This window comes from Agelaius tricolor, unplaced genomic scaffold (genome assembly GCF_023055355.1).
Source record: "Agelaius tricolor isolate 1412-34295 unplaced genomic scaffold, bAgeTri1.0.p SCAF_1, whole genome shotgun sequence".
In the NCBI taxonomy this organism is placed as follows: domain Eukaryota; kingdom Metazoa; phylum Chordata; class Aves; order Passeriformes; family Icteridae; genus Agelaius; species Agelaius tricolor.
Window position 1 is genome coordinate 66921336 of NW_027269261.1, and position 107851 is coordinate 67029186.

The 107851-nt window shown below is 39.9% G+C and overlaps 9 protein-coding genes across 11 annotated transcripts in view; 4 read left to right on the top strand and 5 right to left on the bottom strand.

The window, feature by feature from the left end:
* GPRC6A (G protein-coupled receptor class C group 6 member A) overlaps window positions 1–9104 on the top strand; it is an 11316-nt gene extending 2212 nt beyond the window's left edge. The window contains exons 3-6 of the mRNA XM_071429417.1: window positions 1740–2567; window positions 4941–5153; window positions 6531–6654; window positions 7984–9104. Coding sequence (XP_071285518.1) covers window positions 1740–2567; window positions 4941–5153; window positions 6531–6654; window positions 7984–9104 — 2286 coding nt within the window. The remainder of the gene's footprint in view (window positions 1–1739; window positions 2568–4940; window positions 5154–6530; window positions 6655–7983) is intronic.
* Window positions 9105–13639: 4535 nt separating this feature from the next.
* On the top strand, window positions 13640–17920 carry FAM162B (family with sequence similarity 162 member B). The gene is made up of 4 exons (XM_071438192.1): window positions 13640–13998; window positions 14434–14545; window positions 17220–17328; window positions 17522–17920. Exons 1-4 carry the CDS (start codon window positions 13881–13883, stop codon window positions 17618–17620), a joined length of 438 nt encoding a protein of 145 aa, XP_071294293.1. The 5' UTR covers window positions 13640–13880; the 3' UTR covers window positions 17621–17920.
* A 144-nt stretch (window positions 17921–18064) lies between these two features.
* KPNA5 (karyopherin subunit alpha 5) lies at window positions 18065–38388 on the bottom strand. The gene is made up of 14 exons (XM_071438167.1): window positions 38235–38388; window positions 36009–36142; window positions 33623–33724; window positions 33440–33539; window positions 32575–32669; window positions 31636–31767; window positions 31278–31366; window positions 30005–30104; window positions 28269–28432; window positions 27174–27252; window positions 26083–26208; window positions 25099–25226; window positions 23283–23461; window positions 18065–21719 (listed from the first exon to the last, which is right to left on the bottom strand). The coding sequence occupies exons 1-14, from the start codon at window positions 38236–38238 to the stop codon at window positions 21532–21534; spliced, it is 1620 nt and encodes a 539-aa protein (XP_071294268.1). The 5' UTR covers window positions 38239–38388; the 3' UTR covers window positions 18065–21531.
* Window positions 38389–38438: 50 nt separating this feature from the next.
* ZUP1 (zinc finger containing ubiquitin peptidase 1) lies at window positions 38439–47699 on the top strand. 3 transcript variants are annotated; one of them, XM_071438147.1, is made up of 9 exons: window positions 38439–38842; window positions 40361–40477; window positions 41411–41520; window positions 42274–42442; window positions 43944–44132; window positions 44213–44285; window positions 45245–45396; window positions 45734–45954; window positions 46988–47699. In XM_071438147.1, the coding sequence occupies exons 1-9, from the start codon at window positions 38548–38550 to the stop codon at window positions 47033–47035; spliced, it is 1374 nt and encodes a 457-aa protein (XP_071294248.1). In that variant the 5' UTR covers window positions 38439–38547; the 3' UTR covers window positions 47036–47699. The 3 variants fall into 3 exon arrangements, with proteins under 3 accessions (XP_071294248.1, XP_071294255.1, XP_071294240.1); XM_071438154.1 differs by lacking the exon at window positions 44213–44285 and adding an exon at window positions 44445–44613 and having other exon boundaries at window positions 38439–38674; XM_071438139.1 differs by lacking the exon at window positions 44213–44285 and adding an exon at window positions 44445–44613 and having other exon boundaries at window positions 38440–38842.
* Window positions 47700–48890: 1191 nt separating this feature from the next.
* RWDD1 (RWD domain containing 1) lies at window positions 48891–59653 on the bottom strand. The gene is made up of 7 exons (XM_071438179.1): window positions 59492–59653; window positions 57767–57832; window positions 56410–56540; window positions 55363–55506; window positions 54239–54371; window positions 53065–53127; window positions 48891–51316 (listed from the first exon to the last, which is right to left on the bottom strand). Exons 1-7 carry the CDS (start codon window positions 59562–59564, stop codon window positions 51204–51206), a joined length of 723 nt encoding a protein of 240 aa, XP_071294280.1. The 5' UTR covers window positions 59565–59653; the 3' UTR covers window positions 48891–51203.
* A 2719-nt stretch (window positions 59654–62372) lies between these two features.
* CALHM4 (calcium homeostasis modulator family member 4) lies at window positions 62373–65924 on the bottom strand. The gene is made up of 2 exons (XM_071438208.1): window positions 64650–65924; window positions 62373–63886 (listed from the first exon to the last, which is right to left on the bottom strand). The coding sequence occupies exons 1-2, from the start codon at window positions 65205–65207 to the stop codon at window positions 63482–63484; spliced, it is 963 nt and encodes a 320-aa protein (XP_071294309.1). The 5' UTR covers window positions 65208–65924; the 3' UTR covers window positions 62373–63481.
* Window positions 65925–70368: 4444 nt separating this feature from the next.
* TRAPPC3L (trafficking protein particle complex subunit 3L) lies at window positions 70369–88772 on the top strand. Its single transcript, XM_071437333.1, has 5 exons — window positions 70369–70380; window positions 73149–73246; window positions 75894–75993; window positions 86553–86738; window positions 87794–88772. Exons 1-5 carry the CDS (start codon window positions 70369–70371, stop codon window positions 87911–87913), a joined length of 516 nt encoding a protein of 171 aa, XP_071293434.1. The 3' UTR covers window positions 87914–88772.
* On the bottom strand, window positions 74973–85928 carry LOC139595171 (calcium homeostasis modulator protein 5-like). The gene is made up of 2 exons (XM_071438222.1): window positions 85315–85928; window positions 74973–82589 (listed from the first exon to the last, which is right to left on the bottom strand). The coding sequence occupies exons 1-2, from the start codon at window positions 85852–85854 to the stop codon at window positions 82200–82202; spliced, it is 930 nt and encodes a 309-aa protein (XP_071294323.1). The 5' UTR covers window positions 85855–85928; the 3' UTR covers window positions 74973–82199.
* A 4266-nt stretch (window positions 88773–93038) lies between the features above and the next one.
* LOC139595166 (calcium homeostasis modulator protein 6-like) lies at window positions 93039–95797 on the bottom strand. Its single transcript, XM_071438548.1, has 2 exons — window positions 95264–95797; window positions 93039–93455 (listed from the first exon to the last, which is right to left on the bottom strand). The coding sequence occupies exons 1-2, from the start codon at window positions 95795–95797 to the stop codon at window positions 93039–93041; spliced, it is 951 nt and encodes a 316-aa protein (XP_071294649.1).
* Between the last annotated feature and the right edge of the window lie 12054 nt (window positions 95798–107851).

Consider the following 107851-nt stretch of genomic DNA (forward strand, 5'->3'; position numbering starts at 1 on the left):
GCAGGGCAGGATTTGGTTTATCCTAAGGACATCAGGACGGGTGGGCTTCAGCTCCAAGTGGAGGTCTTGATTCACTTACCCCAACAAAGGCAGTAAGGGATATTTTATATACCCAAGGCACATTTATCCAAGTGTTTTTCCAGGCTCATGCTGGGCTCTTGTCAGTCTGGCAGTGCCTTTGGTCAGTCCTGGTTTCTCCAATGTACCTTGGATGATACTCAAGGACGTTGTTCAGGCAGCACAGTTACAGCTGACATGAACACTTTGCCTGGTGGTGAATATGATAATACTCAATCTCAAGCTGAAAAAAAAAAAAAAAAAAGAGACCAGATCAGATCTGATCTGTCCAGAAATTCAGGAATTCTCTCCAGCCCAAGAGAAATTAAATTTGAAATCAGTAAAAATTATGGACAGGGAAGTGAGGAAGATTGCTCTAAAACAAAGATTTTCTCCTAGTACTCTTCAAACAATTGTAGAAGTGAAAGAGTACAACAGTTTAGATCCACACTAGTCCTTCCCAAAACATTCTTTTCTATTTCTGACCTCTCTAGGACTAGTAGAGTCCCACATTTGTGCTTAGGCTGTGCTAACCTTTTTACTGTCACCTTTGTAAAAAAATTGGGGTCAAGGTCAGGATTAAGAAGGAAGAAACAGATCCACTTCCACACCATCCTGTCTTGCACTTTGGTTTTGTCAATAGATATAAATTAACCAAATAAGTGGAAAAGACATAAAATCTGAACTAAAGATAACTTCTAACTGAATCTTCTCCTCTGCAACGGTAGGAAGTAATTCTGACCTCCAACGCCACCACAGGAACTGTAGTGAGTATGAAAACTAAAGTGCCACACTTGAACATAATCAAAAGGCAAGTGACTAAAAAAATCTGCAGTAGAGCGTAGATGGAAAATGGGAATCCACAGATTTTTCTTATCAATAGCATCTGTAGTGTTCTGACACATAAGATTTTGGTATCCCCTCCAGACAGGTGACTCTTGTTTTGGAAAGCTTAAATTTACTTTTTAAGAACTGTCAAGAAATATAGGGGAAAAAAAAGTTCCAACAAAAAAATAAGAAAGGATTAAAACTGGAGAGATTTAAATAGCAATGTTCTTTTTTTGTTTTTCCAGCTACATTCACAAGAAAAAGATAATAAATCTTTTGCATGAAAAAATTATAACGTTTTGTATTATTGGTTACTGTTTGTTTGTCTGTGAGGTTCTTCCAACCTATTTAATGATCCTTTTGAAATATAATAGTTAAATATTGGGGAGAAAATATGTGTGTGTGTGTGTGTGTGTGTGTGTGTGTATACCATACTAAAGCACTCAGTGATAGGAAAATACTACAAAATATAAGAGTACTAGCAATTTGAAAAGAAACTCAAAAAATAGCCAATATTTAAAATATTGTTTTGAAGAGCATATTGATGGTATCTGAACAGAGTAAAACAAAATCTTTATATCATCATTACTGTCATATCTATTTTGAAAGATTTTGCTCTCAGCCTTCACTGAATTATGTGGAAGGGAAAAAGTGTAACTAGTGCTGGGCACAAGTCTGCATCCTAAGAGCAGGGAGAGAGAACCTGCCCCCTTTAGCTGCAGCTTGTAGATGCTCATTCACAGGAGGAGGGAGCCTGGGTCAGGTGGGAAGAAAGAGCAATCATGGCAACTTTGGAACTCTTGGCATCCTTTGGAGGAGAACATATCTGTAACTAAATTGTTCACTCTTCCTAGGTCAGTCCTGCATCATCAGCTGAAATCCTCAGTGACAAAATCAGGTTTCCTTCTTTCTTCAGGACTATCCCCAGTGATTTTCACCAGACAAGAGCAATGACTCACTTGATCTGTGAATCTGGGTGGAACTGGATTGGAGTAATAGCCACTGATGATGACAATGGGCGGTTCGCTCTGGAGAGCTTTGGGGTCCAGGCCATGGCAAACAACGTTTGCATAGCTTTTAAAGAGATGCTGCCAGCCTATCTCTCTGACAGCACCTTTCACACCAAAGTTGATCAAGCAATTGAGAAGATTGTCAAGGAAAAAAGAGTAAATGTTATTGTTGTCTTTATGAGACAGTTTCATGTGCTCAAACTATTCAAGAAGGCAATTGAGAGGAACGTTAATAAAATCTGGATTGCAAGTGATAACTGGTCAGCTGCAGTCAAGATCAGTACAATTCCCAATATCAGACAGCTGGGAACCGTTGTGGGATTTGGATTTAAAAATGGAGACATCTCCTCATTCCAAGAGTTTTTGAGAAACCTTCATAAAAAGCCCACTGAAAACAACAAGTTTTTACGTGAATATATGATGCTTTTGTCAGTCTGTGCACACCTGGAATTTCATGACTTTCAAACATGCATTGCAAACCAGTCCCAGGATAATCTATTGGAAAATGATGGGAGTAAGCCTCAGATCTGGAGAGATGATTTTTTGAATGCTAATGTTGAACCAGGATTTATCCATAGTACTATGCTTGCAGTCTATGCTATAGCTCATGCCATTAAAGGGCAATGCAAAGACAGAGACTGCAAGGATCCATCTGCCTTCACTCCCTGGGAGGTATGATGCTAATTCTTACAGGTCTCATTCTCTCTGCCTAGGTTTCATTGCATTTTTGCCACTATATTCCTGGAGATAAAAACTTGGTCCTTTTACCAAATTACTTCTTATCAGCTATTTGACTATAGTGGTTGGTCCCATTGCTACAAACCACCGTGATACATATCGTGAGTGCTCTTGAGTGATGGGGATACTGCAGGATAGGAGCATCCACCAAAGAGTTACAATTTTCCTCTCTCCTTTCTCTCACCACTGTATCTGTTTTGTCTTAATTCAAGTATTATCCTCCATAATGAGCCTCTACCTGAAACTGAAAATGCAATACATTGTACCTCTATCTGATCTTGACTTATATATAAAGACATAATCTTTAAGAGGGGTGAGGTATTTGTTATCACACTACTGGGTGGGAAAAGAAGAGGAAAAATCAGACAAGTAAACCTGACCTGACCTTTTACCCAAGAACCTGCTCAGGACTATTCACTTTTACACACTTTTACTCAGAAGATTAAACAAATATTCACTTAAAAGTCAAACAACCTCTGAAGCACTCTGATTTGCCCTGACCTCTTACCCTAGGTCAGGATAGGTCAAACCAAGATATGGGATTTGAAATAAAAACCAACTAACTAATAACCCAGTAACAATCAGACTAATTACACGAATTAGTAAACACTAATAGGACAAATTCAAGGCTGTTTAGCAGGAATGCAGCTTTATGGAGCTACATTTACACCATAAATGGACTAAAAGCCAAGCCATTCAAATTAACTCCTTTTAAGTTGTTAAGCACTCATGAAGAGAACTGAGAGATAATTATTTCCCCTATGATGTTTTCATAACATGTTTCTTCTACATGAAAATTCAACCCTCTAGGAAAGAAGACATATATGTACAGAAAACTCTTAGGATCTAAATAATCCATATCATACATCTCCAAATACAGAGAAACAATAAAATGATTGTTATTACAGACTTTGCAAAAAATACTAAAAACCAGTTGCACCAAGAGGTTGCTAAATATTAGCCCCTTCTGTCTGAAGCTCAAGATATATTCAAAAAGCTCTGGTGTTCTATTGTTAGACAAATTGAAAAAGTGGAGAACAGAAAAATTAAATTACTAATCTGAGCATATAGAATGAAAAAACCCTACTCAGTTCCAGAAAACTATGCAGCATCCAAATAAAATGCACCAATCAAATTGATTAGAAACACACGGGTTCTTCATAAGTTATTATAAAGATTTATGTATTATAAATATATTTTAATATATAAATAAATATATATTATATATATTATATATTTATATATTTATATATTATTATAAAATTTATATTATAAATTATAAATGCCCAATAAAATTACATTATACATGACAAGATGGCATATTATATACACTAGATGAGTATGTGTTACTAGATGTATTACATACATTTGACAAAGCCTATTGAGGTAGTATACATGTCAGCATATTTGTTAAATGCTATGAATATCACAAATGGACCCATGTAACAGCACGATTTTCAAATGCAGTTGAACTCAGTTTCACCAAACATTAAATTTTTTTCTTGTCAGTTAATTACTGTTGCCAAAAAAATGACTAGGCCTTCAAAATAATAAAGCTTTTGCTTCAGTTAAGAGCCATGGCAGCTAATGGGAGTACTTCAATGATCTCCCCATGAGCTAGGAGTGGAGATATATAGTGTGCCTTAACCTGTCCTTCTCTAGACTCACACAGACCTGTTTCAGCTGTCTGTTTGTGATGAGGGAGGCAGAAGTTTTTCCCCTCTTGAACAGAATGGATTGCAATATGAAGCTGGACAGTTGCCTTGACAAAGCATATATATTGTTCATTGATTATTAACAGTTCTGAGTCTCACCTTGCCATACAAAATTTCAGTCTGAGTCACTGAAAGTATCTAGCTGGGAACAGTGCTAGATACTCCCAGTCATGCTGGGAGAATTTACTCTGGAAGCAAATGTTGCCCAGATTGACTCTGCTGACAGTAAAGTAACAACAGGAGCACTGCTCACCACTGGTCTTTACAAGAAGGGGAGGGCCAAAAGATTCTTAGTTTATGCAAGCAAAAATATTTGTTCTGAATATTACACAAAAATTTTCAAGGCTGGAAAAAAATACTATGATTATGATTTTATGAAATTATGATTCTTTTTAGTGATAGATTTTTATGGCCAGCATGATTGTCTGTATAATATAACTCCATAAAAAAAATGAATTCAAATTTTAATATTTTCCTTTGTCGTAAAAGCATTTCTTTTTAACTTGATATTATCATACGTGTGCTAAACTACTCAGGTTGTCACACTGACATGATACTGGTGTATGTTATCATTCCTTAAACTTATGTGCAGCTCCTTGAAGAACTTAAAAGAGTTGTAGTCATTGATGGTGATAAGGAAGTCAAATTTGACTCCAATGGCGATATGAGCACCAGTTATGATGTCCTCCTTTGGAAAGAAATTGATGGCCACATGGAAATCACCACTATGGCAGAATACAATGCAGAGAAAGGTGGCTTTATCTTTGAGGATGAAGAGAAAAAAAAAGATTTTCTGGCTTTAAAGGTAACTTTTAATTTGTTGACATAACGTGTGAAATTTATTTTAAGACAGTTTTTTTCTCCCTGCAGCACTTGCTACTGAACATGTGCCAGCTAGAAATCTCTTGTGTGATTTAATGTTTTTGTCTTAGAGCAAAGAAACCTTTCTGAGTTTATTCAACCCCTTTCATGCACCCTGAGATGCATGTTAGCCTATGAGCAGGCTCAGTGATACAAAACCTATTTATTTATTTCTCCTAGAATGTTAGGTCTGTCCTAAGGACGATATTACAGAATCTTACAAAGAGATTTTAAAATAAAAAATGATGTTATATAAAAAAGCTCTCACTTACATACCACATCTTTTTTTTAAACATGAAGATTCAGATGTGTTGATTTCATTGTTTAAAAAAAAAAAGTTTTGTTGTTTATTAGAGCTGGGGTCAGTAACATGAGTAGGTGTTGCCACCTGGAGCCCCAGCACTGGTGTAGACAGGACTAGCGGGTGGCCCTGGCCAGTTCCAGCTGGACAATCTGTCCTCTGTGCATGGGTGGATGTCTGAGTTCATGGCACAGCTCTGTGCTGCAAGGCATTCCCCACTAATGGGACAGGGAGAGGCTGCTAACTAGGTGAGCTGGATTCTGGTCTCCACATGTGAACTTAGCTGAGTAGAGAAGGAAACCTCAAACCTTGTCCCTCTTTGTGGTGCAAGGAATGTCTCCACCTCCTTGTAAAACGTCATCTTAGAAGGAGATGAGATTGCAGTGTGCCTCAGGACAGATAATTTGACCAAAAAAAATGTCTTTGGAAGGAGGACATGAAGGGAGACCTCAAGAGAAGGCCCTGATCACAGACCCAGGAGTGGAGCTTCATGACTCAGGGACAAACTGGCGAGGGTCAGGAGTGTCAGAGCTGCAGTACAGAGCACCCTCCAAAGCATCTCCTTCCAGCCAAGGTGTCCCTTCTGGGCTCTGATCAGCTGAGCAGAATATCAGGATCTCATTTTTGAGGCAGTTCACTCAAATTTCCCTTCAGATGCTTCTGTGCATTCTTTGAAGGCGATCCTCTGTAGCCTAAATGCAAGTTCAAAGCTGAAAGAAAGACTTTGATCTTGATTTTAAAGGTATACACAAATCCAGAAATTAGCATTCAGGGCCCAAAAATAAAATTATCAGGTAAATAATGCCCCATTACTCATTGACTGTGTGGAGAAAATACAACAAACATGGACCCTGCAATGTCTGTTTTTCAACATAATTTTCAGATTTTCAGATTTCATTAAAATATGTATGATAAAAAAAAAAAACCTGCAAAAATCCTGGAGGTTTCTATTAATGTTCCCTTATAATTAGCTGTACCTAAGATGATGATCTCTTTTTTTTTGCCCTCTGCACACTGCAGAAGGTTCAGTCAACATGCTCCCAGCCCTGCAGTCCAGGCCAGGTGAAAAAGGTTACAGAAAGTCCACACACATGCTGCTATGAGTGTATTTACTGCCCAGAAAACCATTACAGCAACCAAACAGGTAAAAAAATAGTATTATCCAAATAAAGGCTTATTTCTACATCAATGCAATTGTTTTGCTTGGATATAATGTGCCTTGAGAACCTTGGGTTAAATTTTTGAATGGGATTTAAATATTTATTTATGATCACTGTCCTGTAAAACTTGGTATAAATGCTTTTTTAAAGGCCAAGTCTAAAGTAATTAGATTGTCCAGCTGACTAGCATTATCCTTTGCTAGGATGGAAATTCTGGCTGATTTATCAGTGAGATTTACTCTCATTAAGTAGAGCCTTTCCTCCCTGTCTTCCCTTAGTACATTCAGTCTAGTCAGGAGCAATTTCTTGACTTTGAGGGTGGTGAGGCACTGGTTGTCCAGAGAAGTTGTTGTGGTTGCCCCATTCTTGGAAGTGTTCAAGGCCAGGTTTGACAGAGCTCTGAGCAACCTGGTGTAGTGAAAGGTGTCCCTGCCCCTGGTGCAGGAATGGGAATAGATGGTCTTTGAAAGTCCTTTCCAACCCAAAAGGTTGGAAGCCTATGAATCTATTAAGTTCAAGGTTATGTAATTTACTTAGCAGCACATTTTGTGTCTTACCACAGAGTACTGTGTAATTTGATAGAATTGTACAGCAATATTTTCTAGTATCAAATCTGATGTATACTTTACCACTGGTTTAAGCAAAATCTTTTAAAGGTGAAAATTAAATATGGAGAAGAGAGATGGAATTAAGAAAATTAAGGTAGCATGTATTTTAATATCCTGAGAGCAGAAGAAAAGTAAATTTTATCTGCTTATTCAAATAATTGTGAAATTTTATCCATATCAGAAAATAGGAATTGCAAAGCAAAAGTACCTTTCAAATCATTATCTAAAGCAATATTTGTTCTTACTGTTCTATTTTAAAAGCTATCTGTAAAGAGAATATTATGGTGTTTTCTTGTTAAAATAGGCAAATGAAAGAAAAGCAATTCAAATTTTTGCAAGAGAATTGATCCCTCTAGAGTCATTGTTCAGTTTTCAATAAAAGTTTCACTGGTCACTTTTCACTGGTCAGTGATGAGCAAGACAGTTTTAGAAGCCTGGTCGTTTTCCCTCCCCGCCCCTGTCTGCAGGCAAGGCAGGGAGCTCCAGGCATTTGTGCTTGGCTCCTTGTGCCTGCGCCACCGCAGCCACCGCAGCCCTGCAGCTCCTCCCCCTGGACAGCGACAGCCGGACTCAGAGCCAGGCAGACCCATCTTTTCCCTTTAGCATCCTTTCCCACGTTGCTCCTGTATCTCAAATCCCTACAATCCGCTTTGCAGTTTATTCACTTTAGGGTTCTAAGATATCTTCCCTTTTTTCTGCTTCCAGATATGGATTACTGCTACCGATGTAACAACAAAACCTACTGGGCTCCCGTCAACAGCAGCACATGCTACAGGAAGACAATCTATTTCCTTGCCTGGACTGACTGGTTTGCTATCTTCCTCCTCCTCCTCTCTGCTTTTGGGGTTGTGTTGGTCTTGTCCATTTGTGTAATATTTACCAAAAACTTGGACACACCAGTAGTAAAGGCGTCTGGTGGTCTGACTGTCTGCTATATTATTCTCTTCAGCCACTTCTTAATTTTTTTAAGCACTGTCTTCTTCATAGATATACCCACAGAATTCAAATGTAAAACTAGGCAAGCACTCTTTGGTATAAGTTTTACACTCTGCATTTCATGCATTTTAATAAAGTCACTAAAAATTTTACTAGCTTTCAGCTTTGATCCCAAGCTTCAAAATTTCCTGAAATGCATGTATAAACCTATTCCCACTGTGGTCACTTGCACTGGAATTCAAGTTATCATTTGCACCTTCTGGCTAATATTTAGGACACCTTTTGTAAATCAAAATTTCTCAATCCCAAGAGCAATAATTCTGGAATGCAATGAGGGATCTATTGTAGCTTTTGGGATTATGTTGGGCTACATCGCTGCCCTAGCATTTATTTGCTTCATATTTGCCTTTAAAGGTAGGAAGTTGCCAGAGAATTACAATGAAGCTAAATTCATCACTTTTGGCATGCTAATTTACTTTATAGCATGGATCGTATTTATCCCTGTCTACGCAACCACATTTGGCAAATACTTGCCAGCAGTGGAAATCATTGTTGTTTTAATATCTAATTATGGAATCCTCTGCTGCACTTTTCTTCCAAAATGCTATATCATCATTTACAAGCAAGAAACAAACACAAAATCTGCCTTTCTCAAAATGGTTTACACTTACTCCTCTAAGAGTGCAGGCAGCGTTGCTGTTAGTCAGGCTTCTCTAGATTCAAAGTCTTCCAGCTTCCGAGCCACTATCACAGACTCATGTAAAACTGAGAATGACTCTGTGAATGGAAACTGCCATTTCCAAGTGCCTGGGCAGTCACTAATAAAAGGAAAAGTTCTTTCTAAAAATGCTGCAAGGACTATGGTCAGGAAGAGAGTCTCCAGCATATGACTGGCCAATGTTAAAGTACCAGAAGTTAAAAAGCCATTTTAGGGAGCCATTTTTCTTTCAGATCTCTTTCCTTTTGCTGTCTGCAAGGAGGGCAGGCCACATTAAACATCTTTTCCTGTACTTAGGCAGTTATCCACTACCAGATCTGAAAGATTTTCCTGACTCCCAGAGTCTATCCCTTGCTACTGCAAACTCGCTGATGTGCAGTCCCCTTCAGCAGCTCCCCTCCTTCCCCATCCAGCCCGCATTGACCTGTGGGAAGCTATTCTGCAACCTCCCTTCCTCAAGTGAGGCAGAAGCAGCACAAAATTATTATTTGTCACAGTCATGTAAGTGGGACCACATGAGTTTCCCCACTTCTTTCACCTCTTTGATGCTTAGTTGTTTAAGGAGTTCTTCTTCTCATCTTGGCCCCATTTTACAGATCAAAGAGAGCCTTGTCCCAGCCTTTGTTTGCCAAGATAAACAAGTCCAGTCCCTTAGTCTCCACTTTTAAGACAGGCTTTCCAGTCTTCTGAACTTCCAAAAGTAACTCTTTTCATCTGGTATAAATGAATCTTTTTATTTCCTCCCCAAAATTGCACTACTTATTCCAGATGAGTACTGTAGTAACATTTAAGTTTTCTTGTGTTTACTTTCATGGTAATGAACTAGAGACAGAGCTATAAAGAAATTAGAGAATTCTGCTGGAGCTCTGTAGTTATACATATGTTCATCTGCCTTTTTTCCCAATACTCAGGAGAGACACATTGATTCACCTCATGCACCTCCTCTGATGCACGAGGAGAGTGAGCCCCAGGTGTCCTTTTATTTGAGAGTGTAAAGTCAATGTGTAATGTCAAAACTTAAAACCACCAATTGATTCCTCTCATTAGCATAAATAATGTAATGACCAGTATCAGCATGAGGGTATCCTGGAAAATTCATGGGGGTTGATATATATTTTAAAAAATGTGATTTTCAATGAGAACATGACAATGCACCGATACACAGAAATAGCACAAGGATGAGACTCATGCTCTGCACTGAATGAGTCTCTGCTCTGTAGCTCCATGAGCACAGTTGTGCTGTGCCTTCTGTATGAGAGGGAAAGGGCACATTCAGAGGAGGAAGAATTTTTCTGTCAGGATAATGGCACTACAGAGCTTTTTCAGACAGAGCTTAAACAGCAGAACTACATTGTCGATACAGGAACAGGAAAATACTTCTCCATATTCATAAAGCCCAGAACACAGAAACTTTGCTACTTAAGTTCTGTGCCATGTTACTATAAAATAATACTAAATCCTTGTTATTGTGTATCTATTAAGGTATTTTAAAGTCATTTGAAAGGCAAGAGTGCAATTCACGTACAGATTTGTGTAAATACATATGTTCTGTTGCTGATTGTAGGAATGAAGGTTTATGTGTATATATTTGTATGTTGAATACTATTTATACTTCAGTTGTTGCAAATACTTTTCTGCATATGAGGTTATGTATGATAAGGTTAAAATGTCTGCAGTGTGACAGCCAATGCAGCAAGAAGTCTTCCCCTAAAAGAGAGAAGCAAAGCTTACATTGCACAACTGTCAGCAAATAGCTGGTTAGAAAAGTTAATTTGGCTGGAATGTTGTACCTGTATTTACTATTTTCAAAAGTGTTGAGTGTAGAATGCCTTGAAGCTATATGAAAGGGAATGATTAAAGCCATATTGATGTTTAAAATTGAGTTTGCTTACTTAATTTCCTTACCTCACCCCATGAGCTTCTGTTTGGCCTTGAACAACAGCAAAGCACACACCTGTAAGGTTTTTTCCACTATGGACCTCAGCCTGCTTAGAACCATCCTTTAGATTGAAAGCTGTGTGTGGTCAGGGATTCCTCCTGTGGGACAATGAGGAGAATGTGTTGATGAACAGGGCCTGGTGACAGCAGTATGAAGGTCTCTACCAAGGTATCTCTGAGGAAGGACATATGGCAGAATTTCAAGGAGCCTTACATGCTCCATCTAATTCTCCATGTCTTTTGTACAAAGCACAGTCCATGGTGGAGCAGAGAGGATGTAACAGGTTTGGGAGCTTGACTTGACAGCAAAAAAGAGACTTTATACCAAGATGTGCTACATGGCTTTAAATGCCTTGTCTGTGAGAAGCAAGTGATCATAAATGTAGATAGAACATAAAGGGATTTTGCTACCCTACACAGAGGATATGAAAAAGCTTAAAATAGGAGTTTATTATGCCAAAGTAGCCTTTGTGCACATTCTCCTGCCCAGGGCAGTAAGTATTCCAGCAATCTAACTATTCCTCTTGTCAGTCATGGGGACATTAAATGAGCCTGAAACAGATTTTCATCCCCAGAGCACAGAACAGGAATCACCTTCCAGAGTCATAGCCAAGTCTTACCCTGGTGCTCCCAGAGCCATGGCCCATAGGTCAGGCTAAGTGAGGCCAAAGGGACCAGCTCTTTTTTCTGGCCCAGAGCACACTCTGCTTGCTTACTTTGAAAAGATTTGAAACCTTTGAGAGGTTTCAGGGTCTTTCCAAAAACTTCTCAAAGCACTAACATCCCACAGGCATGTTTTCCATCTCTGAGATCAATAGGGAGAACAAATGTCTCCAAATACAGTGCTGTTCACAGAGAAATCAAAGGGGAAAATGCAGTTTGTTAAGGTCAGCAGGAGGCTGCTCTGGATGTAAACATTATTTAACATTTTTAGGGCTTATGTCATCCACTGTTAATAATGCTAAATGCTGCATTCTGAAGCCACTATCATACTATGTAGAATATCTTCAGGGAGAATGAAGACCTCGAAGGTCACCAAGTGTTTGACATCCTCTTCTCCAGAGCATAATTCCCTCAAGATTTCAGTAACTCTGGCTGTGTAGATGCCTTTCAGCTGCCCACATTCTTTAGAGCAGTTCTTTGGTGAGTGCTGGAAACTACGTGAACTCCAGGCTCCCTCGCAGCAGCTCTTCTGATGGCCATTGGAATTCTAAATGTGTGGGTGACTGTCAGGAGGGGCAACTGATAGCTGTGTCTGGGATGCTGCTCATGATGAATGACACTGAGCCCAGCCCAGATGTGCTGACTCTTCCTACCCTTCCCAGCTGTGTCTTCATGGACAAGGAGCACTGCTTGACATAGTCACACTATGCCACTCTCTTTGAGCAAAGGTAAAGTATCATCCTCTAGGTCATTTCTGTTGATGTGTCTTCATCTCCTTGACAACATTCTGAAAGAGGGCACAGCTGCTCAAGGAGTGCGTGTGTGCATGTAAAGAGGTGCATCTCCTCCTTTTTCTTGTATGCTCTGCTCCTGAAGAAAAGATAGCTGGAGGTTTTGGCTACAAATTGTTCAAAACTCCTCTTTTGGGCTGTCACACTGAGCACAGGACTTAGGCTGTTGCCAGACAGTGATCTCTCCCTGGGGAGTGGGACTTCCTCTGTTCATCTGCAGCTATTCTGGCTTTGGCTGATGCACGTAAAATCTTCCACTGCTTGGTGCATCAGACACAGCTGTGTTGAGACAGTCGTAAACTGTCATGAATATCACGCTGACACAGGCTGTTACTTACTAAATGTCTATTCTGTGCTGGTTTCTCTGAATTTTTTTTATGGTTTGTTTCTTTGTTTTATTTTGGAGGGGTTTTTTGGTTGGTTTTTTGTTTGCTTGTTTTGTTTTTTAATCAAAATCTGTCCAGGATGTGAAGAGAAAAACAACAATTTTTATTTTTTTTTCAGTTGAAGTAGATGGAAAAGCCTATGATGAGAATCAGTATATTTGAGCATGAAAGCAGTAAAATGACAGAAACACAGATGTGGGCAGGTTTGTGTCGCAGAACTTATACTCTACCTAGTATCATAAAATGGTTTGGGTTGGAAGGGACCTTAAAGATCATCTAGTTGCCATGGGCAGAAACACCTTCCACTAGACCAGGTTGCTCAAAGCCCCATCAAACCCTCCAGGGATGCGGCATCCACAACCTCTCTGAGCAACCTGTGCCAGCGTCTCATCAACCTCACAGGAAAGAATTTCTTCCTATTCTAAACCCATTCTGATTCAGCTTAAAGCCATTATTCCTTGTAATGGGAATATAGGAATCACTACATGCCCTTGTAAAAAACCCTTCTCCATCTTTCTTGTGGGCCACCGTTAGGCACTGGAAGGTGCTTTAAGGTCTCCCTGGAACCTTCTCTTCTTCAAGCTGAACAACCCCAGCTCTCCCAGCCTGTCTTCACGGGAGAGAAGCTCCTGGTCTCTTGTTCTTGTGGCCCTCCTCAGGACTCGCTCCAGCAGGTGCACGTCCTAACATGAAGCTGAACTACCGCGTCTGTTTCCTTAGCTGAGTTTTGTCTCGGACGGTGGCCTTTCTTCACTTGAGTTGCAATCCGTGAGTGTAGTAAGTGAACATGATGCCTTTTCGGGAGGACCGATCTCGCCGGGTGTCGGCGAGAAGGAAGGGTTGGCTGGAAGGGTTCGCGGGGCGGGGTTGGGCGGGGCGGGGCTGGGGTCGCTCCCTCTGCGGCAGAGGGTCCGGCCGAGGCAGAGGGTCCGGCTGCGGCAGAGGGTCCGGCCGAGGCAGAGGGTCCCGCTGCGGCAGAGGGTCCGGCCGAGGCAGAGGGTCCGGCTGCGGCAGAGGGTCCGGCTGCGGCAGAGGGTCCGGCCGAAGGAGAGGGTCCCGGTGCGGCAGAGGGTCCGGCCGAAGGAGAGGGTCCCGCTGCGGCAGAGGGTCCGGCCGAGGCAGAGGGTCCGGCCGAGGCAGAGGGTCCCGCCGCTCCTCGCCATCCTGGCCATGCTGCCGGCGCGCCTCCGCCCGGGGCGGCTGCTGTCCGCCGCGCCGCTCCGCCCGCCCGCGCCGCGGGGAGCGGCGACCACCGGGGATCCCACCCGGAGCCCGGGCACCACCCGCGGTAAGGGGCTGCTCGCCGAGCCGGGGGGAAGCGGAGGCGCCGGGATCGGCCCCGCGGCGGCGTCCCGGGGCTGACGGGGAGATGGGCGGGCGGGCGGCTCGGGACCGGGACCGGGACCGGGACGGAGCGGGGCTGCGCTGCCCGGTGGAGCGGCCCGCTCGAGTGGTCCCGAGCGCTCTCCTGCTCGCTTGGGTAGCCACAGCCGCGGGCGGAGGGGAGGTCGAATCAGACCCGCAGAAATACTCGCTGCGTGCGGGGATATTCCAGAGACGGCGCGGAGGTGACTCTGCGTAGCCGAAACCCGGAGATCTAATCCCTAAATTACTCTTACAACAACCAAATGGGTAGGGTTTTTCCCTTCTACACCTTACTGTCAGTCATAATTCTCTTTTAGTGCACGGTTTACAAAGTGGGGTTTTTTTCTTACTCTTTAAGCTGAGCAGGCTCACAGGGTGGTTGCAAGTTGCAAACCTTCGAAGTTTGACAAGAAAATCCTCCTCTGGACTGGACGTTTCAAGACAGAAGAAGAGATTCCTCTGAGGATCCCGTAAGTGCACTGGCCTTGTCCAAGGGTAACATGGAGCTGAAGGGAAAGCAGTGCTGTGATCCTGATTCTGTGGAAGATTTAAGGCTTTTCCACAGAGCTTAAAACGATCGGTTTTACAACACTGAGACTTGGAAACAAATTAGAGGGCAAGAGAATTTCCTGTCCTGGTTAGAGGTTAAGATGAGAAAATGTTCCTTGCTGGAGTCCCTAGAGCCTGGGATTAAGAACGGATCCATCTGAGTAGACAGCCTTGGTTACATTTATATACTGGCTTGTTTGTTTTGCTTAGTCCTAACACACAATCAGAGAGAGATGTTGTTGGTAAACAATATTTTTTGTTTATAGCTTGTATAAACTGTTCTAGGGGAGCTGTCACTGAATGACTACATACAATAAATTATTTTTTATCATAGAATTTGAGGAAAAATAGGGAAGGAGGTAATGAGAGAAGAAGCCCTCATCAAGGAAAACTGAGCACTTGACATGGCTTTAGTCTCCTATTCTTGCTGACCCACTGGACTAGATGATCCTAGATGATGAAGGTCCCTTCTCACCCAAACCACATAGACTCTACAGTTCTCTGACTTGCTGAAAATTAGCAACCCCTAAGGGAGTCAGGCACTAAACACCTGAAACCCCTCTAATGTTTAAGGCTCCCTTTTCTTAGGATGTTAGATAAAGACATGGCATTTGTCAGTCATACAGACACATGCAAAAAAATCACTCCTTTCTGGCCTGGCAGGTGAGTGTTACCACTGTGCTTTCTGGGTAAGCAAAGTATTTTTAGAACTGTAAGACTATACTACACAATACAATACTGTAAATAGTAATATACTAGAAGTAGTTGATTGTTAGTAATTGAGGCTCAACTGTGGCACTGTTTTAACTCGTCAAACGAAGAATTGCAAGGTGTGAACACAACCTAACTGCTGAAGATTGTTTGTACTATGAAACAAATCTGCAGGCTTTTTTCAAGGCTATTGTGGTTTCTTTGGGATTTTTCTTAAAGCCCCAGCTGTTGCTCACTTCAGCAGAGGTTTGCCTGGAGTCATGATTAAGGACTGCATAGCAAAGACCCTAATATGCAATTAGGGAAGAACATTGTCTGTTTTCCTTAAAGCAGATGCAGAAAGCAGGGAGAAGTGAAAATCTGCCTCAGAGGAGTTTCAATTAGTGCACTGTGAAATATAATTAGGCTAATACATCAGACTAATAACATTTACGGTTTTGCTTTTGTTGCCACAAATGGATTATTGGATTAACGATCCTACGTGCCAGTCTGATGTACAGTTTGTTTTGAAGATGATTTTTATCATTGTACAAACCAGAAGCAGCTCCTTAGAACTGCAGGCATTGTTAGTCACCTGCAAGAAACAGTGTGCTCAACGTGCTCCTCCTGTGTGCGCTGGCAAAGAGGGGTTGGTACAGCACTGCCACCCACGGGATCTGTTCTCTTCCACCACACCGAACCTTAGAGCAAAGCACTGCAGCACTCAGCCTTGGTGCAGGCTTTCATGGGCACTCCCAAATCCCCAGCTCTGCCCCGTCCCACCACATTAAAGTAAATCTAAAGGTTTTTTGAAGGAAAGAGAGCATTACAACATGTTTACTTAAAACACAAAATCAATTCTTTATGCAACTATTCTTTTTAGACACATAGTTCTGGGTTTATACATACGTATAAAACATATATCTTACAAATATATCTGTCTATATATATATAAAGCATTCCCATGATGAATTATGAAAGGAAAATGGTGCACAGCCAGTATTATTATGAATATCTTAAAAATTGTACTCCAAAGTATAATGTTTGACTTGGAAAAACTTAGCTGAAGGTTTTGGGACAATTTTCATGATTTCTGCTACTGCTGGTTCCCCAGGGCCACACTGCTGGCTCAGAAGAGAGGAGGGTGGAAATGGGAGCTGTACCAAAGCAGATTGCTGGGATGTAAAATGCCTCCTTTGCACTGACTACTGCCAGAGGACAGCAGTTTTCACTATTTTTGCCTTTGATGACCAGCAAAAACAATCCTGTTGATTGTTCTTGTTTAGGTCTTTGCTCCTGAAATAGCAAGGTGGCTGACATCAGCTGCCCACTTCTGTCAGGCTGCTGCTTTAATAAAGAACTTTATTAAATAAAACCTTTAACTCATAGGTAGTACAAACTCTGCTTTAATCAACAATCCAAGGATGTAAAGTCCTTAGCCTACAGAACACCATCTGAACAGGTTAGATACAGCAGTAATTGATTTCTAAAGTTAACTTTGAATAAAGGGAACTTGCTTTTACTCCATCCAACACCACATATACATGGTAAACTCCATCTGTTTTAAACTGATAACCCCACTCAATTTTCACTATGTTTAGAGTTTAAGGTGTGATTTCTGGTGTATTTATCCCAAGCATTAAAAGCAAACATTTATTGCCTGAGCAATTTTTTTCCCAGCTTAAAAAACCCCAAAAACAGTCTAAATCCACTAAATGTTGCTTTGCCACGGGAAATGGATTAGGATCAGAAAATGGCTGATACATAACTAACCGCAGCAAGCTGAAGATGCTTGTTTCAGAAGCTAATTCTATATTTATTTTTTAATTGTGATGTTATGTCTGCAATGCTTTGAAGAGATACTTTGCCTTTTTTAATGACTCAATTCAACTACTTTAATTGCAGGCCAGAGATGCTAGACAAGGCAAGAAACAAAGCTCGAGTGAAAGCCTGTTACATCATGATTGGGCTCTCAATTATTGCCTGCTTTGCGGTGATTGCCTCAGCTAAGAAGGTGAGGTATGACCATGGAGCGTACTTTAAAATAATGGAATTCTGTGAAAACCAAGAGCAGCAGCTGAGAGCTGCTCAAGCTTTAGCTAATGTAGTCTCTGTCACCCCCACCACCCTAAGTGGCTGTTGCCCATTCCTGAGGCTGGGCAGCTTTCCCTGGGTGCACCCTTACTCCTATGCTGTTACTTCCTCAGGCAGCGGCACGTCATGAGTCCTTAACGAGCCTGAACTTGGCAAAGAAGGCCAAGTGGCGGGAGGAGGCTGCGCTGGCCGCGGAGGCAAAGACCAAATAACTTCACCTGAAAGTCCTTGGAAGAGCAAAATTAACTGCTGCTGAGAGGAATTAGTGAGTTTCACCCCTAAATGGACAACTGTAGTATGCACACCCTAGAGCCAGTAAGGGCAGTTACAGCATCACCAAAAGAAAAGGAATGGCTCTTTCATTAGGAAGATATTCAGGATATTTGTTGCATAGAATTAAAACTATTTAGAATGTTTTGCATATGATTAAAAGCAGTAATTAGTTTTAAAGGGGATGAGGTAGTTTCCTAAGAATGTCAGGTACCTTTGGTTAGATAACCACAAAATTTTTACACCCAAGAAGTTTTCTGTCTGGTGACAGTGCACAAATTGCCACTTGGAACTCATTGGCATCAATGCTGTATTCAAAATGGTATTTGCATTTTTTAGCTTTAAGAAGCAACACTTACTGAATCACTAAATAAATACAGTAAACATCTGTAAAATAGGTTTTATTGGTTTCTGTATGGTATTTGGAGATTTAACATTCCATAATATTGCATACTACTTATATGTGTTCTGTTACAGTAATGGGCCTTTGGCCTGGACTTAAAGATGCACTATTACTATCTGAAGTTAATACAGGTAATTTAGATTTCTGACATTATATATGTAAGACATTGTGCCATAAGTAACTAGAATTTCTCATTCCAGATTTCAGTGAAATCTTGAGGTCACAGTTTAAGTCCACGTATCAATTTGCAGACCTATTGCAAAAATCCTCACCTGTACAATTTAATAAATTCAAACCTACTGAGAATTAACCATGGAGGAAAGACAATAGTGCATCTTTACTTTTTTTTTAAAGACAGGCCCAACAATAAATAGTTTCCAGTTGCAAACTTGTTCTACAGCAAACATTTCTGTGCCAACATTATTACTATTTTCTGATTGCTGCTACGAACAGTGTGTAAAGCAAATACTAGAAAATTAAAAAGCTGTATGAACCAATCCTCAGACAAAAGTGCAATGATGAAAAAATTAGATATGATTAATTGTAACAAGAGTAGAGAACTAATAAAAAAATCTTATGCTCTGCATAGTTGCATAGATTAGCTGGTTAGTATTCACATTTAAGCAGAACAAATGGTACCCTTTTAATTAAACTCAAACCCCTGTATTTTTAAAAAGACTTTGTAACTGATGGGACACTTCACATTGCATATAAAATGCCAAACTTAGAGATTTTCATATCACAGTTTTGTTTCTCTCTCCATACTAGTTTAATCTCTTTAGATATCATCATAATCATGCCCCTACCTGCAAATGAGTACACCGGAGCTGACCTTAAGTCATAATCTCTGGTTTTATTTTGTTCATTTATGTGCTTCTAACAAAGCATGACATAAACCCAGTGATAAAATAGGAGAGACCATCCTTTAAACAATTTTCACTAATATTTTTTAACAATATCAGGGTAAACCAAATGTTGAGTTTAAAAAAGATTTCCATCATCCTAAGTCCATCAATTTTAGTCTCCTTTCAAACTATTCCATTTAAATGTATCAGAGGCATGAAATATAGTTTGTCTAAATGTGTAAAGTGCAGTCACTAACCGTCCACAAGATAGAACAATATATCCACACAACTGAAGACATTCTTTCAAAACAAATATAACACTTTAAATCTCCCCTCTTTTCTTAATTTTCAAGTCTTTCAATTAAGATTTTCATAGTTGAGATTTGGTTTAAATAAGAGAGGTTTATAAATGTAGTTTTACAGGGTTCTCCAAATAAAAAGCAGGCACAGCTGGTTGTTATCAAAACAAGGTTGTTAGAAACAAAGGAATACCCTGTTACCTGAATATTTCTCTTACGCTAGAACACTGAAATTCAGCATTTGCTAGTAACCTTGGTAGATTTCCATGATTGTTACCCTGTTCTTTAATAGATGGGCAGTGGGGAGATCATGGGAAAGAATGAGGGTTGGTGTATGAAAACCTAAAACTATGAGAGTAAAAAGGGCGTAAGTACAATCACCTAACATTATATGGAAATTTGGCAGCTGTACTCAATATTATCACACTATTCAAAACTGTTGTATGCTGTACAAATCTAGGTTTAAAGTGTCATTTGCTAAAATATCTCATTATTCAGAGTTCATAAAGTAACAGCACTCCTATATACACTTCTTACACTTCTATCTTCCACTAAAAAGACTTCAAAGGGAGGTTGCTTCCCTCCCAGTTATATCTTAGTCAAAACTGACCATTAATTTAGAAAATCCACTTCAAGTCCCACATTCAATTACAATATAGAATATATTGCTGTAACATCAAAGTGAAACATCTTAGAATCTTAACTTGCATGTAAAAAAAATTCTAAATATAAAATGGTACTGTAAATGATACCACCTTTAACCTGTATTTTTCAGTGCATTAAAATATTATTTAGTGACAAGCACAGTGCCATGGGTAAGTGATTTGAAGTTAGAATTGCAGCCTTTTATGAAGCACGAAATGCTCTCATATGTCACAGATTTCACTTAACCCAGGAGTTTGATGTTAATACATTAATTACAGGTAATAAAAAATAGCATACTTCAGAGTTAACCCAAAGTATTAATTTCTCCAAATGAGATATACTACTAATACACCAGAAACACTACTTATATGCAAGTCAAAGCAGAGCATACATTTTTCTGTACTCAAAACTGTTAGCATAAATATTAGAATTCTGTATCTTTTAGTGTTTAACAGCAAACACTGTATATTGTAGAACCTAAATATTTAGATGACAGTAACTTCTAGTTAGTTTTGGTGTCCACATACTTAATGCTATTTACAGTACAACAAACTTTTCCTTCCACTGGTGTGATTAACTATTCATTTTTCACTGCAGTATTTCTATTGTCTTACCAAAAGCAAACCAAATTCATTAACCTAAGGAACAATTCAAGTGGCAGTAGCATACTTGGTCAAAAAACAACACCTACTGTCTAAACTTTTAAGAAGCTATTGTACTAAAAGGCAAACATTGCAATGTTTCTCAAACTAAAGTGGTGTTACCACATCTTGACAGAAGACAGCTCTACAACATCAGCTTGGTGATTGGTGCACATCACCCTTCTGTCAGTCCTAATTGCAGCTTTCTTGTGGTAACTGCAGTGGGTGCTTCCACTGCAAAGTACTGCAGTTGTGGCTGACTTGTAATGCCATTTAGCAGCTTTCATTACAGAGCCAACATCTAATGACCAGCAAGGTCTCTGCTGATTCCAATTTGAAAACCTCTGAAATAGTCCTCTTCCCACATAATTCAGAAAGAACTTTTTCATATATTCAATATTATATTAGGTAATTAGCATTATATATGTATATCTATTATGTCTTTAAATACATTTTATAAATAAATTCCAACAGTGTGTTGTAAAGTAAGTAATGCATAAAAGTTTCACAATTTAAATAAATATTTTTCACATTCCAATTCAGCTTCTTACAAGCTCATCTTTATTTCATGCCTTAGTTTTGAAGCAATGTTTCTGCTTCAATACAAGAGGTAGATTTGATAGAGACTGGGCAAGTCAAGCCTACTGCCAAAAATTCAACTGTCAGTAACTGTATTGCTGATATGAAGTTTGAGACTACATGAAAAATTCAGAACTACTACCTAAAATCCTACCAAGTCTTAGCTAAACAGTTCTTGTTAAATCACATTTAATGCTTTTAGACATGATTACTCACAGTTTTTTTCTGTACATAAGAGATAATGAAGAAAACAAATACAAAACAGAGAACAGTTGTCCCTAACACAATATATAAAAGTGCATGAGCTGTTTCTTCATCTATTTCTGTAAAACATATTCTGCTTTTCCTCTAACTTTGGCCATAAAGAAAAGACCTCTGAGAAAAAAAAAAACCCAAACCATACAAGTGTTTAAATTTTATGCTTATATTCACTTCAGTAGTTTAGAGCTGAAACCCCTCCATTGGAGCCTCCTGCTGTTGAAACACAAACTGCTGCTGACTTTCATCCACCTGAGGTGCAATACTAGAGTCCTCTTCTTCAACACCAAAATAATGTTCTATGAGTTCAAAAGCCTTTTGGTAGATCTCTTGGTTTTCATGCCTCTGTAGAAATTCAATTTTATCAAGTCCTAAATTCAAAACAGAAAATTTTCAAAAATATAGTTGCTTAAATGAATGATTAATTCAAATGGAAAAAAGCTTATAGTATAACAGTACTTCTTAAAACAAAAGATGCAATCCCAAGTTACCTCAATTAATTTGCTATCACTAGTTCTTAATATCCTAACCAACGTATTTCTAGTCTTCATTTTCTGCTGTCCAAACTCATTTTAAAACTAAGCTAGAAGCATTTCAATTAAACAAATATCCCAATTTCTGTTCTTCTACTCTTAAGTCTCCCCCAAGTCTAAATTCTATCTCCACTCATGGAGCAGTCACTAGACACAGTCTGGTATCTTTTTTTGAATTAATTGTAAGATTTAAAGATACTACCTTTTGGAAAGCTTATCATTTTGCAAGTAGAGGACATAATTCAGCAAAAGGAGCAGAGGTTAAGTGCTAGGCAGTTAGTTAGATTAATATAAAATTTCTGTTTAGCTCTTTAAGGTAATGTAGTTTCCACTTAGGTTGGATTAGAAAGAGCTCAAATGAACCCTTCTGGTGACTGCAGAGGCCAAAGCAATGATGGTGATATAATCAGCTGTTTTCCTTACTTGAACTTATACTCTACATCTTCAGCAGCCTATGCTTAAGTGCTAAAGAAAAGAAAAGAACCTAGAGAGTCAATACTTAAAATTATGAATGGACAGAAAATCTATAATACAATAAATTCCATTAAAGTCTTCAGTACTTACTCCTCTTATGCATTTAATTGTTAAGTTCTGCAAGCATGCATTTGATTTAAAAAAGTGAACTCAGTAACAGGGAATTCAGATGTAAAGACAGCTTTACAGTAAAGTTAATACCACCTAATCAGATGCAATGTGGTCAATTAGAACGACAGTTCTATTAGTTACTAGTTGTTTCTGAAATATAAATGTCTGACAATTTTGTCAGAACTACAAAAATGGCAAGTCTCCAAAAAGTATGCCAGTTTCATTATAAGCCAATTGTAAAAGAATCCAGTCATGAGATTCCACAAATTAGAATGCATTTATATAGAGGTTTAATTCAAGAACTTTTATAAGAGACTAAACAAAATACTTGCAAAAGTAAAAACTTATTTTGTTTTATGACCTGAAGTTGATTTTGCTGTTACTGATATTTACTATATTAAAAAGCAATCCAACTTTAGTATCAATTAAATAAACCCTGATCTTACATCCCTGTTGGTAATGAAACTGTATCAGACAGGACTATGTATCAAAAACTGTATTTAGGAATGGCTGATAAATGTATGCAAAGCATGGTTCCAATAGACTAGGACACCTGGGTTAAACCCTTCTGAGAATGCTTCTCTAGAGGGACATTTAAACTGTCCGCAGACAAACACCCAGATGTTTTCTGCATTTAACCACTTTCCCCTAAATGTAACACTACTTACTTTGTGATACTTTATGTCTACTTCTGCTTGGAGTAATTCTTGTATTAAACCTTACCTGCAAATTTCAAAATGACTCACAGTGGTCTTGTTTTCACAGCCTGGAATAAGGAAGTTCAGGTATGCAGTTTTACAAGAAGTGTGTTCTTACCATAGGCTTCCTCTATGAGGGCACAGTAAGGATTAACGCCGATTCCATTTTGCTTTGACTCTTGTTCTCCGAGACGCAGAATATTTTCAAGTCCATTTAAAGCCACCTGTACTATTTTTGAATCCATCACAGTCAGGAGGTCACAAAGAGGCTTGGTACAACCTAGTGCTACCAAATACCTTTATAACAGAAACAAAACAGAGGAAGGGGAAAAGAACTGATAATCCAGAACGTTTATTCTGACATAGCAGTCTACTGCTATAAATACTTACTTTTGCTAAAAAAAGTGGCTGAAACAACAGAATTTCTAAAACATGCAAGAATACAAAGAGAAACTTAGCCCAAAATGAAATAAATATTACAACTTATCTTAATAAAACAACATGAATGTGTGTATTCCTAATTGAAGTGTGAAATCTGTAGTCTTTTAAAATTCTTTTTACTACAGTCTTCAGGTGGGCTTAATTTAATATAAAAGAAAAAAAATTTATCATGAATTTCTTTTCTCAGGCAGTTGAAATTTTTTAGTGGTAAAAATATCAAGTAAACACATTAGATACATGTAAGAACACTGGGCACTGTTCTGTGCTAACACAGTCCACACTAGCAGTCCATTAAGATTTTGGCATCACCTACTATAAAGAGAAGGATGTAACTGTAAATACAAGGACAAAAATGTTGGGATTCTGAGTACCCACTCCTTTTCACAATTTTGAAAAAAAATTGTGTATAAACTTTCACAAGTCATAACCTGTGTCTCTGCTTCTCTAGCATGTAAGTAAAATGATGACAGCAATGTTTGCCTAAATACAGTTTAATTCAGTTTAATTTAATTCAGTTTAATTTAAAACTATCCTGCAGTTAGGCAGAAGTACCCTGAGGATATTAGGAGGACTAAAACTTCATGACACTAGTAATATAAATGTATTTTTGATGAAGAGCCAGCCATTGCTATGGTATTATATGCATATCTACTATTTGAAGATCCTGAATTAAAATTTATTTTTAAAATGCTGGATTTTGAAATGTTACATTATAAGCAATTAAAAGAGATTCAAAAAAACAAGACACTTTGTTATCCCAGTTATCCCTCTGATAACACTTAGTGGTTATAAGAAAATCAGGATTAGTTACATTATAAATAAGAACATACTTCTTGCAACAGATCTCCCAAATATGCTGGAAAAGTTGTCACATCACTTTCAGTTCTGGCTTTCATATAATACAGTAACTTTTAAATCAAATTATCAGCTACTGATTCAAAGTGATCATTATTCTACAGTATTCAGATAAACCAGAGAGTATTTTATTCTATCTTTGCAGCACATAAATAGCTACTGACAATAAAAGTTTAATCAAACTCATTTCTAAGCAAGTTTAGATACCGGCCTTAAAATAATGGTGATAGTGAAGTTAAAATACATGAAGAAACAACTAAAATCCCTGAAGTCTGTCCCCAAATGTACAATCCCACTGCACAAGCTTTCTAAAGAAGCCCCCCAGTTTTCAATTTTCAAACACTGAAACTGTTCATCACTATTCCAATTGTGTTTGACAATGTAATATCCACTGTAGAAGATAAGCCTGTTGCACCCTTTAGGTGCAACACCCCTGAAAAAAAGTAGTAATTATTTATTAAGTTTGTTGCATGTACTTCTTGATTTTTCTGAATTTCTACATTTTCAAGTTGGATTTTCAAGGAAATCAGGCTATGTTTAGGATTTTGTTGCTATGACTGTCAAGATTCAAATGCAGAAATCCATATGCCCTATAGAAGATCCTTAAGCAGAAAAAATAGTAACACACACAAACTCACCTGATCTGTTCAGGGGTTCCTCCTGACGTTGCATTAGTTATGGCCCACGCTGCCTCTTTTCTGGTGCGAAATTCAGCTTTTTGGAGAATTTCAATCAATATTGGAAAAATATTTGCATCTATAACAGCCTAAGAGATGAAATGGTAACAATTTACAACCATTTATAAAGATTTCAGAACACTTACAGCCTTAAGTACAAGAATCAGTGATGCCTGCTGATATTAAAGCAAAGAATATTTTGTTTAGATGATGCCATACAAACTATAAATGCTAAAGTGAAGTTCAGAACTATTCCAACATTGCACAGCAGTGGCCATCAGAAAACCTTTGGTTTTTTATTTCTCTGTCTCTGGTGGGCAGAGCCCAGCTTACTGGATTGGTCCATTTAAAAATCATACAACACATGCTGAGTTTTTGAACTGAAGATCAAGCCTCGGAACAAAATTTTTCATTTTACGGAGGTCCTGTGGACTCCATTGAGAGACCATGTCTGTAATTGGAGACTTTATTACATGTTTTAAGTTACATCAGGAAGTGACATTTTCTTCTCTGATTGAAGCAGAAGGGAAAAAATAATTTTGGAATACGTATTCTGATTCAGGATTCTCATTTTTATTGATCAGAACCTTCTTTCAGATAGCCCCAGTCACCTGGAACAATACTCAGGATGCAGTAGTTTCCACAACAGTACAACTCAGTGCTAGTGACATCATGTCGGGCTTTTATCCAAGCAAAATATCCACCATTTATAAACTAATTCACTTTTCACTGGACAAATTTGTAGTAGAAATTGTGACAGCTATTTCTATTTAAAATAATATCTCAAAGTTTGGAAGAAACAATTTAGGTTAGGTAAAATTATAGACAGTTATGACTAAAACAAATAATACAGAGTCAGTGCACTATCCATTTACATCTTGTGCAGGAAAATCAAGTAGTAAAATGAAAACAAAACCAACCAAGTAACAAATTCCCAGGCTTTACCTGAATCTGAGCTCTGTTTCCTGCAGTTATATTAGAAACAGTCCAGCATGCTTCTTTTCTGATAGATTCCTTGGGACTACTAAGCAAGTGCAAGAGACACGGTAATGCAGAGCAGTTTAAAATCACCTAAAATAATTTAAAAATTGAAAACTGGGTTGTACTATATATAGCCTTGTGCAATATACATATATATATATATAAATATAAAAGCATTTTACAGAGGACTTCAAAAGATCTTGCAACACATTTAGATTATACGAAGTGCCATATCCTGCAAAATTAAAGTGTTCAATGCTGTAGTGTGTGATCAGACAATCCAGCAATTTGAAAGAATCTGCCTTCAATTAAATTCAGACCAAAAGACTGACAATAGCAAAACTAAGTAAGGCTACTTAAGGCTAAAATATGAGTAAGTCAAAATGACTGACAAATGCACATCTAATTTGTATAGTTATTTGTTAATTTTTTAAGAGATAAGGTTTTTCATTTAATTCCTTAGCAAAATCTTTTTTTCTAGGGCTCACAAATTATGCAGGTAACATTTTTCCTTATGTTCTGTTTACACTAGTACTGCCAGCCTTTTAGAGACAATTATTTTTAAAGTAGGACCTCTCATCCTATTTCCTGCATTACTTCAAAATCAATGCCATTGTCTAAAATTAATAAAATAGATCTTTAGAATAAATTACATCAGTAAGACTATCACATACAAATTCATGGACAAATTAAGTATAAGCATAGCTTAGAAGTGAAAACCTTGATTGCTTTAATACTTGAAAAAGGGGAGCCATAATAAGTAACTGAACCCCCTAAAAGGAAGGGAAAAAATCCAAAAAACAAAAAAAGGAACAGTCAAAGTACCATACAGAAACGAAGCAATCCTTTATACACAATGCTGTAAAAAAAAAAAAAGTTCATTCTTGTATTAACTTGATGCTTAAAATAGCTTAAACTATCAAATCAACAACACAGATTTCTAGAAAGCCTCTTTCAGTGACATATTCAGATACCTGTACTGGACATGTATTTTGTTAAAGTTTTCACAAAATTCTGTCTTGCCAAATAACTTTTCTTAAATCAACTAGTCTTACCTGTGTTTGGATATCATCCCCAGTAACAATATTTCCAACTGCTCTTAATGCAGGGGATACCACCTTGTAATCATTATGCCTGGAGACAAATATTATATTGCTTGATATTACCAAGTGTTAAAACAGTAATTTTGCATTTTCAGCAAACAAGGGTTTACTTCAGATGCTAAGTATTTAGTTATCAAAAACACTGTATTACTAATTGCACTTTCCCTGTTTAGCCAAATTTGACTACTACAACCCCACAACTGAATTGTTGATTCAAAGACTGAGCACCTCTATGGAACAACACAACTTAGAGCAATCTGCCCAGCAGATCCATTTCACTCAGCTCAAGTATTATTAAATACGATACTGGAACATGTGTCATTCAACAGCAACAGAAACAGAGGGGGTGTTATGAGGTGTATACTGAAGTTTACTGTGTTTTGTAAGCAAAATTACCCCTTTTGTGAGTCAATAATCCTAGAAGCCAGCACATGAAGTCCATTTTCAGCTGCCTGATGTGTGGGGGAAGGAAATTACACAGTTGTCCTAGAGCTTCTATGGAAGAGAAAGCAATCTTCCCCTGTGCTGGGAACTACTATCCCAGACCTACTCTGCAGTCCCATGTGAACAGAGGGACTTAGTCTCCCTTTCCAGGAAAATAATGAACCATAACCCAAATATACTGGAACAGTTTAAAAATGGCTCTAGCCAGCCTCTGGACTTCACTGAGTACAAGAACTGTCTGTAAAGCAATTATACATCCTAGAAAGGAAAGTACAACAGTGAAATAAAAAAAAAAAAAGAAAAATTATTTTACAATTCAACATTGATCTTCAGTCTTTGCCCTTCTATTCCTTCATGTATATGAATTCCCTCATTAAATTTTAAGGAATATAAGGAAATACTTTGGAGAAAATTTTTTTCACTGTCAATGTCAGGAATAATTGCAAGAGCCAAGTAAGCTAGCAAGCAGCTTAAAAGATTTCAGACTGAATTCATGTTCATCACTTTCCATAAAAGTAAATTATGACATCAGGTGAGAAAACACAGCTTAATTTTAACATTAACAGTACTATAAGACATTTATTTGGTGAGAAGAAGACTTACATAAGCAGCTCTACCAATCTTCGACACACTCCAGAATCAATAACAGCCTGAATTTTATCATTGGGACCATCTGAAAGGTAAGAGAGGGCCCAGCAAGCATCTGCTAATACATCCGGGTCACTGCTAAACAACAGTCTTGATAAAACATTTAAGCAAGGGGCAACCTAGGTTAAAGAAAAATATTGCATAAAATTAGGTGTTCCATACTTTTCAAGTTTCAGAGAACACTCTGCAAAGGCATAAATGTGCAAAACCATTTACTGCTCAGGTACACAAGGTCATTAATGAATGAGGACCCAGGTGGAACACTTTCTAATTAAACCAGATATCCAATTCAAAACAGCAAATTGGATACATTCTGATTCACAGCCTATTTATTGAGAGGTACTGTATTAAGTATATAATTGTTCAGCTTAAATAAAAAATCATCTGCTTTTACAGGAATTGCTGATGCTTTTTAATCATTCACGGAGCAGAATCTCTAAGTAATAAAAGTTTGGGTTTGTTTTTTTTTTTTTTTTGCTGGCTTTGCAGAAGTACTGGCAGTTATTTGTAATAACCAACTAAGAGTAACTCACACAGCACCCAACATTCACTGTACTGGTGAAAAAAACAATGTCTCATTTCAGTTCTCACTGCCACTGTACCCTCTGGCCTTCATCCCTGTAACTTCTGCGCAGAGCCAAACGAACTAGACCATCTTAGCACCATTTGGAACCTGACAGGTGTCTGCTGCACAGCCTGGGAATTACATATTCTTTGTAGAACTTGATTCTTTACCCTACATGGGTTATGCAAATTCAGTCTCTATTATGTGTCCAACTGCTGCTATGGCAAAGGGCAAAAAGCAGAAGATTTAGTCTTATTAGCAGCTGCCTATAGGGCATCTTTTTCCTGTGAGGTTTTGTGTTCAGGCAGCAAAAAATCTTTTTTTCACTACCAGAACAAAACACTAGTAAAGGACATAGGTTAGGCAGAGTCATTGTGAGGTGATCAGTTAACATAAGAAATCCCTTTTTATTAATATTTCTTAAAAAATTAATAAGTAGCAATAAATACTAGTTAGTAATCACTAACTCATGAGGTAAAACTCTCTCTAGATTAACTTTAATGATCGTTTAAACTCAGTCTCTTCGACCAGAATATCCAGTGTTAATCATTTTTAAAGTCATTAACCTTACCAGAAATTAATTTCATATTGAAAAAAAGCTGGAAGTCCTACTAGTCTCTAGAGTCTTTACAGCTACATACTAGAGAAAAGAAAAAAAAGGGGAGAGCATACAGGCTCTCTCTGTCATCATAGTCTGATTTAAATGCATCTGACAGAGCAGGAAACTCAAAATTTTATTCATGCAGCATGCACTCACAATTATAGAACAACAAAATAAAAATTGAGGAAGCTTCAACTATAACTCACATTCTCTACAACAGTTCTGGAGAAAATACAGTCCCACATGGTTAGTGCTGAATGTATAATTTGTCCATCACTTCACACCAGTGTATGACTATTTGCACCAGATTATAGTCTCAAGTTTTTAAGTGATATGATTTTATTGCTGATCAGTGCCAAAGTAGATGATTTTTCACAGATACAACAGATGGGCAAGACTGTGTGATGACATTAAAAACATAGAAAGTATGTCTATATTCAGAATCAAAGATTCTGTTTTATAAAATATTACAAACATAAATATTCTTTAGCTTTCTGATTTCTCAAAATTACTACTTTATTATACCTTACTGAAGTCTGGAGGTGGGTTCTTTCCTCTACAAAGATTTGAGAGTGCCCAGACTGCATTTCTAGTTGTTGTAAGACGATTCGAATTTGTTAACAATCTGTGCGAAACAACAATAAGAAAAAAATTAATTTCTTATTAAAATTTAGTTAATTTTCTGGGTATTGTTACCAAAAGAACATCACATAAGGAAGAGAAATTCTATTATTGATCACTAGTTTAAATTTATTTATCTTCGTATCTTACATGCTGCAACTATTTTCTTAAAATCAACTGAATCTGAGATTATTTTGCATAATTTTGGGAGGTCTCATTCCCAAATCACATACATGCATATAAAGTAAGCAATTGCTTATATGAAAGATCATTCAACTAAACCTTTCTGAGGGTCTTTAGAAGGGGCTAGGAGACGCAATCCTGCATGAAATGAACTTTGATGTTTTCATTCAGAAAATGCAATTAATAACAATAAAAATACTTCCATAAAAAGCTGAAACTTGAAAGTTCTTGTAAAAAAATTAACACATTACTTCTGCTTTTGCCAAATAGAACATGAAATATTCAACACCTGAAAAATCAGGTATATAACAAAATGTCTAAAATGTTAATTCTTTAAGCCCTTGGTGAAGGTAATCATGTTCTCCCCTGCTATTTTAAGCTATTTTACAAATGTTTCATTTTATTACTTTAAGTGGTAATAAACTGAGTAACATTTGTCTTGTGCAAATTTTTTCCTGTGATAAAAATACAATGGTAAGCACATAGTAAATGCTGGAATGATATTCCTAGTGAAGATAAATCTTGTGGAATACAGCTCATGTAACAACTATTCTGTCAGCTCATCTCAGCAAGCAAATAGATAAATAGGAAGACTAGAGCTTGGAACTACTGAACAATAGTGAAGAAAACAGCCCTTTGCCTAGGCAGATGGAAACGTACAAGAGGGAATCAAATTATGTCTCGCACCCCATACATTCAGAAATCTGACAACACCGAGTTGGCACAATACAGAAATTTCATACCTGTGAAGTAACACTTGCCTCCTTTTAAATACATAGAAAAGCTTCCAGTCATGAACTAATTAAAGATATGCATGAAGCTCATGTAATCCAAAACATTAAATTGCTTCTTATTATGTTGTTATGATTCTCAAATTAGACAAAAGCTTTATTTAAAAAAAAATTACTTATATTCTTTGCAAGTAAATTCTAAGCTGAAGTTTTCATTTATCGATACACATACAATATATTATAGTATAGTTTACAATACTTACTCTAAGAGAGGTGGCAATATTCCACAGTTCAAAACAAAGTCTCTGCATTCTGCATTATCACCAGCAATGTTCCCAAGAGCCCACACTGCCTTAAAAAGCAAAGCATCCAAGTAAATTTATACATACTTGCAAATCAACTTTTACAAATATTCTATACTTTTTACAGCAAATATTACAGAATAGAAAAAAAATCCATGATGGGAAAAAATAGTGACAGTAAATTTTTTTCTTCCTGCAGGCAGATCAAGTAGCTAGTAGGCAAATGGGGGTCAAAGCCTCTGTAACCCCACACACCCCAAAAGAGATATTCATAACTGAATTTTAAGTAGTTATAAAAACCCCTCAAGAAGACAGTTACCTGCTCCTGTACATCTTCATGTTCTGAACTAAGCAACTTAATAAAAATGGGAACAGCTCCAGTTTCAATTACAACTTTGGTGTGTAAGAAAGTTCCAGATGCTATGTTTGTCAAAGCCCAAGCTGCTTCAAACTGTTGAGGAACACAAACATAACCATGTTAAACCACTCAACAGTAAAACTTAAAATCATGACATGAAGTTTGACACAAGAGTTTCAGAGGTTCATTTTCCAAGTTTTTTTCCTTTCCATTGACATGCAGTTATTTTTATAGTACTCTACACAATAAAAAACCTGGCATTGACAAAATCTCTATTTAGTAAGAACTTTCATTAACTACATTATTTTTAGGTTTTGGCTTACAGAACTAAGAAAGATTTCGAGTCACTATTAACTAGTACAGATACCTTTTATTTACTCAATACTAAGTTAATTCTTCTAGAACAAATGTCCAAAAGGCCTAAGTGCTACTCCAACGGAGGAGTAGACAGAACTAGTTACTCCTACCATTAATTAGATATTTTCTCAAAGATTTTCTAAAAGGATTTTAAACAAGCCTGTCAGTTTCCTGTCTTTTTTTCCTAAGATTTTAGCTGAAAAGTACTACAATATATTAAACAGTTAGTAAGACAGATTCTGCTCACATATCATTGCTGATAATCTTAATATACCGCTCTGTAAATCCACTTGAACACCTTTTGCTTTCAACACCCAAGTTTTTGTCCAGCTGAATACATGACCCTAAAGACTACTATGAAATTCACAAAGTCAAGTCACATTTTTAGCAGCAATAATGAAAACATATGGCTTCAGTGGTGAAAAATAATTATATTTGGTTATTCAAAACCCCCACCAAACAAAACAACATGCGCCTTCCAAAGCTCTTTTGGAAGGTTTCTAATCCCATTCGAAACTCCCAATCAGTACAAGCTGAACTCACTTGTAGAGTGTAATTTTCACTTCTCTCTAGAAATTTCACAAATCTCTGTACTACTCCCGGTTTTTGAATGACTTCATCTATAGGTGGATTAGGCTCTAGGGAATAAAAACAAACATATTTGTGTTAAAAGACCAAATAAATTCCTTTTTCAGTATGACAAAAAACAAGAATATGATTTGTAGATCTTATCAAAATTTCATTCAATCCTTTTCTTTCCAAAAGGAGTTACAAACTTTTCACCTGCAGAATATTCTCTATGAAGTGGTACAATGTAGTAAACACCCTGTTACATATAATAACAGTAACACATACTTTTACCATTTGCATGTTAGTAACATCACAAAACACTCTTCCTTCAAGCTGAACAACACTTCAGGTTGGTGGAAGAGCAATTATGGTTACTGGATGCTGTTTTAAAAGACCAAGCACACCCTTACCTATCATGCTGTAAGCATACCAGCATCACCTTAAGACTGCATGTTTTACAGCCCCAACAAAAACAAGTTACAACTCTTCTTTGCCAGCCATGTAATTTTTTTTCCCCCATGAGGAGAGAATGGGAGGAGAAGCTGAATCACTGCAACAATTATTCTAAATATGTTAGTGTGCAGTTAAGTTACTGCCCTGGACACCTCAATCAAAAACATCCTTGTTTTTTACTTTGAAAGACTTAACATTGAAATAATGAAGATTTCTGTATTTAGCCATTAGGTCAGAAGAGATTTGGCACAGTTTATAAACAGAACTACAAATTTCTGCAAGATGTATTTCAAAATAAAACATAACTAAATGTTAACTGACTCTAAGTATAATTCATAATAACACAAAAGGAAGCAACTAGAAAAAACAGGCAATGTTTACCTACCTTTAGAGAGCAATTTTCTGAATTTCTGAGTTGCTGTGAGTTGCTGATCAGGATCATCTGAAAAAATCATCTGTACCATATCTACAGTAATAACTTCTTCCTAAAAATGAAAGGAAGATTTCTTATAGTGTAGTACTACACACACTAATAGATAGCATTCTAAACATACTCTGAAGTATTTACCTCTGGAATAGGAACAGTAGAGCTGACATCAGGATCCTGAATTGGGCTTTCTACCATGGATTCTTCATTTCCCGGGAGAGACACGTTTCTGCGTTTAAACAGCTGAACAAAGGGGACATTTTTGGGAGATGTTAGGAGTAACCAAAGTGTGGGTACAGATGACATACACTCGAAGAAATGCTTTCACCAATACCAGTCAAAGAATTTTACCTACTCACCTTCCTATTCACCCATGCGAGGGAAATTTTATACAAAAATTTAGAGAACATAAAGGAGAAAAACTATCATATCTGTATCTTGAGAAACTGCACAGCAACACTTCAGAGAGACATTCAGAATAAATTCTTACTAGTTATAAAGATCCATAATATTTTCCACAAGAAAAAGAAGATACAGATCTTTTTACTTTTAGTCTTTTATCCCTTATAATTACCATGCATTTTAAACAAGAAATAGTATTCTACAAGCTACTTTCCCCTTCCTTAGTTCTTAGGCTAAAATCACCAACACAGAGGCAATGTTTGTGTTTCAACACACTGCATTCCGCCCTTCTACAGAAGACTACTAAGCAGCATCTGTATTTTGTACCCAGCTGGGGAAAGATTAAACTAGAAAGATAATTTTCATATAGAAGAGAAAAAAATAGTGTAGCTTCAAGGTGAACTTCTGAACCATGCAACATTAAACATTCACTATGTCCAAAAACTGCTGTACAATTAGCTGCACACTCTCTCACTTTCTATGCTCAGAATACATACCAGCACTGTAGTATTTAATAAAATATATGCAATGAGTGCCTCTTCATTTTCTGGCATATAAGCAAAACATTCACATTGACCTGTTCTCTTCTAGAAACCAAACCTAAATTTTTATCTTTTTTCTAGTACTACACTTTCAACAAGTGTAACCAACAAATTTAAGAATATTTACATTTCTGCCTTTAGAAAGAAATTATAGGCTCTCAGGCCATTGACTAAGATTTTACCTGTAAGCATAATAATGAAACCACCTATAAATCCTGACGTTTTGTCCCTCTAGGTATCTGTAGACCTAGGCTTCTGCTGTTCTACATGTCCAAAACTGCAGAACAACTCCATGTTTACATCCAGCTCTATTTCAACAGGAACCTAAACCAAGGCATTCTCTCCTCTGTTTGATGAACTTATGGGTTGGGTGTAATTCTGGACACAAAGCAACTAGAGAATACTGAGTGCAAGTGAGGCTTAATTCCATTTAAACCCACAAAGGAACAAGAAACTATATTGCACTTTTGGAAGACCAGCCATTCTTTCTCAACACTCAACAAGGACACGGAAGTTCTTGGTTGAAAAGTATAAACTTGGTTGGTCTTTCTCCCAGTCACAATTTCTTCTGGAGCACAAGCAGTCTCATCTCCCTGCATATACTCATTCTCAGGTCAAGAAGAGCTGAAAAACACCAGTCCAACAAACTAAGATCAAGCAGACCATAACAGTAGTCTCATAGTTACTAACAGTCAGCATGGGAGAGGAAACACCCATTATTTTCATAATTTATCTAGGGAGCATTTACTACAAAATATGTACACAAAACTTTCAGCAGGAACTGCAATGCATTACCCATTCAGAGATAAGTGCTCTAGTACCACACCACTTCTGACTCTTACTGCTCTGGCCCAAATAATTGAAATTCTTTTTCCATGCACCACTTTCCCAGTAGAAGGGTAAGCATTCCACCTCACAGGAGACTGTAGACCAGAGCTTGGGACACTCTCCAGGTTGTGGGAGACAAAGTCATCCACTTTAGACCAAACAGAAAAACAAACTACCTTCCTTACCTTCCTGAAGCTACTAAACATTCTGTGAAGAGGAATTATGACAAACTATTAAACAATACAATGTTCCACGCACTCTGATCACTAAAAATTCAATGAGAACAGAAGTTTGTGTAATAGTTCAGAGACACTAACTGGTAGCCACTTTATTAAGCTGGTGCAGAAGAGCTCTTAGGCAATTTGAAGCATGGTATCAAAGATGAAAATAATCTTCTCCCTTCACGCACCAAATTTGACCCCAGCTCTAGCAAAGAATGCAAGGCTTCAAATTCTTACTGGAAATATGAGTGTTCTTTTGGTCTAGTCTCACATGTATAAACCTAGACTATGGACTGATGTTAAAAGTCACAGCTCTCTCCTCTGTGTGCCTTAGTTACTTAAAAGAGCTTCTATTCATCTTTTTATTATTCTACTGAGAGGTGCCCTGGTGCTTCCCACAAATGCAAAGAAAACAGACATTCAACCTGGCACTCCTGGATTCCATTCCAGAGGATGAGTGTGTTCAAGTCCTTTCGGGCCCCTGGATATAGCTCCACAGGGATTGAACAGTGAACAGCTCCCCAAGATGCTTACCTGCTCTTCTCTTTTCTGTTTCCGAAGCTGGATTCCTTCCTCCTCTCTTCTCCTGCGCATTTCTTGGGGATTAAGTGCATTATTCTTGTAGCTTTTCATTCTGAAGTTATCTTTACCTGGGCTCGCCATGTTGTCTATTGAAAAAATACAAAATTACTTCAAAAGGTCACACCTGCCATCTCTTGTACAATGAAAATATCTACAGCAGTCACTATATATTCCTGCATCTGTTTGCAATATCGAGTTCATCAACAAAAATCTTTAATGCAGAAACCACAGAAAACCTATGCCTAGATAGGCATTTCCAAACTGCAGATTAAACTACAGTTCAAGTCAAGAATCAGATACAGCATTAAAGGACATAAGCTACTGTAAAAAGAAACTATGCATCTTACAAGCCAACTGAAAAACAAAAAGCTGCTAAAAAGACATTATGCTGCTAGATTTTGATTCTGTCAGCAAGCAAGCAAAAAAACTTCCTTCCTCCTCTCATAAAGATGACATTGAATGTATCACAAATAAACACAAACCCAAGAAGAAAACCTGCAGTAATTACTGCTTCATTTAATACCTTATGGCATTGTTTCTTTACTTTCACTATCTCACAAACATAACAGGATCTAAGGGCTATGCTTTTCCTTCTAAACTGTGTGCAGGAAAGTAATTTAAGGGTCAGTAACACACAGACAAGCATACTCTTTTTCATTTTAAACTAACAAAATTATTGTCTCACTCCAATTACCAGTTCTTTTAATGGATTTAGAAGATTAGAATCTAACTGTCATTTCAGGCGTATCAGCTGTGGAAAGATAAAAGTGACAGTTCACCATTCTGTCACCAGAACGATCAAACAGAGTGGAAAAGATTGCTAATAGTACGGTGCCTTTTTATAAAGCTAGAACTGAAGCCTTCATCTGAGAAACAACTGTTAAAAACAAGACTCTACACAAACTATCACTCCTCTGGAATTCTACAAGGAGAAAACATGTAAACTACAGCTCCTGAGCTATGCACAATTCTCTGGCAACTTCCATGCTGAGACAATTTGTTTTGGGGTTTTTGTTTTTTGTTGTTTTTTTTTTTTTTTTTTTTGTTTTGTTGTTTTTTTTTTTTTTATCATCAGTACCAAGGACGACTAAGCCATAAACACAAGCTATGAGAGGAAAACAGACTGCAGACTTAGGCTGATATCAAGGCACCACCGCAAGGACTCAGCAGCCTGTTTCACCCAAGTATCTGCTTCACAAGAACCTAAGTAAACTACTGACATCTCTGCACAACAAGGCTAAGTGTGCCACTGTCTAAGGAAAATTTCTAGCAACAGTCACGTAACTTTATTTTCCCAACAATGCCACTGGATTATCTAGCCCTAGAACACCATCCCTTTCTTGATCATTCATGCCTTGCTAGTTTAGTTGTGCCGGTGAAACTGTCAGGCCGAGAAATTGACTGAACAAGAGAAATGCACGCTCAAAGTAACCCAGTCACCACCTCTCTGAAAAGTTACAGAAGGTCAACTGGAAGGAAGGTCCCATCGCAACTGTTTTTAAAAAGAAAAACTGAGAAATTTATAGCTTCCATCCTACCACAAGGCTTTGAATATAGACATCATAAAGGCAAGAAGACTGGCAGTCCCTGGTTTCACACTGTCTGCATCTAGATCCACGCGAGTCTTCACTTCTGTGCTACAAAACTACACCCGCTTTAACATTAAATCCCTCCACCCACCACATCCTGCATTGCACCCACTTGTTGTGCATAGCCTAACACCTATCATACCATTTTTTTTTTTCCCTCCTTCTTGTCTACCTGGGGTTCACTAAACACGGCGGCTCGCTGTCCCTCCGCCCCCTCGCCGGCCGGACGCTGCCCACAGGCTTCGCACCGGCCAAGTCCGAGACAGCCAGGACCGACTGACCTGTCAGCCCGACAGGCCGGACACCCACCCAGCCAGGCTACACACTGCGAGGAGAGGCGCTCTTCATCCCGTCCCCAGCAGAAACCGTGGAAAGCCCCTTCCGCCAGCAGCAAGGCATGGAAGGGGCAGGACAGCAGAGCCGTCTTTCCTGAGGAAGCGGACACCCCATCCCAGCCCCGACAGAGCTGCCATGCGGGCAGCGCCGCCGGAGCCAGCGGCAGACCGGCCTGCACCGGGCACCCCGTCCCCCAAGCGATGCAGCCTCTGCTGCCCCTACCCGCCGGCTCTCAGCGCCTTTCCCTCCTTACCCATCGCGGCGGACACGCCCGGCGCCCGGCGCCGTGCAAACACGAGCTCGCCGCTCCGGAGCGCTCCGCACCGGCAGCACACACCGATGCAAGATGGCGGACGCCGCCCCGCCGCGCGCCGCACTGGTCGGGGGGGCGGAGTCCGCCGCTCCCAGCAGCCTCTGCGCGGCTCGCGCCCGCCCGGGCCGGGAAGCCGCGCTTCCCAGCGGGAAGCGCGCGCGCGGGAGGGGCGGGGCGCGAGGCGCGGCGGGCGGGAAGGAAGGAAGGAAGGCAGGCGGTGAAGGGGCCCGGTGTCCGCGGCGCCGCTGCGGCCATGGTGCTGTGCGACGTGTGCGGCCGGGCCCTGCCCTCTGAGGCGGCGGCCGGGCGGCACCCACGGCGCCCGTCCCTGTGTCGCCGCCAGCCCCGCTGTCCGCTCTGCGCCGTCGCCGTGGACTGCGGTGAGCTCCGGCGGCACATGGAGACGGCCCACCCGGAGCCGGGCCCGCCGGGCTCCCGGCACCCCGGGGCGCCGCCCGAGTGCCCGTTCTGCGGGGAGGCGGCGGGGCGGGAGCTGGAGGAGCACGTCAGGGCGCGGCACGGGCACCTGCTGGGCGCCCCGGGCACGGGTGAGCGGCGCTGGGGTGGGATGGGTCTCCGCGGGGATCGAGGACGAGGAACCGGCCGGGGGATAAAGTTGGAGCAAAGGAAGTAGTGATGTGTTTAGGTAGTGTAGTTTAATGGGCTAATTTAATTAGTTCATTCTGGGTGTGATGAGAATTTTATTTTGTCTACCTGGCCGAATGCTGGTAGTTAATTAAGAAACTTAAGGGTGGCATCTCTGCTGGTGGGTAATACCCTTAGACTAACATTTGTGATGAAACAAGCTACATATACTGACTAGATAAATGATGGTTAAGATGCAAAATGTGCCTGTACAGTCAACCACACTGCATCATCTGTGATTAAAATGTTTTTCGTAACAAATCCCCCCCCACCCCCCCCCCCAAGAACACACCCACCCCACACCCAGGTCTTAGCATTGAACAACATTTTACTTCCATGTGTGCAACTAATGCAGGGTTTGAATAATTTACTTGCCTGCATGGCAGTTTCTGCTTTAAAAATAGTTGTATTAAGGTGTTTTAGTTTTTTATGTATTTAACAGGTTTCAGGAAACTGTATTTGTCAGGGTTAAGTTAAATGCTTCTGGTGAATGTAGATGATTATACCACCAAGTTTTCCTCCAACCAGTAATAAACATTTGGCTGGGACAAATGCCTTCCAGAAACTGCTAACACAGGGTATCAATTCTTGTGCTTCGTGAACAGAGGAAGGTGCAGATAAATCCTAGGGACTCGAGGAGAGCTGTAAAGATGGAGTCAGGCACTTGTCTGTGGTTCCTAGTGACAGATCAACGGGCAGTGGGCGCAAGTCAAAATACGAGGAATGCTATTTAAATGCAAGAATGCTTCTTTCAACTGTGAAAGTGGTTAAACACTAGAATATGTTCCTCTGGGGAGTTTGTGAAGAGTCTATACTTGGAATTATTCAAAAAATGACTGGGAAAAGCTGTGTGTAACTTAACCTATTTAATGTGACCATTCTACCAGGGACTATGTAATCTCCAGAAATCCTTTTGAATTTTACCTATACTACGTGGTACCCTCAATAATAATCCTAAAACTGCAGAAAGAACATTTATTTGAGGAGATGTGGGAAGACCAACAAAATAAGAATGACACCACTTTTTATTCTTTCAGGCCAACAACTGCTGTGTTATTACATGAATGTTAAATTTTTCTGTTAGCAGAACACATCTTCTTATTAATGGTTTGATATTTCAGACGAAGCATTTCTTGGTACAAATGTTGTCATAGCAAATTGTGATCTGTAAGTTAAATGGGGAAAAACTTAATCAAAAGAAGGAAAATATGTCTTAAATTTTTCATGTATTTAGGTACAAATTCTTAACTGCTGAAGAGAGTAACAGTTGTTTAGAATTTGCTTCCTTTCACTGAGGAATTTCAGTGGCAACACAAACTTCATCACTGTGTATTTGTTTTAGATTGTATATCAGTTAGGGGGTGATTCTTGCAGAGAACCACAGGAATTGCATTAATCAAGGAACTGAATTTCTTTTTCAGACACAGGAAACACTGAACAGCTATATGAATGTCCTATGTGTAGTCTTACCTGTACAAACATTCAGATTCTTGAAGAACATGTGAATTTACACTTAGAGGAACATAACTTTTCAGAAGGTATGTGAAAGGGCACAGGCTTGATAATACTTGAAAGCATTTGCAGGTATTTGCATGTTGTGAAGAAGAGTGTAGAATCTCACATGAAATTTAAAAAATATATATTTCTGTATTTAAAGGGAATTTGGACGCATGTATAGTGAAGTTAACATAGCTAAGGTCCTATCACTTGCCCAAGTGCTCTCGTTTATTACCAGGCTAATAAGGAAGTCTATGCATGGTTGCCTGCATGCTAGCCAAAGGAAAACCTTGGAGCAAAAAATCTTTAAAAGACAACAGTGATATATATTTGTTTTTCTAGCTCTATAGAAGGTTTACATAAGTGGAGTTTACAGCGGCACATTCCACTGTGATGAGTTGAGAATTTATAGCTTATGAAAACTTCATTTCTTTCTCAATTTATTTCTGCAAATACTTTGCCGATTCATTAATCATAGCGTTAAAGTAAAAAATCTAAATTAATTTTATTTTATAACATGGCTAAGAGAATCTTAGGGATTCCCTATTCAGTTCTCCAATTGTAAATTTTTGTCACTTCCTTGTGAGACTGCTAGCAGTGGTCCTAGATGCTAATAAGTGGTATTAAAGGAGCTGAGACTTCTTGCTAATAGTGAAGTGAAACGCAGTAAACAAAAACTGTCTTCTCAGTGCTGCAGGTATGTGCATTATTTGCCAAGTAATTCCTCCAGTAACTGCATGAGCTTTGTTCAAGTCAAGAGTCTGAGTCTTGGTAGACTGAATGCTGTCAGTCCTGTTCAGCATTCATTGCTAATAGCTCAAAATAATGTGGGGTGCATCTCCTAAAATTAATGCCCAATTGTGTTTACATATGTCTGCTTAGAAAGGAATCTCTAAAAACTAAACAAATGATACCTCAAAGCGTTACTGCCCTCCTGACCAAGTCCCCTCACTTTGAAATGTTTCCTGGGTCAGGTGGAGACATGAGAGATCTAGAACTGGCTCGGCAGCTCCAAACTGAGGAAGATGAACGACAGAGATCAGAAGAAGAGAAGCGAGAGAGAGAAGAATTTGAAAAGCTGCAGGTACACTCTTGTTTCTGAATTGTAAACTTGAAACCAGTTGTGCCTTTAGAAGCTGAGTATCTTGGAATTGTAATGTCTGGAATGGCCTTACGAGGTCAGACTGTGCAAGCCGCACAGTCTGTGTTGAGGTAATGGTGCAGGGATGGGTTGGAAGCAAATTCAGTCTCTTGGCAATGCTGATCCTGGCAGAGTGCTGGACATGACAGCCTTAAGCTACTTGGCTTTAGAGCTTTGAGTGGTGCTGGCTCAGGATGGGGCTGGCTGCTCCCTGTGCTTGCTCTTCTGCTCTCCCAGAACACCTGCTGCCTCTGCTCCAGCCAGCTCTTGTGCTCTGCCTTGCAGTACAGCCTGGAGCATATTCCTTGCCAGAGTGCCAAAGGCTCTGAGCATCCTGGCTGTCCTTTACTGGAATACCATCACCTGCTCCAGGTCCTGCTTCCCTCTGTCTCCCATCTCACAGCCCTGGTAACTCACTTCCCACTCACACTACCTCCTTGCCAGACTGCCTCTGTGCCAATGGCTCTGACAAGAGGGAGCAGAGGGATGTGTCTGCTCTTCCAGGTGTGGCTTTCCTAGTCCCATATTCATGTTCAGGAATGAAGCTTGGTCTTCAGCTCTAAAATAATTGTAATTCTGAAGTTTTTATGTCTCACATTTTTTCAAAGTTACTGATAGTGATTTTGAGAAACTGCATGGACAAAAAGATGAATTTTAAAAATGTGATTTAAATCATGTGCATTCCATCCCTAACAGAGACAGTATGGTTTGGATAATTCTGGTGGCTTCAAGCAGCAATATCTAAAGAATATGGAAAGAGAAGTTGATAGAGGAAGGATGCAGCCCTTTGAATATCATAAGAGAAAAGCTGACATGATGGAAAGTTTGGCTTCTGGTATAGATGATGGGAGAACCAAGACATCAGGTAAAGATGCTGAAATTATACAACTAAAACTGTACTTTCTAGACCTTAGATTGTAGTGACCAAACCAGTCTTTAACAGAACGTATAATTCATTGCTTAATATTGGCTGTGTCCTAGTTCTAATCATAATTTTCTAGATCAATCCAAATTGTTACAGTCCTAAAGTCCTAAATAAGGAAATGAAATCATATCTTGGTATCTTTTTAATCTTTTTAATCTGTGTTCTAACTTGCAGCCTGTTTTTCTTTTCTTTTTTTTTTTTTTTTTTTTTTTTTTTTGCTGTGGAACTTGGAACCAAGTTGTCTGGTTAAGGGCACAGATAGTTGTATTATATGTATCAGAAGATGTACATGTCTTATCACAAGCTGGTTGCCCTTGACTCTGTGCTTGATCACTGCTTAGTACTCATTGGTTCCTAATCCAGTGTAGCTGTTCAAATTTGCAGCAGCTTTTTGTCTTGTGTTTCTGTTAATTGCTATATTGTGTAAGCTGGTTGCAGGTAAGCACAGTGTTCACCTGATTACAAAGCCCAAGAGAGGACTGGGAGGAGTAGACATCTACTTGGTACATCTTCTCTTGAATGTTTTATAGTTGGTGCAGAAACACAGGGCAGATGGGTCTCTGTGTCCCTTTCAAAGGCTCCCTTGTCTTTCCAAGACCACAATTCAATGGTCTTTGAGCCTATTGCTGGTGGTTCTGGCTTACAAAATATCCAGAATATTGGTTCTTGACAGGTAAAATAAAATTTCTTCTGTGAAATGGATTACATGGAAATAACACATTTAAAGTTTTCGTTCTTGGTAATGATTTAGATTTCTTAGAAAATAATTTGTGGAGACTATGGAATAATTCTCTTCACAACAGCATGGCTATGAAAGGACTTTGAGAATTTACATATATGAATTGGAGAGAGCATTCCCAAGCATATTTTTTCACGTAACAAAGGAGAACTCAGAATATCCTATAAGAGTATTATTTCAAAATATTTGCAGTGATTCTCAAGTTCTGTGCCATTTCTGCCATTCCTTTTTTTTTTGGTTTTTTTTTCCCCTCTTAGTTTCTCCAGGAAAAATAAGTTGGAGGGAATAAAAGGTTTACATAGTATGCAGAAGTATTGCCATGTTTTTAAGATGAGGTTGTACTGGAGTGGCAGGGACATAGGAATGCTTTATTGATAACATACTTTTTCTATATCATTGTAATAGCTCCTTTGACTATCACAGTTCATAATTTAGTCCAAGCTGTTTAATTTAAAATAATCATTGTGTAGCAACAGTGGAAAAATAGATCTAGTTTTGAAAGCTTCATAGTACATAAATTCATTAAAGACCTCTGAAATTAAATAGGGGCAATTTCCACTGCTTTTGTGATCTGGGCTCTAAATGTAATGAAGTTTTAAAATAAATTGTATTAATCTGTATCTGTTCCAAGTTGGGGAAGGAATCTTCTGGTAAATTTAGTAGTACCTTTTACAGATAAACTTCATATTTTGTCTTCTTTAGGAGTCATTGAAGCATTGTGCAAGTACTATCAGAGTGAGAACAAAGATGTGAGACGTGTGTGGCTTTCAGCAGGAGTAGATCATTTCCACTCATCTCTGGGTGACAGAGGCTGGGGTTGTGGTTACAGGAATTTCCAAATGCTCCTTTCCTCACTGTTGCAAAACAGCTTCTACAATGACTGTCTGAGAGGTATTAAACAAAATGCTGCTTGTTCCACGTACCTTGGATGACAACCTGCTGACTGATGTTTTGCCTTTTCATTTACCCAGCAAGTCTTACAAGGTCAATGATACCTATTAAATGGTGGTTATACCACTGGAACTTACTGTGGAAGAGTCAGAGGTGAATACTGGCAAGAAATTGTGTGGTTGAAGTTTTGCCTTTAGTTTTTTTAGTGCATCTTTGTAACATCAACTGCCTGTTATAGAAGAAGCTGAATAGTTTTAATTAATAGACTATTTCAGTCACTGTAACAACAATTCAAAAGCTTTTCTGTTCCAGATACTACACTAATTCCTAGTATCCCAAAGATTCAGTCCATGATTGAAGATGCCTGGAGAGAAGGTTTTGATCCTCATGGGGCATCTCACTTCAACAACAGATTACATGGTTCCAAAGCATGGATAGGAGCATGTGAAATTTATTCACTGTTAACCAGTCTCAGGATAAAGTAAATATTGCTTTTTGTTGTGGTTGCTATTATTAACTGCTGATTTAAGTCCTGTAACTTTAAAGGTTAGAATCCCCAACTGTGTGATGATGAAGCCACCTTAGTGACTAAATTTAACCATATATAAACAAACCTGATTTAATGCAGCATGAAGCTGTATAACTACTTACAGGTACATGTAGCTATTTATAGGAGGTATATAAACTGAGTAACTGCTTAGATCATTGAAACTTGCTGCTGAGTTATGCCACATATGCATAAATTAAAGCATTGATTAAAAACTTCATTTCTCTGAACGTTTCTTCTCATAAAGAATCTGAATTTCATCTATTTTCTATGGCTTTTAATTGGATTCTATAGCATACATGTATAACATACAAAAAAATGTAACATTAATTTCTGCAAGTTTCCCAAGTTCTTGTTAGACTGAACAGAATAGAGCACTTCTTTCTTATGTAATAAATTTTCCAGTTTGTGACAGTATATGTTTCATTGCTTTGTAATTATGTCCCCTACTCTTGTATCAAAAAATAAGGAAGTAAGGACCACTGGGTGCAGGAGGCAGGGACCCAGATGTGAAAAGAAGCAGCCTGCTTGAAATTTTGTTGTTTTCATTCTCAATGTTTTGTAGGTGCCAAATCATTGACTTTCACAAACCCACTGGCCCTATGGGTACACACCCTCGCTTGTTTGAGTGGATTTTGCATTACTATTCTGCAGATAATGAAGGTGGTGCAAAGGTGGTGTGTACTTCCAAACCACCTATCTACTTGCAACATCAAGGTCAGTGTCACAATGTGCTGGTTTCTTACTATTCTCTATCTCTCTTTATATGTACTGCAATTCAGAGCAGCATTTTTTAGTCCTTCTTTGTTTAATTGAAGGCTTGGTTTTATTTCCTGTAATTTTCCTATTTCATAAGAACAACATTAAAGTTTGTATTTTTATTGGATGGAAGAGCTGAATGTGATTGGGATTTCAGCTTTTTGACATGTACTCTTATAACTGTCTTCTTAAATTCTGAGTAATGCCTTCCTTGATCTGAAAATCAGTTATAAGTAACAAGGTAGTAAATGGGATTTGTGTTTCTAAACTACTGAAACTCTTGTTTTCATAATAGGTCACAGTCGTACTATTGTTGGAATAGAGGAGAAGAAGAACAGAAGTTTATGTTTGCTACTGTTTGACCCAGGATGTTCTTCCCAACAAATGCAGAAACTGCTGAAACAAAACAGTGATGGAACTGGTCTCAGACTACTTCAGAAATTTGTGGGTAACCTGAAAGAAAAGCAATATCAGATAGTGGCTGTAGATGGGGTGCTCTCTTTGGAAGAGAAAGCTGTAAGTATCTCAGAAAACAGTTTCTGTTTGTGAAAATTTAGGACCATCTGCATCTCTTCTTTGAATCCATATGCATATATGGTTGCATGGTGAATTTTTTGCATCTTTTCACTTTCCTTGATCTTTTTCTCTCCTGCTTTCTGCTTGTATAATCCCAGGATATCAAAACCAGTAACATTTTGTATATAAATGAATGCCACCTTGATGCAACTGACAACTTCTAGGTCTTGTATGAAGCTTTCAGCTGTTTGCAGATGTAAATTGGGCTTTTTTAAATTTTCCATTTTCTTACAATGTTTTCTCCTAAATAACTGACTGTGAGCATGTAAGTTACTTACAAACACTCACAGTGCAAAATTATGTTCAGAGGTTTGAGCTGTTGAAATTATTATGAATCCTATCCATGTGTTTGACTTTGGGGCATTTTACCTTTTTTAAGACCTTAGAAGTTTTCAGCAGATTGTCAAATGTGGTTTTTGTTTCTTAAGCTTTTTCTTTCCTACACTAACAAATTGATTCTGAGGTGTTCCAATTCTGTGGTGTCGTATCAGCACTGTTCAGCATGTTCAAGCTTCAGGACACACTTTTATTTAAACAATGAAATAACTGGCAAGTGAATCACTTGCTCAGCTATATTTAATGTGTATGTTGAAACGAGGTATTGTCTTAAGTGTTTTCTGGCCCTGAACATGTCAGAAGTATCAGTGAAAAATGACCATCCTCTCCTCATACTGGAAAAAAGCCTTAAAATTCAGGACACAGTGTAAAAAAGGTGTTGTTTTGGATTTGGTGAGGGTGGTGGTGTTCATTTGGTTTTGGTTTGCCACTTTTTTCTTCTTTTCAAAAATCTGATTTATATTAAAAAATATCAGTTGTTTAGAGTGTTGTCTTGGAAGCTCCCATTTAAGTAAGATGGAACGGAACCCCTAACACTCATTAAGATTACTAAACTGCAAATTTGGAAGAAGCTCTTTAAAGTGCTGGTTTTGTTCATCAAAGTATTTTCTTTTCCTCTCTCCCCACCTGTTTTTAGGCTCGCTGCCGTGCTTCTCAGGTCTTAACATCAGAGAAGATTCCTTAAAGGATACCTTTGTAACCTGCTTCTGGAACTTGCTGGGTGCAAAACATTAAACTTCTGGACTGTGACCTTAACTCAACAATTTTTAGACTTAAACTGTGTCTCCATAAATGCTCAGAGCTCTGGGAAAGCACAACACTGGAGTAAACCTGTAGTTTTTGTGTTCAGTCAAAACTCTGGCATCCTGATTCAAATGTAACTGTGAGGTATACTGGTCCTTGTCTCACTAGAAAATGTGTTATTTTCTTAGTTGCTTAGAATTAGCAACACCTACTGTCTTGTAGCAAATTATGCACCGTTGGTAATCAGCAGTGGATAAAGATACTATGGAGCTACTTCATTGGAGTTCCTGTCATGGTTTACCTCTGTAAATGTATTTATGCTGCCACTGTGACCAGTCCTCTGTTTCTTTACAATTCAGTCTGTTGCACCAGGGATTAATTTACCAGTAAACTTCTTTTCAATTAGCTGGCTTCTCTAGATGTATCACTTGACTCCGTGCGCTTAGGAGGTGGATCAGTGTTGGCATTGGCTGAGAGGTCTAACAAAGCAGTGTCCAAAATAGTGTGTGTGTGCTTTAGGTGCTGTGCAAGACAGTTCTTTGGGGTAGAGGAAGAAAATATTCCTTTTCTACCATGAATGAATAAAATTAATATATTTTTAAAAAGTGTTTATTCTATTTTCACTTCATCCTTTTTTTTTTTTAATTTCTATTTTTTCTGTGTTTTATAATGTATATCCCAAAAGGACACTGCGTTTTGACTAGTGCCTCTGTTGTGCGGGGTTAATGCCATTTTAGAGGCTGGAGCTGTCTGCTGAAACAAGTGTCTTGGGTGTTTGAGGCATTTTACATCCTTTTACCTAGGATGTGCTGCTCTGGTTGAATGTCAGAGCCCTGCCCCTTCAGGAGGGGAGCTGATGGCTGGGAGGGATGGTGGAGTGTGTTGCAGAGGTAGTACAGGGTGCTTTTGTTTTACCAGCTTTACCATCATGCATCCACCTATTGTAATTGGAGTTTAGCTACATCCCTTTCCTTTAGACTGCCTTCTATGCTGACACCCAAATACAGCTGTAAGAGCCTTAACTGCTTTCTCTCATGTTTCATGTGCTCTGGCAATAAGAACTTGTTATTTTTGGAAGCAGTGAAATGTGAACATGTACAGATATTACAATCCATAAATCACTGATTTTTCTGAAATACGTGTAAAATTTTAGAAAATAGTTACAATAATGCATTCATTCAGTAGGTATGTAGAAGTGGCCTTTAAGCTGTGAAAGGTTTAAATAGTTAGGACACTTAGAGGGATTCAGACTAGGGAAGAGAGTTCCTGGGAATTGGGGGACTATCAGCTCCATGTTAGCCCTGGTCTGTGATGCAGGTGTCAAACAAATGGAAGGACAGAAAGAAAAGGAGAGATGCCAATAATGCAATCATAATTTGGATGCAAAATCCTAGGTTTTGCAGCATGCTTGAGATTATACCCCTGGCATCTTGATGTGGTAGGCACCATCCTCTGAGTTTTAACAGAGCTCTAGCACCAACTATTCAAAACGCAGCCTGTTCAAAACTAAATTCACTCTGGTCAAGGTGCAGTGTTGCAACTCACTATTGCCTCCATGCATTACAGTGCATGCTTTGAACTGAGGCAGTTAAAAACAACATACAAGAAAGGTTGTCAGCACCAGGATTTTAAATTACTGTAATTCTGTCAAAGTTTATAAATGGGGTTTTATTCAGTTAATATGAACTAGTTTTCAATTTAATCCAAAGTAGATAAGCAAATTCAAATATCCCAGCTAAAAAACCCTTCTCTCTGTTCACTTTAGCAAACTAACACACACACACACAGAGCCAAGCTTATTCTCAGTCAAATTCCCTTTTTATTTCAGATGTTAATTGCTAACAAAGCTAAACAAATCTGCAGTTCAGACTGAATCGCTACAACTTCTTCCAAGGACCTGGAGGAACAGATTTTATGCAATTTCTTTGTCACGTCAACCCTTATTATCTCCTCTGCTTTGAAATATAACAGCAAAAACGCATTTTCACATTTTAACTTGTTTTACATAATTTTAACATTTTTAAGCTATACATTCTCTGCATGAAAACCAATAAATATGTTAGTGTGAAAACAGACTAGAAAATTTCATTATTCTAGAAATATAGTTCATGAGAAACTTTCTTTCATATGTAAATGACTTATCAGTGATCCACTTGGAAAATTTTCTGATTATCACATTTGCACAGACTACACAGGATTCTTGGATTTGGTCCAAATTTAGAGAGCTCCAATTCACTCCTTTAATGAAAAAATAGCAGTTTTAAACATACATAGCTAGAAATGGAAAGCAACCTTAGGAATTAAATGGAGTTTTATGCAGCTGAGTTGACACATACCAGAAATAAGTTCAGCGCTGAAGAGCATTTTAAAGCATCCTAGCAATTACACAGGAAGCTGGATGTAGTAACTATGAAGCTTTCAATCCAACTGTCTCTTTGGAAAAGACAAGATTTAATATCACATTAGCTCACAATTTTTTAATGTATCTGGTAACTCTGTTGGAGCACAGATCCTGCTTATTGCTTTGAAACATAAAACATTATCATTGAGACCTAGATGCTTATCTAGGGTTCTTAGTAGCCAAAATTAAAAAGATCAAAGGGACAACAGTAGGAACAAAGGCACATGGTTAATTTATAAAAGTATTTACAGGGTACTTAAACACTTATTTCTATCTACTAGAAATTCATTTACCTTGAATAAAAAAAAGGGGAAAAAAAAGGTTAAAGGAGGTCATCCTAAACAGATGTTCTTGAGTGATATGAGCAGAGAATCTTATAACCATTAAATTAATTCCATAATTAAATTTCTCATCTTGACTATGGAATTTTCAAATACTAAAATTCATAAATTTATTATTCCTCTAAGCAATGTGATACTTTAGTGCAACCTTCTTCAAAGATTGAAGCTGGCACAGTTAAGGCAGTCTACTAACAGTGTTTAAAATTCAGCACACAGTGTTTAATCATTGAGGTGCCTGTCTCTCTGTTTGGAAAGCTGTCTTTTGACACCATCATCGCTCTAGCACTGCAGTTTCAAACACAGCATGTTTAAACACTGCAGTTCTTGCAGTTTGGGCTTTTTGGAGGTGGTAAGGGAGGAGTCCAACAGCTGTTAGCTCCAGAAACAACTCTGAAGGATGGGCAACATCCCCAAGTTGATGTGTAGCTTTACTGCATTCTGTGCTAACCTTTACAGGCTGCCAACACAATGCTTCTAAAACTACACCAGTTACATTCAAACCTGTAGAGCACTCTGTAAGCCCTGCTGCTGCAATGTGCACTCCACTCATAGTGTTTCAATACAGTCTGCTGCCAAAAGCAAACTCATTTTCCTAAGGTGGGTTTTGATTTTTCATAGAAGTTCATTGAGGCACACATTCAAAAAAACCCAAACCATCTCTGAATAAACCAACCAAACTTCAAGAGGCTTCACATTCTGATTTTTTTCCCCCCTCCTGACCTGAACTCACTATTTTGAAAATATTATTCATGACTACGGCAAAAAAAATCATTCTAATTGTATGGAGATGGTTTCCACTGGACTTTAATAAGGCTGTACAGTAAAGGTGACTTGTGCTGTCTATCTACAGCTGATAAATTGGGGCACCAGAACTGACTTGAATTATTAAAAAATTCCACAGGAGGAACAAAAAATAAGTAACTGCATAGTATGTGATCCCTTTTATTCACCATAGCTGCCCATGTTTACCCCAGGTGGAAGACAGCAGAAAAGCTGCTCAGCATTCAGATGCAGGTGTGTTTAGTGCTTGCTGTAACATCTTTCCATCTTGCATGTTGCCACTCTCTTCAAATGACAATTACAGAAGTAGGGAGAAAAAAAATTAGAGAAAATAGAAAAGTGTTTTCAGACAGATCAATATTTCTCAAATTTTTCATTTCAAATATTAAGTAAATTTATTTATAGTGAAAGTCATCAGAAGACCATTCTCCTGGATTTAAAATATGTTGGTTTTTTTCTTTGGAAAAAAAAATTAAGAAAAAAGAAAAACAATACACATTACTAAAACCACAGATGCTGTGGCTTTCCTGCCTGCCCCTCTCTCCTTACATATGTCCATACTGATGACAGAATCAGTTCAAATAAGTCTAATCACTATCTAAATTAACAGGGTTGTAGTCAGGGTCATCCTCTTCATCCTCCAACTCTAAATCATCCATTTCTTGGAATAAAGATTCATCAACCTCCACATTGTTTCCAGCTGTAAGGAATAGAAAGATACTTTAATTTCATGCAACAAGGAAAACATTAACAACAAAACATACAAGATTAGTTCTTCAATGTAGGTAACTGCTAGCTTACTTGGCTTTTATACATCAAATAGATGTCAAAAAGTAAATGCCACATTTTGTCTTTCTACAGCTGAAGTTTTTTTTTTCTTGGTATCAAAACCCAGTCAAGAGAAATGTCACACAGAACTTCAGAATTCATTGGGAGCAGGAAATTAACATTTACATTTGCCAGAAGCAGAGATTCTTTCTCCCCAGGACAACCAAAGCAGGAGCTCAGGACCTCACAGTTGGAATAATTACTACCATCCTAGTGAGATAAATGCACAGGGTTCATAAAAAATTCCTTACACACCATATACTGACATGCATGCATTTGGCTTTCAGATTTAAATTTCAGAAGCAAGATGAAGCTTTGGCTACTTTCACATTTTCTTCTGAAAGAGATGCTGCTGACCTAAGGATAAAACTTGAGGACTGGTATTTCATTTTTATATATCAACAGTGACATCTTCTGGTCACCAAATAAAGTTTCTATTATTTCACTGGGCTTGAAGCCACCTATACAAGATAATGCCATTATCCTCTGAAAATTAGTAGTACATGCTACCGTAATATTAAAACAAACTTAGTAACCTGTTGCATTTATGACAGAATGCAAGCAGCAATAAGTATGGCAGTTTTAATCATCACTAGCAACAGGATTACAAATTAATACATTAATCTCAAATCATCTGGGCACAGAGCCCAGGTAGAAGTCTGTTCCTCCCTTGAGGCAGCCAAATATGCCATCAACAAACCACCTTCAATTTAGGTATTTTGTAGGAAGACAAGATTAAATTATTCCCTGTTAAAGAAACTAAACTTCCCCATAACTACCATTTTAAGTTTATACTCATTGACATTCATAAGCTTGTTTTAAATTGTTACTTGCAGAGAAGAATCTTGACTCTCTTCTGCCTGTGTTTTGTGATACCAGTAGATAATCCAGCTGCATTAAAGAACTGTCTTACCTCAAAACTCGGGTATTTTAAACTAGGATACTAAAAAATGGTACAGCAAATTAAACAGGTATGTTACTGTGAGTACGTATGCTTTTATGTGCTTTATCTCCAACTGGTTTTCCACGTTTAATATTTTTCTGGCCCAGGCTTACAGAATTTTCATCTGGCACCAGGTCAGTATTTTAGGTAAGGTAAGAGGCCCATCTGCAGGAACCATGAAAAAGAACTGGGTTGCACAGAAGCCAGTAACATTTATTTTGACCTGCAAGATGTTTACTATTGGTGTTGAGGTTCAGAGAATAGATGACAAAAGTTCAAGGCCTATGCTTGAAGCCAGGGAAGGCTGGCTATTAGAAAAAAAGAAATCAGGGCTGAGTTGGGTTTTTTTTAATTTTGTTGTTGCTTTGCTTTTTTTTTTTTTTTTTTTTGGTTTTTTTTTTCGTTTTTTTTTTCTGTTTTGCTCCCAGTCCAATCATTTAAATAGAAGCAACGTAAGTAAGATCACCTCAAGCACAAGGCTGCAAATAAATACACTTTATCATCTTGAAAAGGTTTTGGTTTTGGGAAAAGTTAAAATTCTGTTCACTCTGCAAAGCAGTACCTCTCAGGGATTCTGATACAAGATGTTAAGTCAGAAATGCAACACAGATTTTGCTTAGGAATTTTGACCTTTTTAAGCCACTGACTTTCAGTAGTGGAATCAAATAGGAATTTACCTTCCTCCAAGAACTGGATGTCAGAGGTGTCAAGGTTGTGATCCATTTCAAACAGCTGTTTACCTAGAAATAAAATAAAAAACAATATAAAAGCAAGTACAGTTCTGAAGCAACTCTCAACCCAAGGCAACAATTAGTCAGCATGTGTATTTTAGTCTTTTCAAATCAACCAATTCTAGCCTTTTCTGCTTTTAACTGCTAATTTCTGTAAGCTCCCCATTCTGGTTTTTTTTTCATTCATCCAGGATTCATCCATACCAACAAGTGAAATGGGTCACTGTAATGTTATTAACAGTTTAATAATGGGGGGCAGCAAAAATTTACACTCCAGAGCCTGTGTTCATCTTGCATTCCGCATTCATTTAGTCTTCATCTTGCATTCCACAAGAAATCCTCCGTGGGAACTGGGAAGGAAATCAGCTGACTCCTCCACCTTTTTTCATAAATTCTCCCATTCAAAAAGCAACTTGGATCTACACAAATCACCAGCTCCTACACACACACACAGCTGTGAAGGCAACATTACAGAAGAGTGAAGTTTTTCTGACTAGGAGGGACAAGAAGAAAAGCTCAGGACTCTTTCCACATAAATCATCTGTCCTCCATCTACATTGCTCATGCAAGCTTCCACAAGCAAGACTGCTTGGTGTCCATGGTAATACTGGAATCACACTAATGACATCTGAGAATAAGTTTGGTTTTGATTTTCTAAAGGGAAGCTTTCACAAACTACATTTTTATAGAGAAAAAGAGACACCACATAGTAACAATACTTTAAAGAACAGGAAAACTAGAAGCCTGATTTCTGTTATCTCATCTTTGCAGATTCCCAAATGCATACCCTTCAGAGAGAAATCAAGCATGTCCCCTGTCCTGTACTGCTTTTTATGAAACTTAATACCATTAAAATTTCCATCTCTGTCACATTTCATCAAAACTAGCCAGAAGTGAGGAGAAAACAGAACAGTGATACAGCATGACCGCATTGGTTATGTTTTTTCAGTTAATCAGGTCAAAAGTAGATCCAGCATCACAGGAGAACCAGTTCAAAGCTAAGCCATGCAGACTATGCAGGAGGATGCTAAGACCTATCATCGGTGTAAAAATTACTTTTAGACTTGTCATTATAGGTTGATAGCATTGCAGAAATTTCACAACCAGTATTAAAACATACCACTTAGCTTATTTTTGCCCGCTTGTTCTTCTTCTTTCATCTTTTTCCTTTTTATTTCTAGAAGCTCTGCATCAAACTTGGCTTTCCAATTAAGGAAATTCTCAATGGTAACAGGAGTGCCATGAAAACGTTGCTGGAAGAATAGAAAACAAGGCTGCAAACACAACTTGCAAAGCTACAGGTGAAGATAAGCATTCTCTTAATTATTTAAATTACAACACTCCAGATATACTGCTTGCTGTGAAGTATTCTGAGAAATTAATCCTAATCCTGAGAGTATATAAAGAACACATTCTTGTGGTTTTTGTCATGGGAGTCTCTCCTTAGAGAACTATACTGAGGTGAAAACTCTCGTGGAAGAACCCTGCATACTCCTTTTGGACCTAGAGAGCAATAGTTCACAACTCCCCACTAATGTAGTGTATTTATAAGTAGGCAGCACTTCTTATCAACACTTAAGTGCAATCTACACTGAATTATTGCCTATTAAAATATATTAATCATTTTATATTGCTGAAACAGAAAAAAAAAGATTATTTTTTCTCAGATATTTCTTTGCCAATTTTCAGAAATACAGAACCTTCCAAGTCCCATCACCCTCCAGCTATTTCTCAGAAAGCGAGTGAAGACTCATCGGTTGGATTTATCACAGCACAATCCACAAATGGTGAAACTATTTTACAGGAGGGCAAACAAGTACTGAAGATTGGTCCCACTGCTTCCACCCTATCCACTCAGTCTACCAAGGCAGACAGCCTTCCTCAAATCACAGAGCCCGTGTGCAGCATGACATATTCTAGTCTTTTTTGCTCCCCATTCCCTCTTGCTTCCCCTTCTTCCAGCAAAAAAAATTGTCTACAGCAAATCTGATTTCATCTGGGAAAAATCCCTTAGAAAGTAATGCTAGAAGGGACTGTGAACATGCACTTAGACTCTAAAAAGACTGCTTAAGAAAAAGGGGGGAAAAAAGATCACTTAAGTTCATTTAACAGTCTACGTTTCAATTAAATAATCTTTAGAATAGCTGTTCTTTTCCCACTGCAACTGAGAACTGCTCCTGCATCAAACCAATGCATTTTAAAGAAGCTGGAATTCTTTTTCATTGAAGACATTATTTTACACACCTTCTCTTCTTCCTCTGCTTCTCTTTCTTTCTGTTTCTTCTCTTCTTCTCTTCGCGTTTTTATTTGATCCACTATTTCATTTAATTTCTCCTGTACTGCTGAGACTAGAGTGAAGATCATTACCATTCCTAAATTTTCTTCTGCCTACAACACAAAGAAGAAAACTTGAAACAGAAGAACCTGAATGCATAAATGTTTATAGAAAGCAGGATGTTGTGCAAATGCAGAGGGCGCAGCTGACACATTCTGCACCAGTCTCAAAAGCTTGCTGTAAAATTCAAATTCAACCAGCCAGTTAATCAAGTCAGTTATCCCCAAATGGGTGTACAGCAAAACACAAAGACGAACGTCTGTGATTGGGTTATTAAACATTATACATATCTTCTGAAAGGCTTTTTCATTAATAAACTAAAACCTACAGTAGAAACACAACTCTAAAATTTGAATATCATAAATCATAAGAGACAAGTCACTCAGGACCTTTCTTCTCTTGGAACAGTTTATACCTAAATTCTATTACACGCTTCTTTGAAGTGAGACACTTCATATTATGCCATATAATATATTATGGCAATTTTAAGGCAGTGAGGACTTGTCAGAAATTCCTGAAACTAAAGAAGTGATTCCTTTTTTCCTTCACAATGCACTCTCACTGATCCTAAAGGTTGATGAGATCCACCCCCCCAAACAGTTATGTTATCAAAAAGAATCAAGAATCGATGTGGCATATATATATATATATATATATACACACACACACACACACACAGAGTTAAACAAATTCACCTTATGCTGGAAGTGGAAAAGAGGGGAAGCCCTAGTGCACTTCCATTTCATTATTCTACATTATTGCACACACTGAATTAGCCCTATATCTTACCTCAATGATGTCATTCACCAAACTCAAACCACAAAGTAAGTCTCTACAGTATGGAAGAGGTTTCAGATCAGTAGCATATACCTCTGAAAACAAGTGATTTGAGAGAGAAATTCTAGCCCATGTGTGAAGTGGTATCAAGCTGTAGCAAGATATTCTGTCTTTCTTACCTGCTGCTCTAGCAGTTTTATTATGTCCATGACATCATTATCATCAAGATTCTCCTGTGAGACAATTTCATATAGTGGAGTTTCATCGGGGTATTTTTCTCTATAGGTAAATTTAAGGGTAGTTTGGACAGCTACAAGATAAAGAAACACATATTCTTATGGTGATAACTCTGTATAACTTTAATGGTATGTTTTCCTACTGCATCAACAGCCTAAAGATTATAGAATATAAAATATTCTTGCCTCTAAGGAACAGTCTTCTTACACAGACGTTAAAACAATATGAACAGATTTAAACATAACCCAAGAGTTCAAAGAAATTAAGATGATAAAGTTTACACTTGCATCAACTGTTTTTTTTAAAACCTACTCATGTCTGAAAGGTCTTTAGGAAGACTGAAAAACCTTTCGTGGTGTGACAGGTACTAGAGCAGTAATCTCCCTCAGAATCTACCTGAAGCTGGAAAACAGCAAGAGTTGTAATAACAGAACTAGAGAAAATCTCAGCATATTAACACCTCAGGTTCTGTGTGCCTGGGTGAAGTATCAACCTCTGTGTTGGGTTCCAGGGCTCCACACTGTGGACAAACACACTATGTCCAGTTCAAGTTATTAAGTAGAGAACTGCCTAAGGAAAATGCATTCAATCTGAAACTGCTCAGAGCCAGGCTAACATGGAAACAAGGCAAAAGAGAATCAAGTTCCTTTTACACATCCTCCCAGAACACCAAGGAGAAGCTTTCCCTTAGTTCCAGACTCACAGTTCTCAGCAGCACAGCAGTCTGTGCAACACAGACTCTAAGCAGGGCTTATTCCTTTCAAACTAAGCAAGGCAGCACCAGTTTATTCCTTCTGTTATAGCATCCAGAATAGCAGCTTTCAAACTTGGTTGGAGTAAGGCTTGCTTACAATATGCCCACGCAATTGTTGGTACTCAAAAAATACACAGGGACTTGGGACCCACAGCCTTCTGCTCTGGAACTGCTCCTTAAGGGCTGCATATTCACAGCACACAGACTCAACTCTCCCACGTAGCTGGCACACACACACAGTTGCCAGAAAACAAATCCCCTCACAACATGTCTGTAAGCCACTGAAAGGATGGTGACAACCCATGCTTTTTGAAGTTACACTACAAAGCCTTTGAGATTCAGCAGAAAGCAGTCCTACAGTGACAGCATAACATTTCTGCAAACTGAACAAGGATCACCCAAATCCTTGAACTATATTTGTGAGGGAATGTTTGCTGTACCAGGCCCCTACAAGGATCTAAGTGGAGGTATACACAGCTGTTGGTGATAGAATTCAATTTAAACATGTACAGGAGAAGTTTCTGAGTAAGACATGATCAACTTACTTTCATCATTTTCTCCAGCTTCAGATGTCACAGTGATTGTGAAAGTTGTTGGCTTTTCTGACAGTACTGTTCAAAGGAAAAAAGCAAGAGTCAGGGAGAGTCCTTAAATCAATTACTTCTTTACATCAGTGAAACTGAACTTCTTAAAAGACTTATAAAGAAAGTAAGCTCTTGATACAGTGTTTTTAACTTATTAAGGTAATACTTTTCAATTAACAGCTATTTTCATACAATGTGATGCCAGGAGTCTCTCTGAATGAGACCATACATCATCAAACAATACCAAAGGGTTTCATTTTTGGAAAACTTTCTCTTCTGGAGGTTTCACTGTTCCAGAAAGTGCAAATCAAATCAAGCAACTTCTGGTAGTGCACTGACTGCATGCAGAAAGCTACCAAAGCTGATTTGCTTTACTGCACTAAATGTGCCTGATGAGCATCCAGTGCACTCTTGACCGTGGACTATTTTTACAGTATGTCGGTACCTATATTTAAAACAGCTTAATGCAAGAAATGCTACTAACCAAGCAACATACTAGAATCAAAGTGTGTGAATCAGGCAGCTAGAAGACAGACAACACAACATAGCAAGAGCTGTGACCTGCATTTCTCCCAGGCTAAAAACCTCATTGCACAATTGTGGGTTGCAGACCACATACTCATGTAAGAGGTGCTCTGCATCTCTATTATAACCTGTGCCCAAATTAGTGTACATGCTCTCAAAGTATCAACTGAGTTTTTGCCTAATTGCTAATGTACTACTACAATCTTTATTCCCCTTTCCTCTCTTGGGCATAAAAGCATGAGTGAACAATAACTCTGAGTAAGCATCAGAGTAAAGGCTGTATAAAAGAATATGACTTCCATATCAGTTTCAGATAACCATCATCCCCAACTATCAGAGATCAGTTTATATACCTTTACATAATCTTTAAAATAAAACCGAAGACCTGAATAGATTTTCAGATTGAAGCAATAGGCAATTGTACTGGGCAAACGTTTGTGTGATGAAGTTACTGCCAAATAAGATGCTGTGGAACTCTAGGCAGAGTAGACACTGTGCAGGAAGGAAACAGAAAATGCCTCAATTTTTCCACTGTTAATATTCTTTGGATACAGAATGCCAAAAATCATGTTGGATTAAGCAGCATTTGGATACTCTTGATTGTTTGATGGTAAATTGAAAATCCTGAAAAACTGATGAACCAATGTATCCACTACATGAAAGTTCCAGCAGTATAACGTGCTGCACCAGGGAATTAAAGCTTGCCTTTTTTTTCACCTGCAACGAGGTAAGGCAAGTCCTGGCAATAAATTTACGGAGGAAACAGCATCTGTAAGCACCCCAAAACATCCCATGCCTCACGACCGCGACAAGCTTGCTAGCCGATAGGAAAACCGCTCGGCACACAAACCAATTCCCAGGGCTGCATCTTTTGAAAGGCTTCTCCGAAGAGCATCCTTCCAGCGCAGGGGACCGGCTTGCCCACGCCGGGCTGGCTGCTGTGCCAGGGCGCTGAACGCGGCAGGGGCAGCCCACGGACCGGGCCACAGGGGCCATCGAGCGCCTTGCTCTTCCCGGCCGGGGAAAGCGAACCAACATCCCGAGCACCCACCCGAGCCGCGCCGCTCGGAACCCCCGCGGGACGCGCGGCAGCCCCGGCGCGGCCTCCCGCTCCTCCCCCCGCTCGCCGGCTGCCGGCCCGGCCCCGGCGCGGCCCCGCACCCGTGAACGAGTCCGGGTAGATGGACTCCAGCGCCTCCAGCTCGTTGCGCTGCTCCTCGCTGTAGTCGGTCATCGTGGCCCTCCGCCCACGGCCATGGGCCGCCCGCACCGCGACGCCGCCGCCACCCCCGCCCGCGCCTGCGTTGTCCCGGCCCCGTCCCGGCCCTTCCTAGCATGCCTCGCGCTCGCGGTAGGCGGGAATGCCGCCTCTGGGCTGGGCTGGGCCGCGCTGCGCTGCACCGACGGAGGGAGGCGGCGCGGCTGCCATGGCGGGAGGCCGCGCACGGGGAGCAGGCCCGGCTGGTCCCCGGTGCCCTCACAGCCGCGGTGCCCGCTGCTCGGTCAGCTCCAGCGCTCAGCTCCGGGCAGGACGGAGCGTACCTGGCGTGCGGGAGGGATCCTGCTGGATCCCAGCCCGCGCTGCTTCCCCGCCCCTCCCGGGAGCGGCGGCCTTGGCAGAGCTGAGGTCCGCAGTCCCTGTGTTGCACAGACTAGTGATGGTACGGTTCACTCTGGGACGTTCTTGCCTTGAAAATTTACAGGGATCAGCAAACTGATGGGGGTTCAAACGCGATGCTCCAGGTAGTGCGTAAGGGTACCGTGAAGGCAGCTAAATGCCATTTCTGCCAGAAACTGGAAGTTTATTCGATGCAGCTGGTGATTTGCACCTTGAAGTTAAACAGCGCCTGCAGACTTCCCAGGAAAGGTTCACCGTGATTTCAGGAGTCCCATCGCATCGGCGGCATTGCCATGATGCGTGTGCAGAACAGGAGTCACCAAGGCTAACGGTACTGGGAGCTGCCATGCTTTGGGGTTACCTGCCAGGATGGATTTAAGACTGACGAGGGTTAAACAACAGCAGACCCTGATAGGTACGTGGTACACAGAGTAGATGTAAGGTGCATCTCGTTCCTGGCCCCATGGCTGGCAATTTTCCCACAGATACATTTTATAAGCACAAGGTTTTCAGAAAAGTTGCCATGGGCATAAAGACAATAATTCTCAAGTGAGTAAACTGAAATTCTAAGTGGATTATTGGGTAAGATTATTCATTTCAGCAGAGTTTGACTGTTTAACTGTACCAACTCAGAGTTGTCTGTAATCATAAATTAATTTAAAAGCTGTGCCTTCACTAGCAATCCATGACATGTTTCAAAGAGGAGAGGAATAAAGGGAAATACCCCAAAACTTAAAATACTACAGCTGTAGTACTATGGATTAATATATACTAACAAAATGATAGTGTGTTTAGTATATTGGCAGGCTGACTTCACAGTGACAGTATTTCCACTCTATTTTAAATTACATGTCATTGTGAAAAATACAGGGCAAATAGTAATCAGGACAAAATCAGAAGCCATGAAGCCTAATTTAAAAATCAGGTGAGCAATATATAAAAATAATTTTACAGGTTACTCTTAACTGCAAATATTGCATCATTTTACAGTAGTGCTGTAAAATAATAGAAGTGGAAAGAATTCACATGGACTAAAGACCACAGGTTTTGGTCATTTGGATCCAGACATCAGCATAGAGGTTTTCTATCAAAAACTATCTAGCTTTCTATCTAGCTTCAGGTACACAAATCAGTTGCATGTATTCCAGATTACAGTGTTCCATCTTAAATAAAAAAAAAAAAACAAATATTTTTAAAATTAAACCAGAAGTTGTGTTTACTACCAGAGGTACATTGTGTCCTAAGGAGTTGACATAAACAATGCAGCCCCATTACCTTTTATTAGGTTTGCATGGCCAGATTTTGGTAGCAGGGGCACTACAGGGGTGCTTCTGTGAGAAGCTGCCAGAAGCTTCCCCTGTGTCCTGCAGAGCCAATGCCAGCTGGCTCCAAGACCTGCTGCTGACCAAGGCTGGGCACCATCAGCAATGGTGGCAGCACCTCTGGGATAGCAGGTTTAAGAAACGAGGAAAAAGACCCTGAGCAACAGAAATTGCAGCCAGAGAGAAGAGTGAGCGGAACAGCTCTGCAGACACCAAGCTCAGTGAGGAAGGAGTGAAGCAGGTGCTACAGGCTCTGGAGCAGGGGTTCCCCTGCAGCAGACCATAGGGAGGCAGCTGTGCCTCTGCAGCCCAGAGAGGTTCCTGGTGGAACAGATCCACCTGCAGCCCCTGGAGGAACCCACACCAGAGCAGGTGGGTGGCTGCAGGAGGCTTTGATCCCACCGGGGGCCTGTGCTGGAGCAGATTCTTGGCAAGACCTGTGGAGAAAGGGGTCCCCCCTGCAACAGGTTTGCTGGCAGGATTTGTGACCCTGCAGGGAACCTACCCTGGAGCAGGTGGCTCCTGAAGGGCTGCACCTGGCGGAAGGGACCCACCCTGGAGCAATTACTGAAGAACTGCAGCTTCTGTAAAGGACCCACACTGGAGAAGTCGATGAAGACTGGCCCTGGGAGGAAGTACCCTATGCTGGAGCAGGGGGAGAGTGTGAGGAGCCCTCCCTCCAAGGAGGAAGGAGTAGCAGAGACAATATGTGATGAACTGACTGCAACCCCCATTCACTCACACCCCCTGCACCACTGGAGGGGAGGAGGTAGAAAATTTGTGAGTGGAATTGAGCCCAGAAGAAGGAAGGTGGTGGGGAAAGGTACTTTAAGAACTAGTTCTCATTATCCCACTCTGATTTCATTGGTAATAAAATAAACTAATTCCTCCACGTGGAGTCTGTTTTGCCCTTGACAGTAATTGCTGAGTGATCTCTCCTTGTCCATATCTCAACCCATGATACTTTCCTTATATTCTCTTTCCCCTATCCTAATGAGGAGAAGAGGGACAGAGCAGTTCTGACTCCTGCATTTTCTAATTAAATGTGCTAAATAATTAGATTTTTCCACTTAAAGCCCCTGGGGTCATTTATTAGGAGAAGATAGCATCCTATAGTGTAGCATATGGCTTTGGAGCCCACATATATATGTGTACATGGCAAGGCAATGCAGGAAGCATTAAAAAAAACTATGGCATGCATTTCCCTCCCACTTAGAGTTAGAAACATCTGCACAGGAGGTTAGAGAGGAGATGAGTAATATTATATCATACCAAACTGACTTAACACAAAAACATCATTAAGCCTTCTTTCACAAAATTAAGTAGTTTTTAATCACAGTCATTTTCATGGGCCTAGAATATGTATAAATTACAAATTTACAGAGGCAAAGCAAACCCTGCTGTACAGACTGAGATTTTTCCCATCCTCATTTGCTATTTGTACAGTAGCCAAGCACACAAACACCTTGGAGATTTTGAAGTATTTCCAAATAGGAGACTGACCTTGATACTGCTTTCAGCCAGAATACATTTCAGCTCAGTTTGCCATATGTTAAGTGTTTGTTCATACAGCTGCTATGTGTTACACACCTCCACTATGTGCCTCAGTGGAGATTTTTTCTCCTTATCTGAATTTAAAGTTCTCTCATCATTGTATCTAAACTCAGCCTTTGATGATAAAATTTCCCCATATGTTTCTTGCATGCTACAGTAGCCCCAGACTTAACTAGTAGTTAGCTCAGTGTAGATTACCTATATAATACAAAAAAATAAATAGCAGAAGAGGAGAAATAAGTAATTTCTGCTAGGTGTCACTAAGGAAAAGCTGGATAGCTGCCCTTGCTCTATACAGAATGGACCAATTCATAGGATCCAATCAAGGTCTACCTCTTAAAAATCCTTTTAATGGAAAAAAAATTAAAAGCATTTGTAAATAACTTTCTCAGTACAACTATTAGAAAGCAGAGAGCTGAAGCTTGAAATAGCCCACCCTAATCTAGGCATAGATCACCACATCCCACAGGAGTCAAAACACCATCAGTAAAGGCAGCTGTAAGCAGGTGCTGGTGGACTACATTAACAAGATTCACTTGCTCACATAATTTATATATCAATGTTATACTGTATTGGAAAGTTCCAGTGCAGCTCAGGTCTGACATAGAGCTAGACAGGTTCCTGCTTTTCTGCAAAGTATTGTGGGGTCTTGGATCTTCAAAGCTGTGTTATGATCCCAGGATCTTCATCAATCCTCAGATACTTTCCACTTGCACGCTCCTTGAGTGCCCAGTCATGGAGGAGGCTGTAATCATAGTGCTCCTTATCCACTCGTTTCAGAAAGGCCAGTCCAGAAATGGCCTGCCACTCCCTGAGAGATGGGATACGAATTTCCTTTACATTCTCACTTCCTGGGACAAAGCCAAAGAACTTCCTTACATTCTGCATGGCATAGAGCCTGGAATGCTGCTCGGTTGCCTCATCAAAGAGCTCCTGCTCATTGTGGACATAGCTGTTCCAGTATCTGAAGTGTAGAAAGCTGAGCGGGGAGAAACAGCTTGCCAGGCAGTAAGAAAGGAACACAGTGATGACCACTACAGCAATCAAAAGCCAGCCAGCCACCTTACCAAAGAAAAAAAAAAGAAAACTGTTAGACCTGGAAATACTCACAGTGGTAACTTTTGAGCACCAGAAAATCCGTAAGATTAATTTTACTTGCTTTTCCTAAATAATAGCAGTAACAAGGTATAAGCCTGGAAAGCATCTGTTACCACCAAACCCAGTCCATGCCTGCTGGAGGCAGCCATGTCATAAAATCACTTACTCCTTTCAAGTTCAAGAAAGTTCTGAAGATTTAAGACTATTGCTTTCTCAGCTATTATTATTATAAGATAGGCCACACAGGTCCTAGACTATATTAGCTTATAGCCTGTTTAAACAATTTTCTCTCAAGTAACAACTTCAGAGAAGTTGCTTCTCCTATTATTTACCCAGTATGCAAACTTTTAGAATTGAGTCTGATCTAAACCCCAAGATTTTACATGGGTTCACACAAAGCTCTCACAGCCTGGGCTTCTTAGTCACATTTCTTCTGCTTTAATGAAGAAACTTCATACCCTCCCTGGCTCTTGAACTTCCATTTGTCATACTTGGTATTATTTTTCAGGATACTACACAAGGAAGAATATGTCCTCAGGCAGCAGGTAACAAATGGGACAAGCAGATATAGTAATTTATAAAGGTCAGTTCCACTTAAAAGAAAAGAACATACTTCAAAACACATGGAGATTTAGCACTCAAGGCAGAGGACACTGATCTTGTTTTATGCCTGCTGGATTAGCTTCACCCCTTACCATCAAGTTTACAGGCAACAGGAGTTACTCACTTGTGACTGGTATCGGAGGAGGAGAATCACTTCATCTCTCGCCCGGGCCAGCTCTGGAGGAACCAGCTGCCCGCAGGGAAATGTAGCCAAGATCCTGCTGCGCTCAGCAGCGGTGATGTTAGGAGCAGCTCCATAGTAATGCACAGGGATGTACTCGCTCACAGCACAGATATAATAGGAGCCATTTATCAGGGTGACTGCAAGCCATGTGACTGGAGCAACCAGTGCCCTCCCTGTGATGCTGCACAGGACAAAGCAGAGCAGTTTGCATTTCAGCAGCCAGTTTGATGACATCTCCCTCTCAAAATGAGAGCTTTTGCCCATAACAAGCCTCCAAGTCTGGTTGTTCAGGGCATAGCCAACAATCAGAAGGATCAGCGCAGGCACTCCTAGGAAAGCCAGCCCATAGATAAGGTTCTGTCCAACATGACAGGGACAGCTGAACGTGAAAAAAGAGAAAAGTTGCTGCCCACCAATTGTCAATATTGCAATTATTGCATTAGCAATAACAACCTCTTTGCCTTTTAGAAAAGTTAACCACTTTGGAAGGAAAGTCATTTTAGATCCTATTCTTTACCAGATTCTACTAGCTTTTAGTTATATTTAACTTGTGCCAATAGCAGAGCAGAATAAACACCAACAGCTTGAAATGAATACCACCAAACAACACCCAAAAACCCCCTACTAGTCTTTCTCCTCCCACTAATTTTCAGTGGCTTGTTTGCTAGCTTTAAGTATGCTTGCAGACATTCACTGATGTGTTTTAATTGATTCAGTGATTTATCTCAGCTGTTCTGGAAAATTGAGCTTTCAGGCTGTTGTGAGCTCTGCCAGCCCATTGCTAATTGTCTGAAATTAACAATAAATTCCCCCTACCTTTTGGATGACATAAAGTGCTATCAAACTGATGGCTAACCTGTCAGGGTTAATTGCTAAGCTGTTTTCTAATCAAGAGTAATTAGGAGAAACGTGGCATGAAACTAGTAAAAAAAAAAAAAAAAAAGGAGCCTTCCAGCTATTCTTCATAAAAGATCATCCAAACAAATCCTTGGCAAATGGACAGATTAAAAAAAAAAAGAGAATGCTTCCACTTTTAAATAAATTTATAAAATATTCTGTAAGTTGCACAGTGTTTGGAATCCCAGTGCTGTTTGCATTTGATGTCAGTTCTCAGGCAATTAATTGTTGAAACACTGGAGTCTGAGAAGTAGCTAGCTGCTGGATCATGAGGATTTTAGCGTTTCACCTCTAGGTGGCAAGAAGCTGGCATCTTTTTTTTCCGGGGGAGGGAGGGTTGATGTTTGGTTTTTGTTTTTTTAATTATATATATATATATATATATATATATATATATATATATATATATAATCTGCTATTCACAAAATGTCAAGCCAGCTGGTATTTATATAGTGTGCTTGTGATTACAGTTCTAAGATTTTCTGCAAGTATAGTCAGTCCTATTCCATGGACAGAGATAAAAATTTTTCAATTAAGCGTTTCCACAGCTGGTTTCTGGATCTTGGGATAGATGACCTGAGCTCTTAGCATCTCTCACAAATCAAGCCTTAAGCAGGGGTCTGAAAAATTGAAAACATTTCACTTTTGATGATTTTCTCTGGATCACACTTTTTCTATGGTCACACTATCCAGTAGTTCTACACATTGCATAACCTAGTCTGATCTGAATATGCAAATATTTGTGTTTCAGTACTGAAAAGTCTGACAGTCTGTCATATAAACATTCTTATCAAGAAAAGGAAAAAGGTAAAAGTTAGCCAGAAAGTTTATGGGGAAATTTGCCTTCCCATTACAGATGTCTATCTCCAGCATGGGGGGACTTGGTTGTGTGGTATAATAGGTCTGCACAGCCTCTTCTCTCCCCTTGCAGAGAGGGTTGCTAATAATAAATTTGATCTCAAACAGCAGTTTTAGCACCCATGGTGTCTGCCTGGATGGCAGCTGTTGCACACAGGGATGGCCTGTTACACGTGCCTTGCCTGTTCACTGGGCAGGACCCTGTTCCTCCAGTGCACTGTTAGGGTGGACACCTGCTTGTCTCATCCCCCGTCCCCATCTGAGAAGGAGGTTCTTGCTGGTAACTGGCTCTCAAACAATGTGATGCTGTTACACAAAATTAAAAGCAGTACAGAAACATGCTGAAACATCCAGCAGCACTTTATCACAGCTTTTCTGGAACTTGTTACCTTCCTTAGTTGTTTGGACACAGTTAAAGCACAATAGAGCTGTCTGAATATTTCCATTTTAAACCTTCATTTTCTTTCAGTTACACAGGATTTTCAGTAACTTTTTTTTGTACTAGTGACATTATATTTGGGGAAAAAAAAATCAGTGAAATAAACCTATCAGGCTATCACAAAATTATTTTATAAGAGTCTTCTGTTATGCCTCAGTTCATTTTAAAATCTCTGATTCCTTCTGAGATTACTTTTGGAACCTGTGTCTTCTTTTGTTTATAAGGGAAGAAGGCTTTCCCAAGCATCACTTGTTTACTCAAGAAACACATTAGATGTGAAACTGAAGTGGTATCCAACACTGAAATATTAATAGTCAGCCTAAGGCTGTTGAATGAGGCAATTTATACAATCAATACAACAACTTTGTGCTTCTGCATTTTCATTCCTTGGCATTTGCTTTCATTGCCTGCTGTAAATGATCCTGCTGGGTCATCCTATTATGGAACAAATTACAGGGTTGGTTCCAATTAAGAGCTTGGGTGGCACATCAAACTTTAAGTACTTGCCTTTGCAGAGGAACCCAGGGTCCTGAGGTAGACATTTAGGCTCTTTGTCCAATTCCAAGGAAGAATTAGGACTGGATGCAATCCAAAATACCACTACCTGAGGTGACAGCTGGCTGGCCTATGAGGCAAAAAGATGCTTATAGCTGACATCTCAGGCAAATAGGATCCATGGACAAACCTTAGTCATGGTTTTGTTTTTCATATTGCAGGGCTCTGTCAGCTTGAACTCACTGCCAGTAAATTCTCTTATGAGAATGAGAGATTTTTTTTTTTTTTTAAGGAGTGAGAATCATTTGTCATTTCTTTTGAAACATGATGTTTGGAAGACAGATTTCACCTTCCCATACACAGCAAACAATTTTTATTCTCCTTTTTATTGAAATAAAGCAACCATGGCAAAACAGAGATTTCAGCTCCCTTCTCCACCTGATCTAGTAAAAACTCATTCACTCATCTCTTTCTTCCAAAAGCTCAGTTATTATTAGTGATGAGATGTGACTGTGCTGCAAAGAAGCTGTGTTCTCCAACTTTCCTGCCATAGTTGTACCAGTTGTGCTTAGTTTCACCACAGAGAGGATTTTGATATTTATTGGATCAAAAAAAAGACCAGAATTTTGTTATCTGATGGCCAGGCAAAGTTAAGGAGGAAGAGGGAAGTGATCCTCTATTTTCCATCTGAAGTCTGGAGGAGGAGACTGAATCCTGGTCGTGTGTTTTCACCACTGAGTTAGCAGTCAAAAGGCCCATGTTCTGTAGCTCCTCTAGCTGCATTTTGAGCTCTTTTGCATGGATGTCAAGCCCACCTGTGCATGTTAGCAAGCATGGTATGAAAGCACCTGCATGACAGATTTCTTGTGGGAGTAGAAAGGAACACTGCCCATGTCCTGTGAGCTGCCAGGTCATGGTCTGGATGCAGGCTGACAAGTAATTTTCATGGTCTCTTTGGCCTTTGGAGAAGTTCCTGTCCCCATAACTAGGACAAGCACTGATGAAAAAAATAACAAGTTTTATGCTTAGGGAAGGACAGAAATCTGTTAATGATTTTTTTAAAGCTTACATATTTCACTTCAGAATTCAGCTGTGTTTTATAGGCAAATTTATGAGATTTTAGGTTCCTGCAGAGAGCAGAAAGGAGGCGCTCAAATGTCAAAACACCCTCTTGAGAAACATAGCCTAAACAAGGAAGTCTCAGCAGGTCAAACTGAGAATGCTTCCCAGGGTACTACAGCAAAGTGACAGCAATGGCATTGCTTTACTTGGAAACATGGCAAGAGCAGCAGCCACACTGGACTCCTAGTAAAAGCACTCGTGTGATATGAGAAACCTGTGTTCAAGTTCTTTTTTTCACACACCTTCAAATCCTCAACACCTACCTTCTTGTGATTCTATTTTCTGTCAGAGAAAATTTAATACAAGGTCTATCCATCTGAAAAATGGAGAGCAAAGGAAAGCTTGATCCTGTATTTTACTAATTTGGACACTCACCTTTTGTGGTTGTTGCATTCTTGTTTTGGCTCAAAGAATTTTTTCACCTTTTTTTTGGGGGGGGTGGTTTCTAATTAGGCAATAACTAATTTATGATTTACTTCTGTGTTGCACTTATCATGTACTTACCTCTGCAGGTGTCAGTTTTCCCATAATAGGCAGTCCATTGCAAGAGACAGAGTGCTGATGCATGCTTTTATGTGTGCTTTTGAGCTTCAGGATATATTTTGTATTTGGTTTTTGTTTTTTAGTTTGATGGGAATTGAGAGAACTGGCGTAGTCTAATGCTCAAGCCCTGTGAAGACTCACCTTGGGGCTGAACACTAAATATGTCGCCTGAAAAACAGGACAGAAAGGGAGGTGGAGGGTGATTCCCACTTTCTCACTATTCCAATTGCCTTGGATTACTTCTAAGAAGTATATGCTTAGGATTAAAACAGGTGCCAGATGTGTGCCTACCTCTACTCTTTTCACAGGGCTGCAAGACAGTCCACCAAGGACTTGTTTCCCTCACTGGACCCATTGAATCCAGTTTATTTAGACACACCATTTCAGCTTTGTTTTCTTAATAATGTGCAAACCTTTTGAAATGCAGTACATTCTGCTCAATACACAGCAATATATGTGTAAATTTACTTGTGTGCACATGGGCATGTCTGTATTTTTCAAAGGATGTTGATGTGTCCTTGCCATTGCACTGTCTGGTGCACAAGGTTCCTCATGATTATGGTATTAATAATGCAGGCTGAAGTAATTAATCCATATATATTCTGAACCACATAAATAGAATTGTGCTCATTTATGAGTAGTCTTAAGTGCTTTGTGGTGGGTTCTCTAAAGCTGAATTATGCTAATTATAATCTTTTACAGGTTGGGTTTTTTTTTAATGTAATGCAGTACACTTTCTTGTGGAATATGGGATTATTGTTGCAATGTGGGGCATATTTGATGCTTGTCACCAGTTGGAGACAATCAGAGAAACAAACTCATCGCAGACTCAGTTTAGAAATGCAAGTATCTAGAGAATTGTAATGCCTTAGTTTTAAAATTTATTAAAATTTAGATATGAGAAGTACCTACAATTGTTTCACTTATAAAATGGAGTAAGGTTTTACAGGGTCAGAAGAGCATGTGAAAAAAAAATGGAAGAGGCAATTACATTGTAAAATTGTCAATACAAGTTCATTCTGTGTGAAATAAAAGCAATTTGGATTACTGAGTTTTACACAGAAAAAACTGAAAATCCTTATTTTTCCTGGTTGAATTGTGTCATAACTTTCAACTACCATTTTTAAAATAATCTTCCTTATCTCAAATTAATCACATCTGAATGCCTTCTGTGTATCTGTATCAGTAAATATATGTAATTGTATTCTAGCACTGGATCTATTAGTTAACAGAAATTAAATAACAGCATGGCATTCAGAGGAGGCCATATATTTTTACTTCCTTTCCTGAGAAGACTCAGTTGGAATGTATGTGCAGGTAAGTCCTATAAGGAATGACAACTACCTGATTAATTTCTAAATTCACCAGTGACCATCGTTGAAGTTCATTGCAAATCAAAACTACCACATAGGCCAAATTTACCACAGGGGAAAATAGATGAACTAAGCCTGGATGTTCATTGCAAGGATATTAAGAAATAGGGGCTATAACAGGTTAAGAATGAGAGAATAATAATTCTATACACCCCTTAGGAACATGGTTAGTGAAAGTGCCATTTGCACAAGCTGGCAGCTGTACAGGTACAGAATTTATTCCTCTGGGAAGCTGAGTTCTTTCAATCTGCCCTGGCAGATTTACATGAACATGGTGGTAGCAGTGCCTTAAAAGCCACACTTCCCCAACTTAGGCAGATATTAACTCTCCAGACTACAGCAGTAAGAGTTGGCAGACTACTATAGCTTCTTTAGATTGAAAACAATCAATTTTTATTTCCCTTGTACAGCAGTATCTTGCAATTGTGTTTTTATGCTTTAGAGCTGAAGTTTTTGTTAGCTCTCCAAACACCAAAGTCTGATAGAAACAACAAAATAAATTTACTGTCCCTATAAATGTAAGACCTCTTCTGTTTGACCTCCCATTTGTGCTAGCTGTGTATTTGATTACAAACAATTTCTATGGGCAGAGTGATTATTTCTGTTGTGGACAGTGGGAGATCTGTTGCCAGTCAAATTCCTCCCAAAGGGCTCAGTGCATGCAGAGAATAGGAGGAGCATCAGCAGCATTACAGACTGCAGCAAACACATCTCATGCAAAAGACAGAAGAGCAGAGAGGAGAAAAGAGAAGAGAAAGAGGATTGAGAGAAGACTGTGCTGCTTGAGGAAGAAAAGATATAAACTGACAATCAAATACATCAGGAGTTACACAAGCAGCATGTCTCGGTCACCAGGAAGAAAGCAGGAGAACCACAAAATAGTAAGACATTTTTGTAATGTGTTATTAAAATAGTGCATGGAGCAAGGGTAACTTATTATTTTATTGATGCATTTTATACATTCCTATTTCTGAACAATCTGAAAGTACTGAAAGGATGGGGGTAAGATTGATAGTACAAGAGCTGAGCTGCTGACAGCATTTATGGATGCTATTCCTATTGCTGGGATTCTGTACAGGCTTGGGAGAGAGGGGCACAAAGTTTCTGAGAATGCAATCTGCTCAGAAACAGAAGTCTAAGTGCTTCAAGTGTTTATGGTCTAAGATGTAAATGGCAGGTAATTTTACATACCTCTGTGGTTAGATAGCCATTCAATGAAACACAGAGAGAAGGAGATCTCTGTTCTATGCTTGAATGGTTTGACTCCAAACAAACCTTTCTTCAGGATTTAAGAGCCTTAGGGCCTTCTCTGTGGTGAATGGTGATTTTTGACAGGAACTGGACAGTGGAAAAATTCCTGAAGACTTTAAGACAATGTTGTATCAATTTCTGAAAAGAGGACAGAGGGTCTCCACTGAAAAACAAATAGAAGAGTGTAATAAAATTACAGTTAATATACCTAAGTTTATTTCAATGGATTGCAAATGTGGCTGATAAATTTGATTACATTGATACATTATGCTTAACTTTCTCTGAGGTAATTTTCTTGTTGCAAAAGAGACTTTTTGCTGAACAATAATAGCAAAGTAATACAGGACCTGTTTGACATCCATTTACTCCATTGAAAACTTGTTACTGAGAATTTGGCCAAGAGTAGAATATTTTTTTAAACAGGAGTTATCACTAAAATGAGTTTGGAAAATGATTCTACTTAAGATTTTGAACAGTGACTTGTTAAAACAGCAACACTGATTAAACTCCAAACTTCTGATGCGAAGGAAGCAGAACTTTCCACCCAGCTGTTCTTACTTTGCTAGTGTGATTTGTTCTGTTGTTTTTATTGGTATTCACTATTATTTTTCCACAGGCTAAAGACAAAAAGCAGCACTGATCTGACCACATGCCAGAGGGCTATAGCACTTTAATTAATTGATGTCCAAGAAGTTTAGTAAGAGTCAGCCCAATCTCTCACTTAAAGGACAGCTGCTACTCCTGCTAAATACAGACAGTTCTGCAGTGCACAGATGTGATCTGACAGGGCAGGGAGAAAAGGAAACTCTCCTCCAAATTTTTGGACACCTGAAGACCCCACAGTAGTACTTGTGGAAGGACTAGTGCAGACCTTGTGCAGGACCTTTGGCATCTTCAGTTGCTCTCCATGTTCCATGGGAGCTGCAATCCTCCCCATCCCTTTCATCTTGTTGTTATTCTTTACCCTTGTCCTGAATTATACTATTTTTTTCATTATTCTGAGCTAAATTTTATCTACTTTTTACTTTTTTAGAGAAAGCAGCTAATAATTTGACTCAGATCAACCCTACCTTTGTGAATTGTTGTGGTACTGCAGAAGGATTAATAGCTCATTGCCTCTTTTCCTGCTGCTGTTTGTAATTAATCTTGGATGGCATTTGACAGAATTTGTCAATCCAGCTTACATACACTCAAGATGCAAGAATTACTGATAATAGTAACTCTGAGTATACCAAGAAATCATACTTATGACAACCAAAATCCCTTACCATCTCAAGTGAGGATCAATATAGATTCTGTCATGCTTGAAATGTGGATTTCAGTGATTATACATCCATGGACAAAAATTTCTTTATTAATTTAAATGTTATTTTTTACTTGCTTTTAATGAGCAGCAGCTTTAAAACATGGAAGAGTTGGATTTTAGCTTGCTTCATTTTTGATTTTCTTATTTTCTGACAGAGCAGAGAACTTTTTGTACTCACATATGGGGCCTTGGTAGCCCAGCTCTGCAAGGAGTATGAAAAAGATGAAGATGTCAATGCCTGTTTAGATAGAATGTAAGTACTGCTTTAAATGTTCAGTTTTATCCAGAATGCTGTTTGTTTACATATATATTACCTTTCAGCTTTTTGTTTGTTATCTCACAAGTTCCAGCATTCTGTCAGTGGTTATAGAGAAGACAGGGAAAAGGTTCAATATTCTCTCAACAGAAACAACACTAATTGGTGAATTAAGATTAGCTTTTTAATTTTCTGAGGAAAAGTGTCAGGATTGCTTTCATAGCTTACACTTGTTCCTTGCTGATCCTTTAGTTATGCTAATTATTAATATAATCTTCTAAATTTCATATCCTATATCCCTCACTGGGGTAGGGACAAATGAGCCTCTCACCTTTAAAAGACCATACAGCAATGAGTGAGATAGCACAAAATATCAATGAAGGTGAATTTTTACATGGATAACCTCCTTGGAAAATGAAGATCCAATGTTTACAAGCCCTGTCATCCTGACTGAGATTCCTAGGCATTGCTACCATAAAAATGACATTATAATGGAGAATCAGCAAGAAACAACTTTTTAGCTAGTCAACAAGAACATATAGTAAGGCCTATGGCAGAAGAGTTAGGCTTATATTTCTGGGCAAAGTGGACATGCAAAATGGATTTACAGAAATCACAGTGGACAGAATAACCTTACCACTTTACTATGAACCTGAAAGTTTGTAATCTAGCTGTAGTACAATAACTACCCATGAGAGTAAATTTTTAAAAAATCATTGTTTGGGAAAAAGAAAAGTAATTTATTCACAAACTTATAAGGGATAACATCCCTCAGATACTTTTTTGTATTCATCTCTCATTCAGATCTGGTGAAAATCATACATTTAAAATATGCACAGGCTTCTTCAATGACGCCATGGTAGAAATTACTAGAGAGCAGTTTTGGAAGGTGTGGAGACAGATTTTGCTCCGTATGTTTTCATTATTGCAGTTGTTTCTATAAAATCTTTTTATTTTGAGGAAGACTTGATCATATAATGACAGGTTTCAATAAAACAATGTGTTCTTTACTTCTGTGATTATAAAACAGCCCAGCTTCACAAAGAAACCTCACATCTCAGCAGACCTGTGACAGCTGGGGACAGTGTACTTATCTCTCTCTCTTGGTGTACATATATAGTCTGTAGTGAGAAGGGTCTTTCTCACTGTACAGTTGCCAAGTAGCTGCTTACCAGTCTGTTATTAATTTGACTTTGCAAATCTAGGGCATAAAAGTTGAAATGTATCTAAGTAGTCTTGTATGTCACTAATACATACCTTGATAAATGCTGATGACACATTTGCCAATGTTATTGATACTTAGGCAATAGATAAATATTTAATTGTTTCTGGACACATGACATACTGCAACTTTAATCTTCACACTGCCAAATCCACTTTTTGGTCTTGTCATCAGCTCACTGTCTTCTAGCCAAAGATGTTGTACACAAACCAGTAAGAAACTCCACAGAGTTCAGGCTGCTTCACTGAGGGTGTAGGGCCCCCAACAAACAAGCAGACACTGCCAACATCCACGTAACTGGGAATGAAGAATTTCCTGAAAACATTTCTGAGCTGAGTACCCATTCTTATAAAATGTTTGTGTCTATGTCTTTCCATTTTTCAGAAAATGTTTGGAGTCACAGCTGTTTTGCAAGCTAAGAAGTTATTGACCTTTGTTAATGTGTCAGAGCTAAATTAATATTTGTTTTATAAAAATTCCATTACCTTCCATCCCTTTTTGTTTGTTTTTCTTTTTTTAATTGTAGTATTTTAAATACAAAATGGACATGGCAGTGTACAAGAACCCTGCATTTGTTGTGGTAATGAGCGACGCAGGGACCCCAGGCAGGTACAAAGGAGTGCTCCTTATTGCCAAAAACCCAGCCTTTTGAAGCAGTTAGCCACTAACCAGTTCACACAGTTTTAAGGCACAACAAGCCCAAGTCAACCAACCACCATACACCACAATGCAGACAGGATGTGGACATGTGGCAGTCACACAGCGCGTCTCACATCTCTCACTTCTCATCTCTCACATTTCTCTACCCTTATTCCAGCCGGGTCACTCTCCCATAAGCTCCCTTCTACTTAGCCAAAGCCGCAGGCTGGAGCCACGTTCCAAGGCCCTCCCTTTATAAAGCCTTTACCTATTGGTAACGTGTGTTAACTAACAACTTCTGGGTTTTTTTTTTTTTTTGTCAGCTAGTTAGATGAAGGGAGATAACATGTTAGAAAAAAAGACAAACAGGTAATTGTGAAGGAAAAATGATAAATGAGGTGAAGAGGTAAGAGGAGAAAGTGAAAGAGATCAGGTGTGAGTGCATTTCCTATGGCATCTGAATACTGCAACAAGGGTGCCTAGGGCTCGTGTCCATACGTATAGACAATGTGCAAACTGTGTGGACAGTTCATATCATCCTTGCCAGGACTATCAGGCTTAAAGAAGTATGATTCCTTAAATGACTACAGGAACAGCAGTTCCACTGTGCTGTAAAATGTGCTAGAAAGAAGAATGTAGACCAGCAAAATGTGTTGTCATTAAGTCCCTCAATTAGGATCATGCAGCTGTTTTGCTGAGGAAGCGCAAGAGACGCATTAGGGAGATGGCAGGTGGAAAGAAGTTCCCCATTTACAATGTTGCCTTTCCTTGTTTCCTCCTCAGGGGATACAGCATTGGCATAAGGCTCATTGATGACTTTTTGGCTCGTTCAGCTGTGAAAAAGTGCCGTAGTTACTCTGAAACAGCAGACATGATTGCACAGGTAAATAAGATTTGCATTTTCTAAAGTGTCATTAGATTCAGTGATCTTAGCTTAAAATTATGTACTCCCTTCCTTTTTTCCCTTTTAGCAGCATAAGTCTTAACTGTCTCATACAGATTGTAAACTTTGATTTTTTTACTTCTGCCATTTGTCTCTTCTCATCATTGCCATAATTATCTTAGATATCTTATTACTTTAAAATGGTAATATTAAGAATAAATGGCAGGATTTTCTGCAAAATGAAAAATCTCAGTGGTAGCAAAGAAGAACTGTAAAAAAGTAAAACGAGAGAAACATTTTCCTGACTACCCACAAATTTAATAATAAAATCAAAAAGATAAAATCAGAGCATGTACTTTCACTTACTTTGATGGAAATTTCCCTTTTATTGAGTAGCCGTTCACACTTCTGTCAGACAACAAAGACACAGGTTTCTAAAGATTGTTTGCCCCCACTGGCAAGTTAGAATTCCAAGGAATTTCAAAGAGAAATTTAAATAAGAATACATAACAAAGTTCCTCAGGGTAAGAAGCTGAGCTGGGATAGGGACTCATTGGAAATGGTGAAGACAGCTGAATGAAACGGATGAGACAAGCAGCATTTCAATCACTGTTTTAAAATACACTGCCTCATTTAACAAAATTATTCCAGGCTGCAAAATCAAATTTTTGTTCAGTTTTACATTCTTCTTCAGGTGGTATTGGTACTTTATTTTCACATACATGTCAGATACCTGGTTTTCTGGGTCTTATTCCTCATAGTTCCCTTCTTTATAAATGGATTATTACAGCTGAACCTTCATTCTTAAGTACATGGTATTCAACAGCAAAGTGCAGTGAGAAATTAACAATGGAAAAAGATACTGTTTCTCTGCAGCTTGTACTTCCAAAGAGACTTATTAAGAGAAGTAAAAAATTACTTGGAAAGATTGGGACAAACATTAAAGCACACACTGTCCCTTTGAAAGACTATTTTTAGCAAACTCAAAGGAGTTCTGTAGTAGGAGTATAACACTTCTGAGGCAAAATGTGATATAGACAGTATTTTCATATTTCTTTGGCAAAACAATTTTTAAATAATCTTCAAGCAGATTTGTCTGAGACGCATACCAACAAAACATGACTAAAGGGACCCAGTAAGGAGCTGCAAATACTCTATCAAACTTTTTAGTTCAGAATCATGAAGCTGTTTACATGATCTCCTTAACTCTTCAGCAGAAGTGTTCCCAGCCAGGAGAAAGTGCTTAAATACTTAACTGCATTAAGTCTTCAGAGTTATAAATCTGTTTGAGGATGAGTAAAACCAGTTCAAAGTTAAAGTAATTAAGACAGTTCAGCAATTCAAATAGTTAAAGCCAAACCACCTGTTAACATAGCTATTATCCTTCAGTTCTTTGGAAAACAAAGAAGTCTGTAAGATCAGGCTGTGGGTGTTCCCTGTGGAAATGGAAAGAGATGAAGCAAAAGAAAAAAAAGTATAAAATGAGAACTACAAAGCCTGCTTCCCAGATTAAGAAATAAATACTGGAGGAAAGGTGCACCTAAATCAGTGACTGGGAGCTTAAAACTTCCACCGCTGCTTCAGACTGCAAAGCCTGGGCTTTACTGCTAACCTATACTGGCCTGGAGAAAGGCCAACAAGTTTTGATGAGGAGCCAAAGTGAGCCCTTCTACACTGAGTTCCCATGGTGTTCACTGTCTTCTCATGCTGGTCCTGTGACTTGGCAGGGTTACAGTTGGGATTGAATTAAAAAAAAAGATGAAACAGGCTTTTTATTTGTTGGGTGTAAAAGTAGGCTTTCTAGCAAATTGGGGTAAGAAATGGAAACCAATTGAGGAATGATATTAAGAACAAAGCCCAGCTAAAGAAGTAATGCCCAAGATGGTACTCAGAATTTGGATCTGAGTATAACTGAGGATTACTTTTGAAATGAGGTTGATAATTTTTCTCGATAATCCTGCAAAATCTAATTTTTAATTCAAGTTCTCCTCAAAGACCTTGATGTAATTGATCTGATCAAATGAGTTGCAAAAAACAGCTTCTGGTTTTAGATCTAATATTTATATTACATTCACCAGCACCAGGAGGTGTTTGTGTGTGCCAGAGGTGGAAGCAGCCTGACCATACCCTCTGGTCCACAGCAAGCTGGTGCTGGCTCACAGGCTCCACTGCTGGATTAAACAGTGCTGTGCCTAAGGATAGATCTGTTCCTGAAAAGCAGTGGCTGCAGAGATGGGCTTTACTGTGGACACTCAGTACTCTGTGAACACAGGAAATTAACATCTCTGGAGGTCTTTGAAGAGAGCTTCCTGGAGGGGGATGACAAAGGATGGGGTAATCCAATCATGTCGCCCCTGTCCAGAGCTGTAGGACAGGAAAAGTCCGTCTCTGTGTCATGGAAGGTGCTGCCACACCAGGTCCCTGCATATTGACTCATGGCCAGTTTGAAGGTCTGACAGAAGCTGACAGAATTTATGAAGCTGGCAAATGTTGGTGTTTAGATCTCAGCAGGGAGAGGGAAATGCATAAGCAGGTTGCCTACTATGGTAGACAGTAAACAGGACATTGAAGTGCTGCACTGTGGAGAGTAAAGAAAAGGTCAGAAGACAAGTTTGGAATTGACAACAGATGACAACAACTTTAATATATCTTACTCTTTCCAAACACTAACTGGAAAAATACTAAGAATGAAAAATATGCTAGCAGAAATATTACTTTGGCTGCCTTTCCCCTTTTAAGCAGATGAATTCTGGCCCTTCATTAATCTTGTTATTACGTTGTCTGAAATCATGGTTTCAATTTTTTTAACAGTCTGTACTTACTTACTTGGTGTCATGACTTTTGCATAAAAAGTGTGGAAGTGAAAAGTCCCCAGTAGTATGTAGAGGGACTGAAAAGTTAGTGGCTTCCTAAATATTTCAGTAATTCTAGGCTGTGTTTGAGCACCATCAAAATGTTAACAATTTTTATTCTTGCTGCTTGAGAGAGATGGAATGCTGACTGAGTTTTTTGAGAAAGGGCAGAGAATAGATTTTTAATTCAGACTGCTTAGATCTTATTTTCTCATTAAGCAACGTATAATGTCATAGCATTGTAAACAACATTTTCAAAAGTGAGGTTTTACTTTATATGGGCATCATTTTGCTGGCAAGCCTATGTACGTGTCTAAACAGATATTCTTTTTTCTTCCATTTCATGGATAAAAATGAGACACATTTATGGGATGCATGTTTTAAACCACCTCATTCATTTTACCTTCTAGTCTTTTGGAGTCACAAAGGCTGAAAAGACCTTTGTTTTATGCTCTGAGAAGCTGTAAATGGTAGTTTTAAAGTAGTTGCTGTTCAGTTATAGCCTGGTTTTAAGAAAAAAATCCTTTTATTCATTGATTTGCTTATCTATGCACCTAAATTATTGTTGCTGCCAAGACATTTTCATAATTTTCAGTTTACAGCTTTGCAATTTGGCCTTAATTTGGTGCTCCATTGCAAACCAGCTACTTCTTTTGCATAGTTTCCATGCAAGTTCTCTTTTACACAAGAATTTTTAACAATAGAATTTGGACAGATGCATCATACCATAATGTAAAGTACAGCTGAAACTAAATTGAGAGCATATGAGGGCTTAGCATGTTTAAAAAGTCTTTATTCTTATAACAAACACTTCAAGTTTGATGGAGCAGCAGATGTGTAGTGGAAGAAGAGCTAAGAGAATTTAAAGACTAAACCAAAGGACAGACCACAGAAGATTGAACAGAAGTTTCTTTTTTCTTGCACATTCATATTTTGATGGGTATCAGAATTAATGCAAAATCTAAATTTTCCAGCAGAAAATGTTGATCTTGCTGTTTGGTTTTATTTGTTGGGTGTTTTTCTCTCTCTCCAGTTTGTTTTGGACAGTGCTGACAATAGTCTGTCTCTTTCTGCCATGGTAGCTGCTGGATTCAGGAACAACGTTGATAGAAAGCGGATTTTGCAATAGCCCCTTGAAGGACGAAGTTACATTTTTCAAACCCACGTGCCAGTTGAAAACAGAGGGTCAAACTGGCTGTAATTTCAGTCTGTTTTCATAGAAGTATTCTAGGATCCACATCGAGATTGCATTAAGCCACAGGCATTTTGGTAAAAGAGTCACACAGCCCTGGGAATGGGGATCAGGGAGAGATGGGCTCCTACCAGGCACACATTGCAGCACAGAATGTTCAGCAGCTCCTGAGGGTGGAGACACTCTCAACATGAGCTACCTGCAAACATGAAGCAGGCAAGGAGGAGGAGAGGGAAATTCATCTTGGATTTGCCCCTCCACAATAAAGCAGAATATAGGGCTGGGAAGTACTGCCATTTCAGATGGCCTGGGCCACTTAGGTGCAGAGCCCTAAGCTTTCTTCTGAGGGAAAAGAGGATACCAAAAGCTCTAAATGGGATCACTCTGTCCTCCTACTTGTCCCTCTACCAGCTGTGCTTCTGTGTACCAGCTATTATATCACACTGGAGGCCTTAATTTACCTCCACCCACTTGTTCCCTGTACTTCTTTCATCAACTCATTAACCTACTTGCTGTCCTCCCCATTGCATCCCTACTTGCTTTGATTTTCTGAGGAAGGAGGTGGATAGACAGTTTTGAAAAGGGAAGTTTGGCCCAGGCAGCGGGGCTGTCCTATTAACAGGTATGTTACCTCCCTTTGTATGCAGGGAGGAGGTGAAATGGGGCTGGACAGAAGATATTGGGGCAGTTCTCATGAGGAAAGATAAAATCAGACTAATAGGAGGGGTCATATAGCCTGGAAGTAGGTAGATGCTATACCAAGAGAGGCTCCTGGGGAGAAAATGGTTGATGTATGTGCCTACACAACAGGCATCTGCTGTTGTGACTTTCATTACAGCAGTGTTGCATCTGTGCTTTCAGCTGCAGCAGGCTCATTTAAGCATATAACATGTTTTAAGTATGATGCTAAGTGGGTCATCTGGGATGAAAGAACTTTAAAACATTGTCTCAAAGGTCACAAGTTCTTGAAAACATAAGGAGAAAATTCTAAGCAGAGAGTTGAATTAGCACTTGTCTTTTATTTCATAAAGAGTAATGGTCTGTATATAGATGTTTTTACCCACTGAAGAAACCAAATGAATATGAGAACAGCTGGGCAGGATATCCTGGTTTGCTGAGAAGAGCATGATTCAAGCACAGCAAAACTATGATTCTTTGCAGACTCAGAGAGACTGGCAATAAAATGCTGCACAAAAGCCTGCCCAGCTACCCCAGGGAAAGTAATTTTGTTCTCCTTTTATACAGCATTTGCGAATACTCTGAACACCCTGAGCCATGTGATGAATTCCAAGTGAGTGACGTAAAGCACAGGGCTCTGGGATGAAATGTATTTGTCAGAGGCACTGACCATTCAGTTGCCTCACCTGCTGGTTCTTCTTGCTCCAGAGACCAAGTTTTCCAAGGATCTTCAAAAAAATGAAAGTCAGTTTTCTGAAAAAATGTTTTCTTGTCTTAAAAAGTGGAATTTCCTTCTAGGCCTTCTATTGTACACTGGCTGCAGGCCCAGAAACAACAATATTACAGAGCACTACAGGCTGCACCCAGTGCCTGAAACTTGCTGAAAACTAGAACTTTATAACTATACAAAGAAAAAGTCTAGACTGGGAGCAGATAACAGGGAGATGTGCTACAGAGGCAAAATATCCAAAGACAGAGAAGCCTTGAGGGATTGCTGGTGCCTCAAAACAAGGCTGTACCTGCAATTGGCCTGGAAATGACCTGGACAGAAAACCTTTACTTTCTGTGTGTTGGCTGTCAGGAAGGCACACGTATCTTGTTATTATATTCACACACTTTAAATGACTTTACTTGTTGACAGTCTCTAGATTTACATAGGACAAGCACACTATTTTACATAGCATTTTTAGCATATTTTACATAGCATATTGCTAAAACCCTCTTGTAGAAGCCATTACTCCTTTCTTTGTACTCTCAGCTCTTGATGCTGAGCTAGTGACATGAGCCCTGGGTGCTATGGAGTGCTGCAGCCTTTTCACTCGTGTAGGGAAATAATTTCATTCCATCCTTTCGGAGCAAGTAACTAACTGGGAGGAAACATGATGAAGAAGAAAGAGGCCATTGTGAAAAAAAAACATAGAGATGAAACCAGATAGAAATATGCCTATTAACAAGATATAAAAAAATCTGAAAATATACTTGATCTATGGTACTTCCCTTCTATCCGCAAGGTCCAGCATTGTCTCTCTTTCCTCACTGGTTCCTTTCTGGCCTTCTTCAACTAGCTTGTGAATCGTGCTATAATGCTGTTTGCTGCTGCTGAAAGAGTAGAGCTGGGAAGCATCTTCCCATGCCTGAAAAGCTGGCAGGGAAATGGGTTCTGGTTCCTTGTTTTCAAAAAAGCACTTCAGGTTTCGCTCGCTCAGCTTGGTGGCATACAGCTGGAAAATCTGCTCCAGTTGCTCCTTCTCCGTCCCCTCATACACTCTCCAGAACATCAGCTGGAGGTGGCTGACTTTTGACTGGCAGCTGGCACAGCAGGTGGTTAGCAGGGAGAGGAGAGCTGTGGTAACTATCACACACCAGCCTAAAATCTGGGAAGGCAAAAGAAATCAGTTTCAGGTTAAAAAAGACCCAAGTGAAAATGCTACTTGAATCATGAATGTCTGACAAAGTGACCACACTTTGTTTGCATTTGGTGCTGGCCTTGATGTTAGTGGGACATCCACATGGGGACTTGTCTTAGGTTGGAAATGGGGGTGTGTATTCTATTCCCATCTGTTAAAGGTGGGGCAGTAATCTTCTGTTAATTGGGCAGTTCTCTTTATCTCTTCTACAACCAATCCTCCCTCCAGGAGATATCTGCTGTTCATGGGCCATTGAGTTGCACTGCATAACTGATAAAAATTACATCATCCCATTGTGAGAAGCTCTGCCCAGGGGGAGGAGCCAAGCATTCCTACCTGGATATAATCTAAGATTAGGAACAACACAGTCAGCCTTTTCCACTGGATTCAAAGAGGAGCAGCCTTCTCCCACTGGATACCCAGAGGAGCAACTGTCTTCTCCACTGGATTCCCAGGGGAAGACCAGGCCCATCTACACCACCATCAGACCTTCAGAGAAAACCTTCACCCCTCTACAGGATCACTGTTTCAGCAGAACCACGCCTGCCACTGCAGGAGGACTTCAGTCACCATTTAATGGGACTGCTACCAACACCCTGACCCACAGGGTGTCAAGTTGTATTCTGACTCTGGCAGTGGTTTCTTTTCTTTTCTTGTACTAATAATTTTTTATTTTTAATTTTCCTATAAAGAACTGTTATTCCTATTCCCATATCTTTTCCTGAGAGCCCCTTAATTTCAAAATTATAATAATTTGGAGGGAGGGAGTTTATATTTTCCATTGCAAGGAAGGCTCCTGCCTTCTTTAGCAAACACCTGTCTTTTCAAACCAAGACAGAACTGAAGAGAAAGAGTAAATCCATCAGCATAGAGGCTTCTCAATACTGCTCCTTTTGGTGTCTCTTTGGTAAAGAGTAAAGTGTTTTCTAACTCCTGAAAGCATTACATAAAACTACCCAACAAGAATTACTAATTTTAAATCATGAAGAACTACAAAACCAAAAAGGGCAAGTAACTTTTGTCCCAGATCAACCAGCCTTTTAAACTGTGACCACTGTTAGATGTTTTGTTTTCTGACTTCTTTTTATTAGAGAAAACCTCCAACAAAACAACTACATAATTAACCAGCATCACTTAACTCCTTTTTTCTGTAGCAGCTTCAGATGTGGACAAAATTCTGTCAAGAACATTTTCAAAGAAAGAGCTACTTCCATAATTACTTCCTCAGCAAGAGGAGAGAATGGAAAAATGTGCTCAAACTGGTTATTGTGGGATGTTCTCCTCTAAGGAGAGCAGCAGTGGGAACACAATTTTTTCCTGCCTTGTGCCACTGACCTAGCCAATAGTTTCACTTGTCTGATCCACTGTGATAAGTTAAAAAAAAAAAAATTAAACTTGTTTTCAAACACTGGAAAAAGTTCCAGTGTGGGACAAATATTCTAGGGCTTAGAGGCTTGTATGAACTGATTGGATGGAACTGATTTCCCATGCTCTAATGGTGATGATATGGAGAGTGAACTCTCATGTGAACTCTTGCACTGATGTTAAAAAAATAACCACCAGTAAAAATCTGTGTTTAGCTGATGTAATATCGAAAGTTTCTTCAGGGAAGTCTGTGAAACAGAGAAGTTTGACAAACAACCATTCTTAGGAATTGGTATAGAAGAATAGTTAGAGCTTTCCTTTATGTTTCCCAATCACTTTGTACTGACTAGCAATTTCTATGGGTACTTGAGAAATTGCTCTTTTTAGCAGTTTTTCACTTTCTTGCAGCTCTTGAACTCATATATTCTCATGGTAATACTGAATCCTTGGTCTTTCAGTATTTCCTATACATACACCTTAAAGTCTCAAGCACTATTTGTTGTTGCCTTCTAAAACTAACAAACAAATTGCTTTGTCTGCAGTGCAGTCATTGTCCTGTTTGCATGAGGACTTAAAAATAAAACCAGCTCTTGGAAAGGAAATTGTTCCAGATGGATACAAAAAACTTGCTGGCTCCACAAAGTGTTTTCCTTTTTCTGTAGCTTTTTTTTTATTCTCTCCACCGTTTTGATTATTTGCCTCTGAATTTATTTGCATTACAATGCCGAGAGCAAAATTGTACTGCACAAATACTGTAGAAAGTAGTAAGATCTCAGCTTTGCATGATCTGCTTGCTTTATTGTTTCTCACTTCCTCCAAGCAGGACAAAAACATGCTTACATTTGTCATCACAAAAAAGAGGAACACAAATAGAAGCATATTATTTAAGCAGTCAAAAGATATTTCACAAATCTTATTTTCCAGTATTTTTCTGCTGTTACTGACCTACAGTTATCACAATGATTTAAAATAGGAGAGCGTGGCATGAATTTTTTAATAGGAACAGACCCCATTAATGCAGTGATATCTGTTAATTCAGCCTCCAAAACAATCCAGTTGGGTTTGGGTTTTTTTCCCTCCTTAGAGCAATCTCCATTCAGGAAGAAAGCTTTAGGTTTTCTTGTCTTATTGACCCCGCCATCAGTGAGGACCCCTAAGAAATATGGAACAGCTCAAACTGAACCAAAAGATGGATTGATTGTATGCCAAAACATTGTTTACATGAAGCCAACAGTTTTAACAAAACTTCTGACATCAGGATCTTCCACAGATAAATCAAAGCAGCAGTACAGCCTGGATAATGCTCTTTGTTTATCATTTTTCTTACCTGGGACTGTGCTTGAAGTGTTCTTTTCAGTTCATCACTCTCTGAAAAGGGCAGGGAACTTTTGTCACAGGCTACCTTGTGCAGCTCTTCAAAGCAGCTCTCCGATTTGCTGTGGCAAACTGCTTGTAAGTAGGCAGGATTTTTCAAGCCACTCATGGCACATTCGTAAAAAGTCCCGTTGAGCAAAGCCACGGAAAGCCACATCACTGGGGCTACCAGAGCATTTAAAGTGATTTGTCCAAAGACGTAAAAGAAATGGCAGATATTCCCTCTGGGGAATATTTTCCTGGGATTCACCCAGCAGCCTGTAAAGAGTTTCCAGGTCTTGCTGTTCAAGAAGTATCCGATAACCAGCAAAACAAGAGCTGGCGAGAAGAGAAATACCAAACCGTACCTGAAGTTTTCGCTGCTGCAAGGGCATCTGAAAGCAACAAGAGAAAACACACGTTCACCTCCCATTGTCAGCAGCGCCATAAAACTGTAACCTATAGCGGTTTTCCGGTTCATAAAGAACTTCAGGATTGTTTGGAATGCATCCATCTCTGGTACTCACTAAGGAGGTGAAAGCCGGGACGGTTTCTCTCCGCTGGCAGCGGCGTGAGGCGGGGCAGAGCTCTCCGAGGAGGCGCAGCCCGGCTCTCCCCGCCTGCCCCCGCCCTGCCGAGATAGCGCCGTGATGTCACTGCTGCAGAACGCTGGCAGGCCAGATGTGGCACATCCACAGCGGCATTCACCCGGCGAGGAAAGAAAGCAGGCAGTGCTCTGTGGGACCAACTGAGTTTGCAGTCTTGGAAGCCTTGTTCTCGGTGGGCTGTTTGTTTTATGAAGTGACTGCAAATGGAAAGATCAGAGTTGCGGGAGATCTTGAGCTGTGATTATAAAAGTTGCTGGTGAGGTAGTGAATGACCTAATATAGATGCTAATGGTCCCAAGGGAGTATGACATGACTGAAAGGAGATGAGTGATAACAGTAAAACCACTTTGTGTCGGGTTGTAAATGTAGGAACTTCAAAGAAGAACAGCTCTCTGTTGTTTTCCTGCAGCATCACACAGCTCTAGATTTGCATTGCTGGTTCAAGCTGATCACAGAAGAGACAAGTGTACTTTGATTTCTAGCCTGTCTGGCTCTCCCCCCTTATTTCCTGGGGTAAAATTGGTCTACAGGATACTTCTCTCTAAAATTTCACCTCTGGTTTGCACGCAACACATTTAAGCGGCAGAGTTTCATTCTTTTGCAGGTTGCTTTCAAGATGTATCTTGGAGTCACCCCTAGTGTGAGCTGCAATAGTGTCACAGGGAATGAATTCTCCTTAATCCTGGACAAAAACCCACTGGTGGATTTTGTGGAGGAGCTGCCAGCGGAACGAGCGTCACTCTGCTATTGTAACCTCCTCTGTGGTGTGATTCGAGGTGCCTTGGAAATGGTAAGGAGGTGCACATCTGTTTTCTCCATTCTTTCCTAATTCACAGAAGCACAGGAAAACAAAATCATTTGTTCAGATAAAAGTAGGAAATATAGTATTGTTTAACCTCCTGGGTTAAATGTCTGTATCTAGATAAAAGAGGACAAGGCTGATCCTGGATCCTGAGGTAGAGAAGCACATGGGATTATCTCCCTTCCACAGTGTCCCTGCCTGGCTGTTCAGTCTGTTCAGTGGCTGACTTGGGTGCAAAAGCCAGGTGGGATCAAGAAGACAGGTAACACTTAAAGTGGAGGGACAGAGGGGCATGTTGGGTTCCTCCACTGCTCTTGGACCCTATAACAGTTCCCTGCACAGCTGTAGCCAGTAATAGTCATCCCAGATGCTTTCCAAATATGTCAAGATAAATAATACTCTTAGGTTACTGTGGTACCTGCTGAAAGAGAGAACGAAGTGTGGATGAGTATAATGTTAAAACCAAAGCATCAGAAGTGTATCAGATGGCAATCCAAATTTTGTTCTTAAACGTAAGGTTTTTTGTAAAGAAATAAATAAAGGGCATAAATTGAAAATTTCTGACCTGTAGAGCTTCTTCAGGGAGATTACTTTTGGGCTGCTTTTTTTTGTCAGTATGCGATTCTGCATAGATCTTATATTTCAAGAGACAAAAACCTCAACCCTGTGGTGTTATGTACATACATCAGTCTCAGAATTATAGCATCTGATACACAACCCAGTAACAAAAGTATTATATCATAACTCTTAGTACATGACTTGGAAATTCTGTGATCACAAAATCATTAAGTATGCAATTTAGGTTTTTTAGAAGAAAGCAAAGCACTGGGGAGAAGGGTAATGTGCTATATAAATTCCAGTGTCTATAAACTTCCTTTGTGTTAGCTTAGTTGGGAAAGCTATTTTAAAACAATTTAGATATCCATTTCCTATGAAACCTGGGAAAGGGGGTCCTCTTGTGGTAAGAGAGAGAGAAAAAGCTCATTAGGAGGGTGGAAAACTGGACATTTTTTTGCTTAACTAATCAACCTGATTCTTTCCAGGTTCACTTAGCAGCAGAAGTTTCCTTCCTCCAGGACAGGCTGAAGGGTGATGCTGTGACAGAAATAGGAATCACATTTTTAAGGAAGCCTGAAGACAGAAAGCACAGAAGGAACAAATGAAAGAAATATTGGGAGAAACCCTTGCCTGGGGATATTTTGTGCCTTTTGTTTTAGAAGAAGACAGGGTAAAAGTGGCTTTGATGAGTCAGCTGTACCAGTCACCTGGTTGAAAGGTGAAGAGAGCAGGGCAGCAAAGAGAAGGGGCAGGGCAGGGGAGAGCAATGTTAATTGTTGTGGCACAGATATCAGTAAAAAAGATTGAAATTATCTGCCCTTTCTTCTCACATACCCAGGCTCTCGAGCTTAATGGAAGTTTTATCTCAGTATTTAGTACAGTAGTATTTATTTGTCTGTATACCAATTGTTTTCAGGTAAAGCTGATGACCTTTACCCATTTTGTCAGTAATATTTCAAAGCATGGCTGCTAGAGGTGCTTTATTTCCCTGGCTGTGTGTGGTTATCCACAAAGGATTCCTCTGCTGCCATTGCTGTATGCAGTGTCTTGCTCACAGGTGCATGTTTTGATGTGTGATGCTTTGCCATTCATTGTCCTCCACACTGGACATCCTGCTGTCTTTGAAACCAGGGAGGTAGGGGTCTTCACTGCTGCTGCTGGTGTTCTTTCCAGCTCTTCAGGCCCCACATGCAGCTTTGCTGGCACTCCTGCTCAGTCCTGTGCACACTCCAGGCTGCAGCACTCTGACAACTGCAGCGGTGCTTGTGTCTCACCAAGCCATGGGCCTTTCCATGTCAGCCTTCTCTCCAAGAGCACTGATCTTGTGACCAAACTGAACAAAGCATGATGTATTTAATATGTAGCCATTGTGGACCTGTACTTGAATTAACTTGAATTAAAATTCTGAGATTGCCACACAATCTTTAACTTTAATTAAACTTGAATTAAAATTCTGAGATTGCCACACAACTGGTTTGGTGGGCGCGTTTTCTTTTCTTACCTGGCCTTCACAACCAGCTGTTGAACATCTTCCTCTTGGCCGTGGACTTGTTACCACAACATGACTGGGAAGTAGAGAAGGAGCAGCCTCAGAGAAACCCAAGTTATAGGATAGGTTTAAAGTTGTTTGGTGTAATGCAAGATGTCTGGATAAGGGTTGGACAAAACCCCAGGTCCTAGCACAGCACCCTACCCACAAAGCCACCTTACCCTCTTCGTATCAAAACACTTCTTTTAAACTGAAATATCAACAACTAAGGTCAGTGTAGCCCCAAGTTAACTCTGATTTTATCACTGTGTTTTGTACCTTCTTCTCCTATTTTTCCCTCAGTCTGTTTACATCATGCTAAATGAGGGCATCTCTTACCTTGGGTTCATTCTCACCAGACCTGTACAGTCCTCATGATAATCTCTCTCCCTTTGTTTGTCTTAATGGTGTGGTAAAGTGGTGGCATAGCAGAATAGCTATGCTCAAGTGAGCAATTTTGAAGGGAACAAAAACTAAATTATTTGTTACACAGCCTTGGTCTCAGCCCAGCTGCTGTTACCTGCTACCAGTAAGAAGTGGCAACATGTACATGTAATAATATGTTATAACAAGTAACAAGGTTCCCTGTCTTTTTTTTTTTAATTATTATTACTGTTTTTTTTAATTAGAGCTGAAATGTGTTGTAGAGTTTGTCTGATTTCACTGCCTGTACAAGAGCCCTCAGTGGGGCTTTTGCTGGTTGAGATGTACATGTGGCTGACCACAATGAAGGCTGTTTATTGACAATGGCCATTTGTACTTTCTCCAACAACACTAACCAAATATTCTCTTCTTTAAATTTATTATTATCTTGAAAGTGAATAACCTATACTGTCCTTGTTTTCTTAGAGAATTACAGAACTGTTAGGGTTGGAAGAGGCCCCTGAGGGTCATCTAGTCCAACCCCCCTGACAAGGCAGGGTCACCTAGAGCAGGTGACACAGGAACATCTCGGGTTTCTGTGGTTGAGATGACCTCCAAGGTATTAGAAAGTCTTTTTTTCCCAGCCCTGCACCCAAAGAAGAAGTCGAGATTCATCGGTTCTGCTTTTCACGGTTGATTATTTTTCTTATCTATTACATTCTTTCTTTGACCTGTGAAATCTGTCCAGCAGGTCAGGTTGTGGCACAGTGACTGCCCTTGGGGAGGTGTTAAACTTTTGTACTAACACCTTGGGGAGGTGTTAAACTTTTTGTACTAAGAACTACGTGTACTTTATTTACAATAATTTTCCAATACCTATCACCTATGTTAGACAGTCTGTCTCTACTCTAAACCAATCAAAAAGTGTCATCATCCCAGCAGAAGATGGAGGACAAGAAGAAGAAGAAGGACAGGACAAGCCCAGATTCCTCCATCTTGTCTCTTGAACCCCCATTCTAAAACCCCAAAATTCTACTTTTTTACTCTGTGACACATTAACTATCATTCTACTCAAACTCTTGTGGTTTGTAAATCTTTACACAAAGTTGGTAATTTTTTCCATGGACTAAAATCGAAGCCACAGGTGGTTTTGACTCTGTGCCAAGGTCTCTCTGAGCCCTCTGCTAGGGTCTCAAATCACCCAGAGCGGCCAGAGGAATGTCCTGGGTCCCAACAGGAACACATCTAGGTGAGTCTGGATTGTCTCCAGAGAGGGAGACTCCATGACCTCCCTGGGCAGCCTGCGCCAGTGCTCTGCCACCCTCAGTGTAAAGTTCTTCTCATGTTGAGGTGAAACTTCTTGTGCTTTAGATCGTGGCCATTGCTCCTCCTCCTGTCACTGGGCACCAATGAAAAGAGTCTGGCACCCTCTGCGGTAGCCCTGACTTTAAAATTCCCGCCTGCGCCGCCGATCCCGCCTGCCAGCAGACGGAGCGGGAGGAATTCGCGGTTCCTCGGCTCGGCGGGCGGGAGCCGCTCCGTCGTCAGGGACGCGCAGGATCAGCGTTCATCTCTGCCAGAGGCGGATAAAAAGGCACGGCACCAACAGACAGAGAGCGTCCCTCCGACCGGGGCAAGTCCAGGTTTTATTCCAGAACGTGGAGTAACACCCAGGGGAAGCCGCCGGATCGAAGGGCGGCGGGAGGAGGGAATACACGTGTATTATATAGGAGAAACGGGAGGGGGAGAGCTCAGACAGGCAGCGAATGGGGACCCACGGTGAGCGCGGGCTTTGTCAGAGTGACAGAACCGGTAGCCAGCCGAGAGAGCTCAAAGGTGGGACCCCGGTCCCTGGCCCAGTAATTCCGTGTATAACACTGAAGTTTCTGGATAAAAGGGAGGTATTTGGGGGTGACAGAAAGACGCGAGTTTCCAGGGTAACAGGTGATGGACAGATAACTGGGAAAGAGGGGGCATTCCAGACAGAACCATTATACAGAAAAAGGGGGTAACAGAACATTCCAGCTTAAACCGGGGAAGCATAATAACACAACGCAACAACCCTCCTTTTGCCACTCACTTTTGAGAGGTATTAACGAGATCCTCTCTCAATCCTCTCCTCTGGACTAAACAGGCCCAGCTACGGCAGTCTCCCCTAATAAGAGAGATACTCCAGACCCAAATCACCTTTGTGGCCCTTCTGCTGGGGCCTCTCTAGTAGCTCCTTGTCTTTCTTGTACTGAGGAGGCCAGAGGTGGATACAGCACTTAAGATGTGACCTCACCGGGGCTGAGTAGAGGAGCAGGAGCACCTCCCTTGCCCTGCTGGCCCCACTCTTCCCAATGCACCACAGGACACCAGTGGCCCTCCTGGCTACCAGAGCACTGCTGGCTCATAGTCATCCACCCTGACACCAGGTCCTTCTCTACAGAGATGCTCTCTAAGAGGTCAGCCCCTGCACTGTTACTCCATAATCATCAAGTTTCTCGGAAGGAAAAGAGCACTGAGTAAATAAGTGACTGTGATGAATATGTTTAAAAAATTCTTTTCTACACGAGAATTAAATCTGGTTTTGCCTTCATGTGTTATATTTTTAGTTTATAGTGAGAAAGAAGCTTCAAACTCGTTATATTCAGCTAGTTAAAATAGGCTCTCCCCTTCTTCCTTCCTTGCAAAATGAATGTAATGAATAAATTCTTGGGTTTCCTGCCTGCCTGTCTAAATGATTTTTGAATTTATTGTGTAGAAAGAGAGAATTTCTGGGAGAAGTAAATGGACAGCCTGGACCAAACAATCTGACTTACATATCTAAAACTGTCATAGCATAGCGTCCCCAGCCGGGTAATAATTAGCATTGACTCCATGATTCCAGAAGGCTGATCAATTGCTTTATTATACTATACTTATTAAGAAACCCATCACCCTTACAGACAGTCCAATACAGTTTGACCTAATTGGTCCTTTAATTAAAACGCCATCACCATTGGATAATTAAGAAAACACCCTTTGGTAAACAAATCTCCATAACACATTCCACATGTTTACAACAACAGGTGCAGCAAGTGAAGATAAGAATTGTTTATCATTCTTTGATATTCTCATAGCCTTCCCCAGGACAATGCCTGGGAAAGTTGTGTGTTGCTCTCTGTGGCTAGAGAGCTGCTGCCACATAAAACGCTCTCTTAAACAACAGCTTTTCAGGACAAAAGTGAACTTTATTATTCTTCACTCAAAACTTGTATCTTTATTTATTATAATAAGATGTTGTTTGATAAGCATACTACTACTTGCTAATATGGATTGCAGATTTTTAATGTCCTTAAGTGTATGAATGTGCTTTTAATGCTTGTTGATATATAAGCTTCACCTACATTGCCATGGTATGCATGAGCCTAACCCCTCAAGACAAGCTACATTTTTTAATCTACTGCTTGCTCTAAGCTTCACTGAAAGCCTCATTTTAAAGAGAGAGCTAAAAAACTAAGCTGCATTTCTGATGAAATCTTCCATTCCTGTCTTTGTCTCTTTGATAAGATTTGGTATTGTCACTCCACCTGCCAACTGCTTTTAAGGTATCGGTAATAATTTGACATAATATGTGCTGATATCTTTGTGGATGCTGATTATTTTACATACAACTCTTCTTAATGGACAACAACATAAGAAAAGTGCCTTTTAAATGTACTTAAGCAAAAAGTAAATCTCCTGAGGATTACAACTATTAGCTTTCCCTTTCAGCTTGCACAGATTTCAGTAAGAGCAGAGAATAAGACTCTTCTTATATCAGTAGGCTATCTTCTATATCAGTAGACTGCCAGCATTGCAAAGGATTTGTTTCATTACAACCCTGAAACGCTTGCCTGGGCTTCATCCACAGATTCAAAAACATTGAGATCCCGACCTTCTTCCTTGAATTCAGCGTCGTTGCCTCTGACGGTGTTCACATACTTGTGTAACATGCTGTAATACTGCTCTTGTGAATTAAAGGTATAAGAGACTGAAACCTTCTGCCAGTCTTTGTTGCTGGGAGTACGAAATGGTGCTGGGTCAGTGGCTTCAAAAAAGCAATTTGTATTTCTTTCTGCTAGCTTGCTTGCATGCTCTTTGGCTTTGATCTCAAAGAGTTTATGTTCTTTTCTTGAGTAAATTTTCCAGAACTTGAACTGAAGGTAGCTGACAGGGGAGAAGCAGTGGGTGATACATGTTGAAATCAGTGCCACAGTCATGATGCTGGCTATCAGGAACCATCCTATCAGCTTGAAAAAAGTATATATAGGTTATTGGTGGTTTTGCATGGCCATATGTGGGAGTACAGAACATAACACTGAAAAAATAAGAAAACTGTAAGCAAAGAATCCTGGAGTGCATGTAACTGTCTGTTTGCTGCCAAAGTAGGGGATCCCATGCATGCAATTCAGACAGACATACAGACCTTCTGCACCCCTCAGCTGATCTTGTCAGATTAAGGATGAATACCGAAAAAAGAGAAGATGGACAGAAGTTATTTACTCAGTTATATCCAGCTTTCTTAAGTTGTAAGGCAAGATACTGACCATCAGTTTCTGCAGTTGTGGTCACGTTTATGGTACAAAGGGTGCAGAATCTCTCCATGTGCTTTGTGCTGCAAATTAGAGCTCCTGCTGGCTATGTTCTCATGGAATGTAGTTACTCTCCCTGATGTCTGAGCCTGCAAAAACATCTAGTTTTTGCACAACACAGAGGAAAGGTTGTGTCCTGCATGTGTTGTAGGCAGGACACAGATATGACTATTGAATATGGGAATTCATTCTTGTTTTATAGCTGATTTTAACACCCTTAGACAAGTCTCAGAGGTCCCATCAAAACCAAGTGTCCTAGTAATTGCTGGTGTCTCCTCTTCTCAGGGGTACTTAGCTAGAAGCTCTAGGCAGAGATCCTGCAACATGCTCTTTTACCCCAGGATGACTTTTTCTTCAAATGAAAAAGTATTGAGTGCTAAACGAAATGGAGTTTGTGTTCTTTTTGGTTCTTAATTTTGTTGAAAGTAGATTGGATATAAAAAATAGTGGTCAGTAATAAAAATATACTCACACTTTTCCTATTTTTGTTTGACTGGATGTTTCTTTTAGATTCTACTGCAATGTCAGTAACAGTCAGGCTTCCTTGTTTTTTCTCCTTTCTTATCCTATCTAAAATCAATGGTATAGAGTTTGCCCCTTTTTCTTGGAGAAGCAGTATGCTAAGTAGTTAACAAATAAAAACACATTTTTGTTTTAATAGGCTTTTGTACTAAACAGGAACTCTTATAAACTTAACTCCCTTAACCAGCTCTTAATGTTTTCCTGAGAAAAAGTTGCAAAACAGGGTTTTCCTATTGGAGTTAAGACAAAATCCACACAAATATAGAAACAAAACTGCAGTGCTGCCAACAAACCAAACAAAATCCACAAGTGTCACTGTTTTGATCATGCAATTTGCTTTCAGCACAAGCAACTTTAACAAGACAAATATATATTTTAACTATTCTTCTAGAATACAAGTGTGAAATTATTAAGAGTTTCAAGCACTGAGGTTTATAGTCAAACAAGCTGTTCCTATTTGTTTCTCTTTCCAGATGTCCCCTTGCAACCATTCTCTTGCAAGGGGACATCAGCTTCCCCCCTGTGTTAATGATCTCAGCTTCCCCTCAACTAATGCCTATCTGCAGAAGTTTGAGGTATTCAAAGACATAAAAGTAGAGAAGAAGAAGAAGAACTCAAACCATGTCTAAGTTAATTGAGAAGAAAACTTGTTGTGCAAAGTCCCGTTCTCTAGGGTGGTTTCCTGCACATGAGGTTTTGTAAATGACAGTACCAAACCATTACCATGCAGACATGAAAACCCAGAAAGTATTGTAAAAATACACCTATTTCTTTTCTGTTGCAGCTTTTTTGCCAATGAATATTGGCAAGCCGTGTGCTTTTGGTACCTGATATTATATAACATGAGGGAGAAGGGCTGTTTACAGTTCTCAGCAGGCACTTCTATGCATTGAGCAGCCAGGGTTGAAGCCCATAGGGTGAGGAGAAGAGCAGTGAGGCTTTACCTGGGACTGTGCATGAAAGCTGAGGCATACACTTGACATCGCTGCTGATAACTCCTCATCACAGGGCATTTTGTACAGCTGCTCTTGGCTGTAATTTGTGTTATTTTTACAGAAGAGGTGTGCTGTCATGTTGCTCCCGCTGGCTGCACACTCGTAGAAGCTGGCTCCAAGCAGGGCCACCGCTATCCAGGTGAGCGGGGCCACCGAGGCCTTGACTGTCATTGGCACTAACAGCTGGCAGACGTGGGCCCAGGTTCGCCAGAAACAGTATTGGGGATACTTCTCCAGAGAGCACATGCCTGTAAACAGGCGCCATGTCCTGGTATTCACCATGTAGCCGAGCAGCAAGAGGACGAAGGCAGGTGCTAAGAGGAAGGAATAACCATACACCAGGTTCTCAGAGTTGCAGGGACACTTGAACACCATCGATGAGAAGATGCGCTCGCTGGCAGCCGTCACAAGGGACACGATGCTGAAACCCAGAGTGGTCTGGTAGCGGATGTAGAAATCCACTGCCTTCTGTAACCTATCCATTTTTCTGCCTCTCCTTACTTTGAGAAGAGCAAAATCTCTATCAGAAAAGGAAAAAAGAGTGACAAGTCTCCTGCAGCCCCCACAGCCTAGAGAGACTTACAGAGCTTTCAGTTTCTATTGGTTGTGGTAATACAGTGAGGCACAGAAGCAGCCCTTCATAGAGGAAATAACAGTCAGTTTACAATGAAGCAGAGACCACACTGGAAAACCACTCCAACTTCAACAGCAAAACAATTTTCCTATACATTTGTTCCTATAAAAACAGTTTGTGTTTGTCCACACAAGCATTGTAACTAGCAATGGCTTAAACCTCATCATCTTGTCAGTGAAGCACCAGATTCAAAGTGTGAATAAAATGTGAAAAAAACCACCCAGAACCATATAAAGATTTTTATCCTGCCTTCTTTTTAGCTATACAATATGGCTTGTTCTCTTATGGAAGAAAATTCAACTATAATCATGTCAATTTTTCAAGATAATCTATCAATTTTTTTAAGTAGTTATGTTGTAAATTATATAACTCTTTTTTTTTTTTACTTTAAAGTACATTAAATAATGGATTTGTTTGTCTTTGCCTAGGGGAAGGGCAGCTGGATGTTGTTGTTTGTTTAATCTTTAAACTGCTGAGGCTTTAGGTCTTGCTGGACAAGGCCTGACAAGCTCCAATTTAAAAAGAAGGGTGTTTTGGAGGTCAGGAATTTGAAAATTCCCAGTTCCCATTTCAGCTCTTTGGGCAGCAGAGAGGATGAGTAAGTAAGATGAGTAAGCCCTTGTGGAGAGAAAGCGAAACCCTCTGTGTGTGGGTGCTGGGACCTGAACATCGCACCGCATGGCTGAATAAAACATCTGTGGATATACTGTACAAAATACTGTACAGCAAGAGGATGACACAGAGGCTCCAGAGCAGGCAGCACTGGTTCACGTGGCTTCTGGGCTCACAGCAGATGCGCCATGCTCAGTGCCAAGCTGCTGCTGCAGAGGAAAATGTGCTGCTAAATGAAAAGCTTGCCTTGGCCTGGAGGAGCCTTTGTAATACAATGACATAGCAATCAAAAAAGGCTGCAAAACCAGGAAGAATTAATCAGATTGAAGGTTAGTCTGGCCACATCTCAGCTACAGCCAATAGCTGAGTGGGGAACACAGAGGCAGGAAAAAGAAGTTTGACAATGTCCTCACACCCTGTGTGGTTTCAGGGATTTTCTTTGTATCTAATGCCTTTTGTTTTAACCCATGCAGACTTTCTGACATCCAAAATACTGTACAGCAAGTGTGGTTAACCTTCATTCTAATCAATGACATTTGATGTCTCCAGGATCTGGAAGGGAAAGAGAAAAAAGAATGGATCCTTGGCATCTCCATCAACTCATGGTCTTGTACACCTTCATCATAGCCCTCTCTGTTCCAGGCTGAGGAAACCCTAATATAGTCATTCCTCATCTGATATATACCTTTGCATACTTTCTTTATCCATGTTGCCACCTGAACTATTCTCTAGGATTCAAGTATCATTTTTCACATGAGAGGAAATAGGAAGTATACCAGATTCCCAGTGCATTGAAGATGCAACTGAATCACAGTTTGCTACAAGGGAATACTGACATTTGTCTTCTCTTCCCTTGAAATAATTTCTAGAATTTTTTTTATCATCCATGAATTGATATTTTAACAAGATATGCATTATAATAAAAAGCCCTTCAGTCCTTGAGAGATAACCTCAGCAAGCTCAGAGTCTATCTCTGGATATATGAAGGTAGGATTTGGTTTCACTTTGAACACCATTTATTCTATACTGTGTGGAAATGTTGGGGAGGCATTCCCTGGTTTAGGGAGACACAAGAAGCTTCCCTCAAAAAGCTGTTAGACTCTGTTGGCTCCTTCCTTTGTTCCTATGTCTGTTCCTATGTTCTTGAGCCACACCTTCCTTATTCCCTGATTGGCCCTCATCTTTGTACCACCCAGAGACCAGGGTCAGCGTCCAGGCCCTTGTGGAGAGAAAGCGAAACCCTCTGTGTGTGGGTGCTGGGACCTGAACATCGCACCGCATGGCTGAATAAAACATCTGTGGATATTATGCAAAGGTCCTTTTTGCTTCCTTACCCTGGACTATGCTAGCAGTAATTCAGATTGCTACAAATGGGGCCTGAGCAGGGACTTCCTCTCCTAGAAAACGTCTGTGCTAAACCAACACAAAAATTTTGTTGGCTTACCCCAGTGTGATGAGTTTGCAATTTTACTTCCTTCCTCCTTTTACTCTCAGGTGTTGAGAAGAGACTAGATTAAGATCGAAACAACACTCACCTACACAAAACAAAAAGTTCACATCCGGCTTTAAAAGTCTTTTCTTCAAGAACATTTTAGTTTTTCAGAGAAAGAGTGAACGTGGTTTTTACACTGGTTATTTAAGCATTTTCCTTATATTTTGTGGAAGGTAGTCCTAACCAATAACTTTGTAGAACTAGTTTGAGAAAAATTAAGACCTGAAGGAAAACTCCATAAAGAATTCTATCCTTTTTTTTGAATATGATAATGATACACATTCAAAATCTTGAGGAACAGTTAAAAAATAGTGAACCTCAGCTGAGAACCCCTTCTCCAAGCTCTTCTGTCCGTACTCCTGCTGCCCAAGTTTGCTGTCACTGCATGGCCGCGGCTGCATGCTTGCATTCACGCTCTCAAGGTGGTGGAGACCGCATGGCAGGGGCCACAGGGCCCCCCCTTCTGCCCTCCAGTCCCCACGCCTCCTCCCACAGCTTCCACACTCCCAGGGCAGAGGAGCGCTCCCTGACTGGCAATATAAAGCTGCACCAGTCTCTTACTACGAAGGGGAAAGAAACCCCACGTGCACTTGCAGTGCTGGAAGGGACAGTAAACAAAAGAACGGACGTGTTAACCTCGGTTGCTACAGCACCACAGGACACAGCGTGTGTGTGGCAAGGGCTGTCCCTGCTCCCACCAAACAGCTGCCCCCATGGAAAACCCGCGGCCATGCCGCTGCTGCCGTGCGTGGTCAGGGTGAGCCAGCCGATCCTCGCTGCCCAGCCTGGGTCGCGGCAGCCCACAGCACCGGGGCCGAGGGCGGGCGAGCGAGACTGGTGGGTGGGCAGCCGTGCCAGGAGATGGCTCAGAACCGCAGTCCTGGCTGGGAAAGTGCCACCCCCGCCTGCCCGCGGAGCCTGCACCACCGCCGCTGCTCTGGAAGCACCGTGCCGGCAGCGCCCGTGGACTTCAGCAGAGAGAGACCCCCGAGAAAAAGCCAGGTCTCAGTGCGACCGCCAGCACCGGGAGCAGGACGAGCCCCACACAGCAGCGCACCAGCCTCAGCACAAACAACACATCCAGCAACACAAACACAAACCCACTGGCAAAGGTAAAAAAAGTCCTTGCCATGAACATTTTGGGGACAGTGAAATGGTTCAATGTAAAAAACAAATATGGCTTCATAACCCAGAATGATAACAAAGAAGATGTGTTTGTTCATCAGGCTGTTATAAAAAAGAATAACCCCAAGAAATACCTCCACAGTCTAGGAGATGGAAAAATTGTGGAATTTAATATAATACAAGGAAGCGAAGGCCACCAAGCAGCTGATGTGACAGGACCTGGTAGAGTTCCAGTGCAAGGTAGTAAACATGCACCAAACTGCAAACCTGCAAAATATTAACCATGTCATAGAAGTCCTCCACACTCCCACCAAAGAAATAAAACACAAAACCAACAACCAAGCCCCAGCAACAGCCTAAAATCTGAAAGAGGACAGAACACCGATGAGCCATCTTCCATCTGAGAGTTCACCTCCATAATGAAAGAACCTTCCAGTCTGATAAGTCCCACTTCTTCTAATACCCTTCCCCAATTCCTGTGGCCTCCCTGCTCCCCTCCCACTTTCCTCTTTGCCTTTCCATTGGCCTATTACCCCTTTTTTATGTTCCCACAAATTTCTACCTCCTTTTCTCCCTTTCCATGGCCTCCCTCCACTAATCCCTTCTCCCAAATTTCCTTCATAATACCAGAGGGAGGGTGATTGGGAGGGAAAGAAAAGAAAGTTTCCCTAAAGAAACCATCTTTTTCTTAAAGCTAATGATTTCTATTTGGAGTTTCCAGCAGACACACCACCACCTACACTACCTCATACACAGCCAATTACCAGCCAGCAACACTGCCTCAGGTGGCAGAGAACCAATCCCTGCTGAAAAGATTTCTCCTAACTCAGTTTCCTAATAAACCGTGCTAAGAAAACCCCACATCCCTCCTGCCAGCTCTAAGACACTCCAAGAAATCTGTTGAGACATTGGAAACTCAGAATTGTTTGCGTTTTGAAAAATTGTCTTATGAGTGCTTTTGATTGTTTTTGTCATTTTGTGTTGATTCAGTCGATCCTCCAGAGAAGCTTTCTTAATAATATAAAAAATGGGGAATTGTGGAGACTCTGGAGGGGCATTCCCTGGTCTAGGGAGACACAAGAAGCTTCCCTCAAAAAGCTGTGAGACCGCATTGGCTCCTTCCCCTGTTCCTACGTCTGTTCCTATGTTCCTGAGACACTCCTTCCCTATTCCCTGATTGGCCCTCATCTTTGTACTGCCCGGAGACCAGGGTCAGGCCCCTGCAGAGAGGAAGTGAGACCCTCTGTGTGTGGGTGCTGGGACCTGAACATCTTACCAAGCAGCTGAATAAAACACCTGTGAATATTATGCAAAGGTCCTTTTTGCTTCCTTACCCTGGACTATGGGCGCAGCAATTCAGATTGCTACAATACTGAATTAGACACATCATTTTGCTTTCTGATCAGGCAGCCTAAGAAAGTATCTCACCAGATCTTTAAAGCAGTGATTTATTTTTAAATATCAGGAATAACTTTGCATTATTGGCAAGTATTGTTACCTTGATTTTTACTAAGAGGCAGTTAGAGACAGAGGTTAGAAAGCTGTGAAACTAGAATTCAGCTGCCCTATCCATGGAAGTGTTCCAGGACAGGTTGGATGAGGTTTTAAGGAGCCTTGTCTTATGGAAATTGTCCCTGCCCATGGCAGAAGGGTTAGAACTGGATGATCTTTAAGGACCCTTCCAGCCTAATCTTTTTTGATGATTCTGTGATTCTCTGTCAGCACGGCAGAAGAAACAGATGCAATGTGAAATTTCTGCCAGGACACATCCTGACAAACACAGGGACATGGGCTGCCTCCAAAACTGCATTGAACTGGTCAAAGAAGAGAGGCAAAGGACCAGAGGCAGCTCTCTGGAACAGATTATGACCACACAGGGGAAAGTGTAGAGCCAAGAAACCCTGCTACTTCTCTTTCTGAGCCTAATTTTAGCAGCGTTTTATTTATCTGTAATAAAATACGATTTCAGGAACCAGCTTCTTGGGAAAAGGGAGGGGAGCTCTGCATGAAAAAGGATTAACCCTCCTCCAAGAAAACATGTTTCCAGTAAATATTCACAGAGTGGTGGGTGAGGGAAGAGAGACCACCCTGGTTGGGAAGTGGGGGAGCAGCTGTGCTGGCAGCCAAGTGGGGTGCAGGAGTGGCCAGGGTGAGCCCAGCTGGTGGCAGCTTTGGGAGCTGGGGAGCAGCCCAAGGGTGTGAGGAGCTGTGGGGCCAAGGAGTTACAGAGCCCCCGTTCACACAGAGCTCTCTTCTCCCAGGGCAGCTCTTTCTTGCCCTCTAAATTAACACTTGTCTAGCCACAGCAGCTGCAAAGCATTATATGGAAAGTATTCAGAAAAACAGCTTTCTGTTAAAGGACCCAGAATTCCAATTTAATGGTTGTTTTTACATTGATTTGCATTAAATTTCATGTCTTTCAAGAGGGGATGGAACAATGCAAGAATTTAAAAGATGGAGTTTTTTAGAACAAAAGGCCATTTTTTTACTTGAAATATCTTTCTGCTTTGAAATATTCTTTATTAAAATGAAGAGTTCATCTGAAAACAAGTGGACTTAATATTTTATTTTCTCCTTGACATTTTAACTTCTATACTTTCATTTGCTGATGAATGATCCTCAAACTTTTTCTAGGTGGAAAAATCTGTAGTCTGAACTAATTCTGTAGTTCAATAAATACTAGTGCAACATGTGTAAGCGTGTGTAAGTGCACTAAAGGGATTTACCAATACATATTGTGCAGATCTTGTTTTATTTATGTTAGTAGGTTATTTCTTAATTTTTTTTTCTGGAACTTTTTCTACTTGTTTAGGATAGCCAAAACTAGTTTTGTTTTGTTTTCCTACAACTCATGCTCCTTCCAGCTGTTACAGCCAAGGCCTGTCCTGTCCTAAATTCCTTCCATTAGTCTTAAAAAGCTCAATTCCCTCTTCATGTTAATACTGTAGTATCTTGTGCAGTCATGGTTGCAATGGAAAAGAGCACCTCTGCACTGGTGTTCTGTTTATAAAAACTGCACTTCCTTCTTCAACTGAAAGAAATGGAAGCTGCATTTCTCCAGTTCCGTAAGACACATGGATAATAACTGGTTTTATTCTAGGAAAATTCTTGTAATGCCTTTTGTCTCATTCCAGGTGAAATTAATGCTTAAAATGTTGGAGGTCCTGTCCACAAGCAGCTCTGCACCTACCCTCCAGGTGGACTGACCTCCCCCAGAGGCCCATTGCCTCACTTTGTGAAACTGAGGAAGTTATTCTGACTTTATGGTTAAACCAGTCTTCTTACAAGTTTAGGAAATGTCACACAGCTCAGTGGCACCACATAAATCATTAATAGTACTAATACTTAGTAGAACAGCAGCTTGAGAAGTAGCACTCTGCTTGGGCCTGCACAGCTTACAAGCATTTGTGTACATTATACTGCTATTTTAAGGCATTACATTTATTAGCAGTTTTTGGCTGAAAATGGATTTTAGCAGGCAGGAAGGGAACAGGTCTGAAAAACCAAGCATGGCTCTGAAGGAGGCTTTGATGGGTGAGCTCTGGTAGAGAGTCACATAAGCCATGGCACTAATTGTCCCTTGCCATTATTTATTGCTGCTCTTTTAACATTGTGGGTCTACTACATGTCTCATTTCTGTACAGGGAAGGTCCTGTGACCCAGTCCAGATGTCCCACAGCAGCCAGCTGCATGAGGGTTTTACTGTTCCTTCTGCAGTCTATATGAGCCATGAACAAATCTGTATGATTCTTTAATGCTGTCTGCAGATTAAGTGGCAAATATTTGCTGAACGTATATGAAAATATATGATAGAAGCATAGGATTAGAAAGGAAGAAGTTATCATGCTTTATGATGAAATTAAGTAGCCTTGGTGAGGCAGATTATAGTTAAGAGTAATCAGGCAAATCACCCTGGGTAGTTAACTAGTTTAGTTTTCTTTCTAAGAAAGAAAAATTCAGTCTTTTTCATTTACTATGGTAAATGAAACACCATAAAATTACTTTGCAAATTGAAGCACATTAAACCCAAAATATTTCTATGCTCTTATTATAGATGTTTTATATTCCGTGCGTCCTTGCCTTCTTCAGGTTATACCATCACACCTTGCTGCCTTGAAATTGCTGCATAGCTGAGAGTTCACAGTCACAGAATCATAGAATGGTCTTGGTTGGAAGAGACTTGAAAGATCACCTGGTTCCAACCCTCCTGCCATGTGCTGGGAACCTTCCACTAGACCAGGGCACTCAGGGGCCCATCCAGTCTGGTCTTGAACACTTCCAGGGATGGGGCAGAACCTTTCTGGATGACCTGTCCCAGAGCCTCACCACCCCTACAGTAAAGAACTTCTTTCTGATATCTAATCTAAATCTGCCTTCTTTCTTAAGGGCATTCACCCTTGTCCTAAGATATGATCTGTTCCGCTCTGTGAGGGCGTATGTGTGTCCTAACGGTGGCTAACCACGTGCTACAAAACATGCTCTGTACTTTTCCAAACAATTAATTATTCTTTCTCTTTTCAAACTTGAACAAATTAATTAGCTGTTTAGTTCATGGTAGTACACTACTGTTTCCAGTTTCCCATTTCAGGTTCCTTTGCTGCTAAAATTTTGTTTCTCATAGAGACTTTTTTAACAGTAATGCAGCCCAAGAATTGAGACCCTATCCTTTTCAAAGTTGTCAAAGAAATGAAAAGTTTCTGGCTTCTGATCCTCAACCTCCCTTGCTCATATATTTTTTCTAATCAATCTAATCCTTAGCTACACAATACCCAAGCTGTTTCAGCTCACCACTACTGTACAAGCTCTGTCAGGCTCTCTGGTAACCATGTCTGGCTTGTATTAAAGGCTGAACTCTATTACACTCAGCAGCACTTGTGTGTGCACTTCCATTTTTTTTTAATGGGAAGATATGATTCAAAAAGAAAGAATGATATATGGGACATAAGGAGAAAATATTCCCAGTTGCCTATATTTTATGTTAGCAGTAACTTTTCAAGTCTCTCGGTCTGCCCTCATTTATTCTGCAATGTTCAAATACTTCATCATCATTGTCATCATGGCATTTGCAGCTGTATTATTGATCATCTTCTATTCCTCTAGCTTCCATAAAGGCAGAGTTCTTCAATTGCCCTTTCAGGGACTCTGGTCCTCTGCCCATTTCCCCTTACTACCAACCTGCAATTGGGTCCACCAGGAGGAAACTCCATGACAAACTTAGTAAGTGAAAGAATACGATTACTTTACTTGATCAAAATAAGGGTTATGCCATATAAAAAAGGACACGCATGAGAGAAGTGAATACAGTTCTAAACTACAATTACTAGTAAAGGTCAACTATAAATGCTGTAGCATCTTTACTAGGTCATGGAGAAACTTGGCCTTCCTTAACATGTCCCAAAGAGTTCAGCTCCTCCTCTCAAGGATAGTCCAGTTCTTTAGGGATAGAAAGAAATGCATATGCTGATCACCTATTCCCTCTTGCCACAGGGTGAATTCATCTAGCTTACTCTCACAGCAGCATGGCAGTGTAGTGAAATTTCCATGCCCCAATCCTCCTCAAGTTTTCTTCACTAGCATTTTCTATATGTATATCCAATGTGCCCAGCTTTCCTGGCATTCCTCGCTTCCCATGTTACATTAACAAAGTGGGAAACCAGGGGTTTTATACTCGTGATTTTAGAAGCATTCCACCTCCTTGAAGAATGCCTTCCAACTGGAGGTAGGTATGAAACTAGACTGAGTATGGAATGTTTGGTGAAAAAATGTATGTCAATATTTTGGGGACAGTCATAAACTCATATATACTTGTTATGGATTATTGTTCACAGTAAAAGAGCCCTGGGAGTTGGAGTGGGACAGGTTTACTCTTGATTGTCCCAGGGTCAGTTAGGAAACCAGTAAAATCATTAATGGTTTTGGACACAAGTAAAAGGGGAAAAAAGTCACAAATGTCTTATACCATAACTCATTTCAGCTAGCAATTTTTCTCTGCGTCCTAAATTTCTGGAAAATCATCATAAATGTTCTGAATGCTTTATCAGCCTGAAGAACCTGGCAGGAAAGGTAGCATCTGCGGAAAATGCTGAAGGAATGCACTCATATATTGTATAGTTGTGTCCAGTCTCCTGCCTGTCTGAAGCATGGAATAATTTTGTTCCTTACTTGAGAGGGTCCAGGGCTCTTATTTGAAGTGCTTTGACATTGTTTCAAGGTTGAACTTGTTTGGAAAACAGTCTCTATTTTGATGACAGTACAGACATATCCAGCACTAGATTGCATAGGCCTTCTGCTGCAAAGAGCTCCTGGAGTCAGCTGCCAAGAAAGGACAGAAAGTGACATCTTGGCTTCATTAGCTCAGTCTGACTTACCAGCCTCAAGTTACCCAACTGATTTTAACAGACTAGACAGAGCAAAGGGATTGAAGTTAGACAAAAGTATTTATGATCCCAACTGAGCCTTTTGCAGACCAAGTAAATGTGAATGCAATGTCCTGGTGCAGAAATACGGCTATTTTCCGAATTCTATATGGTTTCAAACACCAAGAAAATGCTTTTCATCAGTGGAAAATACATAGACTAACAGAATTTCAGACACATAATTCTTCAGAATAAGCTTTCATCTTACAAGTTTTAAGAAATGAAGTAATGTGCTCCTTTCCCTTTGCTTCCTTGAGTCACAATGATGTATATAACATAGATAGACATTTTTTGGCTGGACTCAAAAAAATAATTGAAAGAATCTAAGAACCAGATTCCACTTCCACCCTCAAACATATACACCACTACCTGTGGGCTGAATTGCCATTCACTTTGTTCAGAATACAGTGAATTAACTTTAGACTAAATTAGACTGCAGTCCTGAAATGAGCATGCATGATTGAAGAGCAGCGATTGAAGAGAAATTGAGTGAAGTCAGCAGGGTCTCAGATGAACACAGGAACCCATCCACATACATCAAGTTCTTGGATAGCCACTTTTTCCTGTGGCCAGAGATGCAGAAAATGAACATTTTCAGAAATGAAAAAGAAGAAGAATAAGAATGGGACCAGAGGCATGTACCAGAAACACCTGTTTTTTTACTCCACTTAAAAGTTAAGTTTGCTGTTGGGTGCCATACGGTGGCATTTCAGAAGTTGTTCAGTATACCCAGCCTAGATGAACACAGTGGTAAATGCTTCTACCACGGACACAGAGCCCACCAAGGCTGCTTCTCTTTCGCAGCTCAGACAAAGGATGCAAAGGCAAGGAGAGCATTCTGTCCTGCATAATCAAGTGTGGAGGAACACCATCTTTCTCCAGCCCTCCCACAAGCCAGTAGGGCTGTTGGGCTGATCCCATTTACCTGTTCTTCCTCACAACACTTTCTAGTGAAGCAAGGGCAGCTTGGATTTTTCAGGGTCCTTCCATCTGAGGCCTCAAACTGTTTCTTTTCTGTGACACAGACATATCTAGCCAACACCCGATTGCCCATGCCACATTATTGATGGCATAGAACAATCTGTTCTTCCATTGTTTCAAAATCAAAATCACAAAAAGTTACAGTCCTTGGCAAGGAATGAGTGAGACAAGAATAGAAAAAAAGAGTGGAAACAGAACCACTGGAGACAGCCTTTTTAAAGGCTCTGGCCTGGAAAAGAATAACTAAGGATTCTTTTCATATCTAAAAGACAGTCAACACAATTAAGGCTTAATTTGCTTCTTTAGTTGCCCAATCTGAATCAAAGTCACATCTGTGCAAGTGGAGTTCAGAGCAGCAAGTAATGACAGTCATGTACACATAAATCCTTAACAGATGCAAACCAAGCACAGGCTACAAAACTCCTGGATGCACACTTTCTGCTGAAATGGGTCTGGTCTCTCACTGAGGAGGGTCAGGCTGCTGCATTTCATTTCCCTTTACAGTATCATTGCACACACACCATTAGTTTGAATGCTGGTCTGCTTTAAAAGCTGCTTTAAGACCTGGCTGTGAGCACAGGCAGCTCTTGCAGCCACCACTTTCTCTTGGCACTGCTGGAACAGTGCAGAGAAGCATAGTGTAAATGAGAGCTAACGTGCAAAACCATACCTTAATTGCTGATCTCTGCAGTTTCATTTGACAGCTACACAAATCCCATGCTAGAACTTAGAGCCACACTACACAGCAAAGAATTGCAGGCACTTCTTAGTCTTCTAGACTACAGGGTGGCTTTCTGCTTGTTCAAAGCAACAGCAAATTGACACAGGGGAAATGTGCACAGACATTTAATAAACTCTTGATTTTTTTGGTGTTTCATGAGAAATAATAGTATCACCTAATAATGGAAAACTAACAGTGTCTTTAAAATGGAACATAAGCCAACAGCTATTTTTGCATGTGTTTATGTCATCACAGTGCAAAGGCAGAAATAAAGAGATTTCCAGTTATCCACAGCTTGTCACAGTATAGTCGCTTTCAGCAGGTACAACTGGAGCTGTATGGGTGATAGTCCCCAGGCTCAGCTCCCTTTGCCTTAAGAAACAAAGTGAGTGAGTTGAAATAGACTATTATCCACCACACATGTCCTTTGCAATCAGGGAAAAGGGGAAAGTATGTCTTGAAGGTGTTCCAAGGCCTTTGGTGAGCTGAGTTACTGTCTGAAGGCTCTCATAATCCAGACACTATGCATGGATCAGAAATTAACTGGGTACCTAAA

Excerpts from the sequence above, each read along its gene's own strand:
- LOC139595171 (XM_071438222.1), bottom strand. The coding sequence starts at position 85,854 with ATGGATGCATTCCAAACAATCCTGAAGTTCTTTATGAACCGGAAAACC. Across the intron at positions 82,590-85,314 it reads CACTTCAAGCACAGTCCCAG|ATTTTAGGCTGGTGTGTGAT; the intron begins GTAAGAAAAATG and ends TTGCCTTCCCAG.
- FAM162B (XM_071438192.1), top strand. The coding sequence starts at position 13,881 with ATGCTGCCGGCGCGCCTCCGCCCGGGGCGGCTGCTGTCCGCCGCGCCG. Across the intron at positions 13,999-14,433 it reads GAGCCCGGGCACCACCCGCG|CTGAGCAGGCTCACAGGGTG; the intron begins GTAAGGGGCTGC and ends TTACTCTTTAAG. Across the intron at positions 17,329-17,521 it reads TGATTGCCTCAGCTAAGAAG|GCAGCGGCACGTCATGAGTC; the intron begins GTGAGGTATGAC and ends TTACTTCCTCAG.
- RWDD1 (XM_071438179.1), bottom strand. The coding sequence starts at position 59,564 with ATGACCGACTACAGCGAGGAGCAGCGCAACGAGCTGGAGGCGCTGGAG. Across the intron at positions 56,541-57,766 it reads AGCTGGAGAAAATGATGAAA|CTGTCCAAACTACCCTTAAA; the intron begins GTAAGTTGATCA and ends TTTATCTTGTAG. Across the intron at positions 51,317-53,064 it reads CATCCAGTTCTTGGAGGAAG|CTGGAAACAATGTGGAGGTT; the intron begins GTAAATTCCTAT and ends TATTCCTTACAG.
- CALHM4 (XM_071438208.1), bottom strand. The coding sequence starts at position 65,207 with ATGACTTTCCTTCCAAAGTGGTTAACTTTTCTAAAAGGCAAAGAGGTT. Across the intron at positions 63,887-64,649 it reads TCCTCCGATACCAGTCACAA|GTGGCTGGCTGGCTTTTGAT; the intron begins GTGAGTAACTCC and ends TTCTTTGGTAAG.
- KPNA5 (XM_071438167.1), bottom strand. Across the intron at positions 27,253-28,268 it reads AGATTGGTAGAGCTGCTTAT|GCATAATGATTACAAGGTGG; the intron begins GTAAGTCTTCTT and ends ATTTGTCTCCAG. Across the intron at positions 26,209-27,173 it reads GGGATGATATCCAAACACAG|GTGATTTTAAACTGCTCTGC; the intron begins GTAAGACTAGTT and ends AAATTATTTTAG.
- TRAPPC3L (XM_071437333.1), top strand. Across the intron at positions 75,994-86,552 it reads CAGCAGACATGATTGCACAG|GTTGCTTTCAAGATGTATCT; the intron begins GTAAATAAGATT and ends ATTCTTTTGCAG. Across the intron at positions 86,739-87,793 it reads TTCGAGGTGCCTTGGAAATG|GTTCACTTAGCAGCAGAAGT; the intron begins GTAAGGAGGTGC and ends GATTCTTTCCAG.
- ZUP1 (XM_071438139.1), top strand. The coding sequence starts at position 38,548 with ATGGTGCTGTGCGACGTGTGCGGCCGGGCCCTGCCCTCTGAGGCGGCG. Across the intron at positions 38,843-40,360 it reads GCTGGGCGCCCCGGGCACGG|ACACAGGAAACACTGAACAG; the intron begins GTGAGCGGCGCT and ends TTTCTTTTTCAG. Across the intron at positions 44,614-45,244 it reads TTAACCAGTCTCAGGATAAA|GTGCCAAATCATTGACTTTC; the intron begins GTAAATATTGCT and ends AATGTTTTGTAG.
- LOC139595166 (XM_071438548.1), bottom strand. The coding sequence starts at position 95,797 with ATGGATAGGTTACAGAAGGCAGTGGATTTCTACATCCGCTACCAGACC. Across the intron at positions 93,456-95,263 it reads GCTTTCATGCACAGTCCCAG|CTGATAGGATGGTTCCTGAT; the intron begins GTAAAGCCTCAC and ends ACTTTTTTCAAG.